The sequence below is a fragment of the Talpa europaea genome (genome assembly GCF_964194135.1).
Source record: "Talpa europaea genome assembly, chromosome: 12".
In the NCBI taxonomy this organism is placed as follows: Eukaryota; Metazoa; Chordata; class Mammalia; order Eulipotyphla; family Talpidae; genus Talpa; species Talpa europaea.
Genome location: NC_140079.1, coordinates 43275929 through 43412875, shown reverse-complemented (window position 1 = coordinate 43412875; position 136947 = coordinate 43275929). Strand labels below are relative to the sequence as shown.

Sequence of the window (136947 nt, the reverse complement as noted above, 5' to 3'; positions counted from 1 at the left end):
GGTTAGGGTTAGGTTTAGGGTTATGGTTAGGGTTAGGATTTGGATTAGGGTTAGGGTTAGGGTTAGGATTTGGATTGGGGTTAGGTTTAGGTTTCGGATTTGGGTTAGGGTTGGGTTAGGCTTAGGGTTAGGGTTAGGATTTGTTTTAGGGTTAGGGTAAGGGTTAGAGTTAGTGTTAGTGTTAGGTTTTGGGTTAGGGTTAGGGTTATGGTTAGGGTTAGCATTAGGGTTAGTGTTAGGGTTGGGATTTGGGTATGGGTTAGGTTTAGGGTTTGGGTTAGCGTTAGGGTTAGGATTTGTGTTAGGGTTAGGGTTAGGATATGGGTTAGGATAGGGGTAGGGTTAGGGTGAGGATTTTGGCTTGGGTTAGGTTTAGAGTTAGGGTTAGTTTTAGGGTTTGGATTTGGGATAGGGTTAGGGTTCCGGTTAGGCTTAGTGTTAGGGTTAGGATATGGGTTAGGGTTAAGTTTAGGGTTAGAGTTAGGGTTAGTGTTAGGTTTTGGGGCAGGTTAGGGTTAGGGTTAGGTTTAGTTTTAGGGTTAGTGTTAGGGTTAGGGTTCGGGTTAGGGTTAGGTTTTGGGTTAGGTTTAGGGTTAGGATGGATTAGGGTTAGGGTAAGTGTTATAGTTAGTGTTAGTGTAAGGTTTTCGGTTATGGTTATGGTTAGGGTTACGTTCAGCGTTAGGGTTAGGGTTAGGATTTGGTTAGGGTTAGATTTAGGGTTAGTGCTAGGGTTAGGATTTGGATTAGGGTTAGTGTTAGGGTTAGGGTTAGGTTTAGGGTTAGTATATGGGTTAGGGTTACGGTTAGGGTTAGAGTTAGGGTTAATGTTTGGTTTTGGGTTTGGGTTAGCGTTAGGGTTAGGATTTGGTTTAGGGTTGGGGTTAGGATTAGGGTTAGGGTTTTTGGTTAGGTTTAGGGTAAGGGTTAGAGTTAGTGTTAGTGTTCGGTGTTGTGTTAGGGTTAGGGTTAGGTTTAGGTTTAGCGTTAGGGTTAGGTTAGGGTTAGGGTAAGGATTTGGGTATGGGTAAGGGTTAGGGTTGGGTTAGGGTTAGGGTTAGGATATGCATTAGGGTTAGGGTAAGAGTTAGAGTTAGTGTTAGTGTTAGTGTAAGGTTTTCTGTTAGCGTTAGGGTTAGGGTTACGTTTAGCATAAGGTTTAGAGTTAGGGTTAGGGTTAGGATTTGGGTATTGGTTAGGGTTAGGGTTAGGGTTATGATTTGGGTTAGAGTTAGGGATAGTGTTAGGTTTTGGGTTAGGGTTATGGTAATGGTTAGGGTTAGGATTTTGGTTAGGGTAGGTTTAGTGTTTGGATTTGGGGTAGGGTTAGGGTTACGGTTAGGCTTAGGCTTAGGGTTAGGTTTAGGATATAGGTTAGGGTTAGGGTTAGGGTTAGAGTTAGGGTTAGTGTTACGTTTTGGGTTAGGGTTAGGCTTAGGTTTAGCGTTAGGGTTAGTGTTAAGGTTTGGGTTCGGGTTAGGGTTAGGTTTAGGGTTTGGATATGGATTAGTGTTAGGGTAATGGTTAGAGTTAGAGTTAGTGTTAGGTTTTCTGTTAGGTTTAGGGATAGGTTTATGTTTATCGTAAGGGTTAGGGTGAGATTTAGGGTTAGGATTTGGGTGTGGGTTAGGGTTAGGGTTATGCTTTGGGTTAGTGTTAGGGTTAGGATATGGCTAAGGGTTAGGGTTAGGGTTAGGATTTTGGTTAGGGTTAGGTTTGTGGTTAGGGTTAGGGTTAGGATTTGGATTAGTGTTAGAATTAGGGTTAGGTTTAGGATATGTGTTAGGATTACGGTTAGGGTTAGAGTTATGTTTAGAGTTAGGGTTAGTGTTAGGTTTTGGGTTACGGTTACGGTTAGGGTTAGGATTTGGTTTAGTGTTGGTTTTAGGGTTAGGGTTAAGATTTGGGTTAGGGTTAGTGTTAGTGTTAGGTTTTGGGTTAGGGCTAGGGTTAGGGTTAGGGTTAAGTTTAGCTTTAGGTGTAGGGTTAGGGTTAGGGTTAGTATTTGGGTATGGGTTAGGTTTAGGATAAGGGTCAGGATTAGGGTTAGTGTTAGGATTTGTGTTAGGGTTAGGGTTAGGGTTAGGATATGTGTTAGGGTTAGGGTTAGGTTTAGGACTTTGGTCAAATTTAATTTAGGGTTAGGGTTAGGTTTAGGGTTAGGATTTCGGTCAAATTTTGTTTAGGGTTAGGGTTATGTTTAGGGTTAGGATTTGGGTTAGGGTTAGGGTTAGTGCTAGGGTTAGGGTTAGGTTAGGGTTAGAGTAAGGGTGAGTGTAAGGTTTTGGGTTAAGTTCATGGTTAAGGTGAGCGTTAGGATTTGGGTTAGGGTTAGGGTTAGTATATGGGTTAGGGTTAGGGTTAGGGTTATATTTAGGGTTAGTATTTGGTTTTAGGTTAGGGTTAGGGTTAGGCTTAGGTTTAGCTTTAGGGTTAGTGTTAGGGTTAGGGTTCGGGTTAGGTTTGGGATTTGGGTTAGGGTTACGGTTAGGGTTAGGGTTGGGATAAGGATTAGGGTTAGGGTAAGGGTTAGAGTTAATGTTAGTGTTAGGTTTTCTGTTAGGGTTAGGGTTAGGGTTAGGATTTGGTTATGGGTTAGGTTTAGGGTTATGATTTGGGTTAGGGTTAGCGTTATGGTAGGGTTAGCGTTAGGATATGGGTTAGGGTTAAGGTTAGAGTAAGGGTTAGAGTTAGGGTTAGTGTTAGATTTTGGGTTAGGGTTAGTCTTAGGATTTGGGTTAGGGTTGGTTTTAGGGTTAGAGTTAGGGTTTGGATTAGGTTTAGGGTAAGGTTTAGAGTTAGTGTTACTGTTAGGTTTTGGGTTAGGTTTCGGTAGGGTTAGCATTAGGGTTAGTGTTAGGTTAGGGTTAGTATTTGGGTATGGGTTAGGTTTAGCGTAAGGTTTATGGTTAGTGTTAGGGTTAGGATTTGGGTTAGGGTTAGGGTTAGGTTTAGGGTAGGATATGGGTTAGGGTTAGGTTTAGGATTTTGGTTAGATTTAGGTTTGGGGTTACGGTTAGGTTTAGGGTTAGGGTTACGGTTAAGGTTAGGGTTAAGATTTGGGTATGGGTTAGGGTTAGGTTTAGGGTTAGGGTTAGTGTTAGGGTTAGGATTTGTTTTAGGGCTAGGGTCAGGGTTAGGGTTAGGGTTAGTGTTAGGCTTAGGATTTTTGATAGGGTTAGGTTTAGGGTAGGGTTAGGTTTAAGGTTTGGGTTTGGGATAGGTTTATGTGTACGGTTAGGCTTAGTGTTAGGGTCATGATATAGGTTAGGGTTAGGGTTAGGGTTAGGGTTACATTTAGCTTTAGGTTAGGGTTAGGGTTAGGATTTGGGTATGTGTTAAAGTTAGGTTTTGGGTTAGGATTTGGTTCGGGTTAGGGTTCGTGTTAGGGTTAGGATGTGGGTTACGTTTGGGGTTAGGGTTAGGGTTAGGGATAGGATTTGGGTTAGGATTAGGCTAAGGGTTAGATTTAGTGTTATTGTTAGGTTTGGGATTAGGTTTTGGGTTTGGGTTAGGGTTAGCTTTAGCTATAGGTTTAGGTTTAGGGTTAGGGTTAGGATTTGGGTATGGGTTAGGTTTAGGTTTAGGGTTAGGTTTAGGTTAGGGTTAGGATTTGTTTTAGGGCAAGGGTTAGGGTTAGGTTTAGTGTTAGGCTTAGGATTTTTGATAGGGTTAGGTTTAGGGTAGGGTTAGGTTTAAGGTTTGGATTTGGGATAAGTTTAGGGTTACGGTTAGGCTTAGTGTTAGGGTTATGATATAGGTTAGGGTTAGGTTTAGGGTTAGAGTTAGGGTTAGTGTTAGGGTTAGTGTTAGTTTTTGGGTTAGGTTTAGCGTTAGGTTTAGTGTTAGGGTTAGGGTTCGGATAGGGTTAGGATTTTGGTTAGGGTTAGGGTTAGGATTTGGATTAGGGTTAGGGTAAGGGTTAGAGTTAGTGTTAGTGTTAGGTTTTCAGTTAGGGTTAGGGTTAGGGTTACTTTTACCGTTAGGGTTAGCATTGGGGTTAGGCTTAGTATTTGGGTATGGGTTAGGGTTAGGGTTAGGGTTATGATTTCAGTTAGGGTTAAGGTTAGGTTTAGGGTTTGGGTATGGGTTAGGGTTAGGTTTTGGGTTTGGGTTAGGATTTTGGTTAGGGTTAGGTTTAGGTTTAGGATTTGGGTTAAGGTTAGTGTTAGTGTTAGGGTTAGGGTTACGGTTAGGGTTAGAGTTAGAGTTAGGGTTAGTGTTAGTTTTTGGGTTAGGTTTAGGGTTAGGTTTAGGATTTGGTTTAGGGTTGGGGTTAGGGTTAGGGTTAGGGTTAGGATTAGGTTGAGTGTAGGGTAAGGGTTAGAGTTAGTGTTAGTGTTAGGTTTTGTGTTAGGGTTAATTTTAGGGTTAGGTTTAGCGTTAGGATTAGGGTTAGTGTTAGGGTTAGTATTTGGGTTGGTTAGGTTTAGGGTAAGATTTAGGGTTAGGGTTAGGTTTAGGGTTAGGATTTGGGTTAGGGTTAGGGTTAGGTTTAGGATTTAGGCTATGGTTGGGGTTAAGGTTAGGGTTAGGATTTGGGTTATGGTTAGGGTTAGGATTAGAGTTAGTGTTAGTGTTAGGTTTTAGGTTATGGTTAGGGTAATGGTCAGAGTTAGGTTTAGCGTTAGGGTTAGGGTTAGGATTTGTGTTAGGGTTAGGGTTAGTTGTAGGGTTAGGGTTAGGTTTAGGGTTAGAGTTAGGGTTAGTGTTAGGTTTTGGGTTAGGTTTAGGTTAAGGTTAGGGTTAGGATTTGGGTTAGGGTTAGGGTTAGGGTTAGATTTAGGGTTATGTTAGGTTTTGGGTTAGTGTTAATGTTAGGATTAGGGTTACATTTAGCTTTATGTTAGGGTTAGGGTTAGGATTTGGGAATGGGTTATAGTTAGGTTTGGGTTAGGATTTGGGTTAGGGTTAGCGTTCGGGTTAGGGTTAGTTGTAGGGTTAGGGTTAGAGTTAGGGTTAGTGTTAGGTTTTGGGTTAGGTTTAGGTTAAGGTTAGGGTTAGGATTTGGGTTAGGGTTAGGGTTACATTTAGGGTTAGTGTTAGGTTTTGGGTTAGTGTTAGGGTTAGGATTAGGGTTACATTTAGCTTTATGTTAGGGTTAGGGTTAGGATTTGGGAATGGGTTATAGTTAGGTTTGGGTTAGGATTTGGGTTAGGGTTAGCGTTCGGGTTAGGGTTAGGATTTGGGTTAGGGTTTGGTTAGGGTTAGGGTTAGGATTTGGGTTAGGATTAGGCTACTGGTTAGAGTTAGTGTTAGTGTTAGGTTTTGGGTTAGGGTTTGGGTTAGGTTTAGGTTTAGCTATAGGCTTAAGTTTAGGGTTAGGATTTGGGTATGGGTTAGGTTTAGGGTTAGGGTTAGGGTCAGTGTTAGGGTTAGGATTTGGTTTAGGGTTAGGGTAAGGGTTAGTGTTAGGGTTAGGATTTTCGATAGGGTTAGGTTTATGGTTAGGGTTAGGTTTAAGTTTTGGATTTTCGATAGGGTTAGGGTTACGGTTAGGCTTAGTGTTAGGGTTATGATATAGGTTAGGGTTAGGGTTATGGTTGGAGTTAGGGTTAGTGTTAGGTTTTGGGTCAGTGTTATGGTTAGGGTTAGGTTTAGCATTAGGGTTAGTGTTAGGGTAGGGTTCGGGTAGGGTTAGTATTTTGGTTAGGGTTAGGGTTAGGGTTAGGGTTCGGATCTGGATTAGGGTTAGGGTAAGGGTTAGAGTTAGTTTTAGTGTTAGGTTTTCAGTTAGGTTTAGGGTTAGGGTTACTTTTACCTTTAGGGTTAGTGTTAGGGTTAGGGTTAGTATTTGGGTATGGGTTAGGGTTAGTTTAGGGTTATGATTTGAGTTAGGGTTAAGGTTAGGTTTAGGGTTTGGGTATGGGTAAGCGTTAGGTTTAGCGTTCGGGTTAGGATTTTGATTAGGGTTGGTTTAGGGTTACGATTTGGGTTAGGGTTAGTGTTAGGGTTAGGGTTAGGATATGAGTTAGGGTTACGTTTAGGGTTAGAGTTAGGGTTAGAGTAAGGGTTAGTGTTAGTTTTGGGTTAGGTTTAGGATTTGGTTTAGGTTTGGTGTTAGGTTAGGGTTAGGGTTAGGATTTGGTTTAGTTTAGGGTAAGGGTTAGAGTTAGTGTTAGTGTTAGGTTTTGGGTTAGGGTTAATGTTAGGGTTAGGTTTAGCGTTCGGATTAGGGTTAGTGTTAGGGTTAGTATTTGGGTTGGTTAGGTTTAGGGTAAGATTTAGGGTTAGGGTTAGGTTTAGGGTTAGGATTTGCGTTAGGGTTAGGGTTAGGTTTAGTGTTAGGGTTAGGATTTAGGCTAGGGTTGGGGTTAGGTTTAGAGTTCAGGTTAGCATTTGGGTTAGGGTTAGGGTTAGGATTAGAGTTAGTGTTAGGTTTTAGGTTATGGTTAGGGTAATGGTTAGGGTTAGGTTTAGCGTTAGGGTTAGGGGTAGGATTTGAGTGTTGGGTTTGGGTTAGGGTTAGGATTTTGATTAGGGTTAGTTTTAGGTTTAGGGTTAGGTTTGGTGTTTGGATTTGGATAGGGTTAGCATTACGGTTAGTCTATTTTTAGGGTTAGGATATGGGTTAGGGTTAGGTTTTGGGTAAAAGTTAGGGTTAGGGTTAGGTTTTGGGTCAGGGTTAGTGTTAGGGTTAGGATTTGGGTTATGGTTATGGTTATGGTTATTGTTAGGGTTAGGGTTAGAATTTGCATTAGAGTTAGGGTAAGTGTTAGAGGTAGTGTTAGTTGTAGGTTTTCTGTTAGGGTTAGTGTTAGGGTTACATTTAGCATTAGGTTTAGGGTTCACGTTAGGGTTAGGATTTGGGTTAGGGTTAGGGTTAGGATATGTATTAGGGTTAGGGTAAGGGTTAGAGTTAGTGTTAGTGTTAGATTTTCTGTTATGATTAGTGTTAGGATTTGAGTTAGTCTTGGGTTTAGGGTTAGGGTTAGGGTATGGGTTATGGTTAGGGTTTTGTTTAGGATTTTGTTTAGGGTTAGGTTTAGGGTTAGGGTTAGGTTTAGGGTTAGGATTTGGGTTAGGGTTAGGGTTAGTGCACAGTTTAGGTTTAGGTTTAGCGTTAGAGTAGGGTTAGTATTAGGTTTTTGGTTAGGGTTAGGGCTAAAGTTAGGGTTAGGATTTGGGTTAGGGTTAGGGTTAGGGTAGAGTTAGGGTTAGAGTTATGTTTTGGGTTAGTGTTAGTGTTAGGATTAGGGTTAGGGTTACAATTAGCTTTAGTTTTGGGTTAGGATTAGGTTTGGTTATAGGTTAGAGTTAGCTTTTGGGTTAGGATTTGGGTTAGTGTTAGGGTTCAGGTTAGTGTTAGGATTTGGGCTAGGGTTGGGTTTAGGGTTAGGGTTAGGTTTAGGATTTGGATTAGGGTAAGGGTAAGAGTTAGAGTTAGGGTTAGGGTTAGTGTTAGGTTTTGGGTTAGGGTTAGGATTTGGTTAGGTTTGGGTTTAGGGTTAGGGTTAGGGTTATTTTTGGGTCAGGATTAGGGTAAGTGTTAGAGTTAGTGTTAGTGTTAGGTTTGGGTTAGGGTTAGGGTTAAGTTTAGCATTAGGGTTAGGGTTAGGTTTAGGGTTAGTATTTGTGTATGGATTAGGTTTAGGGTAAGGGTTAGGGTTATGGTTAGGGTTAGGGTTAGGTTATGTTTTAGGGTTAGGTTTAGGGTTAGCATTTTGTTTAGGGTTAGATTTAGGGTTAGGGTTATGTTTAGAGTTAGGATTTGGTTTAGGGTTAGGGTTAGGATATGGGTTAGGGTTAGGGTTAGGGTTAAGATTTTGGTTAGGGTTAGGTTTAGGGTTAGGATTTGTTTTAGTGTTTCGATTTGGGATAGTGTTAGTATTACGGTTAGGCTTAGTGTTAGGGTTAGGATATGGTTTCGGTTTAGGGTTAGGATTAGATTTATGGTTAGTGTTAGGTTTTGGGTCCAGGTTCGGGTTAGGTTTAGCATTAGGGATAGTGGTAGGGTTAGGGTTCGGGTTTGGGTTAGGATTTGGGTTAGTTTAGGGTTAGGGTAAGGGGTAGGGTTAGGATTTGGATTAGGGTTAGGGTAAGGGTTAGCATTAGATTTAGTGTTAGGTGTTCGGTTAAAGTTAGGGTTAGGGTTATGTTAGCGTTAGGGTTAGGGTTAGGGTTACTATTTGGGTATGGGTTATGGTTAGGGTTAGGGTTAGTTATGATTTGGGTTAGAGATAGGTTAGGTTTAGGGTTAGGAAATCTGTTCCGGTAATAGTTAGGGTTAGGATTTTGGTTAGGCTTAGGTTAAGGGTTAGAGTTAGGGTTAGGATTTGGATTAGGTTTTGTGTTAGTGTTAGGGTTAGGGTTAGGATATGGGTTAGATTTACAGTTAGGGTTAGAGTTAGGGTTAGAGTTAGGTTTTGGGTTAGGGTTAGGGTTAGGATTTGGGTTAGGGTTGAGGTTAGGGTTAGTGTTAGGGTTAGGGTTAGTATTTGGGTTTGGGTTAGTGTAATGGTTAGTGTTAGTGTTAGGTTTTGGGTTAGGGTTAGCGTTAGGGTTAGGCTTAGCGTTAGGGTTAGGCTTAGCGTTAGGTTTAGGGTTAGTGTTAGGGTTAGAATTTGGGTATGGGTTAGGTTTTGGATAAGGGTTAGGGTTAGGTTAGGATTTGGGGTAGGGTTTGGGTTAGGGTTAGGTTTAGGATATGGGTTATGGTTTAGTTTAGGGTTAGGATTTTGGTTAGGGTTAGGTTTAGGGTTAGAGTTAGGGTCAGGATTTGGATTAGGGTTTGTGTTAGGGTTAGGGTTATGGTTAGGATGTCGGTTAGATTTACGGTTAGGGTTAGATTTAGGTTTAGAGTTAGGGTTAGTGTTAGGTTTTGGGTTAGGGTTAGGGTTAGGGTTGAATTTGGGTTAGGGTTGAGGTCAGGGTTAGTGTTCGGGTTAGGGTTAGTATTTGTGTTATGGTTAGTGTAGCGGTTAGAGTTAGTGTTAGTGTTAGGTTTTGGGTTAGGTTTAGTGTTAGGGTTAGTTTTATCATTAGGTTTAGGGTTTTGTTAGGGTTAGAATTTGGGTATGGGTTAGGTTTTGGGTAAGGGTTAGGGTTAGGTTAGGATTTGGGTTAGGGTTTGGGTTAGTGTTAGGGTTAGGATATGGGATATCGTTAAGGTTAGGGTTAGGATTTTGGTTAGGTTTAGGGTTAGGGTTAGGATTTGGGTTAGGGTTAGGGTTAGTGCTAGGTTTTGGGTTAGGGTTAGGGTTAAGTTTATGTTTAGGATTTGAGTTAGGGTTAGGGTTAGGTTTAGAGTTAGGGTTAGTGTTAGGTTTTGGGTTTTTATTTGGTTATGGGTTAGGTTTAGGTTACGGGTTAGGGTTAGGGTTAGGGTTAAGGTTAGGATTTGGGTTAGGGTTAGGGTTAGAGTTAGGGTTGGAATATGGCTTAGGGTTAGGGTTAGGATTTTGGTTAGGGTTAGGTTTAGGGTTAGGATTTGGGTTAGGGTTAGTTTTAATGCTATGGTTAGGGTTAGATTTATGATTAGAGTTAGGGTTAGTGTTAGGTATTTGTTTAGGGTTACGTTTAGGGTTAGGATTTGGGTTAGGGTTAGGGTTGGGGTTATAGTTAGGGTCAGTGTTAGGTTTTGTGTTATTTTTAAGGTTAGGGTTAGGGTTACATTTAGATTTAGGTTTAGGTTAGGGTTAGGGTTAGGATTTGTTTTAGGGTTGGGGTTAGGGCTAGGGTAAGGGTTAGAATTGGTGTTAATGTTAGGTTTTGGGTTAGCTTTTGGGTAAGGGTTAGGTTTAGAGTTAGGTTTAGGGTTAGGGTTAATATTTGGGTATGGGTTAGACTTATGGTTATGGTTAGGGTTAGGCTTAGGGTTAGGCTTAGGATATAGGTTAGGGTAAGGGTTAGTGTTAGGATTTTGTTTAGCGTTAAGTTTAGGGTTAATGTTAGGTTTAGGGTTATGATTTGGATGAGGGTTAGGGTTAGTGCTAGTGTTAGGGTTAGGTTTAGGGTTAGAGTTAGGGGTAGTGTTAGGTTTTGGGTTAAGTTTAGGGTTAGGGTTATGGTTAGGATTTGGGTTAGGGTTAGGGTTAGAGTTAGGGTTAGTGTTAGTTTTTGGGTTAGTGTTAGGATTAGGGTTAGGTTTATGTTTAGCTTTATGTTTAGGGTTAGTGTTTGGGTTAGGATTTGGCTATGGGTTAGAGTTAGGTTTAGGGTTAGCTTTTGGGTTAGGGTTAGGTTTCGGATTAGGGTTAGGATTTTGGTTAGGGTTCGGATAAGCGTTAGGGTTAGTGTTAGGATTTGGGTTAGGTTTAAGGTAAGGGTTAGAGTTAGTGTTAGTGTTAGGTTTTGTGTTAGGGTTAAGGTTAGGCTTAGGTTTACCGTTAGGGTTAGGGTTAAGGTTAGGATTTGGGTACGGGTTAGGTTTAGAGTTAGTGCTAGGGTTAGGGATAGGTTTTGGATTTGGGTTAGGATTAGGGTAGGGTTAGGTTTAGGATATGGTTTAGGGTTAGTGTTAGGGTTAGGGTTAAGATTTTCATTAGGGTTAGGTTTAGGGTTAGATTTAGTGTTAGTGTTAGGTTTTGGGTTAACGGTTAGTGTTAGGATTTGGGTTAGGATTTGGGTAAGGGTTAGGGACAAGGTTTGGATTTGGGTTAGTGTTAGGGTAAGGGTTAGAGTTAGTGTTAGTGTTAGGTTTTGGGTTAGGGTTAAGGTTAGGGTTAGTTTTAGTGTTAGGCTTAGGGTTAGTGTTAGTGTTAGTAGTTGGGTTTGGGTTAGGTTTTGTGTAAGGGTTAGGTTTAGGGTTAGGTTTAGGGTTAGGATTTGGGTTAGGGTTAGGTTTAGGGTTAGGGATAGGTTTAGGGTTAGGATTTGGGATAGGGTTAGGGTTAATGCTAGGGTTAGGTTTAGGTTAGGTTTTGGGTTAGGGTGAGGATTTGGTTAGTGTTGGGTTTTGGGTTAGGGTTAGGGTTAGGATTTGGGTTAGTGTTAGGGTAAGGGTTAGAGTTAGTGTTAGTGTTAGGTTTTGGTTTAGGGTTAGGGATAGGGTTAGGTTTAGCGTTAGGCTTAGGGTTAGGGTTAGTTTTATGATTTGGGCATGGTTTAGATTTAGGGTTAGGGTTAGGTTTAAGGTTAGGATTTTGGTTTGGGTTAGGTTTAGGGTAGGGTTAGGTTTAGTGTTAGGATTTGGTTAGGGTTAGGGTTAGTGCTAAGGTTAATGTTAGGTTTAGGTTTAGACGTAGGGTTAGTGCTAGTTTTTGAGTTAGGGTTAGGGTTCGTGATAGGTTTAGGATTTGGGTTAGGGTTAGGTTTAGGGTTAGAGTTAGGGTTAGTGTTAGGTGTTGGGTAAATGTTAGTGTTAGGGTTAGTGTTACGTTTAGATTTAGGTTTTGGGTTAGAGTTTGGGTTAGGATTTTCGTTAGGGTTAGGTTTAGGGTTAGGGTTATGGTTAGGTTTACGATTTGGGTTAGTGTTATGGTTAGTGCTAGGGTTAGTGTTAGGTTTAGGCTTAGAGTTAGGGTTAGTGTTTGGTTGTGGTTTAGGGTTAGGTTTAGGGTTAGGTTTAAGATTTGGGTTAGGATTAGCATTAGGGTTAGGGTTAGGGTTTGGGTATGGGTCGGTTTAGGTTTAGGGTTAGGGTTAGGATTTGGGTTAGGGTTAGGGTTAGAGTTAGGGTTAGGGTATTGGTTAGGGTTAGGGTTAGGGTTAGGATTTTGTTTAGGGTTAGGTTTTCAGTCAGGGTTAGGTTTAGATTTATCATTAGGTATTGTGTTAGGTTTAGGGTTCGGGTTAAGGTTAGGATTTGGGTTAGGGTTAGGGTTAGGGTTAGGGTTAGGTTTGGATTACGGTTAGGGTCAATGTTAGAGTTATTGTTCGTGTTTGGTTTTCAGTTAGAATTAGGGTTAGGGTTACATTTAGCGTTAGTGTTAGTGTTAGGGTTAGGGTTAGTATTTGGGTATGGGTTTGGTTAGGGTTAGGGTTAACGTTATGATTTGGGCTAGGGATCAGGTTATGGTTAGGGTTAGGATATGGGTTAGGGTTAGGGTTATGTTAAGGATTTACATTAGGTTTAGGTTTAGGGTTAGGGTTAGGGTTACGATTTGGGTTAGGGTTAGGGTTAGTGCTAGGGTTATTGTTAGGTTTAGGGTTAGAGTTATGTTTAGTGTTAGGTTTTGGGTTAGGGTTAGGGTTAAGATAGGGTTAGGATTTGGGTTAGGATTAGGGTTAGGATTTGGGTTAGGTTTAGGGTTAGTGTTAGGGTTAGTGCTAGGGTTAGGGTTAGGTTTAGGGTTAGAGTTAGGGTTAGTGTTTGGTTTTGGGTTAGAGTTATTGTTAGGGTTAGCGTTAGGGTTAGTGTTAGGTTTTGGCTTAGTGTTCAGTGTTAGGGTTTGGGTTATATTTAGCTTTAGGTTTAGGGTTATGGTTAGGTATAGGATTTGGGTAAGGGTTCGAGTTATGTTTATTGTAAGGATATGGGTTCGGGATACGGTTCGGGTTAGGGTTAGGATTTGGGTAAGTGTTCGGGTTAGGTTTAGGGCTAGGGTTAGGATTATGGTTAGGGTTTGGGTAAGGGTTTTAGTTTGTGTTAGTGTTAGGTTTTGGGTTAGGGTTAGGGCTAGGGTTAGGTGTAGCATTAGGTTTAGTGTTAGGTTTAGGGTACCGGTTGGGGTTAGTAGTTTGGTTAGAGCTAGCGTTAGGGTGAGGGTTAGGGTTAGGATTTGGATTAGGGTTAGGGTAAGGGTTAGAGTTAATGTTAGTGTTAGGTTTTCTGTTAGGGTTAGGGTTAAGTTTTTCGTTTGGTTTAGGTTTAGGGTTAGGATTTGGGTATGGGTTAGGGTTAGGGTTAGGGATAGGTTTAGGGTTTTGTTTTGTTTTAGGGTTATGGTTAGGGTTAGGATATGGGTTAGGGTTAGGGTTTGGATTTTGGTTAAGGTTAAGTTTAGGGTTAGGGATAGGGTCAGCATTTGGATTAGGGTTAGTGTTAGGGTTAGGGTTGGGGTTAGGACTAGGATAAGGGTTAGGGTTACGGTTAGGGGCAGATTTAGGGTTAGAGTTAGGGTTAGTGTTAGGTTTTGTGTTAGGGTTAGGATAAGTGTTAGGGTTACAGTTAGGGGCAGATTTACGGTTAGAGTTAGGGTTAGTGTTAGGTTTTGCATTAGCGTTAGGGTTAGGATTTGGTTAGGGTTTGGGTTAGCCTTAGGGTTCAGGTTAGGATTTGGGTTAGGGTTAGGGTAAAGGTTAGAGTTAGTGTTAGTTTTAGGTTTTGGGTTAGGGCTAGGGTTAGGGTTACGTTTAGCATTTGGGTAGGATTAGGGTTAGTATTTGGGTAGTGGTTAGGTTTAGGGTAAGGGCCAGGGTATTGTTAGGGTTATGGTTAGGATATGGGTTAGCGTTAGGGTTAGGCTTAGGGTTAGGATTTGGGTTAGGGTTAGTGTTAGTGCTAGGGTTAGGGTTAGGTTTAGGGTTAGAATTTGGGTTAGTGTTAGGTTTTGGGTTAGGGTTAGGTTTAGGGTTGGGGTTAGGGTTTGGGTTAGGTTTAGGGTTAGTGTTAGGTTTTAGTTTAGTGTTAGTGTTAGGATTAGGGTTACGTTTAGGTTTAGGTTTAGGTTTAGGTTTAGGTTTAGGTTTAGGTTTATGGTTTGGGTTAGCATTTGTGTATGGGTTAGAGTTTGGTTTACAGTTAGGATTTGGGTTAGGGTTAGGGTTTAGGTTTAGGTTTATGGTTTAGGTTTATGGTTTGGGTTAGCATTTGTGTATGGGTTAGAGTTTGGTTTACAGTTAGGATTTGGGTTAGGGTTAGGGTTCAGGTAGGGTTTAGGATTTGGGTTAGGGTTGGGGTTAGGGTTAGTGTTAGGGTTAGGATTTGGGTTAGGGCTTGGTAAGGTTAGAGTTAGTGTTAGTGTTAGGTTTTGGGTTAGGGTTAGGATTAAGTTTAGCGTTAGTGTTAGGATTTGGGTATGGGTTAGGGTTAGGGTTAGGGTTAGGGTTAGGGTTAGGATTTGGGTTAGGGTTAGGGCTAAGGTTAGGTTTAGGTTTAGGATATTGTTTAGGTTTAGGGTTAGGGTTAGGGTTAGGATTTTGGTTAGGGTTAGGTTTAGGGGCGGGTTAGGTTTAGGGTTTGGATTTGGAATAGGGTTTGATTTACAGTTAGGCTTAGTGATAGGGTTAGGATATGGGTTAGTGTTAGGGTTAGGGTTAAAGTTAGGGTTAGTGTTAGATATTGTGTCAGGGTTAGGGTTAGGTTTAGCGTTAGGGTTAGTGTTAGGGTTAGGTTTCGGGTTTGATTAGGATTTGGGTTAAGTTTAGGGTTAGGAGGTGGATTTTGGCTAGGGTAAGTGTTAGAGTTAGTGTTAGCGTTAGGTTTTTGGTTAAGGTTAGGGTTAGGGTTACATTTAGCGTTAGGGTTAGGGTTAGTGTTATTATTTGGGTATGGTTTTGGGTTAGTGTTAGGGTTAGGATTTGGGTAGGTTTAGGGTAAGGGTTAGATTTTTTGTTAGTGTAAGGTTTTGGTTTAGGGTTAGGGTTAGGTTTAGCGTTAGGGTTAGTGTTATGTTTAGGGTACCGGTTGGGGTTAGTATTTCGGTTAGGGCTAGGGTTCGGGTGAAGGGTAGGAATAGGATTTGGATTAAGGTTAGGATAAGGGTTAAAGTTAGTGTTAGCATTAGGTTTCCTGTTAGGGTTAGGGTTAGGGTTAGGGATAGGATTTGTGTATGGGTTAGGTTTAGGGATAGTTTTAGGGTTATGATTTGTTTTAGGGTTAGGGTGTGGGTTATGATATGGGTTAGGGTTAGGGTTAAGTTTAGGGTTAGGTTTAGGGTTTGCATTTGGATTAGGGTTAGTGTTAGGGTTAGGATAAGGGTTAAGGTTATGGAATGGGCAGATTTAGGGTTAGAGTTAGGGTTAGTGTTATGTTTTGCGTTAGGGTTAGGGTTAGGATTTGGTTAGGGTTTGGGTTAGCGTTAGGGTTAGGGTTAGGATTTGGGTTAGGGTTAGGGTAAAAGTTAGAGTTATTGTTAGTTTTAGGTTTTGGGTTAGGGTTAGGGTTAGGATTACGTTTAGCGCTAGGGTTATTGTTAGGGTTAGGGTTAGTATTTCGGTAGGGGTTAGGTTTAGGGTAAGGGTTAGGGTTCTTGTTAGGTTTATGGTTAGGATATGGGTTAGGGTAGGGTTATGATTAGGATTTTGGTTAGGGTTAGGTTTAGGGTTAGGGTTAGGGTTAGGATTTGGGTTAGGGTTAGGGTTAGGTTTAGGGTTTGGATATGAGTTAGGTTTTAGGTTAGGGTTAGGATTTTTGTTAGGGTTAGGTTTAGGGTTAGGGTTAGCTTTAGGTTTAGGATTTGGGTTAGGGGTAGGGTTAGTGCTAGGGTTAGGGTAAGGTTTAGGGTTAGAATTTCGGTTAGTGTTAGGTATTGAGTTAGGGTTAGGTTTAGGGTTAGGGTTAGGATTTGGGTTAGGGTTAGGGTTAGGGTTAGAGTTAGGGTTTGTGGTAGGTTTTGGGTTAGTGTTAGTGTTAGGGTTAGGGTTACATTTAGGTTTAGGTTTAGGTTTAGGGTTTGGGTTAGCATTTGGGTATGGGTTAGATTTAGGTTTACGGTTAGGATTTGGGTTAGGGTTAGGTTTGGGGTTAGGTTTAGGATTTTGTTAGGGCTGGGCTTAGGGTTAGGATTTGGTTAAGGGTTTGGTAAGGATTAGAGTTAGTGTTAGTGTTAGGTTTTGGGTTAGGTTTAGGGTTAGGGTTAGGTTTAGCGTTAGGGTTAGGGTTAGGATTTGGGTTAGGGTTAGGGCTAGGGTTAGGGTTAAGTTTAGGATATTGTTTAGGGTTAGGGTTAGGGATAGGGTTAGGATTTTGGTTAGGGTTAGGTTTAGGGTTTGGATTTGTGATAGGGTTAGTTTTATGGTTAAGCTTAGTGATAGGGTTAGGATATGGGTTTGGGTTAAGTTTAGAGTTAGGGTTAGTGTTAGATCTTGTCTCAGGGTTTGGGTTAGGGTTAGGTTTAGTGTTAAGGTTAGTGTTAGGGTTCGGATTAGGGTTAGGGTTTGGGTTAAGTTTAGGGTTAGGGTTAGGATTAGGATTTGGAATAGGGTTAGGGTAAGTGTTAGAGTTAGTGTTAGTGTTAGGTTTTCGGTTAGGGTTAGGGTTAGAGTTTCATTTAGTTTCATTTATTTAGTTTCATTTAGGTTTAGTTTCATTAGGTTTAGGATTAGTATTTTGGTAGGTTATGGTTTGGGTTAGGGTTAGGGTTATGATTTTGGTTAAGGTTAGGTTTAGGGTTAGGGTTAAGATATGGGTTAGGGTTGGGGTTAGGGTTTGAGTTAGGATTTTGGTTAGGGTTCGGTTTAGGGTTAGTGTTAGGGTTAGGATTTTGATTAGGGTTAGTGTTAGGGTTAGGGTTAAGGTTAAGATTTTGGTTTAGGTTTAGATTTAGAGTTACAGTTAGGTTTAGGGTATGGATTTGGAATAGGGTTAGGCTTATGGTTATGCTTAGTGTTAGGGTTAGGATGTGGTTTAGGGTTAGGGTATGGGTTAGAGTTAGTGTTAGTGTTAGGTTTTGGGTTAGGATTAAGGTTAGGGTTAGGTTTAGCGTTCAGGTTATTTTTAGGGTTAATGTTAGTATTTGGGTTGGGTTAGGTTTAGGGTAAGTGTTAGGGTTCGGGTTAGGTTTAGGGTTAGGATTTGTGTTAGGGTTAGGGTTAGGGTTAGGATATGGGTTTGTGTTAGGGTTAGGGTTAGGATTTGGTTAGTGTTATATTTCGGGTTAGGGTTAGGTTCAGGGTTAGGAATTGGGATAGGTTTAGGGTTAGTGCTAGGATTAGGGTTAGGTTTCGGTTTAGAGTTAAGGTTAGTGTTATGTTTTGGGTTAGGGTTAGGGTTAAGGTTAGGTTTAGGATTTGGGTTGGGGTTAGGTTTAGGGTTAATTTTGGGTTAGTGTTAGGTTTTGGGTTAGTGTTAGTGTTAGGGTTAGGGTTACATTAGCTTTAGGTTTAGGGTTAGGGTTAGGGTTAGGATTTGGGTATGGGGTAGATTTAGCTTTAGGGTTACAATTTGGGTTAGGGTTAGGTTTTGGGTTTGGGTTAAGTTTGGGTTAGGGTTAGGATTTGGTTAGGGTTAGTGTAAGGGTTAGAGTTAGTGTTAGTGTTTGATTTTGTTTTAAGGTTAGGGTTAGGGTTAGCATGAGGGTTAGGGTTAGGGTTAGGATTTGGGTATGGGTTAGGTTTAGGGTTTTGGTTAGGTTTAGGGTTAGGGTTAGGATTTCGTTTAGGGTTAGGGTCAGGATATGGTTTAGGGTTAGGGTTAGTATTTGGTTTTGGGTTTGGTTTTGGGTTAGGGTAAAGGTTAGGATTTGAGTTAGGATTAGGGTTAGTGTTAGGGTTAATATTAGGTTTTGGGTTAGTGTTAGGGTGAGGTTTAGGGGTACATTTTGCTTTAGGTTTAGGGTTAGGGTTAGGTTTTGCATTTGGGTATGGGTGAGAGTTTGGATTTGGGTTAGGGTTGGGGTTTGGGTTAGGTTTAGGTTTAGATTTAGGATTTGGTTTAGGGTTAGGGTAATTTTAGAGTTAGTGTTAGTGTTAGGTTTTGTGTTAGGGTTAGTGTTAGGGTTACATTTAGTGTTAGGGTTAGGGTTATGCTTAGGGTTAGTATTTGGGTATTGGTTAGGGTTAGGCTAGGGTTAGGGTTAGGGTTATGATTTGGGTTAGGGATAGGGTTAGGTTTAGGATATGGGTTAGAGTTAGGGTTAGGGTTAGGATTTTGGTTAGGTTTAGGTTTAGGTTTAGGGTAGGTTAAGGGTTACGATTTGGCTTAGGGTTAGGGTTAGTCCTAGGGTTATTGTTAAGTTAAGGGTTAGAGTTAGGTATTGTTAGGTTTTGGGTTAGGGTTATTGTAACGTAGGGTTAGGATTTGGGTTAGGGTTAGGGTTAGAGTTAGGGTTAATGTTTGGTTTTGTGTTTGGGCTAGGGTTAGTGTTAGGGTTAGGGTTACGGTTAGAGTTAGAGTTAGGGTTAGAGTTAGATTTTGGGTTAGTGTTAGGGTTAGTTTAGCGTTATATTTAACTTTAGTTTTAGGGTTAGGTTTAGCATTTGGGTATGGATTAGAGTTAGGGTTAGGGTTAGGGTTAGGTTTAGCGTTAGGGTTTGGGTTTGGGTTAGTGTTAGGATTTGGGTATGTGTTAGGGTTAGGTTATGGGTTGGGGTTAGGATTTGGGTTAGGGTTAGGGTTAGGGTTAGGTTATGGGTTGGGTTTAGGGTTTGGGTTAGTATTAGGATTTTGGTTAGGGTTAGGATTTGGATTAGGGTTAGGTTTAGTGTTAGGTTTTGGGATAGGTTTAGGGTTAGGATATGGGTTAGGATTAGAGTTAGGGTTAGAGTTAGGGTTAGTGTTAGGCTTGGGTTTATCGTTTTGTTTAGTGTTAGGGTTTGGATTCGGGTTAGGGTTAGATTTAGTGTTAGGGTTAGGATTTGGATTCGGGTTAAGGTAAGTTTTAGAGTTAGTGTTAGTGTTAGGTTTTGGGTTGGGTTAGTGTTAGGGTTCCATTTAGCATTATGATTTGGGTTAGGGTTAGGTTTAGGATTTCCATATGGGTTATGGTTAGGGTTATGGTTAGGGTTATGATTTCGGTTAGGGTTACGGTTAGGGTTAGGTTTAGGGTATGGGTTAGGGTTAGGGTCGGGTTAGGTTTAGGGTTGGTGTTAGGATTTTTGTTAGGGTTAGGTTTAGGGTTAGGGTTAGGTTAGGGTGAGTATTAGGGTTAGGGTTAGAGTTAGGGTTAGTGCTATGTTTTGGGTTAGGGTTAGGGTTAGGGTTAGTATTTGGTTAGGGTTAGGTTTAGGTTTAGGGTTTGGATTTGGGTTAGGGTTTGGGTATGGTTAGGCTTAGGGTTAGGGTTAGGATAAGGGTTAGGGTTAGGGTAAGGGTTAGAGTTAGTGTTAGTGTTAGGTTTTGGGTTAGGGTTAGCGTTAGGGTTAGGGTTAGGATTTGGGTGAGGGTTAGGGTTAGCGTTAGAGTTCGTGTTAGTGTTAGGTTTTGGGTTAGGGTAAGGGTTAGTGTTATTGTTAGGTTTAGCGTTAGTTTTAGGGTTAGAGTTAGGATTAGTGTTAGGTTTTGGGGAAGGGTTAGGGTTAGGCTTAGGTTTAGTGTTAGGGTTAGTGTTAGGGTTAGGATTCGGCTTAGGTTTAGGATTTGGGTTAGGGTTAGGTTTTCCGTTCAGGTTAGGGTTAGGGTGACAATTATCGTAAGGGTTAGGTTTAGGGTTAGGGTTAGGATTTGGGTTAGTTTTAGGGTTAGGGTTAGGAAATGGATTAGGGTTAGGGTTCGGGTTAGGATTTTGGATAGGGTTAGGTTTATGGTTAGGGTTAGGGTTAGGGTTAGGGTTAGGGTTAGGTTTAGAGTTAGGGTTAGTGTTAGGTTTCGGGTTAGGTTTAGGGTTAGGGATAGGGTTGGTTTAGGGTTGGTGTTAGGGTTCGTGTTAGGATTTGGGTTAGGGTTAGGGTAAGGGTTAGTGTTAGTGTTAGTGTTAGGTTTTGGGTTAATGTTAGGGTAAGGGTTAGGGTTAGGTTTAGGGTTTGGATTTGGGTTAGGGTTAGGGTTAGGGTTAGGATTTTGGTTAGATTTAGTTTTAGGGTTAGGTTTAGGTTTAGGGTTAGTATTTGGGTTAGGGTTAGGATTACTGCTAGGGTTAGGGTTAGGTTAGGGTTAGAGTTAGGGTTAGTGTTAGATTTTTGGTTAGGCTTACGGTTAAGGTTAGGGTTAGTATTTGGATTAGGGTTAGGGTTAGGATATGGATTAGGGTTAGGTTTAGGGTTAGAATTAGGGTTAGTGTTAGGCTTTGGATTAGGGTTAGGGTTAGTCTTAGGTTTAGTGTTAGGGTTAGTTTTAGGGTTAGGGTTCGGGTTAGGTTTAGGATTTGGTTTACGGTTATGGTTTGGGTTTGGGTTAGGGTTAGGATATTGGTTAGGGTTAGGTTTAGGGTTAGGGTTAGGGTTAGGATTTAGATTAGGGTTAGTGTTAGTGTTAGGGTTGGGATATGGGTTAGGGTTATGGTTAGGGTAAGAGTTAGGGTTAGAGTTAGTGTCAGTGTTAGGTTTTGGGTTAGGGTTAGGGTTAGGATTTGGGTAGGGTTGGGGTTAGGGTTACGGTCAGGGCTTGGATTTGGGTTAGTGTTAGGGTAAGGGTTAGAGTTAGTGTTTGTGTTAGGTTTTGGGTTAGGATTAGGGTTAGGGTTAGGGTTAGAGTTAGGGTTTGTGTTAGGTTTTGGGTTAGTGTTAGGGTTAGGGTTAGGATTACGTTTAGCTTTAGGTTTAGGGTTAGGGTTTTGGTTAGGATTTGGGTATATGTTAAGTTGGGTTTAGGGTTAGGATTTGTTTTAACATTACGGTTCTGGTTAGGGTTAGGATTTGGGTTAGGGTTAGGGATAGAGTTAGGATTTGGGTTATCGTTAGGGTAAGGGTTAGAGTTAGTGTTAGTGTTAGGTTTTGGGTTAAGTTTAGGGTTAATGTTAGGTTTAGCGTTAGGGTTAGTGTTAAGATTAGGGTTCGGGTTAGGGTTAAGTATTTTGGTTAGGGCTAGGGTTAATGTTAGGGTCAGTGGTAGCATTTGGATTAGGGTTAGGGTAAGGGTTAGAGTTAGTTTTAGTGTTAGGTTTTGGGTTAGGGTTAGTGTTAGGGTTCCGTTTAGCGTTAGGGTTAGGATTTGGGAATGGGTTATGGTTAGGGTGAGGGTTAGAGTTAGGGTTTTGATTTGGCTTAGGGTTAGGGTTAGGTTTAGTGTTAGGATATTGGTTAGGGTTAGGGTTAGGATTTTGGTTAGGGATAGGGTAAGGGTTAAGATTTGGATGAGAGTTAGTGTTACGGTTAAGGTTAGGGATAGGATATGGTTTAGGGTTACGGTTAGGGTTAAGTTAGGGTTATAGTTATGGTTATTGTTAGGTTTTCAGTTAGGTTTAGGGTTAGGTCTAGGGTTAGGGTTTGGGTTAGTGTTCGGGTTAGCGTTAGGTTTAGGGTTAGAATTTGTGTTAGGGTTAGGGTAGGGTTAGATTTAGTGTTAGTGTTAGGTTTTGGATTAGGGTGAGGGTTAGGCTAGGTTTAACGTTAGGGTTAGGGTTAGGGTTAGTGTTAATATTTGGGTTTTGGTAGGTTTAGGGTAAGGTTTAGGGTTAGGGTTAGTGTTAGGATTTTGGTTAGGGTTAGGTGTAGGTTTAGTGTTAGGTTTAGGGATTGGATTTGTGATAGGGTTAGGTTTATGGCTAGGCTTAGTGATAGGGTTAGGATATGGGTTAGGATTAGGGTTAGAGTTAGGGTTAGTGTTAGATCTTGTCTCAGGGTTAGGGTTAAGATTAGGTTTAGTGTTAGGGTTAGTGTTAGGGTTAGTGTTAGGGTTAGGGTTCAGGTTAGGGTTAGGGTTTGGGTTAAGTTTAGGGTTAGGGTTAGGATTAGGATTTGGAATAGGGTTAGGGTAAGTGTTAGAGTTAGTGTTAGTGTTAGGTTTTCGGTTAGGGTTAGGGTTAGGGTTTCGTTTAGCGTTAGGTTTAGGGTTAGGATTAGTATTTTGGTAGGTTATGGTTATGGTTAGGGTTAGGGTTATGATTTGGGTTAAGGTTAGGTTTAGGGTTAAGGTTAGGATATGGGTTAGGGTTGGGGTTAGGGTTTGAGTTAGGATTTTGGTTAGGGTTAGTTTAGGGTTAGTGTTAGGGTTAGGATTTGGATTAGGGTTAGTGTTAGGGTTAGGGTTAAGGTTAGGATTTTGGTTTAGGTTTAGATTTAGGGTTACAGTTAGGTTTAGGGTATGGATTTGGAATAGGGTTAGGCTTATGGTTATGCTTAGTGTTAGGGTTAGGATGTGGTTTAGGGTTAGGGTAAGGGTTAGAGTTAGTGTTAGTGTTAGATTTTGGGTTAGGGTTAAGGTTAGGGTTAGGTTTAGCGTTCAGGTTATTTTTAGGGTTAAGGTTAGTATTTGGGTTGGGTTAGGTTTAGGGTAAATGTTAGGGTTCGTGTTAGGTTTAGGGTTAGGATTTGTGTTAGGGTTAGGTTTAGGGTTAGGGTTAGGATATGGGTTAGTGTTAGGGTTAGTGTTAGGATTTTGGTTAGTGTTATATTTCAGGTTAGGGTTAGGTTCAGGGTTATGAATTGGGATAGGTTTAGGGTTAGTGCTAGGATTAGGGTTAGGTTTCGGTTTAGAGTTAAGGTTAGTGTTAGGTTTTGGGTTAGGGTTAGGGTTAAGATTAGGTTTAGGATTTGGGTTCGAGTTAGGTTTAGGGTTAGATTTAGTGTTAGTGTTAGGTTTTGGGTTAGTGTTAGTGTTAGGGTTAGGGTTACATTTAGCTTTAGGTTTAGGGTTAGGGTTAGGGTTAGGATTTGGGTTAGGGTTAGTGTTAGGGTTACATTTAGCGTTAGGGTTAGGGTTACGCTTAGGGTTAGTATTTGGGTATTGGTTAGGGTTAGGGTAGTTTTAGGGTTAGGGTTATGATTTGGGTTAGGGATAGGGTTAAGGTTAGTATATGGGTTAGGGTTAGGGTTAGGTTTAGGATTTTGGTTAGGTTTAGGTTTAGGTTTAGGGTAGGTTAAGGGTTACGATTTGGCTTAGGGTTAGGGTTAGTCCTTGGGTTATTGTTAAGTTAAGGGTTAGAGTTAGGTATTGTTAGGTTTTGGGTTAGGGTTAGTGTAATGTAGGGTTAGGATTTGGGTTAGGGTTAGGGTTAGAGTTAGGGTTAGTGTTTGGTTTTGGGTTTGGGTTAGGGTTAGTGTTAGGGTTAGGATTTGGGTTAAGGTTATGGTTAGAGTTAGAGGTAGGGTTAGAGTTAGATTTTGGGTTAGTGTTAGGGCTAGTTTTAGGGTTATATTTAACTTTAGTTTTAGGGTTAGGGTTAGGTTTAGCATTTGGGTATGGATTAGAGTTAGGGCTAGGGTTAGGGTTAGTGTTAGGGTTAGGGTGAGCATTAGGGTTTTGGTTAGGGTTAGTGTTAGGATTTGGGTATGTGTTAGGGTTAGGGTTAGGGTTGGGGTTAGGATTTGGGTTAGGGTTATGGTTAGGGTTAGTGTATGGGTTGGGTTTAGGGTTTGGGTTAGTGTTAGGATTTTGGTTAGGATTAGGATTTGGATTAGGGTTAGGTTTAGTGTTAGGTTTTGGGATAGGGTTAGGGTTAGGATATTGGTTAGGCTTAGGTTTAGGTTTAGGGTTAGGGTTAGCATTTGGATTAGGGTTAGTGTTAGGCTTAGGGTTAGGATATGGGTTAGGTTTATGGTTAGGGTAAGAGTTAGGGTTAGAGTTATGTCAGTGTTAGGTTTTGGGTTAGGGTTAGGGTTAGGGTTAGGATTTGTGTTAGGGTTGGGGTTAGGGTTACGGTCAGGGTTTGGATTTGGGTTAGTGTTAGGGTAAGGGTTAAAGTTAGTGTTTGTGTTAGGTTTTGGGTTAGGATTAGGGTTAGGGTTAGATATTGGGATAGGTTTAGGGTTAAGGTTAGGGTTAGGATAAGGGTTAGGTTTAGGGTTAGTGTTAGGGTTAGGATTTTGGTTAGTGTTAGGTTTAGTGTTAGGGTTAGGTTTTGGGTTAGGTTTAGGTTTAGGGTTAGGATTTGGGTTAGGGTTAGTGCTAGGTTTAGGGTTAGGTTTAGGGTTAGAGTTAGGGTTAGTGTTAGGTTTTGGGTTAGTGTTAGCTTTAAGTTTAGGCTTAGAGTTTGGGTTAGGGTTAGGTTTAGGTTTAGGGTTAGAGTAAGTGTTAGTGTTATGTTTTGGGTTAATGTTAGAGTTAGGGTTAGAGTTATATTTAGCTTTAGGTTTAGGCTTTGGATTAGGATTTGGGTATGGGTTAGAGTTAGGTTTTGGGTCAGTATTTGGGTTAGGGTAAGGGTTCGGGTTAGGGGTAGGATTTGGGTTAGGGTTGGCGTTCGGGTTAGGATTACGGTTATAATTAGGCTTAGGTTTAGTGTAAGGGTTAGAGTTAGTGTTAGTTTTCGGTTTTGGGTTAGGGTTAGGGTTAGGTTTCGCTTTAGGACAAAGGTTAGGGTTAGGGTTAGTGTTAGGATATGGGTTAGGGTTAGGGTTAGGATTAGGATTTTGGTTAGGGTTAGGATTAGGGTTAGGGTTAGGATATGTGTTAGGGTTAGGGTTAAGGTTAGGGATAGGTTTAGGGTTATGGTTAGGATTAGGGTTAGTATTTGGGTTAGGGTTAGTGTTACTGCTAGGGTTAGGGTTAGTTTAGGTTAGAGTTAGGGTTAGTGTTAGGTTTTGGGTTAGGGTTAGGGTTAGGTTTAGGTTAGAGTTAGGGTTAGTGTTAGGTTTTGGGTTAGGGTTAGGGTTAGGATTTGGGTTAGGGTTAGGGTTAGGGTTACTTTTAGCTTTAGGTTTAGGGTTAGGGTTTTGGTTAGGATTTGGGTATATGTTAAGTTGGGTTTAGGGTTAGGATTTGGGTTAACGTTACAGTTCCAGTTAGGGTTAGGATTTGGGTTAGGGTTAGGGATAGGGTTAGGATTTGGGTTATCGTTAGGGTAAGGGTTAGAGTTAGTGTTAGTGTTAGGTTTTAGGTTAAGTTTAGGGTTAGGGTTAGGTTTAGTGTTAGGGTTAGTGTTAGGATTAGGGTTTGGGTTAGGGTTAGGATTTTGGTTAGGGTAGGGTTAATGTTAGGGTCAGTGGTAGCATTTGGATTAGGGTTAGGGTAAGGGTTAGAGTTAGTTTTAGTGTTAGGTTTTGGGTTAGGGTTAGTGTTAGGGTTCCGTTTAGCATTAGGGTTAGGATTTGGGAATGGGTTATGGTTAGGTGAGGGTTAGAGTTAGGGTTATGTTTTGGCTTAGGGTTATGGTTAGGTTTAGTGTTAGGATATGGGTTAAGTTTAGGGTTAGGATTTTGGTTAATGTTAGGGTAAAGGTTAAGATTTGGATTAGAGTTAGTGTTTGGGTTAAGGTTAGGGATAGGATATGGTTTAGGGTTACGATTAGGGTTAAGTTAGGGTTATAGTTAGGGTTATTGTTAGGTTTTGGGTTAGGTTTTAGGGTTAGGTCTAGGTTTTGGGTTTGGGTTAGTGTTCGGGTTAGTGTTAGGTTTAGGGTTAGAATTTGTGGTAGGGTTAGGGTAGGGTTAGAGTTAGTGTTAGTGTTAGGTTTTGGATTAGGCTGAGGGTTAGGCTAGGTTTAACGTTAGGGTTAGGGTTAGGGTTAGTGTTAATATTTGGGTTTTGGAAGGTTTAGGGTAAGGTTTAGGGTTAGGGTTATGGTTAGGGATTGGATTTGTGATAGGGTTAGGTTTATGGTTAGGCTTAGTGATAGGGTTAGGATATGGGTTAGGGTTAGGGTTAGAGTTAGGGTTAGTGTTAGATCTTGTCTCAGGGTTAGGGTTAAGGTTAGGTTTAGCGTTAGGGTTAGTGTTAGGGTTAGGGTTCGGGTTAGGGTTTGAGTTAAGTTTAGGGTTAGGGTTAGGAGTTGGATTAGGTTTAGGGTAAGGGTTAGAGTTAGTGTTAGTGTTAGGTTTTCGGTTAGGGTTAGGGTTTTGTTTAGCGTTAGGTTTAGGATTAGGGTTAGGATTAGTATTTTGGTAGGTTATGTTTAGGGTTAGGGTTAGGGTTATGATTTGGGTTAAGGTTAGGTTTAGGGTTAGGGTTAGGATATGGGTTAGGGTTTGGTTTAGGGTTTGAGTTAGGATTTTGGTTAGGGTTAGGTTTAGGGTTAGTGTTAGGGTTAGGATTTGGATTAGGGTTAGTGTTAGTGTTAGGGTTAAGGTTAGGATTTTGGTTTAGGTTTAGATTTAGGGTTACAGTTAGATTTAGGGTATGGATTTGGAATAGGGTTAGTCTTATGGTTATGCTTAATGTTAGGGTTAGGATGTGGTTTAGGGTTAGGGTAAGTTTTAGAGTTAGTGTTAGTGTTAGGTTTTGGGTTAGGGTTAAGGTTAGGGTTAGGTTTAGAGTTCGGGTTATTTTTAGGATTAAGGTTAGTATTTGGGTTGGGTTAGGTTTAGGGTAAGTGTTAGGGTTCGGATTAGGTTTAGGGTTAGGTTTTGTGTTAGGGTTAGGTTTAGGGTTAGCGTTAGGGTATTCTTCTTCGCATTGTACTTATTCCTCACTTTCTTCTTCTTCTTCTTCTTCTTTATATTTTATATTAAATATATTTATATATCATATATCATATAATATATTATACTATTATATTATGTATTATAATATATATCATATATCATATAATGTATTATACTCTTTATCATATATTATAATATATAATGTATAATATAATATGTAATATGATATATGTATTTAATATAATATAATATATAATAAATTATATCATATATCATACTATAATATATATCATTATATAATATATTATATACATAATATACTGTGATATAATATATTATAATATTATATTATTTATTATATATTATAATATATAATATAATATATAATATGATATATGATATATGCTATATAATATATATTATATTATATATCATATAATCTATCACATATATTATGTATATATAATATAAATATTATATATAATATTATATATATATCACAGAGGACACACATATGTGTATATAAATATATATAATGTATAAATATATATAATATATGCCACAGAGGGCATGAACCACAGAGGGCAACCGTGGTTGTAAACCTATCATAGGATTTCACATCAGAAGGAAGTTGTCCAGTGTTATAAAGAGCAAAATAAGTGTACCTCAAGGCAGTCTACATAGGTCATGACTTCGCTTCCCACCTGTATATTCAACATATTTTGGGATGGTGGAGGTAGCCTCCTCAAGACAGAGAGTTCTTGTTCCCCTTATTCCTTGTGATTCATTAATTTCATTTTAATACATCCATGAATAAAACAGACTTCCTATATCATCTCTTTTTTCCTTAGCATTCCAGAATCTGTCTTATAATTCCCCCTCTCCCTCTCCCTCCATCCCCCTCTATTTCTCTTCCTCTCTTTCTCTCTCACATGCACACACACACGCACATACATACACACACACTATGAGGTTTTATTGATACCAGGCTTTCATACCTTTTCCCCCAAACACTACCGATTATGAAAACAACAAATACAAGGCACACTGTGAACACAAATAATGTTTTCCTGTGGAATGTAGATATAGTAACCACTTCCAGCAGGTAGCTTATGAACATATAAGATGTGACTACATTTGGCTATTACCATTCCATGCCCACTATTTAAATTAACAAAAGATATTGATTGATAGAAGAAAGAGAGAGACAAATGAAATGGACATGAGGACTAAATTTGACAACTCAGGTGCCTTTGAGAGATTGTAATGAGGAGAAATCTTCCTTGGTTCTGGCAGCTCCCAACCCCAGTTATACCAATTTTCAGAAGAACTAATAATCAAGTAAAAAAACAACTTATCCTAAAGAGAAAGGAGCAAACTTATTGATTTCAGGATACCTTAGTAATTAGTCCACTGGAAAATCTGAGCAAAGAAAAAAAAATCATGAAAGAAAATATACATATAGAATTCAAGTGGGGGAGGGCCTCCCCGGTGGTGCAGTGGTTGAGCACTGTGTTGCGAAGCTGCCCGCAGCTGCAGCGCCGGTTTGATCCCCGTCTGCTCCCCGGCCACCAGAGGAGGGTCCCACATGGTGCGCAGACCTCTCCTGCCGCCCGATGCTCCCCTCAGCAGTGTACATCGTCACTCTGCCTGTTCTGCTCTCCTCTCTGGCTCTGGTGAATTCTCTCACCCTCCCGCGCTTCTGACTGTACCCAGTGCTTGTATAAATAAATAAATAAATCTTTAAAAAAAAAAAGAATACAAGTGGGGGAATTTTATGGCATGATAGCAGACTTCTCTAAAAGGCATTGAATGCAGTGCTTTTGAAATCAGAAAATGGAATTTTAATGTCAGGTCTATAACATAATGGTATTTGGCACTGGAAAGCCAAACAATCCATTCTAAAGGTCCATGTCTTCACCCAACTTCTGGGGAGGAGGTATCCATACTCAGTAGTATAGGATTTAATCAATATATGTGGAGGGTGACACAGCACCTTAAGTTATTAAATGATTGGTTATCACTGATGAGGAGAGGAGGCTATTTATTTTTCATGTTGTCAAATATCTCAGTTATTTCTATACCACTTGGTCTCCAAAACTATAGCTTTATTTTAGTTCCTTGCCAACTTTACCAACACAGGCTGACAAATTTCTAGCCAATATCTACAATCATTCATAGATATCTCTCTATATTTTAAAGTTGATCCTTAAACTCCTGCTGACTTATTCTCACAATTACTTTACAATGGATAATGAGGTTGAAATATCACACCTTCAAACACTAGGATCCACTCTCCATCACCCATTTACCAATTTACCCTTTTGCTACACATCTTCTCTTTCAGATAGCTTGCCTCACATTCATGAACCCTTCATTATTTCTTATTATTATTAACAAAAATATCAGACACTTCTTTGTGCACTTAACTTCAATGTAGGAGCTATCATTTTCTATTTTTTATGCAAGCCATGTCTTTTTTCTAAGGTAATCTGAGTGATTTGAAATATGAAGCAATGTTTTACATACTCACTACACCACTCTTCCCCCAACCCATTTTTTCTAGGAATAGTTGCTGAATGAACATGTATTCATGAACTTAAGAAAGAATGTAGTTTAACTAAAATTGCCAATGAAGAGTGTAAGAAGAGAAGCAGGAAAATGATGAAACAGTGTGCAGGTCACAAAAATGGAAAGTTTTCGATATATTGCAATCAAGAACCATCAAGGGGTCAGAGTATAGTTTATAAGAAATTAAATAGAATAAACTAATAAAGTAAATATCAGTGTGCAAAACACAGCATAAACATTTATAGAAAATCATTTCAGAGTTCACTGCAGCAAATAAAAGAATAACTTTAAAAGATTAGTGTCTGTTAACAATCAAAAAGTGATATGAACCTAAGAGCACTACAGAGGATCCAGGTTTCAGAGAAAAGACTTCAGCCAATGTGTGTGCTGAAATCTTTACAGACTCAGGTCCCACACTGACAGAGCTGTTATTGATATACTTTCTCAACATGGTATTTCCCTCAGACCCCTGAACTTGTTACTCCAGTTCCTGTTCCATGTGTATATGACATCACACTTGTTCTTATTATGGCCCATTAGTGAATGAGGAAGGCCCTTTACTCATTTTTCTTCATGGTATTATTTCCTTTGCTATTCCTTGGCTGTAGGATTTGTATTCTAAGAAGCACATGGGTTCCTTTTCTGTTCCTCATCCATTGTGCAAAGGCCTCTCCAGTCCATACCCTATGAAATCTGCACTTGCCTCAACAATCTAGCCCTCTTTTTCATATGAATTATCATTGAAGATACTATGTTATGCACACATTATTTCATTGCACCCTGTCTTGTCTATTATATGTAACAGCCAAATCAGCAGTGATTACATTCATTTTGTTCAATTTTATGTATTTTTTAATGTTGTGCACTTATATGGAAAAAATTACAAGGAAATAATATTAAATGAAAAAATAGAATGACAGGAAAATCATTAATGTAGTGGAATTACAACAAATGCATTAAATAAAATTGAACAAAAATATAGTAGCCAGTTGGAAAGAAATATATTAAATAAAAATTAATCATATCAATATTTATTTTTTATTCATCAGAAAAGGAAAAAAATAAACATTTCACATTCCACATTCCTTTACTCATACTCTATGTATTCCACAAAGATGGAAGAAATAATTGCTATTTTTAAAAATGTTGTATTTTTGTTGTCTTGATTGTGTTTTGCTGCTGTGCAGAAACCATTTAGTTTGATGTAGTACCATATGTTGATTTTTGATTTTGTGCTTTACATTTTTGGTATCATATAATAATGACCAAGACCAAAGTCAGAAACTTCTAAATAGACATTTTTCTAAAGACTTACAAATGTCCAACAGTATATCAGACAATGTTCAACATCACTAATAATCAGAAGAATGCAAATCCAAATCACAATGGGATATTACCTCATACCTGCTAGCATGATTATCATCAAGAAAATAAGATATGAGTGGGGCTGGATGTGAAGAAAACCCTTATGTAGTGTGGATGGGAATGTAAGCTGGTTCAGTCACTATAAAACAGCATAGCAATTCCGTCAAAACAATACACCTGCCATGTGATACAGAAATTGTATATGTGTAGACACATCAGTACGGTAAATTAAAAATGATCTATGCAATCTTATATTTACAACAGTATTATTTACAATAACCAGGATACAGAACCAACTTAAATTTTCAACAACCCATGGATAAAGACATGATTTTATATATACATTAATATTATTCAGCTATGAGAATGACACCCTCTCAGGTACAATAACATGTAAAAATTGTGGGTATTATACTGATTCTGAAACATTAAAACTAATACTGTATAATAACACATATATGCAATGTGAAAAAACAGAGATCTAAATGGTGGTTACAAGGGGTTGCAGGTGGGAGAGTTAGGGAGATGTGCTTAAGATGTAAACTTAGAACTCAAAGGTCAATACATCCTGGAAATCTAAAGCACAGCATAGTGTTGATAGTCTACAGTGTTTTATTATAATTTTCAAGGCACTAAGAGACTATATCTTAATTTTTCTTGACACAAAAAAGAAATAATAATAAGTAACATGATAAAGTTGTTAACTAACATTACAATGGTAATCATAAAACAATAGATAAATGTTATCCTCTAACTTACATAATGTTATCAATATTATCTCGATAAAAAAGGACCTAATCACAAAAGTCAGAATTTTAGCAAAAAGAATAACAATGTGAAATAAGGAGACAGTAGATATAAAAACAAATAATAACAATTAAGCTTACAAGAAGATATTTTATCTTTAAAATACACAGGGACACTCTACATGATTGAATGAAAGATGATCACACACAATTTTTAAACTTTCAAACAACCTCAAACAGTCCATACAGCTAAAAGAATTACATGCAACACAACAAAGTTACAAGAAGATGTGGTACATATATACCATGGAATATTACTCAGCATTCAAAAAAGATAAACACATGCAATTTGCAGCAACATGGATGGCGCTGGAAGGGATCATGCTCAGCGAAATAAGCCAGAAAGAAAAAGAAAAATACCGGATGGTCTCACTCATAGCAGGAATCTAGAAAACTTAAATAAGGGACCAGGAAAATGAATAACTATAAGAAAGTGAAAATCAAAATCAACAAAAAACTATGAACCAGAGACACTTTTAGGGGGGCGGGGGTGGGAGGGGAGGGATTGGGGTCAGAATGGGGGGGCTGCAATTGTATGGGGAATATAACAATAAAATTTATTTAAAAAAAAGAAAAGAAATTATTCCAGTTTTTTTGAAAGTGTGCTATCAAAAGCAATTATAAAATTCAGGCTCCAGGATAAATATTCTGTGTAAAGGACTTGAACAATTTACAAGAGAGAAAGTAAAATTCTAATGAATTCAATAATATGGAGTATCAGAATAATGGAATAATCACAAAGTGAAACTAGTTTTCCCTATTGGCTTATTAAAAACATTTAGTTTTTATTTGAATAAGTGAGAGAAGATGCTGTGAATTATGTCTCATGAAGTGCTTTACTTGGTAATGTCTATCTTTATCAATCTGGATCTTTCTAATAAATAAACTTTTGTTCAGTCATATACACAGATTCATGAATATTAAAAGAAATCACCTTTAATTCGACACACATTCTCTACATACCTAATACGCTGATCCCCTACTTCTCCTAATGGAAAAGGTCCTTAGATTTTTCCAATTTTACTGAAAGCACTTTAAGTCTCCCATAGCTTCTTTTGACTCATATAAATGGACTTTTGTTACTACTGCTTGTCAACAATGAGATGGATAGTTCTTTAACAAATCAAACTAATTAGATAAAAACTAGTCAACCAAGGCTGCCAGGTGACTTCTAAATTTTCTGTTTTCAGTCTCTTTGAATCTTTCTTGAAGTACCCCCTGAATTCTGACTTTGTAATTTGGAACACTGCCTGTCATATGGCTGCAACAGGCTTCAGGTCTGCAGTGGCAGGAAGACACAATCTTGAGAGCATTTGTGTTTAGGACTTTAAAACACTGGACACTGTTTCAGGTGAGGTAAACAGCCATTTGTGGCCTGAGTAACTCTTTGTTTATGCCTAGTTTGTAAAATAAATCCCATTGTTGTTGTTTTCTGAATTGAGTATCTTGCAATTGTGTGCATGGGGAAGAATGCAGACAGTGACAAGTAAACTATTTGGGCAGTGTCTTTGGCCAGTTTTAGTGCCTCTTGCTGCCCAGTGTCATAAACATGCATTGTTTTATAATGATGAACACCCGGGACTTGCATATAGTTATAATGTGATGTTATTTCTATAAAACATTATAAAAAACTGATTAGAAGAGCAAAAATTATATGCATATTTTTATAAGACCACAGATTTTAAAAGAATTCAAACTATAGTTTATGACATTTAAACCAGCCTTCCTATATCTCTAAATCACAAGCAACATCTTAAATCAATATTCCCTCAAAAAACAAAATCTAGTGTTCAGAGATGATGGTGGCAAGTGAAGACATAGTGGTCACCCCCTCCATATATTTGTTATGTTAACTCAACCAGGAGATCCATCGTGCCTGTTCAGACACCTTTACTTGTGATATGGTGACATATTGTGGAGCTGGGCTTCTGGGTTCTATTCCATTCACTGGTATCCTTTACTCATACTCTAATATAGTACCAAGACATGAAGATCCCTCAGCTTGGAAAAATAAAATGTTTTACACCTGTGCATCGCACCTCACTGTTGTATTTTTATCATCATCATCATCATCATCATCATCATCACCATCATTATCACCACATCCTTATTACTGTGCACTCCTAGGAGTAATCCTTAGTTTTTTTCTTACCATGAGTCACCTCAAGTCGACAACTTCAGTGATATGCACTCTGGCCACAACCATGGCCATCCCTTCCTCTATAGTCTGATAAACAAAGACCTAAAGGGCCTCTGGAAAAACTATTTTGGATGGCAGCTACCTAAGGACCAAAAAGCTGGGACTCAAGATGTGCCTATAATGGCAAGGCACAAAGCCACAGAGCCTGAATTGTTATTCTCTGATCAGATGGTGGAAGTCAAACTTGTATCTCATCTTTTCTTGCTGTATATTAAATTTATCTGAATTCAACTTCTCGTCACATTTAGTAACTCCATTAAATTTCTATTCTGTTTATAGACAGTTTTTAATTTTTATTGATTTTCATATATTCCCCAAAGTTTTTTTTCCCCAATTACCCCAGAAATGTTTTGAATTTCCACATATTTCATGGAACAGCTTAGATTTCTTAAAAATTAGCTCTCAAATAAATGCATCATGCCAGCTATTTTTTACTATTTATTCCTGAAATAATAGTCAAGAGTTTCATTGCTCATAAGAAAACTATACTTTAACTAGGTTCAATTATATAATTTAATTGTGGAGGAAAATAAGAAACTTCATTTTCCATTGGGACTTATTTTTTTATTACATCATCACCTAAACTACTCTTCCTGATAATGTACACATTTAAACTGTCCTCTCTAAGTCTCAATCTGTTGACAATGCTGCTGTTGGCTAGGAGGCAGCTGCACTTAGCTGGTACTACTTATGGTGAGACTCTAAGACACATTCCTGACCAGAGCTATACTGTGGTTCCATTGTCCAATTGTCATTCTTAAGTGGGACAAGACAATTCAGCACAACCATCAGGATATCTTTTTTAAAAGGAGATCTTTATCCATAGATTCTATAGGATGAAAGTTATACCCAAGGGCACAACAGAGAGCTCACATACAGAGAAAGTCTCCAGACCTTAGTACAGGAAGGGAACAGCGAGGTCAGTCATGCAGACTTACATCTGGATGACTCAGGTCTCTCTAAAAGGAGAAATCAAGGAGAGGTGCTAACATGGATGCTTATTTAGTAGCTATATAATAATTGGTAATATACTTATTTGACATAACAGTTTGAAATGGATGCATCAGAAATCAAAAGCTTTATTTCAGACACTTAATTTCAAGCAAAAATCTTAATGTCAGACACACTAAAAATATGGTGCTATTTTTTATAATTGCTTTCACCCTATTACACTCTTATTCAGCTAGGTTTAAAGACTGTCTACCAGTAATGACTGACAAAACTTTATTATCAAATAAACATCTATCTTTGGACTCTACATAGGAAGACCAGTGTAAACAATTTGACCAAATATGATGTTATTGTCAGAGATGACCATGCAATGAGGATGCAGTATTTCAATCAGCCCTTCAGTACTATGCAAAATGTTTATTTTTGATGCTGCACAGGTTTTTATTGAAACATGGAAAACCAATGTCCATGCTAAAGAGCAAATATCCAATCCTACATATAATCCATAAAATTTAATATAAAGAAAAAAATCTGATCAAAAAAGATAGAGACGAGATAGATACCTCTACAAAGAAGACAGTCAACAGACACATGAGAATATACTCTTCATAACTTACCAGGGAGAAACAAATCAAAACCACAAGATATCACCTGACACCTGTAAGAATAACCCATATTAAAAAGACAAGAAGAAGTGTTAGTAAGGATGTGGAGGAAAAAAGGAACTCTTTTACACTGTTGGTAGCAATATAGAGTAGCATACCTTCAAAGATGAACCAATAGCTATCATTTCAAATTCTTCCAAAAACTTGTAGAGAAATGAATGCTTGAAAACACATATTTTGAAGCCAACATTATTCTGATACCAAAATGTATGACATCATACTTCTCCAAAGAAGAAAGGCACAACCCCAACAGGCATTTGAAAAGTGTTCAACATCACTTATAATCAGGGAAATGCAAATCCACACCACAAAGAGATACCACCTCACCCTGGTGAGAATGGCCCATAATAAAATACTGGCAGCTACAAAAGTTGGTGAGGATGTGAAGAAAAAGTAAGCCTCTTACAATGCTGATGAGAATGCAACTGGCCCAGCCACTAAGGAAAGTCATGTGAAGGATCCTCAAAACACTAAAAATGAATCTACCATATGATCCAGCAATTCCACTGCTGTTAATCTACCTAAAACACACAAAAATATGAATTCTAAGGGAAACTTGCACTCCAATGTGTATTGCAGCACTATTTGCAATAGCTAACATATGGAAATAACCTAAGGCCCTCAAACAGATGACTGGATCAAGAAGATGTGGTACATACACAAAATGGAATATGACTCAGCAATCAAAATCGATAAATCCATGCCATTTGTGTCAACAATGACAGAGTTGGAAGGGGCTAAGTTAAGTTAATCGGTTAGAAGGGAAAATAAAAATATCAGATGGTCTCACTTGTAGGAGGGCGTATAGGGAAATGGAACAAAGGGCGGTAAAAAGCCAAAACTTGCAGGCAAACCAGAGATCTGAGGCATACGGAAGGGGAAGAGGGAGAGGAGGGAAAACAGGGGAGGGAAGACGATAAGGGACTCTGATGATGGTTCATAGCTGTTGTGGTGGTGGGTACAGTTACTGGGACTACACTTGAGGGAGAAGTCACTCACACTCTCCATCACCTCTGATGATACTTTTCTTATCACAGGATCTAAGAATCCTTCAAGGGTGAACAGTGGTGATGGTGGGGGAAGGACTGTGGAAAGTGGGAGCCCACATGTCTTTCACAGCCTTGGGTGTGGAGGACATATTAGGGCTGAGAATCCTGCACCACTTCTTTCTCTTGTATCATCACAAACACTTCCCCATGCCTGAAACCTATTTCCCAGGCTTGCATCTCAGTATCATGTGATTTGGAGGTTGGCAGCAGATTTTCTTATGGCCTAAGGAGAAAAGACAGGTGTGGGGGGATGGTGTCCTCTGTAACCAGACCAATGCTGGGCCTGATCCCTCTGTCTGTATGCAATCAAGAAGCACTGTATCTTTTCTCATCTACTGCTGAGGCTCCCTTCGTGCCTCTAGTGCTCTGGGAGCACCAGATTGGCCTATGTCTTCCCCAATATTGTTTGTCTGCCAGGAATGTTCATTATTGTGTCTAAGACTCTCCTCAGAACTTCCTGCAACAAAAGTTAGTAACAGGGCACCCACCTTAGGGAGAAATGTAGTGGGATAATCCAGATATGCTGCAAGGAGCTATGGAGGAGATTTGTGAGTCAGGATGGCTTTTGCAGATGTAATTGAAGGGGAGTCTGCAGATAGAAGCTATTCCACCATGTCTTGGCTTCACCTCTGCATATTCTCTTGAATATGGTCTATGTTAGATTTTCATTTCTTCTGCAAGATATGTTCACACTAAAGCAAATGACTATGTGCTCTTACAGTTGTGGATGTCAGAAACTTGAGTTTCATTGGGTTCATATCAAGGTGTCTGCAAGACTGGGTTAGTTCTAGAAGCTCAGGATGGATTCTCTGACTTTTTCTGATTTCAGTTTGTATTGCTGCCCATCTGTATCCCTTGATAAATGGCCCTTCCTCCAGAATCCAAGCCTTCAGTGTAACATTTTATTTATCTTTATTTATTTAAAAAATAATACATTTATTTATTGCATAGCTGTTCTTGAATACAATGTTTGATTTCTCCCCTCAGGTGTAATCCCCATAAATTCCCACCACCAAATCACCTGTGAACTACAACCATAGTCTCTTGTGCTCTTCTCTTCCCTGTTTGGTCCCTCTCATTTCCCTCCCCGTCTCTATATCTCTGATATATAGTTACCTGCCAGAATTGTCATTTTTTTCTTACCCCTTCTTTGGTTTCCCCATATTCCTCATGTAAGTGCAACCAGCGTATATTTTTCTTTTACCTTCTGACTTGTTTCCTTGAGCATAATCCCTTCGAGCTTCACTCATGTTGCTGTGAATGGCATTAATCTTTTTTTGATTGCTGAGTAATATTCCTTTGGGTATATATACCATATCTTCTTTTTTAATTTAAATTTTATTTTTATATTCCCCATACAATTACAACCCCTTTATTTTGACCCCAATCTCTCCTTTCCCCGCCCGCCACCCCCCATAGAGACTCTCTGTTTCATAGTTGTTTGTTGATTTTGATATTTTCTTTCTTATAGTTATTCTTTTTCCTGGTATCTTATTTAAGGTTTCTAGATTCCTGCTATGAGTGAGACCATCCAGTATTTTTCTTTTTTTCTTTCTGGCTTATTTCACTGAGCATGATCCCTTCCAGCGCCATCCATGTTGTTGCAAATTGCATGTGTTTATCTTCTTTGAATGCTGAATACTATTCCATGGTGTATATGTACCACATTTTCTTGATCCAGTCATCTATTTTTGGGCCTTTGGGTTGTTTCCAAAGCTTAGCTATTGTAAACAGTGCTGCTATAAACATAGGGGTGCAGGTGTTCTTTGGAATTGATGTTTCTGTGTCCTTTGGGTAAATACCTAGGAGTGGAATTGCTGGATCATATGGAAGCTCTATGTTTAGTAGGTCCAGAAATCTCCACACAGCTCTCCATGGTGGTTGGACCAGTTTGCGCTCCCACCAACAGTGCAGGAGAGTTCCTTTTTCTCCACAACCTTGCCAACATTTCTTGTTGCTAGTTTTTTTAATATGTGCCATTCTCACTGGTGTAAGATGGTATCTCATGGTAGTTTTGATTTGCATTTCCCTGATAACAAGTGATGTTGAACATTTTTTATTTGCCTGTTGGCCATTTGCATTTCCTCTTCAGAGAATTTTCTTTTTATCTCTTCTGCCCATTTTTTGACTGGATTATTTTCTTTGTTTTTGTTTAGTCTCATCAGCTCTTTGTAGATTTTTGTGATCAGTCATTTATCATTAGTGTTGTGTGCAAAAATGTTCTCCCAGTCGGTGGGGTTTCTCTTTGTTTTGGTTATTGTCTCTTTTGCTGTGCAGAAGCTCTTTAATTTGATGTAGTCCCAGCTGTTTATCTTTGCCTTCACTATCACTGCTTTGGGTGATGTGTCTGTAAAGATGTCTTTGATGTGCATATCATGTAATGTTTCACCTATATTTCCTTCTATATATTTTATGGTTTCAGGTCTTATGTCTAGTTCTTTAATCCATTTCGAGTTGGTTTTTGTGCATATATCATATCTTCTTGATCCATTCATTTGTAATTGGGCATTTAGGTTATTTCCATATCTTAGTTATTGCAATTGTGCTTCAGTAAACATAGTAATGCAAGTTTCCTTTTGAATCAGTGTTTTTGTCTCCTTTGGTTAAATTCCTAGCAATGTAATCACTAGATCATGTGGTATATCCATTTTTAGTAATTTGAGGGTCCTCCACACAGCTATCCATGTGTATGGAACAGTGTAAATTCTCACCAGCAGTGTAAGAGGGTTCCTTTTTCGCCACATTCTCACCAGCATTTGATGTTGACATTCTCTTTAAAATGGGCCATTCTCACAAGAGTGAGGTGGTATCTCATTGTGGTTTTAATTTGTATCTCCCTAATTATACTGAGTTGAGCATTTTTTTCATATACCATTTGGATATTTGCATTTCTTTGAAGAAGTTTCTTGTGTAGCTCTTCTTCCCATTTTTTGAAGGGATTGTTTGTTTGCTTTATTTTGTTGAGTCATGTGAGCTCTTTGAAATGTTTGAAATCAGTATTTTATCAGTTGTATGGAAGGTAAACTTTTTTCTCCCTAAATCAGTAGGTTGTCTCCTTGTTTTGATTATTGTCTCCTTTGATATACAGTGTTTTTTTTTAATTTCATGTGGCCCCATTTTTTTTTCCCTTTACCTTATCTGCTTCTGGAGATGAGTCCTCAATGATGATTCTGAGCTGTATGTCTTGGAGTAGTTTGCTTAACTTTCCTTCAGTGTATTTTATGGTTTCAGGTGTTCAGCTCTTTTGCCCATTTTGAGTTGTTTTTTTGTGTGCTATTTGAGGAAATAGCCCTCCATTCGTTCTTTTGGATGTGGTAGTCCAGTTTTCCCAGCACCATTTATTGAACAGAATATTCTCATTCTGTTGCATATTTTTTGCTCCTTTGTCATAGTTTTCCATATATGTGTGTGCTTTATTTCTTGATTTTTAACTTGATTTCATGGGTCTGTGTGTCTGATTTTATTCCAGTGCCATACTGTTTTAATTTTTATGGTTTTATATGCTTTTTGTATTTTGTATGCTTGAAGCCTAGAGTGTGATACCTCCACTCTCATTCTTTTTAGTCAGGAGAGCTTTGTCTGCTCCAGGTTTTTTTTTTTTTTTTTGCGTGGGGAGAGGGTGATTCTTATGAATTTCATCAATATTTTTTCTATTTCTTTGAAAAATGCCATTGAAATTTTTTTATCAGAATTGCGTTGAATCTGTAAATCATTTTGGTCAAATGACACATTTGATAATGTTAATTCTTCAAGTCCATGAGCAGGAGATATCTTTCCATTTCTTTATGTATTCTTCTATTTCTTTTAACAATGCTTCATAATTTCTTTATAGGTCTTTCACCTCTTTTGTTATGTTTATACCAAGCATTTTATTTTGTGAAGGCATAATTGTAAGTGGGATATTCCTCAACAAACTATTTTTTTTTAATTTCTTCTTTGTAAGACTGACTGCTTGCATAAGGGATGGCTACCAAATTTGTGTGTTGATTTTGTATCCTGCTATTGTACTAAACAGGTTTATTGCTTTAATTAGATTCTTTTTTTAAAGATTTTATTTATACAAGAACTGGGGTACAGGTGAGAGGCATGAGAGGGTGAGAGAATTAACCAGAGACAGCAGGGACCAGAACAGACTGAAGATACTGCTGAGGGGAGCAGTGGATGCGGCCTGAGAGGTATATTGCCCCATGTGGGAATCTCCCTGGCTGCCTGGGAATCTCCCTGGTGGGCTGGGGATCAAACCCATGCTGCCGGGGTTGCAGACAGCTTCATAGCACTGTGCTCAACTTGCTGCACCACCGTGGAGGCCCTGTATTAATTAGATTCTTAAGGGAGTTTTTTGACTTCTGTGTGATTTTATTCAGACATATCATATCATCTGCAGATAATGATAGTTTTACTTCTCTTTTCCCTATTTTGATTCCTTGTATATCTTTCCCTTGCCAAATTGCCCTAAGACTTCCAGTATTATATTGAAAAGTAGTAATGAGAGTAGACATGCATGTCTTGTCCAGATCTAAAATGGAGGGATTTTATTTTCTCAACATTAAGAGTGATATCAGCTATAGGGCCTCCCCTGGTGGCGCAGCAGTTGAGCCCTGGGCTGTGAAGTTGCCCACAGCCTCTGCAGCAATGGTTTGGTCCCTGGCCACTGGCAAGTGTCCCAAATGGCATGACAGATCGCTCCTGCCAAGTCCGCTGCTCCCCTCAGCAGTGTATTTTGTCAGTGTGCCTGTTCTGTTCCCTGCTCTGGCTCTGGTGAATTCTCTCACCCTCCGCACTTCTGACTGTGCCCAGTGCTTGTATAAATAAATATTTTAAAAAAGAATGATATCAGATATAAGTTTGTCATATATGGATTTTACTGTGTTGAAGTATGTTCCTTCTATTCAAAGAATTTCGAGGGACTTCATCATAAATGGATATTGGACTTTATCACATGCTTTCTCAGCATCTATTGATATGATCACATAGTTTTTGTTTGTCTTTTTGTTGTTGTGGTGAATTACATTAATTGATTTTCAGATATTAAACCATGCTTGTGTCCCTGCTATAAATCCTAATTGATCATGATGCATTATCCTTTCAATGCATTGTTACATTCATTTTACTAAGATTTTGTCTAGCATTTTTGCATCTGGTTTCATTAGGGAGATTGGTCTGTAGTTTGTGGTGTATGTGTGTGTGTGTGTGTGTGTGTGCTGCCTTAGTATGTTTTTGGTATTTGTGTAATATTGGCTTCATAAAATGTACTCGGTGGTATTTGTTCTTTCTTATTTTTGGTTTTTTGGAAGAGTTTTTGTAGTACAGGCATTAGTTCATTTTTAATATCTGTAAGATGCATTTGTGAAGCCATCTGGACCTGGGCTTTTTTTTGGGGGGAGACCTTTGCTTATAGTTTCAATTTCATTATTTATGATTGTTTTATTTAGGTATTCTATTTCTTCCTTTTTCAGCTTTGGATGGATATATTGATTTAAAAATTTGTCCATCTTGTTTTTGTTGAATTTATTTGCATATAAGTATTCATAGTAATCTCTGATTATCTTCTGGATAACTACCATGTGTTGTAATTTCTCCTCGTTCATTTGTAATGCTATTTATTCAAGTTTTCCCCCTTTGTTTCTTTGTGAGTCATGCTAGAGGTTTGTCTATTCTTTTTTTTAATTTTTTCTAAGAACCAGCTTTGGCTTTTCTGATCTCTGGATTGTCTTTTATTTTTATCTCTATTTCATTTATTTATGCTTAAAATTTTATTATATAATTTATTCTACTGGTTTTGGGGTCTTTTTTCTAGTTCTTTGAGAGGAGAGACCAGTTGGGTTTTTCTTTTTTTGGATTATTTATTATTTTTTGATGTGACCCTGTATTTCTATATACTTTCCTCTTATAATTGCTTTTGCTGTGCCCCATATATTCTGGAAAGTTGAGTCCTTTTTATCATTCATACCAATATATTTTTAAATTCCTTCTTTGATTCCATAATTGATCCGGTGGTCTTTCAGTAGCATGTTCTTCATTCTACATGTGATAAGGGGGTCCTTGCTTTCTTTTTGTTTTTGATCTTTAGTTTTATGCCTCTATGGTCAGTGAAGATGGTGGATATGATTTTAATCTTCATGTATTTTTGGTTAAAGATTTAATAACTTATGCTTACACGAGCTGGGGTACAGACCAGAGATGCAGGGGGTGAGAACACTCACCGGAGAATGAGTGGGGAACAGAACAGGCAGGCTGACTGAAATATACTGCTGAGGGGAGCAGCTGGCAAGACAGGAGAGGTCTGCTGGACCATGTAGGTCACCTCCCTGGCCAGGAATCGAACTTGTGCTGCAGTGCCTGTGGATAGCTTCATAGTGCTGTGCTTAACCCCTTGCAACATCGGGGAAGCCCCTCTTCATGTATTGTTTTATATTAGTCTTGTTTTCCTTATATGGTCTCTCCTGGAGAATGACTCATGTGTGCTTCAGAATAATGTGTATTCAGTTTTTTTGGGGGGTGGGTGTGGTGTCCCATAGCTGTCTACTTGTCCTATGTGTTTTAAGTCTTTATTTTTTATCTTGATAATCTGTCCTTTGGTGAGAGTGTGGTGTTGAAGTCTCCTACCATGTATATATTTTCTCCAATGTCCTTTTTTTTCAGATTTTAAAGTAATTGCCTAATGTATTTCGGTGCTCCTTCATTGGGTGCATTAATATTGATTAGAGTTACAATTTCCTGGTTTACTGTCCCCCTGAGTATTATGTAGTTTCCATCAGTATCTTTGACAGCTTTTTAAGCTTGAAGACTATTTTACCTTACAAGTGTCCCCCTACCCCCACCTTCTTTTGCAGGCCATTTGCTTATAGAATTGTTTTACATCCCTTTATTTTAAATCTATTTTTATCTTTGGCTCTTGGTTGTGTTTCCTGTAGACAACAGAAGGTTGGATTATGTTTTCTTATCCAAGAAGCTACCCTGTGTCTTTTAACTGTTGAATTTAGTCCACTTACTTTTAGGGTGATTATTGATGCATGCGAGACTATAGTTACCATTTGTTTAACTTTTCAAAAAAATATTTATTTATTTTTATTTATACAATAGCTGGGGTATAGGCCAGAGGCATGTGAGGGTGAAAAAAATTCACCAGAGACAGAGTGGGGAGCAGAACAGGCAGAGAGACCGAAAGCACTGCTGAGGGGAGTAGTGGGTGCTACAGGAGAGGTCTGCCATGCCATGTGGGAATCGACCTGTACTGCAGAGGCTGCAGACAGCCTCACGTGCTGTGCTCAACCTGTTGCACCACCGGGGAGGCTCTATTTTGTTTAACTTTTTATGTATCTATTTACTACTTTGTTCAGCTCTTCCAGTCCATTCTTTTGTTGGTTTAGATTTTAAGGTTTCTTGTAATATTTCTCATAGTGAGTATTTAGTAATTTTTAATTTCCAAAGGGTTTGTTTATCTAAGATGGTCCTTATTTTTCCTTCATATAGTAAGGGGAGTTTTACAGGATAAAGTATTCTTGACTGGAATATTTTATCTTGGAGTTTTTTTGAATTTTTTGCTCCATTCTCTTCTCGCCTGTTGTGTTCCTTCAGAGAAGTCTGATGTAGGCCTAATTAGTTTTCCTTTGTAAGTTAACTGTTTCATCCCCTTCATCAGCTTCATTATTTTTTTCTTTTTCTTGAAATTTGGAAGCTTCACTAATATATGTCTTGCTGTAGTTCTCCTTTCATTGTGGTGGTTTGGTGTTCCAATAGCTTCATGTCTTTCTGTTTTCATTAAAGTTCTCTTTAATTATTTCCTTGAATACTATATCAAGTTCTCTTTAATTATTTCCTTGAATACTATATCAGTTCCTTTGCCTCTCTCTTTACCTTCTGGGATACTCGTGACACTTTTATTTCCTTTCCTCAAGGTGTCAGATAGTCCTCCAAGTGTTTTTCAATTGTTTTTCTTTGTCCATCATGTTCCTTTCTATTTTGGTTCTTTTTGTATCTATGTCTTGAGATTACTTATTCATTGCTCCATTTCATCAGTTTTGTTTTCCATACTTCTCCCAGAGTTCTTTTGCTCTTCCATTAATCTTTTAATATCCTCTATTTCCTTCTTCGAAGCCTCAATTGCATTCTTCAGTTCTTTAATTATATTTTTCATATAATTCTTTTCATTTTCATCATCTTTGTTTTTAATCATTACAATTCTGAATTCTCTGTCAGGCAGAGAAATTCTCCATCTCATTGTTTCTGATCCCTGGGAGCTGATTTGTGTGTGTGTGTGTGTGTGTGTTTGTGTGTGTAGTGTCATTCCCCAGAGGACTTGCTTTGGTTTGTATTTTTCTTTCTCCCTGTTGTTTGTTTTCAAATTTGTTCTAAGTGCTGGGACACTGTTTCACTGTTACTGGGGACATCTCTGGGGTGCTTCTATTGGGACTTTGGGAACCGGTGGCCAGACCATGTCCAGTGCTGTCACACCAGACTCCACAATGACAGTGATGCCATGGGTGAGTTGATGTGTGCTATCCCTGAAGATCACCTAATCTCTTTATGCTGCTGTTCTTTTCTCCTACAGGCACATCTTAACCTACATTGCTAGGTGAGGTCTGTGCATGTCTGCGGAGGTTCACGCAGTCTCTAACGCTGTGTGTGGGCTGTAATACTCTCCCAAGCAGCTGCTGCTCCCTCTGGGGTTGGGCCCTCCCTCTGCCTTCCTGGCTATACTCAATTTTCCAAATGGGTTACACAATTGCATAGGCAGTTGCCACCGCCCCACAGCTGTATGCGGGCTGGAGGGTACTATCCTGGATCTCACTGCACATGTTTGTTTGCTGGTTCCTCTCTCTGCCTTTACTCATTTCCAGAAGGAGCATTCAGGGGTCACTGCCCTCCAACAGCCATGTGAGCTAGCAGGTATTTTCCTTGGACTAGCTGCCCACATGCATTTGCAGAATCCTCCCTCAGTCTTTACTCATTTCCAAATGGGGTGCACTGGTGTTTCTGGTCTCCTTGATTTTCTGGGACTGATTGCTCACTTTTCTGATTTTCTTTTTGTGGTGTGTTATTCCCCAGAGTGCTTGTTCAGCTATTTTTACTTTTTTTTTTCTCCCTGTTGTTTGCTTTCATATTTGTTCCACAAGTAGGGACACTGTGCCACTTGTGTCACTGAGCATGACATTGAGGTTCTCCTAATGGGATATCAGGGACTGTTGTCCAGACTGGGTCCAACAAAGTTATGCCAAGCTTCCTATGGGCTATGATGTTGTGGGTGGGCTGATGGATACACTCCAAGGTGGTCACTGTTTACCTGTGGCTGCTGTGCCCTCTCTCTTCCTTCTTGGCTTCACTCACAGGGCCAGGAGGTGTCAGCCCAGGTGCCTGCAGTGTTGAATTTTCAAATCCTGCATTTACCTACTATTGTTTCTCCCTAATCAACATTAAAAGGACCATTGTGTTTATTGGATACTCATGACTAATCTGCCCTTTTTTTGAGGTAAATATGTTTACTAAGTGATTTATTAGAACTGTAGCAAGGACATAAGACTCAAGTAGACTTTCAACATGGTTCTGACTTACCTGGATTGGGTAGAACTTTTGTTCACATAAAAAGGGCAGTCTACTTCTCCCTGAAGAGCTGTTCAAATCAGGACTAGAAGTCCATCTAATTCTTATTGGAGGTTGACTATGAACGACAATAACAAAAACAAAGAGAAACCCCACCAATTGGGAGAACATTTTTGCACCCAACACTAATGATAAAGGATTGATCACAAAAATCTGCAAAGAGCTGATGAGACTCAACAACAACAAAGAAAATAATCCAGTCAAAAAATGGGCAGAAGAGCTAAAAAGAAACTTCTCTGAAGAGGAAATGCAAATGGCCAACAGGCATATGAAAAAAATGTTCAACATCACTTGTCATCAGGGAAATGCAAATCAAAACTACCATGAGATACCATCTTACACCAGTGAGAATGGCACATATTAAAAAAAAAACTAGCAACAACAAATGTTGGCGAGGGTGTGGAGAAAAAGGAACTCTTCTGCACTGTTGGTGGGAGTGCAAACTGGTCCAACCACTGTGGAGAGCTGTGTGGAGATTTCTGGACCTACTAAACATAGAGCTTCCATATGATCCAGCAATTCCACTCCTAGGTATTTACCCAAAGGACACAGAAACATCAATTCCAAAGAACACCTGCACCCCTATGTTTATAGCAGCACTGTTTACAATAGCTAAGCTTTGGAAACAACCCAAATGCCCAAAAATAGATGACTGGATCAAGAAGATGTGGTACATATATACCATGGAATAGTATTCAGCATTCAAAGAAGATAAACACATGCAATTTGCAGCAACATGGATGGCACTGGAAGGGATCATGCTCAACGAAATAAGCCAAAAAGAAAAAGAAAAATACCGGATTGTCTCACTCATAGCAGGAATCTAGAAAACTTAAATAAGGGACCAGGAAAATGAATAACTATAAGAAAGTGAAAATCAAAATCAACAAACAACTATGAACCAGAGACACTTTTAGGGGGGCGGGGGCGGGAGGGGAGGGATTGGGGTCAGAATGGGGGGGCTGCAATTGTATGGGGAATATAAAAATAAAATTTATTATTTAAAAAAAATAAAATATAAAAAAAAAGAAAATCAGGTTAGGTCAACTGGCTTTCAATGAGTCCACGAGCATTTAAATCAGATGAAATTTTAATTAAATAATGATCGGATGACTTTCAATCCTACACAGTAAGAGTAAACAATTTAGGATGGTGGCATCACAAGACCAGAAACTGGAGGTGGGTTAAAAATGATTAACTTTGGGGCCTCGCCTGGTGGTGCAGTGGTTGAGCGCTGGACTGCGAAGCTGTCTGCAGCCTCTGCAGTGCCGGTTCAATCCCCAACTGCCTGTCAAAGGGCCCCACATGGCATGCAGACCTCTCCTGCCACCCGCTGCTCCCCTCAGCAGTATCCTTCATCCGTCTGCCTCTTCTGCTCTTTGCTCTGGCTCTGGTGAATTCTCTCACCCTCCCGTGCTTCTGACTGTACCCAGTGCTTGTATAAATAAATAAATAAATCTTTAAAAAATAAAAAGAAATGATTAACTTTGTTAAGCCAGCTATAGAATTGATAAATCCTCAAGGTTTATGCTGTAGCAAGTATGAGACAGCTCTAGAAAATATCTGAGACACAGACCTGAGGTGAGGATATGGAGTTCGACAATATTTGTAGGAATCTCTCCTCCTTATATATCAACATAGTGGAATCGTAGAGTTTATTAACTTAACATTACATAACAATTCCACAAAGTAATGAACTTCTCCCAAATAGAAGACGACTGTTTCAGTGCAGTTTCCAGAATGAAAAGATGCAGCTCTCCTGCCCACCTGTCGTTATTAGGTGCCTCATTTTTCTTTTCTTCTTTTCCTAATAAATCTCTTATTTTAAAATGTAAACATGCTTGCTTGTGGCTGTGCAAAAGTCTTCATCACCTAGCTAAACTAACGGTGTGCTGATGAAACTTTTCTGGTTTTTTTTTTTTTAAGATTTATTTATTTATTTATACAAGCACTGGGTACAATCAGAAGCGCGGGAGGGTGAGAAAATTCACCAGAGCCAGAGCAGGGAACAGAACAGGCAGACCGACAAAATACACTGATGAGGGGAACAGAGGGCACGGCAGGAGAGGTCTGTGTGTCATGTGGAACCCTCCCCAGAGGCCGGGGATCGAGCGGGCACTGCAGAGGCTGTGGGCAGCTTCACAGCCCAGGGCTCAACCGCTGTGCCACCAGGGGAGGCCCTCTTATGAAAATTTTTTACATGTAATCTAAAGACTCTACACATGGATCTCAATACCTCATCAAATGACATTGAGATGAAGAGTTAATTGATTAATGATTGCTGAAGTTTCAGTCCTTCATTGTCCGTGGCAGGTCAACTTTATTTCAGCTGTTTCCAGAGATGGATGTGCCTGAACATGGCCGGTCATGCCTGGGGGCTGAACACTTTCCTAACTCTGATTCTGTTACCAATAACTCCACATATTTCTTACTCCTTGTCATTTTCTCCTTTAGATTGAAATTTTTTAGAAGCCATTAATGATCATCTAGAGAGTGTCTACATTGTTAGGCTAGGTCTCTTCCAGGATTCCATGTGTTAATCGACTTATCTTCTTGTTTTAAGGTTAGCAATCTAATTCCATCTCCTTATTCCTCTATTGCTATGAAAATGACATTCAAAGGGTAGGGATGTGAACATATTTGGAGAACCGTTATTCTGACTGCTACAGTTTTTTTTTTAATAAATGTTTTATTAAAACACTTTTAGATATAACATTTTCTTGCTGTCAGTCAGAACTGCAGTCTAAAAGAAATAAAGAATCTGTCACAGGCAGTGGTGTGCATGAATATACTATCCCCTCAAAATTACCTCAAAAATGGCATGATACCGAAGAAGCATAGTCTTTCTACTCAAAAAGTGGTCCACAGACCAGGACCTGAGGAATTAACATCACCAGGAGCTTGTTGGAAATATGAGAATACTAGAGTTTTCAGAATTACTGGCCTTCCAGGATCTGGTGAAGGAGATTTTGAATTTGTAGTAGGTTGAGTTTGGGTCTAGATAGTGTTTCTCACATTTTCACAATTGAGAGTTGGGGAAGAAAAAAAAATAGTTTGGAATTGGGAGATTTGCTGGCCTGTGGATTCTAAGTGTTCAGCAGCAGAACATCACATACTGTCAAATATCCCCAAGGGAAAACCCCATTTCTGGTTGAGACTACAATCCAGTGTATGATTACTGAAAGTGTCCCCACAGAACTACAATTAAGGGCCATCATGTTAATGGATTTAATTTTGGGTAGATGACTAAACCACTCCAAGACTTGGCCCACAGAACTCTACACCTTATCAAATGACATTGAGATGAAGAGGTAATTGATCAATGATTTCTTGAGTTTCAATCTTTCATGGATGGTTGCAGGCCAACTTTGTTTTAGCACGTTTCCAAGATGGCTGTGTTTGAACATGGCTGGACATGCCCAGGGGCTAATGCTGAACATCTTTCTAACTCTAATTTAACTACCCAGTCTACAATAACTCCACATATTTCATACTTTCTTTCTTCCTCCTTTTGATTGAAATCTTTCCTCAGGAAGCCATTATTAATCAGCTAGAGAGAGTTTCCACATTACTTGGTTGGTTCTAGTCCAGGATTCCATGTGTTAATCTTCTTAACTTTTTGTTTCAAGATTAGTAATCTAACTCCATCTGCTTATTCCTCCATTGCTCTAAAAATGGCATTCAAAGTTTCTAGGGGCTAGAATGTCCACATATTTGGGGTCTGTTATTCAGCCTGCTACAGTTTTTTTTAATCTATTATTTTTTCACCCAAGGACTATTATCTATAAGAAATAAAGAAAGATTTTGTCACAGTCACTGGTGTGAGTGAATACACTATTCCTTCATATTTCATCAAAAACAGCATGATACATAAGGTCTGAAAATTCCAACCTGAATCTGACAAGGGATCATGGTCTTAACTACTCAAAGAGTGGTCCATAGACCACAACCTATAGCACTAACATTGTCCAGGGGCTTGTTGAAAATTGCTAGAATGCTAGAAATGTAAGTATTTCTGTACTTTCAGGATCAGGTAGCAGGTATTATATTTGTAATATAACAGGTGATAGGGGATCCCAAAACAGAAAAGCAACAATAAGTTCATGGAAGTTCAACAAAATAGGCAATGAAGATGTGTCAGAATTACTAGAAAGAACAATGGATGCATATCACACATACACAGATATAGATCCTAAAGCTCCAGAGAATTCTAGAATGGATTATGTGGTATTCATGTCACAATGTACTCCAGGTATAAGTAGAAAGTTCAGTAAAATTGATGGTGCTGTGGAAATGGCTACTTCCTAGATAGTGTGAAACTGAGGCAGTAGGTAGGCCAGTAGGAGGATAGGATGCCAGGATAGGCCAGAATGCCCTATCTACCTGCCCAGGCTCTAAACAAGAGAACAGCCAAAAAGCCCCAAAATGCCAAAAACCAAGGGCCATAGTAATACAACACCCACATAATAGGAGCCTATGGGCTAAAGCCAAACAAAGGACAGTGCCCAGTAAGAAGTCATGTCACTGTCTGTGGGTTCTTACACAATTGCAAGAGACCTCAGTTTCCAGGAACAGCAACCATGGTATTTATTTTACAAAAAGGGGAAAGAAAGAGTTTATTATAACTGCAAGTGACTGGCTTTCTCACATAGATAGTGTCAGTGATGCTCACTAGCACTCACCATAAGTGCTGGACTGCACGGGCCAGTATTGAATATCACCACTGTTCACCCTGGCTTGTTAGACACATCAAGTGTTAGCAGCTCTTTATGAGTTATTGGGCAATACCAACAACAAAAGCTCTTTGAAATACCAGGTCCTGGGCCTTTCGTGCTCCTTTCAGGCAACATCACACACAGAACAGGAGGCCCAGTCTATGACAGAGGTGTCGGCTTTCCTTCCTTCCTCAGAGATTGGCTGCTGGATGCTTCTTTCCTTCTTTCTTCTTTCAGATTCTGGTCCTTCTTATTTTTTTTTAAATTTATTTATGTATACAAGAATGGGGGTACAGGCCAGAAGCATGGGAGGGTAGGAGAATTCACCAGAGACAGAGCAGAACAGGCAGATGGACAGAAAAACATTGCTGAGGGGAGCAGCGGGCAAGACAGGAGAGGTCTGCCCCACCATGTGGGTTGCTCCCTGTTCAGCCTGGATAGAACCTTTTTACAGAGGCTGCAGAAAGCTTCACAGCATTGTGCTCAACCCACTGCACCACCGGGGAATCCCGGTTCTTCTTCTTCTGTCTTTGGAGTCTAGAATCACCTGACCCTCAGCTCTCTCTGATCCTGGCTTATATCCTCTTTCAGGTTGCACCATCACAAGTATGATTGGGCCATTTTTCAATCTTGTGGCTGACTGGATCATTTAGCACCAATCAGCTCATAGTACAAACCTGATTGGCCCATTATCAAGTTCTGGTTGATAATCAATGCTGAATTTGAGTACTAGAAGTGAAATGGTGCTGAGAAGCCACAAAAATGGCCACAGGGTCTCTGAGACCAGAGAGCCACCAAAAAGCCCCAAAAGGCCAAAAGACCAAAAACCAAAACGAATCGCTATAGACTAAGAAATGGCAGTGCCTGATATGGAGACAGGCCACTGTCTGTGGTTTCTCACCCTCACGCAGATGTGCAAGAGACCTTAGACTCCAGGAACAACAACCATGGGGTTTATTTACAAACAGGGGAAACAAAGAGCTCACTGTGTCCACAAATGACAGCTCTCTCACCCAGGGAGCATTAGTGATGGTCACCACTGGTCATCAGGAGTGCTGGACTGCTTTAGCTGGTAGTCATGGTCACTACTGGTCCCGCAGAGGCAGTGTCAGAAACCCCCAGTGTTAGCAGCTCTTTGTGAGTTGTTGGGTTATCCCAACATCTAACAGCTCTTAGAGGCACCAGGCCCAGGGCCTTTGGTGCTCCTCTCAGGCAACACCAGGGGCAGGACCGAGGCTCAGCCTGTGACAGAGTCCTTCGGCTTCTCTTCCCTCCTCCGGGGGAGATGCTGGATGCTTCTTGTCCTCTTTCTTCAGAGGCGGGAACTATTTTTTTTTCCTTGAGGGGTTGGTGTCATCTCTCCTTTTTCAGGGGCCCTGGTCATCATTTCCTTTCCTTCAGGGCTCGGATCATCATCTCCTTTTTCCCAGGGCTCCCTCTATCTCCCTCCAACACTGGCTTATATCCTCTCACCCACAAGTCTGACTAGACCATTTAGCACCAGTCAGCTCACAGCTTGCACCTGATTGGTCCATTATAAATGGCAGCTTGAGCTCTGAGGAGCAACGACCACACCTGACTTGTGGTGGAACAGCAGGGCCGATAGGATACCACTGTCCTGCCGGCTTCCCCCACTGAGACAGCTGGGTCCCAGAACAGAAGTGTCCTCACAGAACTGCAATTAAGTGCCATCACTCTGATGGATTTAACTTTGGGCAAATGACAAAACCCCACAAAGAACGCTGTCTGCAATGGAGAATGGAGTTCAGAAATGTAGGTCCTCATGGAATTGATGTCTTAAAATTAAATTACAGACTCCCTTTATAAATTAAAAGTCAGAATATAGTGAATAAAATGACCTATGTAATATATAATTAATAAAGACTATAATTAGGGACACAATTATAGCTATTAATGTAACAAAAGTATGAAGAGTCTAATAATTTTAGCAAAGGGTCATGGAGCTTAAGAGTTCAGTGCTGTGTTCTATTATCACAAGTCTCAGGCTGAGACCCTGCTGTGAAGGATGACAGCAACTGTCTAGATACCAGGAGTTATGTTCCCAGCACCACCCAAAGCTTTGTAGACACGAGAAACATAAACCAGACCCGTTATTTAATCTTGGACTTGTTCAGAACATTTAAATCTGAAAGCAAGGCCTCTTCTGATGATGCAGCCATTTAAGTGCAGTGCTATGAAGCTGTCTGCAGCTTCTGCAGTGCTGGTTCAATCCCGGATGACTGGCAAGGGTCCCACATGGTGTGGCAGACCTCCCATGTAACCCCCGCTACTCCCCTCAGCGGTGTATTTCATCAGTCTGCCTGTTCTGTTCCCCACTCTGTCTCTAGTGAATCCACTCACCCTCCCATGCACCTGGGTTGTACTCCAGTTCGTATGTAAATGAATAAATAAATCTTTAAAAATGAATGAATGAATGAATGAATGAATGAATGAATCTGAAAACAGATAATGTACTAGATATTTACAGATCTGAAAAGGAGGCAAGTTCATAGAGGAGTGAAAAAAAAATGGATTAACATGATTTCAAACTTAACCTCTTGGGAAAAGGGAAATCTTCCATTGCTGTCCAGAACAGTTTCCACAGGGGAATTGTGAGCATAGAAGCTGGAGTAACAAGAAAATGTGACCAATGAGCGGACAGAGAGCTGTAAACACATAGGCTGACTCCCAGCATATATAAACTTTGGCTGGAAGAGGCATGCTTTTGTTGTGTGTGTGTTTGTGTCCATACCTGCTTAGCACACAGATAGTTCATTCCTCCCTGCTGTCTCATCTGGGTACAGATATCCGGTCTCTACCACTTCCATCCAATAAGGAATTCAGATCTCCACATGAGACCCTTACAGAGATCCAGTCCAGGTGAGCCCAGAGACCCAGTTGACCCTCAGGAGAGAGAAATGCAGCCAAGAACATTAACCTGAGAAGCAATTTGCCTTTGCCCAAAAGCAATAGATCCCTGTGTTGTTCTTTTGTTTCATTAAATAATGTTGCAATTATTTCAGTATCTGTATAATATTTCAGTGTAAAATGCAATGGTGATCACACTTTTATTTCATTAAATTATTATTAGTAGTACATTGTTATTATAACAAGGTTTATAAATTATGTGGAGATTTAGTTCAAAGCATGATTCTAAGTGGGCTACTTTGTCCCCCAGGGACACTGAACACTGTCAACAAACATTTAAGGCAGGCTCAAAGCAAGGGGAGAGGGGAGAGCAGGATGCTGCAAACATCATAGAATGCACAGGACAGATTTCACCACAGAAAGACCAGGCAAAATGTCACTTGAGCTGACACGCAGAAACAGGGCCCATTTTCACTTGAGTGTACGATATGCAAGATACTTATCATAAACATATCACTAAAATAGCACATTTTCTTACTTGAGTATTTTTTTACCATTTTTGTTGAGTATGAAGAAAATATAATCAGGGTTAAGAAGGCTACTGGTCCCATTCTCTGAAGGACACCTATCTTATTAGCTATTTTTCTCTTTACTCATTAATTTTCCTTTCCACCCACCCGTCTTTTTCTCCCCTTTTTCTCCTACTCCTCATGTTTCTCCTCCCCCCGCCCAATTCAGGAGTACATTTTTTGTTTTACTGATATTTTCTTTTTCTGTGCAGATGGCTTCACATTTTTTTTAACTTGAATATTTGAAGCAAGATCATCTTCAAGGACTGTGCTCTGGCTGTACTTTCTGCTGGGCACACATGACACCACATAACCTTGAGTGTCCCTGCCCTCTCTAACCTTTGGTCTTTGTTCAAATGTGGTATGTCCACAGGTCTCCAAGTCCTATTGAAATAACCAAGAAAAACTAAATCCCTTAATCACTCTCTATCTTATAACTGGCTTCTTTTTCTTAGTTCCAACAATTACCATCTAAAATGTTTTACAATTTTATTTTTTGGAGATGTATTCCTTATTCACAATTGAATTGGAACCTTGTATTATAATGCCTTAATTCATTGCCTAGAAAGTGCCAAATCACAGCGAGCATTCAGTTTATTGATATATCCCTGAAATAAAATAATTTATTATTAAAAGTGTCTCACACGTGATCTTATAGGCAAAAAAAAAAAAATGACTGGGGTGATGTGTCACTGGGGATTCCCCTAAAGGAAGTCATACAAAGAATATTATACAATTCAAGTAGGTTAGTGATTTAAGTTTTTGAAAATAAGTCTTGTTGTCTTGTGATTTCCCTTTTTCCTGGAAGTCACCTATACTACATGAAACCAGTCAATTGTACACAAATTTCAGAATTTCTTCTGCTGAGATTTTCAGAGGAAGAAGAACTCCAACCCCTCATATCAGGACTATTCCTCACCATGTATCTGATCACTGTATTTGGAAACCTTCTCATCATCCTGGCCGTCAGCTCAGACTCCAACCCCACACCCCCATGTACTTCTTCCTCTCCAACCTGTCTTTTGCTGACATATGTTTCATATCCACTACTATCCCAAAGATGTCGGTCAATATCCAGACTCAGAGCAAAGTCATTACCTACAAAGGCTGCATCACCAAGGTGTATTTTTTCAAACTGTTCACAGGACTGGATGTCTTCCTCCTGACCGTGATGGCCTATGACCACTTTGTGGCCATCTGCCACCCCCTGCACTACATGGTCATCATGAACCCCCAGCTGTGTGGACTCCTGGTTCTGGTAATCTGGATCATCAGTGTTCTGTATTCCTTAATACAAAGTCTAATGTTGTTACGACTACCCTTCTGCAGAAAAGTGGAAATTCCACACTTTTTCTGTGAATTCAATCAGGTGATCAAATAGGCCCATTCTGACACCTTGCTCAATAATATGGTGATATATTTTGAGGTTATCATAATTGGTAGTGGTTCCTTCTTTGGTATTTACTCTTATTCTAAGATAGTTTCCTCCATTCGTAGAATCTCCTCAGCTCAGGGCAAGTATAAAGCATTTTCCACCTGTGCTTCTCACCTCTCAGCTGTCTCCTTATTTTACTGCACATCCCTGGGAGTGTACCTTAGCTCTGCTGCTCCCCACAGATCACTTTCAAGTACAATAGCCTCGGTGATGTACAGTGTGCCCACACCCATGCTGAACCCCTTCATCTACAGTCTGAGGAACAAACACATAAAGAGTGCCCTGACAACATTCATTGCAAAGAAAAATACAAAAAGACAATTGTTCCAGGGATGAAGAAGCACCCATAATTTTAGACTTTGGGGACTAATTGTCAGAAATTGGACTTAATTGATCAAACTAAGAAGTGGAACTTGCTTTTTTTTCACATCATGGAATTTCCTCTTGGACCTCAATTTCTCTGTGTTATTGATGTAACTCACCTTACTAAACTCTTAAGCCCTTTTGATGTTTAACAGCTATTCCCTTTGTGGTTTTCCTAATTGCCCAAACTTATTCCAATCTAACACCAGAAAAATTTAGACATTCCCATTCATTTAATATGACAACATGAATTTCTTACAATGATTCCTCCCAATGTCATATCACATACCAAATATACTTTTTGTTTGTTGTAGTTAAAAGTCAAGTTCTGCTATTCCTATGGCAAGCAAACTTCACCTGATGAACAAGGAAGCTTATATTATTTTATAACAGAGGAAGGACTATAACAAAGCTCTTCAGTTTTGAGTGTGCCATCCTTTTGTGTTCACTATATTAGCCACCCTTCTGACAACAAGGACACTAACTTACAGTAGACTCCATAGCACAGTAGGTTTTATTCTCCTCCTTAGGATCTTGTTCTCCTTCAGCTCAGTGTATGTGAAGCTTCCCTTAGTACAAGCCAACATGATTATCACACATTCAAGTCTTCACTGAGAGACATGCTTTAATAAATTTGTTGACCTGCTATGACCTTAGGATCACCGATAATCTTCAATATGGTGAGAAATTTTAATTATATATATATATATTATATTACAATGCAAAATGTTCTCATTTCATGCAGTACATCTACTTCTACAGATAATCAGGATACACATCTGTGAATAAGGGAGATAAAAGTGATGGGAATTGAAAAAAATGTTTTTGATGTATTGTTATGTCTCTGAAATCTTCCAATGCTGCTAATGCTAAGACTGCTTCTTTAACACTTAAAGGAAAAAACTTCCCTCATTTTTTTCATAAGGAAAAGGCCAGTGAGTTAATGCTATTATATTATCATAATTACATATCTCCATTACATGCAGAATTATATCATCTTTTGTAATGAAAGGATGACTATAAGAGATCTTCAATTCTTGTCTGGAAATGCAATTTGGGTCATAATTTTCCTACAAAAACACCACCTCTTCTAGTTACCTGGAAATTAGCTGCATAGAATTTTTAAATACAGTTGTCTGAAACTAATATAACAATGAATGCCAAGAGAAATCCAAAGCAGTGCAGGTTATAACTCCCCTCACTTCCATTCACTGTAACTATGGTATCATCTACTGCTACTGACATACCATCCTACATGCCTTGAGGACCAGGAAGAGTGTGTGATGAGCTGCTCTGCCCCAGCTGGGTTCTGCAGGGTTTCACAGGCAGTCTGAGTCTCTATGTAGTGCTTCTGAGTTTAGTCCAGGGAGATGCCTGTGCCTGGGGGAGGTCAGGAGTATATGCAAAATTCACCATATTTATGTATCTACTCTTATCTATTTCTTCAGGAAAAAAACTATCAAATATGAATTTCTTTCATTTATTTCTGTGATTTCTATTTCACATCTACTATTTCCCTTTGTTTTGAAGTAGAAGCAATAGCTCTCACCTCTGCTCACTTGAATCAGTCACCTGTTTGGTTAACCTTACTGTGATGCAGGAATCTTAAAACTTTTTCCTTTTAAGTATTTATTAGCATATACAGAATAATATAAGTTGTACATATTTGCAATGTAGCTTTTTATGAATAGAGTCATACAAAACTATAATACATGTTGTATATTTCCATTTGTGTCTAATTCAAGAAAGTGTGTGGTAAGATTTATCTGAATTTCATGAATTCTTAAAAATGCATTTTCCCAGAAACTCATTTTCTTTATTTTTGAAGGTAATGTGGGATAACAACTATCACTTTAGATGAATGTAGCTGCAAGAAATGGTATGTGTGAACTTTTTTTGTTGAATATAAAATAAATGTTCATAGTTAAGTTTTTTGGTATGTGTATTTATCTATGTATTTGTAAAAAGGGTTTATTTTATATAAACATGCACAGATGTGTGTACACAACAGGCTCAGATAATCTCATATTTTATGTTGAAAAGAAACTTGACAGAAAGTTGGAGAGGTTAGAAACAAAAACAATGAGTGGGGCCTCCCCAGTGGCGCAGCGGTTGAGCGCTGCTTTGCGAAGCTGCCCTCGGCCTCTGCGGCGCCGGTTCTATCCCCGGGTGCTCCCCGGCCACCAGAGGAGGGTCCCACATGGCGCGCAGACCTCTCCTGCCGCCCGCTGCTCCCCTCAGCAGTGTACTTTGGTCCTTCTGCCTGCTCTGCTCCCCGCTCTGGCTCTGGTGAATTCTCTCACCCTCCCACGCTTCTGAATGTACCCAGTGCATGTATAAACAAACAAACAACCAAATAAATAAATAAAAACATGCCTCCATTAAAAAAAAAACAAAAAAACAATGAATGTTCGAATTAACATGTAAATAAATGAACATAGAATTTAGACACAAACATATAAAGCAAGTGGTGGGCATATATTTAATGATGCATTTTTTATCATATTGTCACACAGGTGTCAAGTTTTCCTTGTTTTTATAGAGAAATTATTGATTTATATCATGATATAGATCTAAGTGGTATAAGTTTACACCTCAATAATCACATGCTAGGGCCTCCCTGGTGGCACAGGGGTTAAAGACACACAGTTATCAAGCTATCATCAGCCACTGTAGCACAAATAGGATCTGGCCAGCCAAGGAGGTGACCCACATGGCTCAGCAGACCTCTACTGTCTTGCCCAGTGTTCCCCTCAGCAGTGTATTTCAGTAGATTTGCCTGTTCTGGTCCTCATTCTCTCTAGTGAATCCTCTCACACCCACACCTCTGACTTACACCCCAGTTCTTGTATGCATAAATAAATAAATCTTTTCTTAAAAAAATTGCATGTGGCCTCCCCTCGTGGCGGAGCAGTTGAGCTCTGGGCTGCAAGGTTGCAGCCTCTGCAGTGCTGGTTTGTTCCCTGCCACCAGCGAGGGTCCCCCCCCCCCCACACACACATACAAATTGCATTCTATTTCACCAACTCACCACCTAAGTCCCAGGAATCCTCCCTGAGCTCCGTACTCTGAGCTCTGTACTCCACTTTGCTCCCAGACTATCACATCCCCCTTCTGGGAGCCTCACTCATAGTTCAATGTGCTCTTGCCCCTAGTGTTTTTACTCCTTTCTCCTTCTCCTCTCCTCTCAGTTGCCCAGATAATAGTCAGCTACTAAGATTTTCTTTGTCTAATGTTCTGTTTGGTCTCTCTGTATTCCACATGTAAGTGAAAACATCTGACATTTATCTTTCCCTCCCCTTCTGACTTTTTTTTTTTACTATTTTTAAAAGATTTATTTATTTATGCATATAAGAACTGGGGTACAGACTAGAGGTATGGGAGAGCTAGAGGATTCACCAGAGACAGAGTGGGGAACAGAACAGGCAGTTAGACTGAAATACACTGCTGAAGGGAGAAGCAGATAAGTCAGGAGAGGTCTGCTGTGCCATGTGGGTAGCTCCCTGGCTGGGGATCAAACTCCTGCTGCAGTGGCTGCAGATAGCTTCATAGGTTGCATCTTAACCCTTGTGGCACCAGGGAAGATCATTTATTTATTTAATTTTTGTAATCCCTTCCAGCTATATCTACATTTTCACAAAAGTCATGATTCTATCTTTTTAACCACTGAGTACATTATAGAAAGATAGATAGATAGATAGATAGATCGATCGATAGATCGATAGATAGATAGATAGGGCACATCCTGTTTTAGTGTTTTGAGGAACTTCAACACAACTTCCGGAGAGTCTGGACCTGTCTAGATTCACCCAATATTGTTGAAGGGTAGTTTTTTCCCCACAACCTTTCCAGCGCTTGTTGATTTTGGTGTTTTTATTATGGCCATTCTCACATGTGTGAGACAAGGAAACAAAGAAAATTTCATTGTGTTTTGATCTGCATTTCCCTGATGGTAATTGATAACAAATGGCAAACATATTTTCATGTCTATTGACCAAGTGATGTCTTCTTTAGAAGAATATCTACTTAGATCTTCTGTCCGTTTTATGTTTGGTTATTTGTTTAGTTATATAAGGTCTCTGAATACCATCAATATCAATCCCTGTCAGATGGATAATGTACAAATATTTATCCCTTCATTTTGGTTACTATCTTGTGTACTCTACAGGCTTTCATTTGATGAAGTCCCACTTATTTATATTCTCCATTGTTTTCCTTGCTGCTTAGAATGTGTCCTTGAAGAGATTTGTGAAGTTGGTGCAAGAGTGTATTTCTTCTGTTTCTTTTATATATGTTATGGTTTCAGATCTTACATCTAAGTCTTTCATCCATTAAGAGTTGATTTTCATGTATGGTGTGTGAGTGGTCTAATTTCACTCTTTAGCTTTGGGCTGTCCAATTTTCTCATTACCATTTATTGAATAAATTTTCTTTGTTTCAGTGTATGCACGCCATTCCTTTATTGTAGGTTAAGTGTCTGTACAGGTTTTTGTTTTTTGTTTTCCCTAGGTTCTGAATTCTATTCCAGTGATTTATGTGTCTACTTTGCTTCATACTTCTCTGAGGCCCCCGTTCCAGTCCTGGAGCACCAGAGCCTATAATTGCTCCAAGTTTGTCACTCTGCCAGGAACGGTCACAACTCTGTCTAAGACTCTCCTCATCTTTATCTGTCTTGAAACTTACTAAATAACAGAGCACCCATCTTATCGAAAGAAGTGAGTCAAACAGCCATGTTGTCAATGAGCTGTGGAGGAGATGTGTGTGTCAAGATTGCTATTTCATCTGTGCTGAAGAAGAGTTTGGAGAAAGAGGCTATTCCACCATTTCTTTGTTCCACCTCTCCAAATTTTATTTAATAATTTTGTATATTAGATTCTCATTGGTTCCATAAAATACATCCACACTAAAGCAAACAATATGTGTTCTTAGAGTAGTGAATGTCAGAACCTGGGGTCTCATTGGGTTAATATCAAAGTGCCTCAGGGCCTCCCTGGTGGCACAAGGTGTTAGGATGAAGCTATCCACAGTGAAGATATCCACATCCACCGAAGCATGAGTTGGATCCCTGACCAGGAAGGGGACCCACATGGTGAAGCAGACCTCTCCTGACTCGCCCACTGCTCCCCTTAGCAATGTATTTCAGTATATCCACCTTTTCTGCTCCACAATCTGTCTCTGGTGAATCCTCTCACCCACCTCATCTCTGAACTGCATCCCAGCTGTTGTATAAACAAACAAACAAACAAATAAATAGATCTTTAAAAAAAAAAGTACCTACAAGACTGGTTTACTTCTGGAAGCTCAGGAGAGACTCTATGACTTTTCTAACTCCAGTTCGAAATACTGTCCTTCTGTGTCCTTGATTCATGGTCCTTCCTCCAGATTCCAAGACTGAGCATAGCATATTCAACATTCTGATAGTTGTTATTTTTTTCTCCCTCTTCAAGTTTAAGAGGATAGTACTATTAATGGATAATCATGACTAATTTTCCTTTTTATAAGGTAAAATATGATTAACTGTGATATTTGAGTCAATATTCTTTGAATAATATGTCTGCACTCCTGGATTGGGTAGGACTTATATTCAGTAGAAAAGACAGTTTAGTTTTTATTGTTATTAATTTCCCCCTGATGTCTTATTTGGTTCCTCTATATTCCGCCTATAATTGAAACCATTCGATATTTTACTTTTTCCTTCTGACTTATTTCACTGAGCATAATTCCTTCTAGCTCCATCCATGTTGGTGTGAATGACATGAGTTTTACCTATTATAAACAAAACAAAACAAACTATTGCAATTCAGAGACATCCTGCACAGGAGGAGGAGGCAGAGGGATAAAAGAGAGGGAGGGAGGAGCACAGGGGACTGTGGTGATGGTACACAGGTGCATTGGTGAAGAAAATTACATGGGTACTACACAAAGGGGGGAAGCAAACATTGTTTAAAAATGAACAATGACATGATATATATGTACATGCACACACACATACACACACACACCATATATATATGACAGTTTAGTTTACTCTCGGAACAGCTATGCAAATCAGGTTTAGAAGTCCATCTCATGCTCATTGGAGGCCGTCTATGAAAATCAGGTTAGATAAACTGGGTACCAATTTTCCCAATAACGTGCAAACCAGGTGGAATTTTAATTAAACAATGATTAGATGAGTTTCAATCATACATGGTAAGAATAAAACATTTAGGATGGAGATGTCTCAAGACCAGAAACTGGAGGAGGGCAAGAAATGATTATCATACTTAAATCAGCTATAGAAAGGAAGTGTCCTTAGGGCCAACTCCTAGAGCAGGTATCAGAACACTGGGGAGAGTGTCTGGATAGCAAAACAGAGGTGGGGATATGGAGATGGAGGGCCATTTTAGAGAATCACTGGTCCCTGCTTATCAACTTAGCCACACAATAGAAATAATTAATTTAACATTAGAAAACAATTTCTCAAAGGAATGAACACCCTTCTCCCAAGGGACACTGTATTAGTACGATTTCTGCACTGGTAAGATAGATCTCCTCTTACCCTGTAATCATGCAGATGCCTCTCTTTCTTTTCTCCTTTTCCTAATAATTGTATCCTTTTAAAAGAAGTTTTGTCTGCCTGTGTCTGTGCAAATAAATGTCTTCATTTCCTGGATAAACTCAATTTGTACTGCTGAAGGGGAGCTCTGATGAAACTTTACCAGAAGTCACCCAAGGACCATTCTCACTGAACCCAACACCCCAATCCTTCAGAGTCTGTGGCAGGCCAACTTTGTTTCAGCTTGTTTCCAGAAATGGATGTGCCTGAACATGCCTAGGCATGCCTGGGGGCTAATGCTGAACATCTTCCTAACTCTGATTTAGTTGCCCAGTCTCCAATAACACACACGTTTCATAGTTCTTGTCATTTCCTCTCTTTGATGGAAATCCTTTCTCTAGAAACCAATGATCAGCTAAGGAAAGCTCATGTTGCTGGGATGTATCTGTTTTTCAGGATTCCATGTTTTAATCTCCTTTTCTTCTTGTTTTAAGGTTTGAGATCTTATTTCATCTCCTTAATCCTTCATTACTGATAAAAAAAAACACATACAATGTTTACGGGTTGGGATATATACAAAATGGGGGGAACTTTATTGTGCATGAAGGCATAAATTTTTGTCATTCAACAAATGTTATCTAAAAGAAACATTGAACTTATAGCACAGAGCAACCTTAATGTATGTGTAAATGGAATGTATAAAGCAGAAAAACAACCTAATTGTATTTCAAATGCATGAAACAACTTGCTGAAGGATTTGAGAGGAACAAGTTTTGAATTATGCAATATTGGAAACAAGTGGAATTTGTAAAATCATAGGTTAAAGAGCTGTGCATAATTACAGTACTTTGATAAATTTGTATTCTGCCATGTGTGGGTGTATGGTTTAACAATTCTGGAAGGAACAATTAAGTAGAAAAATGGGAAACCAGGATTCCCACTGTTATTTTGGAGTTTACAAATAAGCAAGAGGAGGCTAGAATAATCCATGTGGTAAAGGATTTGAGTTGCAGACATTTATACACAGGTTATACACAAGATATACAGAAGCTTGTAAACACATATAATTTATTGCTTGTCATCAAAGAGGACATAAAGATTCCAAAATGCCTTCTCTCTTTTTTTTTAATTCAGATTTTATTGATTTACCATTCACTAAAAATGGTATAATTTTAGGAGTACAGTTTCACACCTTTATATGTGTATACGCTTCACTCTATGAGCAGTGAGTGAAGGAGTGGTATTCCTTGGGACTTGACTGCTTCAAGGTCTGGAACAGGGGATATATAAGATTAGCTTGGAGAAACTTGGAGTGCCAGAATGTAAGGTAGTATTAAAAAGCCCAGATAGGAATATATCAATGGGACACAGGGCATATCTCAAAGAACTTCCAAGCCCCAGAGTAGAATAATTTGAGCAACAGAATAATTAATAATTAAATGATATGACACAATGTATGAAACAAATATCTATGAGTAGATGCTCGTAAAAACAAATGACAGTAAATTAGATAATAAACTAATAGTTTTACATGAATAAATAAATAAAAACAGACAAAACCTCCAAGGTAAGAAATTCAAATGATTTACATATATTGCAGTCTCAAGGAGTTGGAACACAAGGGTCCTTTCCTGAAGTGTGTGTTACACATGTAACTTACTTATGGGGAGTACAGCTTGAGCAGGGAAAAAAAGAGCAGCTTTCCCAGACAGAATATGACAGTCTGCAAGTGATCATTGTCAAAGTGAACAGTGGTGAGTCTATTGATAGGATATTCCCTTCATGTATTGTGATAAATATGACAATAAATAGTTGTGTGATTTCTATCCACAACTCCTTAACTCATTCAACTGAGAAAAGTATCAGGCAAGTCCCAATTGAGAGACATATTATAAAATTCCTGACCATTTCTCCTCAGAACTTTCAAGATCACTAAAAGTAAGGAAATTCTGAGAAACTGACAGCCTTGAAGACTCTAAGGAGAAATGAAGGTGAAACGTAATGCGGTATCCTGGCAGGGAAGTAGGAAAAGGGATAAACTGGGCATGGGGTTTACAGAAGCTGTATTATCTGCAACTTTTAGTTAAATCTAAACTGTTTTTAAAATAAGTGACATTAAAAACAAAAAAAATAGAGATATGTAAATACATTGGAAACACTGAGTTCTGAGCATAATTGCACTATTGTGTGCCACATCTGCTATCCCCAAAATAGGGAAATAATACTAATTTCAAAGAGTTTTTAAAAAGAATTGAATGAAAAGATTAATATAAAATTATCATCTGTGCTTAGCATAATTAGTACATTTTTTGATACATAGTTTCAACTATTCACAGAACCACACCCCACCACTGACAACTACCTTGATTTTGCTGTTTGTACTACTCATCACCACTTTATGCCTTTGAGAGCGACACACTGTTGGCACATTGGTTTAGTGATCTCTACACAAGTGGACCTTGTCCTGGACATAAAATGCTATGCGTCTTGCACTGATTGTACTCATTGCACTATTAAATGCAATGTCATAACCAAAATATGACATCTCTGTTATCTGTCTGTTTCTCCCCGGTCCAAGCCATGTTCAACATTTATCCCTTGTTCTTATTATTGGTCAGATATCAAGAACTATTTATAATTTTCTAATTATAATATTTATTTCAACATATTTGTCTGTTGGCTTTTATCCTTTACTAATTCCACCACTTAATCATGTCTCACTACAATTATCAATTTGTCTATAAAGGCTTCACATAATGTCTCAAGGTGAGTCAACTCATTTTGGATCCATTTCACCAAGATTGCAGGGCCATCCAAGATACTGCCTGTATTGATTCCCAATACTCTTCCCCTGGCTTAAATTGTATACACCTAAAGAAAATATACAATATTCTATTTTGTTTCTCAACAGACTATTTTAGTGCTTATCATGCAGTAAATATTAAGTATTTGTTGATCAATTGAAAGGTAAAAGATGAGTGTTAGATATTTCCATATGCAAGACAGAGAGGAGAATCAATGAGGAAATACTGGTCAGGGGGAGAAATCCCATGATTGAAACCCAACACAAGAGGAGACAGACACAAGGAAACAAACATACATTTGTGTACTCAGAATCTTCCACCAGAATCAGGGATGGTAATTTAGCAAGTTTATATCTCATGTATTTTCCATTTACTTCTAATCCCTATTTGAGACTTCTTATTTTTCTTAGTAATTCTATGCAGAGATCTGTCAAATTTGCTTGTCTTTTCAATGAGCCAGTTCTTGGTTTCATTAATACTTTTAATTATCTTTCTAGTCTCCATTTCATTTATTTGTGCTTGGGTATTTTTTTTAATAATAAATTTTATTTTTATATTCCCCACACAATTGCAATCCCCCATTCTGACCCCAATTCCTCCCCTCCCGCCCCCCACCCCCCAAAAAGTGTCTCTGGTTCATAGATTTTTGTTGATTTTGATTTTCACTTTCTTATAGTTATTCATTTTCCTTCTCCCTTATTTAAGTTTTTTAGATTCCTGCTATGAGTGAGACCATCCGGTATTTTTCTTTTTCTTTCTGGCTTATTTCGCTGAGCATGATCCCTTCCAGCACCATCCATGTTGCTGCAAATTGCATGTGTTTATCTTTTTTGAATGCTGAGTAATATTCCATGGTATATATATACCACATCTTCTTGATCCAGTCATCTATTTTTGGGCATTTGGGCTGTTTCCAAAGCTTAGCTATTGTAAATAGTGCTGCTATAAACATAGGGGTGCAGGTGTTCTTTGGAACTGATGTTTCTGTGTCCTTGTGTAAATACCTAGGAGTGGAATTGGTGGATCATATGGAAGCTCTATGTTTAGTAGGTCCAGAAATCTCCACACAGCTCTCCATAGTGGTTGGACCAGTTTTGTGATCGCGTATTACTTACTTCCATCCCCCTACAAAATTCTGGTCTTACTTTTTTTTTTTTCTAGTTGCATGAGGTGTAAAGTTAGGTGTTTACTTGAGATAATTCTTGTATCTTTTTTTTTTTCAAGATTTATCTTTATTTGTCTTTACAAGAATGGAGCTGTCTGCCACAAATGCAGGGGTTGAAATGTTTCACCAGAGACAGTGTGGGAAGTAGAACAGGCAGATCTTCTGAAATGCACGGATGAGGGGAGCTGTGGTCTAGACAGGAGAGGTCTGTTGCACCATGTGGATTATCTCCCGAGCTGGGATCAAACTCATGCTGCAGTGGCTGGAGATAGCTTGACAGTGCTGAGATTTAATTCCAGGGAAGCCCCAATTCTTGTTTCCTAAGGTAGGTATTTATCACTATGAACTCTTAGAAATACCTTTTCTGAACCTATTAATCCGGCATTTCAATTTTCATTTGTCTCAAAGTGGATTTTGATTTTTCTTTTATATTGTTTAAAGTCTACATTTTTGTGAATTTTCCAATTTTCTTCTCATAATTGATTTCAGTTTCAAATCACTGTGATTAGAAAAGATACTACCTATGGTTTCATTCTTATATAATAGCTCCTTTCAGGGACATGGAATGATGTGGAATGAGGCAGGAGAGAGTGTAGATGGTGTTGCTGACCTCCTAGGTCTCCAGAAACAGTATCAGTCAGTGCCTGGATGCATGTTAAATTGGAATCTTTTGGGAACACATGGAAATTACATGTCTCTGTGTGATCCCTCTGCACTGAGTGTTGGAAATAGAGACCTTAAAAATTGTCTCTCAATTTGTTGTATTCTAATGGCATCAATTGTGGATGCAAATATTACTGAATTTCAGAGCAGGTCCTTTGGCCCATTATAATACATGTCTTCAAGTTGGGGCATAGATGTTGTGTCTGAATACTTCACTTTTCAAGGAGATGCTGGGAGTTTTGAGCTCCTTCTTGATTGTATGTTGCTGTGCCAGGGTGGGATTTAAGATGAGATTGTCTCTCAGTATTTTCAACCTTTTGGTGTTTTTGTTTGTTTGTTTGTTTGTTTGTTTTTCTCATTAGCCAGTTATGCAGGAATCACTGAATTAGTTTCTGTATTTCTTGCAGGGGTAATTTTTCCATGAGTAGCTATAGACTTTGTGTGTCCATGGGAGGAAGTGATTTTAGGTCCCTTTAAATGTCACCATATTGTGAGATAACTTAGGTAAAAGAAATTGTGAGCCTCTAGGGAAGAAATTGTGTGCCTCTAGGGTAACAGTTGCTCAACTACCTGTTTGGACAGGTGTACTAATCTGTTGATTGATGGGCCCTGTTCCAATTATCTGTCCAACCCCATGAAATGACCAAAGGAATCATGCTAGAAAAAAGCAGCATTAGATCCTCATTAAGGATTGTTTCACAATTTGCAGGAGGGGAAAATGTGAGCACACTTTACACACGGTTGGAATATATATATATATATATGTATATATATATATATATATATATATATAACCTGTCTGCATATGGGCAGGGAGAGCCCAACCAGAACAAGCGATGATGCTGCCCTTCTCTGCCCTGCCTCATTTCTCTACCCTTTCAAACCTCCTCCTACCCTCCCCTAAGGAGCCAGGTTAATTCTCCTTTCTGGCATTGGCTCTCTCTAATAAAGCCTTGCCAGGGAATAAATAACTAAGTCAAAACTCTCTGGTGAGGTGAATTCTTTCTCTAAATGTGTGGAGACCCACACACATTTGGAGGGTCTATAAAAATAGAAATGAACTCTGAAAATTTAATTTTCTATTGCTCTTTATATTCAAGGTTCATTTTTAAAAATATTAAGTATTATAACATTTTTATTTTAGAAAAATGAGTTTCATTGCTACATTTTTCTATTTTTCTCAATAAACATAAAAATAAAATTTCACTACCCATGAAATTATCAATGATTTTTTTTCCTGGCAAATCCTAGGAAAGTGAATATATGTTTTACTACATTTCATAATGTTTACATTTTTAGGAGAATATTTAAAGAAATATTTCTGCTAACATAAGGAATTTGAGGGCCCCCATCATAAAAAATAAAGTGGACAGAGCTGCTGCATAAGAATATAAAAATCCTCTGTCAAAAAGTTTCCACTAAGCATTTATGTAATATTATTATTTGTTTAACATAAGTTTCTTATTACTTGGATCCAAGAAAATATACTGAGTTTATGGAGTCAATAACTTTTGTTAAGAAAGATCTAGATTCTACCACTTTTCTGATGAAGCAGAAATGTCTGCTTTCTTAGCTAGTCTGGTATCCAGTGTTCTGACTCTCCTTGTCAACACTTTCAAGGACATTCCATTAAATATTTTATAAAGAGGGCCTCCCTTGGTGGCGCAGCAGTTGAACACTGGGCTGCCAAGCTGTCCGCAGCCTCTACAGCACTGATTTGATCCCTGGCCACCGGTGAGGGTCCCATGTGGTGCAGACCTCTCCTGCCATGCCCGTTGCTCCCCTCAGCAGTGTAGTTCTTCATCAGTCTGCCTGTTCTGCTCTCTGCTCTGGCTCTGGTGAATTCTTTCACCCTCTCGCACTTCTGACTATACCCAGGACTTGTATAAAGAAAGAAAAAGAAAAATACCGGATGGTCTCACTCATAGCAGGAATCTAGAAAACTTAAATAAGGGACCAGGAAAATGAATAACTATAAGAAAGTGAAAATCAAAATCACCAAAAAACTATGAACCAGAGACACTCTATGGGGGGTAGAGGGCGGGAGGGGAGGGATTGGGTTCAAAATAAGGGGGTTGCAATTGTATGGGGAATATAAAAATAAAATTTATTATAAAAATAAAATTAAAATAAATAAATAAATAAATAAATAAATAAATAAATAAATCTTAAAAAAAAGGAACAATATCCAACCTTTTACTGTCTCCTGGAAACACATTTAACTATAAAAGATAAAAATAGACAGAAAGTGAAAGGATGGAAAACAATCCTACAAGCAAATGGACCACCAAAGAAGGCATGGACAGCTACACTTATATCAGATAAAACAGATTTCAAACTCAAAAAGGTAAAATGAGACACAGATAGTCACTATATTATGATCAAGGGGACAACGCTTAAAGAAGACAAAACACTCATTCACATATACTCACCAAATCAAGTAGCACCAAAATGCATCAGACAACTCTTATCATCTCTGAAAACAGACATGAGAGAAAATACATATGTAGTAGGAGACATAAACACATCGCTATCAACAATGAATAGATCAATGAGACAAAAATTAAGTAAGGACACTAAAGTTCTAAATAAGGATCTAGACATTATGGGCTTAATAGACATCTTTAGAACACTAAACACCAAAAAATCTGACGACACATTTTTCTCAAGCACACACACAGGATCGATAACATACTGGGACACAAGACAAACATCAACAGCTACACCAAGATTGAAATCATACCAACCATCTTCTCTGACCTTGAAAGCATCAAACTAAGAAATAAACCATAAAAAGAAGGCAAGGAACTCTCCTACCTCATGGAGAATGAAACCCACACTACTGGAAGACCACTGGACTAACTAGGAGATCAAGGAAGAAATTAAAATATACATTGAGTTGAACGACAAGGAGAAAACCAAATTCCTAAATGTATGGGATGCAGCAAAAGCAGTAATAAGAGGAAAATATATAGCAACAGAGGCTCACATCAAGAAACAAGAAAGAGGGCCTCCCCTGGTGGCGCAGCGGTTGAGCGCTGGGCTGCAAAGCTGCCCACAGCTTCTGCATTGCCAGTTCAATCCCTGGCTGCCGGCGTGGGTACCATATGGTGCAACAGACCTCTCCTGCCACTCCTGCTGCTCCCCTCAGCAATGTATTTCGTCGGTCTGCCTGTTCGGTTCCCCGCTCTGGCTTTGGTGAGTTCTCTCGCCTTCCCACACTTCTGACTGTACCCAGTGCTTGTATAAATAAAATAAATAAATGGAAAAAAAAGCAACAAGAAAGAACTCAAAGAAACAACCTAATCTCACAGCTCAAAGAACTAGATTAAGAATAACAAAAAAAAAGAACCCTAAAATCAGTAGAAGAAAAGAAATAATAAAAATCAAAGCAGAGATAAATGAAATAGAACACCTAAACAGACCAATTGCAAGCAGTGAAATTGAAATGTTCATCAATACCCTCCCCAAAAACAAAAGCCCAGGACCAGATGGATTTACAAATTAATTCTACCAAACATTCATAAAGGAATTAGTGTCTATGCTTCATAAACTCTTTCAAAAAATTGAGACGGAAGGGATAATGCCAAACATGTTATATGAAGGTAACATTATACTTATACAGAGGCCGAACAACACAAAAAAAGAAAACTACAGACTAATTTCTCTAATGAACAGTGATGCAAAAATCCTCAATAAAATTTTAGCTGTCAGAATCCAGCAATGCATCCATAAGATAAGTCACCATGATCAAGTAAGATTTATTCCAGGAACACAAGGATTGTTAAACATCCAAAAAATCAACCAATGTAATCCAACCCATCAACAAAAAGAAATATAAAAAACATATGATAATATCAATAGATGCTGAGAAAGCTTTCGACAAAGTACAACACCCATTTATGATAAAGGCCCTTGAAATTCTCAGGATACAAGAAACATTCTCAACATCATAAAGGCCATATAGGACAAGCCCATAGCCAAGATCATTCTCAATTTTGAAAAGCTGAAAGAATTTCCATTAAGATCTGGGACAAGACAAGGTAGACTACCCTCACCAAAGAGTTTCAATATGACACTGGAAGTCCTAGCCAGAGAAATAAGACAAGAGAAAGACATACAAGTGCCAAAGACCAGCCTTGGCAAAATGCCGTTTCAGGAGTCTTTGAAAGGATGAGACAGACTAGGTGAAATGTTAAGGGTTAAGGGGAAGGGGATGAGGTAGTGAGGAAACACTGACACTGGATGAGGTGCAAGTATCTTCTACTGAGGGGCTCAGCAGGTCCTTTATTTATACATTTTTAGCAAGCCATGAGATTACATTATCATGTGCATAGAAACAAAGCAGAAACAATCAGTGCATCCCTTAAGACTTGTTATTGCTATGTGCCTTCCGCAAGAAAGCAACCTTCAAGGTTAATAGATAGAAAACTAAGCCTTATACTAAAACTTATTATTTCAGTTAAACAATTTCCTAAAAAAGTTGATAGCCGTTGGTACACCCCTATCAGCTAAAGCCTAAGCATAAAAAGATTTTTCTTATTCGCATGGCCTTCAGCTGGAGACCAGCTGCTACTCAGCTATCAGAACTTTTTCTACCTAGAAACTCCTTAACACAAATAACTTCATTTAAAAATTTTCCCAAGAAACTTCTAAAAAAAAAAAGGAAACTTCTTAAAAAAAGCAAAAGAAGGACTTACTATAATTGTTATGCTGGATAGCTTGTCAGGAATGTACAATAAATTGTCTCCCAATGTTAAGTGGGCCAAATTGTTTAATAACTAATTTCTAAATAGATATTTTTCTGTGCCATTACTTGCAGTATACTGACACGTAAAATTTATTGCCTAACGTACTTTCTGAGAATTTTTTTTTTCACTTTTTATGACCAAGAAAAAAAAAACAAAGGGTTGGTAAGTCTTCAGCCCCATGGTATGAGGCACAAGGCATCTTCGGCCCCATGGTGTGAGGACCTTTTTCTTAGCTGTTTGCCAGTGTCTTATCTGGCTGGGGCATCAAGGCCACTGCATATAAGAAATCCAAATATGGAAGGTAGAAGTCAGACTATCACTATTTTCAGATGATATGAAATATACATATAAACCCCCAAAAACTCCACAGAAAAAAATAATTAAACTAATCAATCAGTTTAATAAAGTAGCAGGATACAAAATCAACACACAAAAATGAGTAGCCTTCCTATACACAAACTACCAATCTGAAGAAGAAATCAAGAAAACCATCCCTTTTATGATTGGGAAAACAACAACAACAACAACAACAACTACTTGGGAATAAACCTAATAAAAGAGGTAAATAACCTATATCAAAAAAAATGATAGGGCCTCCCCTGGTGGCACAGTGGTTGAGCGTTGGGCTGCGAACCTGCCCGCAGCCTCTGCAGTGCCAGTTCGATCCCCAGCCCCTGGCGAGGGTCCCACATGGTGCGACAGATCTCTCCTGCCGCATCCGCTGCTCCCCTCAGCAGTGTATTTCTTTGTCAGTCTGCGTGTTCTGCTCCCCACTCTATCTCTGGTGAATTCTCTCACCCTCACACGCTTCTGACTGTACCCAGTGCTTGTATAAATAAATAAATAAATAAATAAATCTTTTTTAAAAAAAGTTAGTTAATGATTTAAAAAAATTATAAAACACTGTTAAAAGAAATAGAAGAATACACAAAGAAATGGAAAGACATCCCCTGCTCATGGGTTGGAAGAATTAACATTATCAAAATGGCCATCCTACTAAAAGTGATTTACAAATTCAATGTTATTCCAATAAAAATTTCAATGGCATTCTTCAAAGAAATAGAGCAAATTTTTAAAATATTTTTTAAAGATTTATTTTTTTATACAAAAACTGGGATACAGGTAAGATGTGTGGGAGAGTGAGAGGATTCAACAGAGACAGAGCAGGGAACAGAACAGGGAGACTGACTGAAATACACTGCTGAGGGGAGCAGCAGGTGAGACAGGTGAAGTCTGTTTCACCCTGCAGGATTCTCGCTGGCCAGCAGGGATTGAATCCACACTGCAGAAGCTGCAAACAGTGTCTGAGTGTGGCGCTCAATTGCCTGCCCCAATAGGGAGGCCCAAAAATAGAACAAATATTGATGAAATTCATATGGAACTACCAAAAACCCTGAATAGCCAAAGCTCACCTGAAAAAAAAGAAGGTAATAGAGGCATCACACTCCCAGACTTCAAACTATACTACAAAGCCATAATCATCAAAACTGCAAGGTACTGGAACAAGAACAGACACATGGGCCAATGGAATTGAATAGAAAATCCAGAAATAAATCCACAAATTTACAGTCAACTAATCTTTGACAAAGGAGCAAAGGATATGCACTGGAGCAAAGAAAGTTTGTTCAATAAATGGTTCTGGGAAAACTGGGTTGCTACATGCAAAAGAATGATGCTTGACCACTACGTCACACAATGCACAAAAACCAACTCAAAATGGATTAAAGAACTAGACATAAGACCTGAAACCATAAAATATATAGAAGGAAATATAGGCAAAACACTACATGACATACATCTCAAAAACATCTTTACAGACACATTACCCAAAGCAGTGATAGTGAAGGCAAACATAAACAGCTGGGACTACATTACATTAAATAGCATTTGTACAGCAAAATAGATAACAACCAAAACGAAGAGAAACCCCACCAACTGGGAGAAAAATTTTGCACATAACACGAATGATAAAGGACTGACCACAAAAATCTACAAAGAGCTGAAGAGACTCAACAATAAAAAAGTAAATAATCCAGTCAAAAAATGGGCTCAAGAGAGCCTCCCCTGGTGGCACAGTGGTTGAGAGCTGGGCTGCAAGGTTGCCCACAGCCTCTGCAGCGCCGGTTCATTCCCCGGCCACCAGCAAGGGTCCCACCAAAAAAAAAAAAAAAAAGGGCTGAAGAGCTAAAAAGGAATTTCTCCAAGAGGAGATGCAAATGGCCAACAGGCTTATGATAAAATGTTCAGCATCACTTGTAATCAGGGAAATGCAAATCAAAACTACAATGAGATACCATCTTACACCAGTTGAGAATGGCACATATTAAAAAAATCTAACTGCAGCAATTGTTGGCAAGGATGTAAGAAAAAGGAACTCTCCTGCACTGCTGGTGGGAGTGCAAACTGGCCCAACCACTATGGAAGCTGTGTGGAGATTCCTCAACCTGCTAAAAATGAAGCTTCCATGTGATCCAGCAATTCCACTCCTAGATATTTACCCAAAGGACACAGAAACACTAATTTAAAAGAGCACCTGCACCCCTATGTGTAGAGCAGCACTATTTACAATAGCTAAGCTATTGAAATAACCCAAATGCCCAAAAAAAGATGACTGGATCAAGAAGATGTAGTACATTTACACAATGGAAGTCTAGTCAGCAATCAAAAAGGTAAACTCGCAATTTGCAGCAATATGGATGGAGCTGGAAGGGATCATGCTCAGTGAAATAAGCCAGAAAAAAAAAGAAAAATACCGGATGGTCTCACTCATAGCAGGAATTTAGAAAACCTAAATAAGTGATCAGGAAAAAAACTAATTATAATAAAGAAAAAATCAAAATTCACCAAGTAACGATAAACCAGAGACACACTGGGGGGGGGGTTGGTGATAGAGGAGGGTAGGGTCAAAATAAGGGGCATGGGAATTGTATGGGGAATATAACCAAAATGAAAATGCACACATTGTGCAAAAATGAAAAATGATGTAAAATTATATAAAATAAGATATTAAAAAAGTATGATTTTCATTGTGCAAAAGTGAAAAATGATGGACTAATTACATAAAATAAAACAAATAAATAAAAAATTAAGTCACAGCTACCCTATATAATTCAAAGATCATATTATAGTGGATAAAATTACCTATGTAATATATAATTCATAAACACTCTAATTAGGTACTAAATTATAGCTATTAACGTGACAGAAGTATGAAGCTCCTAATAATTTTAGCAAAGGGTCCTGAAGCTTATGAGTTCATTGCTATGTTCTATTATGACAAAATCCCAGGTTCATTCCCTGCTGTGAAGGATGACAGCAACTGTCCTGAAATCAGGAGTTATGTTCCCTGCATGAGCTAAAGCTTTGAAGACATGAGAAACCTAATATGACCCATTTGTCGGTCTTGGAATTATTTAGAAAATATAAATCTGAAATCAGATAAGATATTATTAATTTAGAAATCAGAAAAGGAGGCAAGTTCATAGGGGAGTGAAAAATGGAATTAATTTCATTTCTAACCCAACTTCTTGGAAACAGGGAAAATTCCTTAGCTTTCAGAATAGTTTTCCACAGGGGGAGTCTGTGCATGGAAGTTGGAGTAATGAGGAAATGTAACTAATGAGCAGATAGAGCTGTAAACACATTATTTGACTCCTGGCATATATAACCTTGGGCTGGAAGAAGCATGATTTAGATGTGTGTGTGTTTGTGTCGAGTCCTATTCCTGCTTAGGGGACAGGTGAGTCACTCCTCCCTGCTGTCTCATCTGGTCAGAGAGCTCAGGCCTCTGTCTCCTCCATCCAATAAAGAATTCAGATCTCCACACGAGAACCTCTTGGAGACCCAGTCCAGGTGAGCCCAGCTACCCAGTTGACTGTCAAGAGACAAATGAGGTCAGATGTTGTCATCAGAGAGGCAATTTACATTTAACTAATGGCAAGAGATCACTGTTTTGTTCATCTGTTTGATTACATAATGAAGGTAATTATTTCAATGGCTGTGTCATATTTCAGGGTGAAATACAAAGTTAATCATTTTTATATCATTAAATTGTTCATCAGAAAATTGTTATTATAGCAAGCCTCATAAAATACATGGACATTATGTTTAAAACATGGTTCTTCTTTTTTTTTCAAAGATTTATTTATTTATAAAAGAACCAGGGTACAGGCCAGATGCGCAGGAGGGTGAGAGGATTCACCAGAGACAGAGCTGGGAACAGAACAGGCAGACTGAAGAAATACAATGCTGAGGGCAGTGGGCGTGGCAGGAGAGGTCTGCCTCACCATGTGGGTCCCTCGCCGACTGGCCGGGATTGAACTGGCGCTGCAGAGGCTGCGGACAGCTTCACAGTGTGGCGCTCAACCACCTGTGCCACCAGGGAGGCCCTAAAGCATGGTTCTAAGTGGGCAGCTTTGTCCCTCAGGGACAGTGAGCAATGTCCACAGACATTTCAGGCTCACAGCGAGGGCAGGGGAAACCAGGATGCTCCAAACATCTTACAATGCACAGGACAGACTTCACCACAGAAAGACCTGCCTGAAGCTCACTCCTGCTGACACCCAGAAACACGGCCCATTTTCTCTTGGGTGTACAACCTTTCTCAACAACATGGTGATATATTTTGAGGCCATCTTACTCGGTGGTGGTTCCCTCCTTGGTATCTTTTATTCTTACACTAAGATAGTTTCCCCCATATGTACAATCTCTTCAGCTCAGGGGAAGCATAATACATTTTCCACCTGTGCATCTCACCTCTCAGTTGTATCCTTATTTTACTGCACGGGCCTGGGAGTGTACCTTAGCTCAGCTGCTCCCCACAGCCCTTGCTCAAGTGCAATAACCTTGGTGATGTACAGTGTGATCATACCCATGCTGAACCCCTTCATCTACAGTCTGAGGAACAGAGACATAAAGAGTGCCCTGACAACATTTGTTGTAATGAAAACTACAAAAATATAATTGTCCCAGGGCTGAATAAGCACCCAGAATTTTATAAATTGGAGATTAATTGTCAGAAATTGGTCTTAATTTGTCAAACTAAGAAATGGAACTTGCTTTTTTTATTTTTTTTTGCAACATTAATTTCCTCCTGGACCTCAATTTCTCTATTTTATATACTTCACTTTATTAAACTTTCAGTTCGTTTTGATATTTAACAACTTTTCCCTTATGGTTTTCCTACTTTTCCAAATGTATTCCAATCTTAAACCAGAAAAAATGAGATATTCCCATTCATTTAATGAGACAACATGCATTTCTTATAATAATTTCTCCCAATGTCATATAACATACCAAATACTTTTTTTTGTTTGTTGTAATTAAAAGACATTAAGTTCTGCTACTCCTACTGCAAACAGACTACACCTGATGACCAAGGAAACTTATACATGTTCAAACAGAGAATGTATGATAACAAAACTTTTCACTTTTGAGTGTGTCACCCTTTTCTCTTCACTATTTAACCACCCTCCTGACAACAAAGATGGTAACATACAGTGGGTTCCATAGCACACTTGTTTTTTTTTTAATTTAAATTTTTATTTTTATATTCCCCATACAATTACAACCCTGTTACTTTTACCCCAAGCCTTCCTTTCCCCGCCCCCCACCCCCCATAGAGTGTCTCTTGTTCACAGTTGTTTGTTGATTTTGATATTTTCTTTCTTACAGTTATTCTTTTTCTTGGTCCCTTAGTTAAGTTTTCTAGATTCCTGCTATGAGTGAGACCATCTGGTATTTTTCTTTTTCTTTCTGGCTTATTTCGCTGAGCATGATCCCTTCCAGCGCCATCCATGTTGCTGCAAATTCATGTGTTTATCTTTTTTGAATGCTGAATAATATTCCATGGTGTATATGTACCACATCTTCTTGATCCAGTCATCTATTTTTGGGCATTTGGGTTTTTTGCAAAGTTTAGCTATTGTAAACAGTGCTGCTATAAATATAGGGGTGCAGGTGTTCTTTGGAATTGATGTTTCTGTGTCCTCTGGGTAAATACCTAGGAGTGGAATTGCTGGATAATGTGGAAGCTCCATGTTTAGTAGGTCCAGAAATCTCCACACAGCTCTCCATAGTGGTTGGACCAATTTGTATTCCCACCAACAGTGCAGGAGAGTTCCTTTGTCTCCACAACCTCGCCAACATTAGTTGTTGCTAGTTTTTGTAATATGTGCCATTCTCACTGGTGTAAGATGGTATCTCATGGTAGTTTTGATTTGCATTTCCCTGATTACAAGTGATGTTGAACATTTTTTCATATGTCTGTTGGCCATTTGCATTTCCTCTTCAGAGAAATTTCTTTTTTATCTCTTCTGCCCATTTTTTTGACTGGATTATTTTGTTTTTGTTTAGTCTCATCAGCTCTTTGTAGATATTTGTGATCAGTCCTTTATCATTAGTGTTGTGTGAAAAAATGTTCTCCCAGTCAGTGGGGTTTCTCTTTGTTTTTGTTAGTATCGCTTTTGCTGTGCAGAAGCTCTTTAATTTGATGTAGTCCCAGCTGTTGATCTTTGCCTTCACTATCACTGCTTTGGGTGATGTAAAGATGTGATGTAAAGATGTCTTTGATGTGCATATCATGGAGTGTTTAGCCTATATTTCCTTCTGTGTATTTTATGTTTTCAGGTCTTATGTCTAGTTCTTTAATCCATTTTTAGTTGTTTTTTGTGCATAGTGTTAGGTAGTATTCAAGCTTCATTCTTTTGCATGTAGCTACCCAGTTTTCCCAGCACCATTTATTGAACAAACTTTCTTTGCTCCAATGCATATTCTTTGCTCCTTTGTCAAATATTAGTTGACCATAAATATGTGGGTTTATTTCTGGATTTTCTATTTGATTCCATGCACTTTTGATGATTATGGCTTTGTAGTAAAGTTGGAAGCCTGGGAGTATGATGCCTCCACATCCTTCTTTTTTTTTTTTTTTTCAGGAGAGCTTTAACTATTCGGGGTTTTGGTGGTTCTATATGAATTTCATCAATAATTGTTCTATTTCATTGAAAAATGACATTGAAATTTTTATGGGAATAGCATTGAATCTGTATATTGTTTTTGGTAGGATGGTCCTTTTAATAATGTTTATTCTTCCAGTCCATGAGCAGGGGATGTCTTTCCATTCCTTTGTGTCTTCTTCTATTTCTTTTAACAGTGTTTTTTAGTTTTCTTTGTATAGGTCCTTTACATCTTTTGTTAGATTTATTCCCAAGTATTTGATTTTTTTTTGTTTCAATAGTAAAAGGGATGTTTTATTTTATTTCTTCTTCTTCAGATTTATTGTTGGTGTATAGGAAGGTTACTGATATTTTGCGTGTTGATTTTGTATCCAGCCACTTTACTGAACTGATTGATTAGTTGAATTAGATTTTCTGTGGAGTTTTTGGGGTTCTCTATGTATATTATCATATCATCTGCAAATCGTGATAGTTTGAATTCTTCTTTTTCCTATTGGGATTCCTTGTATGTCTTTCTCTTGTCTTATTGCTCTGGCTAGGACTTTCAGTATTATATTGAAAATCAGTGGTGAGAGTGGACATCCTTGTCTTGTCCCAGATCTTAATGGGGATGCTTTCAGCTTTTCGCCATTGAGAATGATACTGGCTGTTGGCTTGTCATAGATGGCCTTTATGATGTTGAGGTATGTTCCTTGTATCCCAAGAATTTCAAGGGCTTTTATCATGAATGGATGTTGCACTTTGTCAAAAGCTTTCTCAGCATCTATTGATGTTATCATGTGGTTTTTATATTTCTTTTTGTTGATGTGTTGGATAATGTTGATTGATTTTTGGATGTTGAACCATCCTTGTGTTCCTGGAATGAATCCTACTTGGTCGTGGTGAATTATCTTATGGATACATTGTTGGATTTTGATAGCTAAAATTTTGTTGAGGATTTTGGCCTGTAGTTTTTTTTTTTGTGTGTGTGTGTGTGTGTTGTCCTTGTTTGTTTTTGGTATAAGTGTAATGTTGGCTTCATGGAATGGCACACTAAGTTTTATTCTCCTCCTTAAGATCCTGTTGTCCTTCAGCTCAGTGTATGCCAAGCCTCCTTTACTTCACTACAAAATGATTAGATACATTTAAGTCTTCTCCAAGACTCATTTTAGTAAATGCATTGACTTAATGTGAACTTAGCATCACAGATAATCTTCAACATGATAAAACAAAACTTAAATCACATATTGTATTACATTGTAAGATGTTCCCTTTTCATGTGACACATCTATTTTTGCAAATATTGAGGATTCACGGCTGTGTATAAGGGAGTTAATAGTGATTCAAATTGAAAAACATTGTTACTGCATTAATGTCATCATGTTCCTTTTTGAAATCTTCTGATGCTGCTAAATCTAGGACTCCTTTCTCAACTCTAAAGGAAACAACTACCCTCTTCTCAATTTTTTTCATAAGGAAAATACTTATTATCATTACCTTACTGTATATATCTCCATTATACAGGGGCTTCTATTACTTTTTTTAAGATTAATTTTATTTGTTTAAACATACAAGAACTGGTGGGTAGGCAGAAGTTTGGGGAGTGAAGAATTCACCAGAGGCAGAGTGGGATGCAGAACAGGTGGATTTGCTGACATACACTGCTGAAGGGAGCAGCAGTTGAGACAGAAGAGGTCTGCTTTGCCATGTGGGCGGGGATCAAATTTGATACCTCAGTGGGTTTCAAATTCACACTGCAATGGCTGGCAATAGCTTGATATCACTGATACTTTAATCCCTGTGCAACCAAGGATGCTTGGATTGTATCATTTTTTTTTATGATGAAAGGATGACTATGAGAGAACTTATTTTTTTAATAATAAATTTTATTTTTATATTCCCCATACAATTGCAACCCCCCCATTCTGACCCCAATCCCTCCCCTCCCGCCCCCCCCACCCCCCCAAAAGTGTCTCTGGTTCATAGTTTTTTGTTGATTTTGATTTTCACTTTCTTATAGTTATTCATTTTCCTGGTCCCTTATTTAAGTTTTCTAGATTCCTGCTATGAGTGAGACCATCCGGTATTTTTTCTTTTTCTTTTTGGCTTATTTCACTGAGCATGATCCCTTCCAGTGCCATCCATGTTGCTGCAAATTCATGTGTTTATCTTTTTTGAATGCTGAGTAATATTCCATGGTATATATGTACCACATCTTCTTGATCCAGTCATCTATTTTTGGGCATTTGGGCTGTTTCCAAAGCTTAGCTATTGTAAACAGTGCTGCTATAAACATAGGTGTGCAGGTGCTCTTTGGAATTGATGTTTCTGTGTCCTTTGGGTAAATACCTAGGAGTGGAATTGCTGGATCATATGGAAGCTCTATGTTTAGTAGGTCAAGAAATCTCCACACAGCTCTCCATAGTGGTTGGACCAGTTTGCACTCCCACCAACAGTGCAGGAGAGTTCCTTTTTCTCCACAACCTCGCCAACATTAGTTGTTGCTAGTTTTTTTTAATATGTGCCATTCTCACTGGTGTAAGATGGTATCTCATGGTAGTTTTGATTTGCATTTCCCTGATTACAAGTGATGTTGAACATTTTTTCATATGCCTGTTGGCCATTTGCATTTCCTCTTCAGAGAAGTTTCTTTTTAGCTCTTCTGCCCATTTTTTGACTGGGTTATTTTCTTTGTTGTTGTTGAGTCTCATCAGTTCTTTGCAGATTTTTGTGATCAGTCCTTTATCATTAGTGTTGGGTGCAAAAATGTTCATTCACCACGACCAAGTAGGATTCATTCTAGGGACACAAGGATGGTTTAACATCCAAAAATCAATCAACGTTATCCAACACATCAACAAAAAGAAATATAAAAAACATATGATAATATGAGAGAACTTAAACCCCTGTCTGGTCATAATATCACGGTCATCAGTTTTCCTGCAAAAACACCACACTTCTAGTTACCTGGAAATTAACTGCATAGAATTTTTAAGTACAGTCATCTGAAATAAGTATAAGAACAAATACCAAAAAAAAAGCAACCCAATGCAGATTATTATAACTTTCCTCACTTCTATTCAGGTTGAGTATAGTATCAGTTAGCTGCTATTGACAGGCCGTCCTACATGTAATTGAATTAATATCAGGCCTTGAGGACCAGGAAGAGTATGTGATGAGCTTCTCTGACCCAGCGAGGCTCTTCAGGGCTCCACAGGCAGCTTGAGTCTCTACATTGTGCTTCTGAGTCTTGAACCATGATGCCTGTTCCAGGTGGTTTCTCCCTGGAATATATGCTCAATTTACCATATATATGTATCTACTCTCATCTTCTATTTTTGCAGAAAGAAATAATATCAAATGTGAATTTCATTCATTTATTTCTATGATTCCCATTTCACATCTGATATTTTCCTTTGTTGTCAAGTAGAAGTGATAGCTCTAACCACTGTTCACTTTTAATCAGTCACCTGTCTGTGTATCATATTCTGATCCAGGTACCTTAGAATTTTTCTTCTAAGTAATTCATTAGAGTATATGTGAATACTGTTAGTTGTACATATTTAAAATGCACTGGTTGATGAATAGAAGAAGCCATACAAAGTAACAGAACATGTATGTTTCCATTTGTGCCTAATTCAACAAAGTGTGTGATAAGACTTAATGGCATTTTTTGTGAACTTTTAAAAATTGATGCTCCCGCAACCTTAATCTCCTTATTTCTGAAGGTAATAGGGATAAGAAAATCACTTTAGAAGAATGTTGCAAATAATAGGAATTGGGTGGACTTATTTTGTTAAATGCAAAAATAAATGTTTAAGGTTAAAGTTTTATGTATGTATATGTGTATATTTATTTGCATATTGTTTTATTTTGAATGAACATAACAGATATATGTATACAACAGACTCATATAATCTCATATTTTATGTTGCAAAGAAACTTGAGAAACTGGTATAGAACCATCAGACTTATTCACTTAGCATATTCCCTTCAGCTCCATCTATGTTGTCACAAATGCCATGAGTTAATATTTTTAATCACTGAGTACATACCATATATTTGTCCATTCATCTGTTGTGGCACCTTGTGCTTGATTAAATATCTTGGGTGGTTTATATATTTCTAAAATAAACATAGGAGTGAAGATTCCTGTTTCATTTAGTGTTCTTATGATTTTTGGGTAGATTCCTAGGGGTGGAATTGCTGGGTCAACTGGCACATCCATTTTTAGTGATTTGAGAATCTTCAACACAGCTAAACATAGTGTCTGGACCAGTATAAATCCTGTCAACAGTGTAGTAGGGTACTTTTTCCCCACACCCTCTCCAACACTTGTTGAGTTGGTGTTTTTATTATGGTCATTCTCACAGTTGTGAGATGATATCTCATTGTGCTTTTGTTCTGCATTTCCCTGATGGTAAGTGATAATGAACTGATGAACATATTTTCACAATTCTATTGGCCAACTGCTTGTCTTCTTAGAGGGATTTCTACTTAGCAATTTTGTCCATTTTATGATTGGGTTACATGTTTAGTATATAAGCTCTTTGTAGATCTCTGATATCTGTCAGATGTGCACATATTTTTCTTAGATTGTCCCTTAATTTTGGTTACTGTCTTTTGTGCTATATTGAAGGCTTTTAGTTTGATGGAGTTCCAGCATTCTATATTCTCCTTTGTTTTCTTTTCTTACTTGAGGTGAAAGCCCTCAAAGATCTTTCTGAAGTTTATATTATGGAGATTCTTTCTGTGTTTTCTTCTATATATTTTATGATTTCAGAGCTTACATCTAAGTTTTTCATCCATTTTGAGTTGATTGTCATGTATGGTGTGAGACAGTTATCTAATTTTATTCATTTGTTTGTTGAAGTCTTGTTATTCTGAACACCATTTACTGATAAGGTTTTATTTGTTCCATTGTATAAACTCCACAAGATGGCTATTGATTAGTTCTCCATGAATATATAGTTTTATTGCTGGGCATTCAGTTCTATTCCAGTGGCCTATGTGTCTACTTTTGTTCCAGTACTGTGCTGTTTTAAGTATTATGTCTTCGTGGTATTGTTTGAAGTTCAGAATTATGATACCTCCATTGTTCCGAGTTCAGAATTATGATACCTCCATTGTTCTTTTTTCATTAGGAGAGCTTTGACTATTCTGGGTTGTTTGTGTTTCCATATGAGTTTTAGTAATAAAAATGATCTATATTTTAAAGAATGCCATTGAGATTTCAGTTGGAATTACATTGAATCCATGCATTTCATTTGCTAGGTTGGAGATTTTGATGACGTTCTTTCTTTTTTGAAATTCTCAAATTTTAATGGTCAATAGCTTCTGGTTGGCTCTGAATGTACAGTTAAACAATATATATATAGACCCCCTTCCCAAGCATGTAGACAACCCTCAGTAGTGCTGATTCCATCCAGGTTCCATTGCCTAGTCAGACTTCCACTTTTCAGAACAGTGTGGGTTGCAGAAACCCACATCTTAGTGTAATGAGTTGAAAATCCCTTGGTACACTCGTGATCTGTGTTTTTTTTTTTTTGTTTGTTTTTGTTTTTTGATTTTTTTAATAACAATTATTAAACCAAATACTCTCCCAGGCTCTGCTGACGTGTGGAGAAAAATGTTACTAGGGCAACCTGAATACTCTATTTCTCTCATGGCTGGGTGATTTGCTTCTCTCCCTGTTTGACTGAAATAAAACAGAGGGAGTTCACAAATCTTCTTTACACAGTACACCAGGGCAGCCGGAAGTGAGTGTGCACAGGGGCAAGTGAGGAGTTTATAAGTGTCCAACTCCACCTGGTACTTGCAGCAAGGGTCAAACTGTCAGGAATAACCATAGGGAGTGTGGCAGGACAGGCTCAGCCTGCCAATAGGCAGGGAGGTGTAGTGAGGATAATCTAAAGGCAGTGCCAATGGGGTGAAGAGGCAGGCAGTGCCTGCCAGCATGGTGGTCTTGTGCAGGCAGTTGTCCATGGTGATCCAGCAGGCAATCTTGTGGCTGATGAGGTAGGCCAGATGATGTTGTACTTATACTGGGTTTCCATGGCCTGCTCCAGGGCCTATTCAACCTGGTCGAGACATTATCCTCACTAGATGTCATGCAAGATGTACCAGTCTGTGGCCCATAATCTCACCCTCTCTTGGGTGTGGCCACAAATGCTGTCTGGGCCAAGACACTCCTTCCCCAAGTAGCCATCTTGGAAACACACTGCCTACAACAACAATAACAACAACAACAACAAAAATCTTCTTTACATGAGCAGAAATAATTTCCATTTTTTGGGTTTTCTCCTATTTCTTTTAGAATTTTTTTATAGATATATTGGTAAGAGATAAGTGGGGAGGCTGACAATGGCAATCTTTATCTTCATTTTGATTTTGTTATTTTTCTTTGTTTTGTTTGTTATTTTTCTGCCAGGCTCCTGTGTCCCTACCCTATGGGGACTCACAAGAAGGCATCTTCTGGGCTTCTCCTGGTTGCACAGCAGTTGAGCACTGGGCTACAAAGCTGCTTGAAGCATCTGAATTGCTGGTTCAATCTCCAGCCACCGTGAGGGTCCCATATTGCATGCAGAACTCTCCTGCCATGCCCGCTGCTCCCCTTAGCATGTATTTTGTCGGTCTGCCTGTTCTGTTCCCCGCTCTGGCTCTGATGAATTATCTCACCCTCCCTCACTTCTGACTGTGCCCAGTGCTTTCATAAATAAATAAATAAATAAATAAATCTTCTTCTTTTTTTTTTTTTCAAGAAGAAGTCGTCCGAAACAAAAAAAAAAAATCAAATACTTGGGAATAAATCTAACAAAAGAGGTAAAGGACCTATACAAAGAAAACTATAAAACACTGTTAAAAGAAATAGAAGAAGACACAAAGAAATGGAAAGACATCCCCTGCTCATGGATTGGAAGATAAACATTATTAAAATGCCATCCTACCAAAAACAATATACAGATTCAATGCTATTCCAATAAAAATTTCAATATCATTCCTCAAAAAAAATAGAACAATTATTGATTAAATTCATATGGAACCACCAAAAACCCAAATAGCCAAAGCTCTCCTGAAAAAAAAGAAGGGAATGGAGGCATCACACTCCCAGACTTCAAACTTTACTACAAAGCCATAATCATCAAAACTGCATGGTATTGGAACCAGAACAGACACACAGACCAATGGAATAGAATAGAAAATCCAGAAATAAACCCACAGATTTATGGTCAACTAATCTTTGACAAAGGAGCAAAGAATATGCATTGGAGCAAAGAAAGTTTGTTCAATAAATGGTGCTGGGAAAACTGGGTCGCTACATGCAAAAGAATGAAGCTTGAATACTACCTCACACCATACACAAAAACCAACTCAAAATGGATTAAGGAACTAGACATAAGACCTGAAACCATAAAATACATAGAATGAAATATAGGCCAAACACTCCATGATATGCACATCAAAGACATCTTTACAGACACATCACCCAAAGCAGTGATAGTGAAGGCAAAGATCAACAGCTGGGACTACATGAAATTAAAGAGCTTCTGCACAGCAAAAGAGACAATAACAAAAACAAAGAGAAACCCCACCGACTGGGAGAACATTTTTGCACACAATACTAGTGATAAAGGACTGATCACAAAAATCTACAAAGAGCTGTTGAGACTCAACAACAACAAAGAAAATAATCCATCCAAAAAATAGGTAGAAGAGATAAAAAGAAATTTCTCTGAAGAGGAAATGCAAATGGCCAACAGACATATGAAAAAATGTTCAACATCACTTGCACTTGTAATCAGGGAAATGCAAATCAAAACTACCATGAGATACCATCTCACACTAGTGAGAATGGCACATATTACAAAAACTAGCAACAACAAATGTTGGCGAGGTTGTGGAGACAAAGGAACTCTCCTGCACTGTTGGTGGGAATACAAACTGGTCCAACCACTATGGAGAGCTGTGTGCACAAAAATAGATGACTGGATCAAGAAGATGTGGTACATATACACCATGGAATATTACTCAGCATTCAAAAAAGATAAACACATGAATTTGAAGCAACATGGATGGAGCTGGAAGGGATCATGCTCAGCGAAATAAGCCAGAAAGAAAAAGAAAAATACCAGATGGTCTCACTCATAGCAGGAATCTAGAAAACTTAAATAAGGGACCAGGAAAAAGAATAACTATAAGAAAGTAAAAATCAAAATCAACAAACAACTATGAACCAGAGACAATCTATGGGGGGTGGGGGACAGGGAGGGGAGGTATTGGGGTCAAAATAAGGGGGTCACAATTGTATGGGGAATATTAAAATAAAATTTATATTAAAAAATTAAAAAAAAAGAAAAGAAGAAAAATACTGGGCAATTTAACCTGTACTCGGAATATACAGAAACAAAACAAAGTAACTAACAAACTCAGCCCTAACAAAGCCTAGAAATATGACTACAGAATTATGGCTACTAGGTGGAGAAAGGGTGGGGGTAGAACACATGGCGGAGGGGTACCAATGGCATATAATGAAGAGCTATGTGTGCTCTGGCGTGGATGCAGTGTGGTGATGTACATCTAAGGAGAAAAAAAAAGAAAGAAAGAGGAGTCTTCTACTTGTGAGAAGATTTTGGGCTTCAGTGGCTTAGCTTTGGCCCAAGTGTAAACTTTGTGTGCACATATGTGTGTTTGAACACGTATTTCTTTCAAATAGGCACACACAGAGATATGTATGGACAGAGGTGCTTTTCTGATTTATTCTGTCATGTTGAGTGTAAACTGTGAGAAGGGTGAAGATGACAGAAATAAAAAGAGTGAATGTTTGAATTCATACATAGTAAAATAATGTAGAGATACAAAAATTTAAGGTGGAATGTATGAGCATTATTTTTATAATGGGTTGCTTTTCTAATCTTAATTTCTTAGGGGTGTTATAGTTAATCATGTTTACATTTATGCATTGAAGAGTCCATAGCTCCAGTTTGATTTAAAATTTATGTTCTCAACATCCTAACCAACATTTGTTGTTGCTATGTATTTTTTTTTAATATATGCCATTGGTGTAAGATGGTATCTCATTCTAGTTTTGATTTGCATTTCCCTGATTACAAGTGATGTTGAATATTTTTTCATATGCCTGTTGGCCATTTGCATTTCCTCTTTGGAGATGTTTCTTTTAAGCTCTTCTGCCCATTTTTTAACTGACTTATTTTCTGTGTTTGTGTTGAGTCTCATCAGCTCTTTGTAGATTTTTGTGACAAGTCCCTTATCATTAGTGTTGTGTGCAAAATTTTTCTCCCAGTGGGTGGGGTTTCTCTTTGTTTTGGTTATTGTCTCTTTTGCTGTGCAGAAGCTCTTTAATTTGATGTAGTCCCAGCTGTTTGTCTTTGCCTTCACTATCACTTCTTTGGGTGCTGTGTCTGTAAAGATATATTTGAGGTACATGTCATGTAGTGTTTTGCCTATATTTCCTTTCTTTTATATTACCTATTGTCAGTGACTTGCCCATCATTTACATTACTATAAATTGGGAAGTACAACCTCACATTTCCACATCTGCTGATGCTTCACTCATTCTCCATCAATATTTAAGTGAGAATGTTCTATAATTTTCCCTCACCTGTCACTTCCTCATTCTCTCCATGCCTTCTGATGACAACTTACTTTCCTTATCAGAGAGTCTAAGACGCCTTCAGGTGTCAATGGTAGTGATTGTGGGGGAAGGTCTGCAGGAGCCCAAATGCCTTTCAAGTCTTGGGTTGGGAGGACACATTGCTGAGAATCCTCTACCATTCTTTCTCTTCTATCATCTCAAACGCTTCGCCATGCCTGCAACCTGCTTCTCAGATCCCCATAGGACTTGGAGTTTGGCAGCAGATTTCCCTCTGGCTTCAGGAGACAAGCATGGGGCGGGGATGTCCTACTGTCACTTACACCATAACCAGATCAATGCTGGGACAGAGACCTTTCTCTGGATGCAGGCAGGAAGCACTGTATCATTTCACATCCATTGCTGGGGGGCCTTGTACAAATCTGGGTGCACCAGAGCATATGTCTTCCCCAAAACTCTGCTGTGTTTAAGACTCTCCTCACCTCTCCCTCATTGGAAACACAGTGAGTAACAGAGCACCCTCCTTAGGGGGAAAAGTGAGTGGGTCAATCCAGCCATGCTGCCAATGAACTGTGGAGAGTTATGAGTCAGGATGGCTTTTATAGTTGTACTTGAAGGAGAGTTTGCAGGTAGAGGGAAATTCCACTGTAATTTTCTACATTAGATTATCATTGCTTCCATAAAATATGCCCACACCAAAGCCAACAAGTATGTGCTCTTAGAGTTGTGAATGTCAGAAACTTGATTCTCATTGTGTTAATACCAAGGTGCCTATAGAACCGAAAAGCTCAGGAGACATTCTGTGACTTGTAATTCCAGTTTGTATTGTTACCCATCTGTGTCCTTTGATTCATGATCCTTCCTCCTGATTACAAGCCTTCAGTGCAACATTTTCCAATTTTTCTCTGATACCTGCAATTTTTTGTCTCTCTTCAACATTAAAGGACTATTATGATTACTGGATAATCATGGCTAATCTTGAGTTGTGTGAATTCTTTGTATATCTTTGTGATCACTCCCTTATGAATTGTATGCAGTGCAATTTTTTTTTTTTTTGCTTAATGTCTCTTTTTGCTGCAGAGAACTTTTTAGGTTGATGCAATCCCAGCTCTTTTTCTTTTCCTTCACTTTTTTTGCTTTGGGTGATTAGTCTTTAAAGATGCTACTGAGATTTATGTCATGTAGTGTTCTACTAGCAGTTTCTTCTATATATTGTATGGCTTCAGGTCTTATGTTAAGATTTTTTATCCATTTTCAGTTGATTTTTGTGCATAGTGAGAGTTGTTGGTCTGGTTTCATTCTTTTTTATTTTATGATGGTCCAGTTTTCCCAGCACCATTTATTGAACAAAATGTCCTTGTTCCATTGCAAATTATTGCTCTTTGTCGACGATTAGTTGTCCATATATGTGTGGCTTTTTTTCTTGGTTTTCTATTTGGTTCCATTGGTATGTGTCTGTTTTTGTCCCAGTACCACACTGTTTTAATTATTATGACTATGTAATATAGTTTGATGTCTAGGAGTGTGATACTTCCATTTTTCTTTGTTTTCATCAGGAGAGCTTTGGCCATTTGAGGTTTTTGTGGCTCCATATGAACTCATCCGTATTTGTTCTATTTCAATGCTGCTATAAACATTCTTAAATACACAAGAGCATAAGGTCTCTATGTTATATACATAGCAGTGTATTTGCTATATTATAATACCAATTGCTAACTGACCAATAGCTTTATATGACCAAACATGCTGCTACCTGTTTGTATATCTGATAGTAGTAGTATGAAAACACTATTTTCATTGCAGTAAATCCACATATATCCTTAAGAAATTAATTGGGACATTTCCTTCAATACCATCTCTCTATATATTGATCCTGGCTTCATCTCACATTCTTCTTCAAGCAAGAAAATCCTCAAATCCCTGTATCCAGTTGGAAACCTCTGACTTAGCTTAGATTACAGGATGTTGAGAGGCATTGTGAGCCTTTGTTATCTGATTGGTTCAAGATAAGTTATGATTTTGTAAAATGCCCACTTTTTCTTGTTATGGTGACAGTAATGTGTTTTTCATTTCTATATTCTGGGATTTGTGGTCTTATTTAGAGTTATTAGGAAGGAATGTCATCAATAATATGGTAAAAGATTGCTTTACCCCCAAGAGAAACATCTAACAGTTGACCAGAGAACATTAAACTAATAAAGTTCTGTAGTTCAGGATAAGATTGAGGCACCACTTGTACCTCAGAGGTCAACGCAGGCTGTGCTTTTGGGATGCAAAGGAGATCCATCCTTCATTAGACAGAGGCTATGGTCCAGGTCAGGGGATAAACAGTAGGCTTATTGGCTCTATCAAGGACTTTGGGAAGGGGAGACTGTAAAAGGTGTGCAGATATACAACTTTGATCCAGGTAAAGTCCATGTGATGGAAATGGGGTTCTCCCCACAAGCAAGGACCAAGTTAGGAAGACAAAATTGAGGTGTTCTAGACTATACTCACCCTTTCCCGTCTCTAAGTACTGTTACTGACATCATGAAGTGCACTGACAGTGAAGAGATTGCTGAGTGTCAGACATAGGACCACAGAGAGGAGGGATAATGGAAGCGTGACAAAAACATGTGGACCCTACCCACAATACTTTCATGGCAATGCCAGACGATCCTTCCCAGCATATATATTGCTAATATAAAACCCTTAGTATCTATAGAACCAGCAGAGAACAAAATAATAGAATAAAATCACAACAGCATATTCTAGAAAGGTTACTGCTGCAGAAAAAAAATATTTTTAAATGAATTATTTATTTATATATATTTTACAATATTATTCATTTTTTTACAATATTTTCTTTCTTTCCTCATGTGTGGTTCCCATGGAATTTCCACCATCAATTCACCCATGCCACATCACTATAGTGATGTGTTCGTGCCACCCTCATTTTCATAGTTCTCTTTCTCCCTCCCCAGAATGATATCTCTGATTTATAGTCTGTTTATTTTTGTTTTGTGTTGTAGTTTTTTATTGTTACTTTTTCCATGACACCTTATTTGGTTCCCCTATATCCCTCCAAGAAGTGAAACTATCCAATATTTTTCTTGTTCCTTCTGACTTATTTCACTGAGCATAATCCCCTTCTAGTTCCATCCATGATGCTGTAAATGGCATTAATTTATCTTTTTTATTAATTATTACTTTTTATTTTTACATCATTTAAAAAAGATTTATTTATTTATTTATTTATTTATTTATTTATTTATTTATTTATTTATTTATACAAGCACTGGGTACAGTCAGAAGCGTGGGAGGGTGAGAGAATTCACCAGAGCCAGAGTGGGGAGCAGAACAGGCAGAAGGACCAACGTACACTGCTGAGGGGAGCAGCGGGCATGGCAGGAGAGTTCTGCACACCATGTGGGACCCTTGCTGGTGGACAGGGATTGAACCAGCACTGCAGAGGCTGCGGGCAGCTTTGCAACCCAGTGCTCAACCGCTGCACCCCTGGGGAGGCTCTATCATTGATCATTTTTAAGCAACATTTTGTCCCCCCACCACCACCTTAGGGTTAGCCTCCAAAGATTTTCCTTCACCAACACACCTATGCACCATCACCACAGTCCCCTGTGCTCCTCCCTCCCTCCCTCTGATCCCTCTTCCACATCCTCCACTGCAGTATGTCTCTGATTTATAATTATCTGTTTTTGCTTTGTTTGGTTTTGTACTGCTATTATTTTTTAGACTAATGTCTTTTCTGGTTCCCCATTATTCTTGCTATAATTGAAACCATTCGATAGTTTTCTTTTTCCATCTGGCTTATTTCACTGAGCATAATTCCTTCTAGCTCCATCCACATTGCTGCAAATGGCATAAGTTTATCATTTTTGATGGCCGAATAATATTCCATTGTGTATATATACCACATCTTCTTGATCCAGTCATCTATTATTGGGTATTTGGGTTGTTTCCAGATTTTACCTATTGTAAATAATGCTGCAATAAACATAGGAATACAGGGGAGTACAGGTGGTCTTTTGAATCACTGTCTTTGTGTCCTTTGTGTAGATCCCTGGAGTGGAATTGCTGGGTCATATGTTAGCTCCATTTTCAGTAGACTGAGGAAGCTCCAGACAGGTTTCCATAGCGGTTGGATCAGTTTGCACTCCCACCAGCAATGAAGGAGAGTTCTTTTTTCACCACATCCTTGCTAACATTTGTTGTTTCTAGTTGTCTTTTATATGTGCTATTTTACTGGTGTAAGATGAATCCCACTTGATTGTGGTGTACTATTGCTTTGATGCGTTGTTGGATTCTGTTGCCAAGGATTTTGCTGAGAATTTTTGCATCAGTGTTCATTAGGGAGATTGGCCTGTAATTTTCTTGTATTGTGCTCTTTGTTTGGTTTTGGTATTAGTGTAACATTGGCTTGTATAATGTATTTGGTACTATTCCTTCTTTTACATTTTTTTCAATTTTTTGAAAGAGTTTGTGAAGGATAGGCACTAATTCACTGCTGAACATTTGGTAGAATTCATTTGAGAAGACTCTGGGCCAGGGCTTTTGTTTTTGGGGAGTGCTTTGATTAATGCCACAATTTTGCTGCTTGTAATTGGTCTGTTTAGGTGTTCTATTTCTTCTTTGTCCTGCTTTGGATGATTATATTGTTCTAGGAATTTGCCCATCACTTCTACGTTGTTGAATTTATTTGCATATAAGTGTTCATAGTAATCTCTGATTATTCTTTTGATTTCTACTGAGTCTGTTGTGATTTTTCTTCTTTCATTTGCAATCCTATTTATATGTGTTTTCTCCCATTTTCAATTTGTGATCCTGGCTAGAGGTTTTTCTACTTTGTTTATTTTTTTCAAAGAACCAACTTTTGGCTTAATTGATCTTTTGATTTTTTTTTAAATTTATATTTCATTTGTTTCTTTATTTTTATCATTTCCTTCTACTGGCTTTAGGGGTTTTTTGTTGTTCCTTTTTTAGCTCTTTGAGATTTGAGATTAGGTTGTTTCTTTGAATTCTTTCTTTCTTTTTTTTAGATTTATTTATTTATTTATACAAGCACTGGGTACAGTCAGAAGTGTGAGAGGTTGAGAGAATTCACCAGAGCCAGAGCGGGGAACAGAACAGGCAGACCAATGAAATACACTGCTGAGGGGAGCAATGGGTGTGGCAGCAGAGGTCTGCACGCCATGTGGGACCCTTGCCAGCTCCTGGGGATGGAAACAGCTCTGCAGAGCCTGGGGGCAGCTTTGCAGCCCAGCGCTCAACCACTGTACCACCAGGGAGGCCCACTTTTTTGTTTGTTTATATGAGCCTGTGTGCTATATATTTTCCTCTTATTACTGCTGTTGCTGCATCCCATACATTCTGGAAAGTGGTATATTTTCTTGTGGTTCAACCCAAAGTTGTTTTTAATTTCTTCTTTGATCTCCTCATTAGTCCAGTGGTCTTCCAGTAGTGTGGATTTCAATTTCCATGAAGTGGGAGGATTCCTTGTTTTCTTTTCATGATTTATTTCTAGCTTGATACCTTTATGATCGGAGAAGATAGTTGGAATGATTTTGATCTTCATGTATCTGCTGATTTTTGTCTTGTGGCCCAGTAGTGATCGATTCTGGAGAATGATCCATGCACACTTGAGAAAAATGTGTACTTTTTTTTGGGGGGTGCAGTGTCCTATAGATGTATGTTAAGTCCATGAGTTTTATGTCTTTATTTAGGGTTCTAGTGTGTTTATTTATTTTTTGTCTCGTTGATCTGTCCATTGGTGAGAGTGGAGTGCTGAAGTCTCCCACTCTATATGTATTTTCTTTAATGTCTGTTTTCAGAACTGATAATAACTCTCTAATATATTTTGGTGCACCTTCATTTGGTGAATATATGTTGATGAGTGTTTTATCTTCCTGATATATTGCCCCCTTGATCACAATGTAGTGTCTGTCCATGTCTCTTTTGATTTTTTTTAAAATTTGAAGTCTATTTCATCTGATATAAGTATAGCAGTTCCTGCCTTTTTTTTTCTTTTTTTTTTTGTTGCATTTGATTGTAGGATTGTTTTCCAACCTTTTGCTTTTAGTCTGTGTTCATCTTTTGTGGTTAAATGTGTTTCCTGTAGACAGCAGAAGGATGGATTTTGTTTTTTATTCTGGCATGCTACTCTCTGTCTTTTTATTGATAAGTTTAATCCATTTATATGTAGAGTTAATATTGATATGTTGGCATCTGTATTTGCCATTTTGTTTGTCATTTTTGTGATTTTATTTATCACTATATTCTGTTCTTGATTGTTCCTCTGTTGGTTTTGGCTTTAGGACTTCTTGTAGAATTTTTTTTTGGTGTGGAGGTTTAGTCATAATGAATTTCTGAAGTTTCTGTTTGTCTGAGAAGGTCCACATTTTTTTTTTTTTCATAGAGGAAGGAGAGCTTTTCAGGTCAAAGTATTCTTGGTTGGTATTTGCTGATTTGAAGTTTGCTGAATATGCTACTCCATTCTCTTCTTGTCCATAGTGTTTCTTCGGAGAAGTGTGAGGTTAACCTGGTTGATTTTCCCTCAAAGTTATCTGTTTCTTCCCCCTTGCCAGTTTCACTTTTTTTTTTCTTTGTGTTGAACTCTTGAAAGCTTTACTATTATGTGTCTTGCTGTAGTTTTCTTCTCATTGTGGTATTTGGATGTTCTTCTTGCTTTTCATATGTCTATATTTGATCCTTTCTCATACTTGGGATGTTTTCTTCAATTATCTCCTTGAATATTTTTTCAGATCCTTTGTCTCTCTCCTCACTTTCTGAAATGTCTTTAACTCTTATATTTCCTCTCTTCATGGAGTCTGATGTCTAAGGGTATTCTCATTCTTGTTCCTTTGCATTTCTCTCTATTTTTCTCTTTTGGTTCTTTTTATTTCTGTATCTTCAAGAGTACTGATCCATTATTCCATTTCCTCAGTTCTGTTTTCAATGGTTTTCCAAGAGCTCTTTGTCTCCTCCAGCAATCTTTTAGTCTCCTCCTTTTATTTCCTTTCTTAAGGTTTCATTTTTGTTTTTTGTTCATTGATTGTTTGTCTCATCTCATTTTACTTTTTAAACATGATGATTATTAATTCTCTATCTGACAGGCAGAGAATTTTGTTGTTGAGTTTTGGTGACTGATTTTCTTTTTGTGGTGTGTCCTTTTCCTGAAGGCTTGCTTGGTTGTTTGTATTTTTCCTTCTCTGTGCAGTTTGCTTTCTAATTTGTTCTATGCTTTGGAACATTGGCCCACTGGTGTTGGCAGGCAGCTCTTTTGATTGCTCCTTCTGGGGTGTCAGAAACTTTTTGCCAGACTGAGACCAGCACTGGTGGGCCAAAACTCCACCAGGGGGTTGATGTTGTGCCTGTGTTGCTGGGCACTGTCTATTACAGTTCCCTACCTCTGTATTAACTCAGTTCCAGCAGGGGATCAGTTAGTTGGTGATATCACTGGGGTCCTAGGTGGCACTAGAGACATGCAGTTGTAGACCTATGCTTTTTTCCAGTAGTTCTCTGAGAAACTGAAAGGGTGAGGGGAGCACCTTGACACAGGGGCTATTGCTCATGTTGGGTGCTGTGTCTGCCCCATGTTCACCTGGTGCTGTGTCTGCAACTGTGTGTATCCCATGCCTTGAATTCTGTGCTCTAGTTCTCAATCTCAGGGTTCCAGATCCAAAACAATGACTGTCACCCTGTGCAGTGCCCACTATTATGGTATGTCCCAAGCCCCAAATCCTGTGCCTAGCTCTCTGTTCCAGAATGGGGTTTTGCTCCATGTTTTCTTTCCCTTCTTCCCCCTGTTTGCATGGCCCACCCCCTCTGAGAGCCTGAGGGTTGTTATGGAAACCCTGGTTTCCAACTATTAGGAAGTTGGTAATGTTGTTCTGATCACTTGGTGGCATCAAAGAGCTTTCCTAGCATCCTTCCAGAGCTGTGCTTTTTCCCCCAGGGCGTCTCCAGGGAACTGAGTGGGGATGGTGTGGAATGGCTCAATGACGTGGGGTGCTGTGTCTGTCCTGTGCCGTGCATCATGCGTCATGGGGATCCCACATCCCAAATATCGTGCACCAGGTCGCAATTCCTAAGCCCTCAGATCCGGGACCTGGGTGGTAGTCTAGTTCAATGTTCACAGAAATGGTGCCTTTTGCACCCAGCTCCCATTATGGAGCAACTGGTTTTGATTATTCAGTGAGGGTCATTTACCTCAGTGATGATTCCTGCATGTCTCCTCACAAACCTCGGTCATGGGTGGGCTCAGGGACCTGGGCAGCCGAGATCCCCGTATGCTTTTTGCACTTTTCCACACAAGCTTACTGACTGGCCTTGGCTATTTGTAGGTCTCACAGCAGAGCCCTTATCTTCCTCTAATGGTGCATGGAGCCATTAGCTCACCTCCCTGGCGATTCCCACTTGGTTCTCCACAGTTCTCATTCATGGGTTGCGATACCTGCCATAGTTCTGTTTTACTCACAATCCCACTTTTTCTGTAGTTTGTTCTCATTATTGTTGTTGTTTTATTCTTTCTGTTGTTGGAGTGCACCAGCTTTGTGGGTGGGGGAGGGTAGCAGGGTTCTGAGTTTTCCTTTTTTGTCCTCTTTTATGGTGACTTTCCTCTTTGGGCAGTTTGCCAGAGTCTCCCATTTGTCCTCCGGGTCTTGGTTTTTGCAGGGACCTGCCATTTTTCCTCCCTATTAACTTTTTTTTTTAATGGGAGTACTTACTCACAGTGTTTCCCCACTGACATCTTGATCCCTCTTCCAGACTATTTTTAAATGAGAGAATTTAGCATAGCAAAATGAATACACACACACACACAAAAATATATATATAATAAATGGCATCTTGAGCCCTCAATGGAAAATTGTATAATAAAGAGAAAACAACTCTGCAGAATCAAACCACAGTGATATGAACATTACTTTTCTTACTGGATAGAGAACTCAAACGTTGTGATAATAAAATGAGAAACCAATATAGATTCAGAGTTGTTTTGTTACTCTAGAAAGTATCATATAATTTTACCATTTGGATACTACAACCAGACAACCCCAAAATATGGGAGGTGATTGAAATGCCTTGTGCATATCAGATACCAACACAGAACCAGAAGGGACACAAAGGAGAGCCATGCTTCAATAAACAAGAGATAGGTGGAGAAAAAGGCCCAGAGACTGTGATCTGGGATGGGGAGGATGACAATCCAACTTGGTCATGTTGTCAATTGGCTGGTCATCTGTGAATAAGTGTGATGCTTGCTGTGGAGGCACACACCCTTGACTGAGGAAAATAGATGAAGAGAAGTTGGGGATACACCCAAGAGGATGGGTCTCCAGTAAAATGTACAATACAGTGACTAGTATTGTACTCTCTCCTGCTCCTCATGACTGGTATGGACTTTTCAAAACTCACTGACAACAAGTAGACTGCAAAGACTCAGATCTGGAACCACAGGGAGGAACAATATTCATGGTGCCCAAGCAGGGATCAGCACCCCCTCAGATCATTCAAGAAAGCAACTGGACCCACACAAGCATTTCTCACATCCCTTGATCAAGATACTTTATCTTGTACCTAAATTCAAAACTCAGTGTTGCTGCTTCAGATACTTTTAAAAATAAGGAAATATAAAGCTTCAAAATGAGCAATCTCAAGGTAATATGACTTCACTAGGAGAGAACATATCTCCAAAGTGCAAACACATAGATAATTTCCTCTAACAATCAGATAGAAAGTTCAAAATTGTCTTTATATTATAAAAAAATGGTGAATTAAAACTCAGAACATTTGATCAAAATGACACAAGAAAAATCAGAAGAACAAATTAATGACCTGATAAATAAAATTAACAAACAGAAATTAAAGCTGTAAACAATAAAATAACAAAGATTAAGCATATAAAATGCTTAAAAGATGTGACTAAAAATCCTAGTAATCTATGGAAGCAGACTGGACAATAAGGAATATCACATCAGTGACCTCGTTGATAACAATGGCCAAAGGACCTGAGTAGAGAAGAAAAAGAGTCATAAAATTAGAAAATGAAGAACACTGTGAGAAATTCCTAGCCCCATCAAAAAGGCAAGATAAGGAAAATGGGTATTCCAGAAGTGGAAGTGGAGGGGTTATCTCTATTAAGAAATAATAGAGGAGGGCCTACCCTGGTGGCGCAGTAGTTGAGCGCTGGGCTGCAAGGCTGCCCGCAGCCTCTGCAGCACCAATTCATTCCCTGGCTGCCAGCAAAAATAAAATAAAATAAAATAAAATAAAATAAAATAAAATAAAATAAAATAAAATAAAATAAAATAAAATAAAATAATAGAGGAAAACTTTCTAAACCTGAGGAAGTATGAATATAAAAGTTTGAGAAGTTAAAGAACATCAGGTTTCTAAATGTAATGAAAACTACACCAAAATACAGTTAGTGAAAGTGCCACAAGTTCAAGAAAAATCCTGAAAACTGAATGCTGTGGCAAGTTTAAAAACAAGGAGAAAATAAAATGACATATTAAAGAGGCTCAAAGAGAAAAAATACCTACCCAAATATTATATCCTGCAATAATTTCTGATATAAGAGAGATATTAAGACCTTTTACAAAAAACTTGGAATTAAAGAAGATTACAAACACTAGACCTCCCCTATAGAATATAAAGGCCATTGAAATGGGCCTCCCTGGTGGTGCAAGTGGTTGAACACCACACTGTGAAGCTGTCTGCAGCCTCTACAGCCTCTGCAGCATGGGTTCGATCCCGGCCAGCTGGCTAGAATCTCACATGATGAAGCAGACCTCTCCTGTCTCGCCCACTGCTCCCCTTAGCAATGTATTTCTTTAGTCTGCCTGTTCTGTTCCCCACTCTGTCTCCGGTGAATCCTCTCACCCTCCTGCACATCTGGCCTGTACCCCTAACTGTAAATGAATTTAACTCACAATCAAAGAAATTGAGTTGCTTGAAATCATACCAAATACTGTCTCTAAAAACAATGGAATCAAAGTAGAAGTCAACAACAAAAATATAACCGGAAAAACTTCAACCTGTGGATACTGAAAAACATAGTTTTTGGTTAGTGAGGAAGTCAAAGGAAAAAATATAAAATCCCTTGAGAAAACCAAAAATAAATAGAGCTACCAGAACCTATTGGATGCTGTTGCAAGCATGATAAATAAGCTTCAGTCAGAAGTTGGCTCTTAAAGAGAATCTTAGCCCTATATTGGTCACACACACACACTTAAGTTTATTCAGGCAAGCCAACACCAAGTTCCCAAAGTACATTTGACTGAAGACAGTAGCAGTGACATGTCTTGGCCTGGCCTTCCACCTAGGTGGAAGTCTTCAGGTCATGGAAGTCTCTAAGCCCACAGTGTAGATGGTAGTGCAGGGTGTTGAGCTGATAGGTCATTTGCACTGCTGTCAGGGAGCAGGCCACCCACTGGCAGGGAGCAGAGTCAGGAAGTGCAGGTCAAGTTCATGGCAGAACTGGGGAGTGGGGAGTAATGAACAGGGCAAGGAGAGGTTTGGGCTGGAGAGCAAATCTGAGTCCAAAGGGAGGCAGCAAGCTGGACTCCGGAAGAGTAACCTCCTGCAAGTCCTTTCTGAACCAATTGTTAGGTCTGCTCAGAGTCTGCTTTAGATAGCGGTTCCTTTTATACCTTCTTATCAGGCTTGGGCTCAGGCAGCATCTGCTTTATCAGTCTTTAATAATCTGTATGTGGCTTCAGCTACTTTCACTCACAGTGCTCGTAGGCACCTTAATATTTTCAGTTTTACTCGTAAGTTTTATATGTTCATTACAAGATGCAGCAAAAACAGTATTAATCAACATATATGTAATGATATAGACCCACATCAAGAAGAAAAAAAGATCACAAATAAGTAAATCTTACATACACCATAAGGAACAACAAAAAAACAACCAAAACCAAAACCACCAGAAAAGTAAATAAAAATATTATCTCTGGAATGAAAAATAGAAATGAAGTTTGATATGAAGTTGATTCTTTGAAAAAAAAAAAAAAACAGACAAGCTCCTACTTAGACTCACTGAGAAAAAAAGGAGATAACTTGAATAAATAGAATAAGAAATGAAAAAGAAGTTACAACATATTTCAGAAATATGGAGGATCCTAAGAGACTGCTATGAACATCTATATCACAATGATGGAAAACACAGAAAGGGTGGGAAATTTCTTAGATGAATACAATCTTCCAAGACTGAACCAGAAACAAAAGTAAACATTAACAGACCAATTACAAAAAAAATATAATAAACTAATCAAATGTCTCCAAAAGAATAAACACTCAGGATGAGATGGTTTCATGACCGGGTTTCATCAAATCTTCAAAGATGATTATTTATCCTTCCCAACTATTCCAAAATAAAATTGAAAAACTAGGACTTTTCCAAATACATTTTAAGGCCAATATTACCCTAATACAAAATGCAAAAATGATGTCACAAAAAAGAGAATTGTACCAACCAATCACTTAGATGAATATCGATGCAGAAATCCTTAACAAAATCTTAGCAAAACAAATCCAACAATACATTGAGATATTCATCCATTATGACCAAGAGGGATTAATTCCAGGGATACAGGATGGTTCAACATATGGTAATTGGTCAATTTACTTCACCACATCAACAATAATAAAAAGTAAAAATTATTATGCTCATAACATAGACACAAAGGCCATTTACTAAGATCTATTTCTATAATAAAAATTCTTTTCATGTGGGGATAAGAAGAAGTTACCACAACAAAATAAAGATTGTATATGACAAACCCACCAATAACACAGTAATACATTTTTGGAAATTGAAAATTTTCTTCTAGATAAGGTACAAGACTAAGATGTCCACTGTCATAACTACTATTCAACAGTATTATAAAGCCTAGGCTATATAAATAAGCAAGAAATGGAATAAGACATATACAAAATGGGGAAGAAGTAAAATCATCATTTGCAAGATAATATACATTGGAAAACCAAAACACTCCACTAAGAATCTATTAGAAACTCTAAATTAGTACAGGAAAGTGACAGATCACATAATCAATATATCAAAATTGGTTGCTTTTCTATATACAGACATTGATCCGGAAGAAAAATAAATCTACACAATAAGCCCACTTAATATTGATGAATAAAATGAGAAACAAAAAGAAAAAAAAAACTTAAAGGAGGTGAAGGACCTTTATAATGAAAATCCAAAGACATTATTAAAAGAAAATGGAGACAAAAAGAAATGGAAAGATATCCAAATTCATGAATAGAAAGAACCAACATTGTTAAAATGACCACCTCACACAATGAAAGAAACAGTTTCAATACAATCCTTAACAAAGTTTCAATAACATTCTTCAAAGAAATAGAAAAACACTACTGAAATTATGTGGAACCACAAAAGACAACAAATAGGAAAAACAATTTGAAAACAAAACAAAACAAAACAAAGATGGAGGGATTACACTCACTAAGTAAAAATACACACTACCAACTGGGAGAAAATTATTGCACATCGGTCAAGGGGTTAATATCCAAGATGCCCAAAAACTTAAACAACTCAACAAAATGAAAAGAAAGAACCCAATAATAAATTGGGAAGATTAGCTAAATAAACAATTCTCAAAATAAAATGAAAGATGACTGACAGACACATGAAAAATGATCATCATCACTTATCATCAGAGGAATGCAAATCAACGCCACAGTGAGGTAACACCTCACCACTTTGAGAATGACTAATAATAATAATAATAATAATAATAACAAAAACCAAGAAGTGCTGGTGAGGATGCAGATTAAAAGGAATGCTTTTATACTATTGGTGGAAATCTAATCTGGTCCAGCCCTTATGGACAGCAGTATGGATTTTTCTCAAAAGATTAAAACATATACAACCTAGAAATTCCACTCCTAGATATCTACTCAGTATCACAAATACACTAATTCAAAGGCAAACTTATAGCTCCATTTTCATTGCAGCATTATTTACAAAAGCCAAACTATGGAAACAACCTAAGTGCCCCAATACAGATGAATGCATCAAGAATAATGTTCAGTGATCAAAAAGATAAACTCATGCCATTTGTGGCAACATGAATGGAGCTGAAAGGGTTTGTGCTAAACAAAATAAGTTAAAATGAGAAAGACAAATACCAGATGGTGTCACTTATATGTGGAATACAGCAAAACCAGACAAAGGATCAGATAAAGACAAACTTGAGAACTAGGCCTTGAAATCACATCATAGAACTGAGTCATTCAGAGGGGGAGAGGAAGCAGTAAGGACAATCACAAAGTGATTGTGGGGGCATGGTGGACTGTGGGTGCTTTGGTGGTAGGAGTACTATAGTAATGGCACTGGAATGGGGACATCATATATTTTATTATGACTGAGGGATGGTGAAGAGAGCCTGGTAGTGACATGGCACCAGGGGTCATAACCTGCTCTGTGTGTGTGTGTGTGTGTGTGTTTCACACAATTTTATCACACTTTATGGGGCAAGATCAATTCTTAGGGCAAGAGGTACCTGATTTTTTTTCATACCAAATTATGAACTTTAAAATAAAAGTGCCATAATACTAAATCACATATGACAAAAGGTGAGTGAGATCCATTTCTGATTTACATTCCTTGGAAATGAAATAATAAAGTATAGAAACAACAGTTATGGACTCCATGTGATTTTACATTTAAGCAGCAGTAAGGAGGGCACCTCATTCCTCCACATTCTCTCACCAAATCCCTCATAACTGTCCCTCTTGCTCATACCCTTCACATTGGCTTCCATGATTTTTCTGAGATAAGTCTTTCTCAAGGCCATTTCCCCCAGCTATTCCATCCATCCAGTATATTACTCAGCACATCTCACATCTCCTGTCTTCGCCTCTTTTTTAAGATTTATTTTATTTATTTATGCATACAAGAACTAAGACTAGGCCAGAAATGTGGGAGTTGAGAGCATTCACCAGCTACAAACAGGGGAGCAGAACAGGCAAATATACTGAAATACACTGCTGAGGGGAGCAGAGGGCAAGACAGGAGAGGTCTGCGTACCATGTGAGTTAGCTCCCTGGCCTGGATCAAACTCATGCCAGTGGCTGGTGATAGCATGATAGTGCTGAGACTTAAACACTTGAACCACAAGGAAGGCCCTCTCTTGCCTTCTATTAATGAAGTTCTTTGTTCAAATATTTGCTGATCACCTGGATATTCAGCATAAAATAACACCCCATACACTCTTTTCTTTAGATATGATTTAGATATGATTTCTGATTTTTTTTTAAAGATCTATCTATTTATGCATGCAAGAGCTGGGGCACAGGACAGAGACACAGGGGGTGAGAGGATCCACCAGAGACAGAGTGGGGAGCACAACAGGCAGATTAACTGAAACACACAGCAGGCAAGACAGGAGAGGTCTGCCTCACCATGTGGGTTTCTCACTGACTGGACGGGCATCAAACTCACCATGCCGAGGACGCAGACCACCTCGTAGTGCGGCCTCAACCCCCTGCACCACCAGGAGGCCCAAAATATGATTTCTTTTTATAGCACCTGTCAATCTCAGATAATTTATATGTTCTTGGTATTTGCTTATTTTCTTCCCATCAGCGAGCTATAGTGACTCTGGTTTTTTAGTATCATGTATTCTGTATTGAATTGACTCATCACTCAATATACATTTCTCACAGTGACAGGACTTCTTATTACCAGTGTAGAGTACACAGCCACTCAGGAAAGAGGTTGTTGTGGGCAAGACCTGCCATTCCGAGATGCACAGTGGTTGTATATAGAGCACAGTTTCATGCAAAAAACTGAAAATGAAAGATGTAGTAGAATTTCAATAGTTTGAAGGGCTATTTTTTGTGAAAATTAGATCTGTTACTTGTTTCTCTCTTGATAGTCACCTTTATTACATGAAACCAGGGAGTGACAGACAAACTCCAAAATTGTTCCTGTAGCATCACAAAAGGAACCAGAACTGCAGTCTGCATAGGTAGGCTTTTCCTCTCCACGGCCCTGATCATTGTGACTAGAACCCTGCTCTTCGTCTTGGCTGCTGGCTGATTCACATCTCCACACACCATGTGTTTCTTCCTTTCCAGTATGTTTGCTGACATATGCTTCTCCTCAGACACACCCCAAAGATGATGGTGAACATCCAGACACAAAGCGGCCCTGACCCTTGCAGGCTGCATCACCAGAGGTGCTTGGTCGTGCTCTTTGGGGGCACGACCTGAAAGTGAGTGTCCTTTCATCACTTTGAGGCCACCGTCCAGCCCCTGTGTTACACAGTCATCATGAACTCCCTGCTCTGTGGGCTGTTGATGCTTGTGTCCTGGATCCTCAGTGCCCTCACTCCTGGTTACACACTGAGTGGTGTTGCATGTGTCATTCTGTGCAGTCTTGGACACACCCCATATTTTATGTTAACTCAACCAGGAGGCCCATCTTGCCTGTTCAGACAACTTTACTTGTGACATGGTGACATATTGTAGAGCTGGGCTCACTGGTATTCTTTTCTCATACTCTAATATAGTATCAACACATGTCAACTCATCAGCTTGGGGAGATATAGATTGATTTCTACCTGTGCATCTCACCTCTCCATTGTATCCTTATCTTCATCATCATCATTATCATTATCATCATCATCAAAACATCCTTATTACTGTACAGTCCTGGGAGTAATCCTTAGTTCTTTATTACCATGAAAAACACTTAAGTTTGACAACTTCAGTGATGTACACTGTGGCCACACCCCAGGTCAGTCCCTTCATCTATAGTATGAGGAACAAAGACCAAAAGGGGCCTCTGAAAATTCTCTTTTGGATGGCAGCTACATAAGGACAAATATCTGGGACTGAAGAAGTGCCCATAAAGGCAAGATCCAAAGCCTCAGAACCTGAATTGCTATTCTCTGATCAGATGATGGAAGTCAAACTTGTGTTTTCTGTTTTCTTGCTGGAATTCACCTTCTCTCTGCATTTAATAACTACATTAAATTTCTGTTGTGTTTATAAATAGACAGTTTTTAATTTTTATTGATTTTCATATATTCCCTCTAAAACATGCAACTGTATTTTATAATTGTTTTCATCCTATTATTATCTTATTCAGCTAGGTTTAAAGAATGTCTACCAGTAATTACTGGCAAAATTTTATTATCAAATGAACATCTCTCTTTGGAGTCTACATAGAAAGAACAGTTTAAACAGTTTGACCAAATATGATGTTATTGTCAGAGATGACCATGCAATGAGGAAGCAATATTTCAATCAGCTATTAAATTCTATGCAAAATGCTTCTTTTCCATGCTGTTCAGATATTTATTGAAGCACGGAAGATCAATGTCCATGCCAAAGAGCATATATCCACGACCTACAAATAATCCATAAAATTCAATATAATGAAAACAATCTGATCCAAACATGTAGAGAAGAGCCAAATAGATACTTCTACAAAGAAGACACATAGTTGACAGACACATAAAATTATACTCTTCATCACTTACCAGTGAGAAATAAATCAAAATGACAAGATGATACCACCTGACACCTGCAAGAATAACCTATATTAAAAAAAGAAGAAGTGGAGAGAGGGCGGAGCAACATGGCGGCGAGGAGACGCTGCGAGTAAGATCTCCCATTAAAAAAAGTTAATAGGGAGGAAAAGCGGCAGGTCCCAGTGAGAACCGGGACACGGAAGATAAACGGACGACGCCAGCAAACTGCCCGAAGAAGAAAGTTGCCATAAAAGAGGACGAGAAGGGAGGGAAGCGCAGAACCCTGCTCCCCTCCCCCGCCCACAAAGTCGGCACTCTCCGACCGGCAGAAAGGAGGGAAACAACAAACCAAAACGGCCAACAAGAAAAACGGACGCAGCAAGTGGGACTGTGAGTGGAAAGGAACTATTGCAGCCACCACACCCCGTGAACGGGAGAGGCGAACCCTGCAGGATCCGCCGCGGAGGTGAGCTCCAGGCGCCATTAAAGAGAGCCACGCCCCCCAGGAGGAGACCAGCACCAGCACACAGCCCCGGCCTCCCGGTAAGGTTGCGTAAGGAAAGCGGCGCGGATCCGGACCGGATCGCAGCTGCCCAGGTCCCCGCGCCTGCGACCTAGGCTTGCGGGGAGACGGCGGAGGCCCTCCCTGAGTGAGCAGGAACAAGGCGCCCAGGCAGGGGAGCGGGATTCAAAAGGCGCCATTCCCGCGCCACTGATCTGGGCTACAGCCTGCGTCCTGGAACTGAGGGCTTTGGAACTGAGACCCGGGGCACGAAATTAGGGGGAGACTGCGGAGGCCCTCCCTGAGTGAGCAGGAACAAGGCGCCCAGGCAGGGGAGCGGGATTCAAAAGGCGCCATTCCCGCGCCACTGATCTGGGCTACAGCCCGCGTCCTGGAACTGAGGGCTTTGGAACTGAGACCCGGGGCACGAAATTAGGGGGAGACTGCGGAGGCCCTCCCTGAGTGAGCAGGAACAAGGCGCCCAGGCAAGGGAGCTGGATTCAAAAGGCGTCATTCCCGCGCCACTGATCTGGGCTACAGCCTGCGTCCTGGAACTGAGGGCTTTGGAACTGAGACCCGGGGCACGAAATTAGGGGGAGACTGCGGAGGCCCTCCCTGAGTGAGCAGGAACAAGGCGCCCAGGCAAGGGAGCTGGACTCAAAAGGCGCCATTCCCGCGCCACTGATCTGGGCTACAGCCCGCATCCTGGAACTGAGGGCTTTGGAACTGAGACCTGGGCACGAAATTAGGGGGAGACAGCGGAGGCCCATCCTGAGTGAGCAGGAACAAGGCGCCCAGGCAGGGGAGCAGGATTCAAAAGGCGCCATTCCCGCCCCACTGATCTGGGCTACAGCCCGCGTCCTGGAACTGAGGGCTTTGGAACAGAGACCCGGGGCACGAAATTAGGGGCGTGGGTTCCCCACGACGGTGGGGCACAAGGCAGACACAGCACCCCAAAGCCGTTGAGGTGTACCCTACCATCCCCGCTCTGCTCCCTGTCCCACGGGGTGGAAAATCAGCTCCCCAAGGGCTCTAGGAGAGATCTCTGGCACCACCTAGCGACTTGAAGCCAGCAGAGGCTCCTGAAGGAGCTAGTGGCCAGCTGGGGAGTTTGCCCACACCGGGCCCCTTCCGAACAAGTAGTCTGAGCCCACAGGGAGAGCGAGCACCCACAGCCGGGGCAGACCAGGTGCGCAGAAGAGTGTGCCTGAGACCAGACACGCAGGGAGTGTGTCCCACATCACCATTTTAGAACAGGGACATTTCTTCAGTAAAGACTACCTGCAGAAGGCTTCCTCAGGAGCCAGAGGTGAGCGGGGGAAGTTCGCCCACGCCAGACCCCCTCTGGCCTGCAGTCCAAGCCCAGAGGGGAGCAGGAACCCACCGCCGGGGCAGACCAGGCGCACAGGGGAGTGTGTCCCTACATCGGCATTTTAGAACAGGGACCTTTCTCCAGTAAAGACTGCTTGAAACTGACAGATGACTCCTGGAAGAACCAGAGGGGAACAGAGAAGCCCACCCAAGATGCCGGCCAGTCCCAACTACACAGTGTCCCAACGCATACGGCAAATTAGAAAACAGACAGTAGGGAAGAGAAGAACCACACGCAACCTAGCAACTCTCCAGAGAAAAAGCACACCACAAAAAGAAAGCCAGCCCCCAGATTGCAAAGACAATAACTTGGAAGAATTTCTGAGCCTTCCAGAAAGAGAATTTAAAATTGCCGTGATTAAAAAACTAACAGAAGTCATAAAGGAAAACAATGATAAGGGAAAAATAATCAACGATCAGAAGAATGCAATTGAGTCCCTAGAGAGGGAAAACAATGGTCAGAAGAAAGAAATTGAGTCCCTAAAGAGGGAAGTAAAAGAAATGCAGGAGATCAAAGAATTAATGGAAGAACTAAAGAATTCTGGGAAAAGCAATGAAAGCAGAATAGATGAAATGGAAGAACGAATAAGTAATCTTGAAGACATAGAAATAAAAAGAACCAAAACAGAAAAGGAAAGAGAAGTACGAAGGAAAAAGAACGAAGAAAGACTTCGGGAACTATCTGACTCCATGAGGAAAGGAAATATAAGAGTTATAGGAATACCAGAAGGAGAGGAGAGAGATGTAGGAACAGAGAAAATATTCAAAGAGATAATTGAAGAGAACTTCCCAAATGTGAAGAAGGAGCTGAAAATTGATATACAAGAAGCAAGAAGAACACCAAACTTCCACGACGAAAGGAAAAATACAGCAAGACACATAATAGTAAAGCTCCCAAGAATCCAGGACAAGGAAAAAATAATGAAGCTGGCAAGAGGGAAGAAACAGATAACATTCAAAGGAAAACCAATCAGGCTGACATCAGACTTCTCCGAAGAAACACTACGGGCAAGGAGAGAGTGGAGGGACATAGTCAACAGACTCCAAGAAAACAGATGCCAACCAAGAATACTCTATCCCGCAAAGCTCTCCTTCCTCTTTGAAGAAAGAATATGGACCTTTCCAGACAAACAGAAACTCCGGAATTTCATTGCAACTAAACCCCCACTCCAAAAAATACTACAAGGAGTCCTAAAGCCAGAACCTCAGAGGGACGAATAACAATGAAAGAAGGCCAAAAAAAAAAGTTATTAAAAGAATAAATAAATAAAATCAAAGGAAAGACAAACACAATGGCAAATACAGATGTTAACATATCAATAATAACTCTGAATGTAAATGGACTAAACTCTTCAATAAAAAGACACAGAGTTGCAGCCTGGATTAAGAAACAAAACCCAACCTTTTGCTGTCTCCAGGAAACACATTTAGCTACAAAAGATAAAAATAGGCTCAAAGTTAAAGGATGGAAAACAATCCTACAAGCAAATGGACCAAAAAAGAAAGCAGGAACAGCTATACTTATATCAGATAAAACAGATTTCAAACTCAAAAAGATAAAAAGAGACCCCAAGGGTCACTACATTATGATCAAGGGGACAATACTTCAAGAAGAAATAACACTCATTAACATATACTCACCAAACGAAGGAGCACCAAAATATATCAGACAACTGTTGTCCTCTCTGAAAACAGACATCAGAGAAAACACATACGTAGTGGGAGACTTCAACACACCACTATCAACAATGGATAGATCAACAAGACAAAAAATAAGTAAAGAAACTAAAGCTCTAAATAAGGACCTAGAGCAATTGGGCTTAACAGACATCTATAGAACACTAAACCCCAAAAAAACGGAGTACACATTTTTCTCAAGCGCACACGGATCATTCTCCAGGATCGATCACATACTGGGGCACAAGACAAACATCAACAGATACACCAAGATTGAAATCATATCAACCATCTTTTCTGACCATGAAGGCATCAAACTAGAAATAAACCATAAAAAGAAGGCAAGGAACTTTCCTACCTCATGGAGATTAAAAACCACACTACTGGAAGACCATTGGACTAATGAGGAGATCAAAGAAGAAATTAAAAAATTTTTTGAATTGAACGACAAGGAGGACACCAATATCCTAAATGTATGGGATGCAGCAAAAGCAGTAATAAGAGGAAAATATATAGCAATAGAAGCTCACATCAAGAAACAAGAAAGAACGCAAAGAAACAACCTAATCTCGAAGCTCAAAGATCTAGAAAAAGAACAACAAAAAAACCCCAAAACCAGTAGAAGAAAAGAAATAATAAAAACCAAAGCAGAAATAAATGAAATTGAAACTAAAAAAACAATCCAAAAGATCAATGAAACCAAGAGCTGGTTCTTTGAAAAAATCAATAAAATAGACAAACCCCTAGCCAGGCTCACAAAGGAAAAAAGGGAGAAAGCACAAATAAACAGGATCATCAATGAAAGAGGAGAAATCACAACGGACACAGCAGAAATCAAAAGAATAATCAGTAACTACTATGAACAGTTATATGGAAACAAGTTCAACAATCTAGAGGAGATGGACAAATTCCTACAACTCTACAATCACCCAAAGCTAGATAAAGAAGAAATAGAACACCTAAACAGACCAATTACAATTAGCGAAATTGAAATGGTAATAAAAAACCTCCCCAAAAACAAAAGCCCAGGACCTGATGGATTTACAAATGAATTCTACCAAACATTCAGAGACGAATTAGTGCCTATCCTTCACAAACTCTTCCAAAAAATTGAGAAGGAAGGGACAATACCAAACACGTTTTATGAAGCCAACATTACACTAATACCAAAACCGAACAAGGACAACACAAAAAAGGAAAACTACAGGCCAATCTCCCTAATGAACACTGATGCAAAAATCCTCAATAAAATTTTAGCTATCAGAATCCAACAATGTATCCATAAGATAATTCACCACGACCAAGTTGGATTCATTCCAGGGGCACAAGGATGGTTTAACATCCGAAAATCAATCAACGTTATCCAACACATCAACAAAAAGAAATATAAAAACCATATGATAATATCAATAGATGCTGAGAAAGCTTTCGACAAAGTGCAACACCCATTCATGATAAAAGCCCTTGAAATTCTTGGGATACAAGGAACATACCTCAACATCATAAAGGCCATCTATGACAAGCCAACAGCCAGTATCATTCTCAATGGTGAAAAGCTGAAAGCAATTCCATTAAGATCTGGAACAAGACAAGGATGTCCACTCTCACCATTGCTTTTCAATATAATACTGGAAGTCCTAGCCAGGGCAATAAGACAAGAGAAAGACATCCAAGGAATCCAAATAGGAAAAGAAGAAGTCAAACTATCACTATTTGCAGACGATATGATATTATATATAGAGAACCCCAAAAACTCCACAGAAAAGCTAATTCAACTCATCAATCAGTTCAGTAAAGTGGCAGGATACAAAATCAACACGCAAAAGTCAGTAGCCTTCCTATACACAAACAATAAATCCGAAGAAGAAGAAATCAAAAAGACCATCCCTTTTGTTATTGAAACAAAAAAAATCAAATATTTGGGAATAAATCTAACAAAAGAGGTAAAGGACCTATACAAAGAAAACTATAAAACACTGTTAAAAGAAATAGAAGAAGACACAAAGAAATGGAGAGACATCCCCTGCTCATGGATTGGAAGAATAAACATTATTAAAATGGCCATCCTTCCAAAAGCAATATACAGATTCAATGCTATTCCAATCAAAATTTCAATGTCATTCTTCAAAGAAATAGAACAATTATTGATGAAATTCATATGGAATCACAAAAAACCCCGAATAGCCAAAGCTCTCCTGAAAAAAAAAGAAGGGAATGGAGGCATCAGACTCCCAGACTTCAAACTATACTACAAAGCCATAATCATCAAAACTGCATGGTATTGGAACAAGAACAGACCTACAGACCAATGGAATCGAATAGAAAATCCAGAAATAAACCCACAGATTTATGGTCAACTAATCTTTGACAAAGGAGCAAAGAATATGCATTGGAGCAAAGAAAGTTTGTTCAATAAATGGTGCTGGGAAAACTGGGTCGCTACATGCAAAAGAATGAAGCTTGACCACCACCTCACACCATACACAAAAATCAACTCAAAATGGATTAAAGAACTAGACATAAGACCTGAAACCATAAAATATATAGAAGGAAATATAGGCGAAACACTACGTGATTTGCACATCAAAGACATCTTTACAGACACATCACCCAAAGCAGTGATAGTGAAGGCAAAGATAAACAGCTGGGACTACATCAAATTAAAGAGCTTTTGCACAGCAAAAGAGACAATAACAAAAACAAAGAGAAACCCCACCAACTGGGAGAACATTTTTGCACCCAACACTAATGATAAAGGACTGATCACAAAAATCTGCAAAGAGCTGATGAGACTCAACAACAACAAAGAAAATAATCCAGTCAAAAAATGGGCAGAAGAGCTTAAAAGAAACTTCTCTGAAGAGGAAATGCAAATGGCCAACAGGCATATGAAAAAATGTTCAACATCACTTGTCATCAGGGAAATGCAAATCAAAACTACCATGAGATACCATCTTACACCAGTGAGAATGGCACATATTAAAAAAACTAGCAACAACAAATGTTGGCGAGGGTGTGGAGAAAAAGGAACTCTTCTGCACTGTTGGTGGGAGTGCAAACTGGTCCAACCACTGTGGAAAGCTGTGTGGAGATTTCTGGACCTACTAAACATAGAGCTTCCATATGATCCAGCAATTCCACTCCTAGGTATTTACCCAAAGGACACAGAAACATCAATTCCAAAGAACACCTGCACCCCTATGTTTATAGCAGCACTGTTTACAATAGCTAAGCTTTGGAAACAACCCAAATGCCCAAAAATAGATGACTGGATCAAGAAGATGTGGTACATATATACCATGGAATATTACTCAGCATTCAAAAAAGATAAACACATGCAATTTGCAGCAACATGGATGGCGCTGGAAGGGATCATGCTCAGCGAAATAAGCCAAAAAGAAAAAGAAAAATACCGGATGGTCTCACTCATAGCAGGAATCTAGAAAACTTAAATAAGGGACCAGGAAAATGAATAACTATAAGATAGTGAAAATCAAAATCAACAAAAAACTATGAACCAGAGACACTTTTAGGGGGGCGGGGGCGGGAGGGGAGGGATTGGGGTCAGAATGGGGGGGCTGCAATTGTATGGGGAATATAACAATAAAATTTATTTAAAAAAAAAAAAAAAAAAAGAATAAATAGGAAAAAAAAAATAAATAAATAAAAAAAGAAGAAGTGTTGGTGACGTTGTGGAGAAAAAGGAATCCTCTTACACTGTCAGTGCCAATATAGAGTAGGTCAGCCCTGTGGAAATCAGCATGGAAGTTTCTCAAAATATTAAAAATAAACTACCACATGACCTAGCATTTCCACACCTAAGTATCTACTGAAAGAATGCAAAAATCCTAATTCAAAAGATTATGTGGGCCTCCCGGATGGTGCAAGGAGTTTAGATGCAGCCTATGAAGCTATCCACAACCTCTGCAGCACAAGTTCAGTTACTGGCTAGGGAGCTACCCACATGGCACAGCAGACATCTCCTGACTTGCCCACTGTGCCCCTCAGCAGTGCATTTCAGTCAGTCTGCCTGTTCTGTTCCCCACTTTGTCTCTAGTAAATCCTCTCACACCCTCCCACACCTCTGGCTTGCATGTACCCTAGTTCTTGTATGCATAAATAAATAAAACTTTTTTAAAAAAACAAAAGATTGGATGCATTCCTGTGTTCATTGTAGCACTATTTAAAATAGCCCCATAATGGTAAAAACCTTAGTGTCCAATGACAGTTGAACAGAAAAATAAGATATTGTACACACATACACACATACTCTGAAATACTATTCATCTATAAAAGGATGAAGATCTAGAAGATCCGTATGGATTCTGTGACTTTTCTAATTTCAGTTTGTATTGTTGCCCATCTGTGTCCCTTGATTAATGGCTATTCCTCCAGAATCCAAGCCTTCAGTGTAGCATTTTATTTTTCTTTATTTTTTAAAAATATCATATTTATTATATATTACTATTTAAAAATGAATATAGCTGTTCAGTTTTGTACAATGTTTGATTTCTCCCCTCAGGTGTAATCCCCATAAAATTCCCACCACAAAATCCCCTGTGAACTGCCACCATAGTCTACTGCGCTCTTCCCTCCTGTGTTTGGTTCCTCTCATTCCCCCCTGCCCTGCTCTATGTCTCTAATTTGTAGTTGTCTGCTAGAATTTTTTTTTTTTTATTTTTCCTCACCCCTTGTTTGGTTTCCCTCTAGTCCTCCTATAAGTACAAAAAATCCAATACTTTTCTTTTTCCTTCTGACTTATTTCACTGAGCATAATCCCTTCTAGCTCCATCCATGTTGCTGTGAATGACATTAGCTTATTCTTTTTAATTGCTGAGTAATGTTCCATGGTGTATACATACTTCATTTTCTTGATCCAATCATCTGTGTTTGGACATTTAGGTTGTTTCCAGCTTAGTTATGTAAATGGGGCTGCAGTAAACATAGGAATGCAGAATTCTATTTGAATCAATGTTTCTGTGTCTTTAGGGTAGATTCCTAGGATTGGAATCACTAGCTCATGATGTAGATACATTTTTAGCAATTTGAGGGTCCTCTACACAGCTTTGCATAGTGGTTGAAGCAGTTTTCATTCCAACCAGCATAGTAAGAGGGGTCCTTTTTCTCCACATCCTCACTAGCATTTGTTGTTGCCAGTTTTATTATTATTATTATTATTAATTCTCACCAGTGTGAAGTGGTATTTCATTGTGGTTTTGATTTACATTTCCCTAATTATAGTGATGTTGAGAATTGCTTAATATACCTGTTGGCTATTTGCATTTCTTCTTTGGAGAAGCATCTTTTGTAGCTATTCTGTCAATATTTTGGCAGGATTGCTTGTTTTTGTTGAGTCATGTGAGCTCTTCGCAAATCTTTGAAATCAGTATCTTTGAATCAGTATCTTTGAATCAGTATCTTTTTTTTTTTTTTTTTTTTTGAATCAGTATCTTTGAATCAGTATCTTTGAATCAGTATCTTTGAATCAGATCTACGGAGAGCAAAAAATTTTTTTTTTTTTCAAATGAATAGGATGTCTCAGTTTTGGTTATTGTCTATTTTGCTGCAGCAAAAGTTTTTAGTTTGATGTAATCCCAGCTGTTTCTTTTTTCCTGTTTTTTTTTTTCTTTGTTTCTGGAGATGAGTCCACAATTAAGTTTCTGAGGCATGTATCATGGAGTGTTTTGCTTAAATTTTCTTCAATGTATTTTATGAATTTCAGGTATTATATTCATGCATTTTGAGTTGGTATTGTGTATTGTTTGAGGAATTAGCCTCCTTTCATTCTTTTGAATGTGGTAATCCAGTTTTCTCAGCACCATTTATTGATCAGACTATGCTCATTCCATTGCATATTCATTGTTCTTTTATAATAGTTAGTTTTCCAATATGTGTGGCTTTATTTCTGCATTTTCAACTTGATTCCATTGGTCCACTGGTCTGTTTTTATTCCAGTACCATACTGTTTTAATTATTATGGCTTTGTAGTAGAGCTTGAAGTCTGGAGTGTAATATCTCCACTCTCGTTCTTCTTAGTCAGGAGAGCTTTGGCACCTTGAGTGTTTTTTTTTTGGGGGGGGCGGATTCCTTATAAATTTCAGCAATATTTGTTCTATTTCTTTGAAAAATGTCATTGAAATTCTTTATCAGAATTGTGTTAACTCTGTAAAATGCTTTTGGTAGCATGGCCCTTCTGATTATGTTAATTTTTCAATACATGAACTATTGTTCTATTTTTTATTTTATTTAATTATATATATATATTTACATCATTTTTCATTTTTGCACAATGTATGCATTTTCATCTTGGTTATATTCCCCATACAATTCCCACCCCCCCTTATTTTCACCCTAACTCCCACTCCTCTCCATCTGCCCCCTATAGTGTGTCTCTGGTTAATAGTTGCTTGCTGATTTTGATTTTTACTTTATTATAATTAGTCTTTTCCCTGGTCCCTTATTTAGGTTTTCTAAATTCCTGTGATGAGTGAGACCATCCAGTATTTTTCTTTTTCTTTCTGGCTTATTTCACTTTTTTTTGTGTATTCTTCTATTTCTTTTTTTTTTTTTTTTGTATTTCAACTAGTTTTTATTTAGCTATGAACTTTATGTAGTATATACATGTTGATTCTCAATGATGCTTACCTGAATCTTTACTAGTGTTATAATACAATGTTATTTCAATTTTATTTTATTTTATTTTTTTAAATAATAAATTTTATTTTTATATTCCCCATACAATTGCAACCCCCCCATTCTGACCCCAATCCCTCCCCTCCCGCCCCTCACCCCCAGAAAAGTGTCTCTGGTTCATAGTTTTTTGTTGATTTTGATTTGTGCTTTCTTATAGTTATTCATTTTTCTGGTCCCTTATTTAAGTTTTCTAGATTCCTGCTATGAGTGAGACCATCCGGTATTTTTCTTTTTTTTTTGGCTTATTTCTTTAACAAAGTTTTACAAGTTCTTTATAGGTCATTCACCTCATTTGTTATGTTTATTCCTAGGTATTTAATTTTTTGGAGGCATAATTGTAAATGAGATTTTTTTTTTTTAAATTTCCTCTTAAGGACCTCCCCTGGTGGCGCAGATGGTTGAGCGCCACACTGTGAAGCTGTCCACAACCTCTGCAGGGTGGGTTTGATCCCGGCCGGCTGGCAAAGGTCCCACATGGTCCACTGCCCCCCTCAGCAGTGAATTTTGTCAATCTGCCTGTTCTGTTCCCTGCTCTGGCTCTGGTGACTCCTCTTACCCTCCCACTAATCTTGCCTGTACCCGAGTTCTTGTATAAATAAATAAATAAATTTTTTAAAATAAATAAATAAATTTCTTCTTAAAAGTGATTGTTTGTATACGGGATGGCTACTGATTTTTGTGTGTTTATTTTGTATCCTGCTACTGTACTAAACTGGCTTATTGTTTTCATTAGCTTCTTAGGGGAATTTTTAGGCTTCGCTCTGTATATATTATCATATTTTCTGTGAATAATGATAGCTTTATTTCCTCTTTCCCTATTTGTATTGTTTGTATATCTTTCCCTTGCCTAATTGCTGGGTGTTATCTGTGAGGATAACCAAGTCTCTGTATGCTACCATTCTCTTACATGTGCACCTTAACCTACATTACCAGGTGTGGTCTGTGCATGTGCATAGAGGTTCACAAAGTCTCTTATGCTGTGTGTGGGCAAAAAAGGCTCTCCCAAGCAGTCACCACACCTTGTGGGACTGGGCACTCCCACTGCCTTATTGGCTTTATTCTGTTTCAGATGGGATGCACAGTTCCAGATTGAGTACACAGTTGCACAGGAGGTCACGAGCCTCCCACAGCACATGCAGGCCGGAAGGTACTATCCTGCATCTCACTGCTCACCTGTGTTTGCTGGGACATCTTTCTACCTTTACTCATTTCCAGAAGAGGTACTCAGGGGATTGTGACCTTCAACAGCCCTGTGGGCTGAGAGGTACTTCCCTGGGACTCACTGCCCACTTTTGATTGTGAAGGCGTCCCTCAGTCTTTTCTCAGTTCTGGAAGGGGTGCTCTGAGGCTGCTGGACTCCAACAGCCTTGCAGACCAGCCCATGCTTTTCTAAGACTGGTTGCACACTTTCTGATTTTCTTTTTGTGGTGTGTCATTCCCCAGAGTGCTTGCTTGACTATTGGTACTTTTCTTTCTCCCTGTTGTTTGCTTTCAGATTTGTTCCACACATATGGTCACTGTGCCACTCATGCGGACGGGCATGACTTTAGGGTGCTCCTACAGGGACATCAGGGTATGGTGTCCAGGTTGGGTCCAAAAAAGACATTTTAGCTTCACAAGGAATATGATGCTGTGGGAGGGCTCATGGGCACTGTCCAAGATGGTCACTGCTCACCTATGGCTGCTGGGCCCTCTCTCCAACTCCCTGGCTTCACTCTCAAGACCAGAGGTGTTGGCTCAGGTGCCTGCAGTGTAGAATTTTCAGATATCTCTGATACCTACTATTTTTTCTTCCTAATCAACATTAAAAGAACCATTGTGTTTACTGGATACTCATGGTTAACCTCCTGCTTTTTAGGTATAATATATTTACTTAGCAATTTATTAGAACTGTGGCTAGGATATATGACTCAAGTAACCCTTGAAACATGATTCTGAGCTATGTGGGAAGTCTACTTCTCTCTCTGAATAGTTATGCAAATCAGGACTAGAAGTCTATCTCATTCTTATTGGAGGTCGACTATGAAAATCAGTTTAGAGCAATTGAGTTCCAATGGTTACAACAGCATGCAAATCAGATGAAATGTTAATTTACCAATGATCAGTTGACTTTCAATCCTACATACTAAAAGTGGAAAATTTAGGATGGTGGCATCAAAGACCAGAAACTGGAGGTGGGATTATAAATGAAACTTATTTAAGCCAGCTATAGAATTGATAAATCCTTAGCACTAACTGCTATAGCAATTATCAGACTGCTTTAGAAAGAGTCTGAGACTCAGACCTGAGATGGGGTTATGGAGATTGACATTAGTAGAGAATCACTCATCCTTATATATCAACATAGTCATATCCTAGAAGTAATTAACATTGTATAACAATTCCACAAAGCAATGAAACCTTCTCAAAAAGATGACCATTGTATCAGTACAAATTCCACACTGACAAGATGCAGCTCTCCTGCCCACCTGTGACTATGCAGGTCTCCTATTTTTCTTCTATGCTTCTCCTAATAAAACTGTCATTTTAAAATACAAACATACCAGCTTGTATCTGTGCAAATGGCTTCATCTCCTGTGTAAGCTATCCATGTACTGCTGAACAGGGGAACTCTGATGAAACTTTTCTGGAAGTAATCCAAAAACCCCACTCATGGAATCCAACACCACATCAAATGACACTGAGATGAGGAGTAAATTTATCAATGATTGCTTGAGTTTCAATCCTTCATGGTCTGTGGCAGACCAACTTTATTTCAGCTGTTTCCAGAGTTGCCTGAACATGGTTGAACATGGCTGGGCATGTTTGGGGGCTGAACACCTTCCAAACTCTGATTTAGTTACCCATTCAACAATAACTCCATATGTTTCATACTTCTTGTCACTTCTCCTTTAAGTTGAAGTCTTTCCTCCAGAAGCCATTAATGATCAGCTAGAGAGAGTCTATGTTGCTGGGATGGATCTGTTCCAGGATTCCATGTGCTAATCGAATTATCTTCTTGTTTTAACATTAGCAATCTAATTCCATCTGCATATTTCCTCCATTGTTATAAAAATAACATTCAAAGTTTCTAAGGGTTGGGATATGCACATATTTTGGGGGACCATTATTCTGACTGCTACATTTTTTTTCATAAATACATTATTAAAAATCCTTTTGGATATAACTTTGCCCTGCTGTCACTCAAGAAGTGCTATTTAAAAGAAATAAACAAAGAATCTGTCACAGGCACTAGTGTGAGTGAGTACACTATTCCGTCAAAATTACATAAAAAATGGCATTGTATACAGATAGCCTGAAATTATTACCCTGATTCTGACCCAGGAGTATATTCTTACTACTCAAAAATTAGCAGCAATATCATCACCAGGAGCTTGTTAGAAATGTGAGAATACTAGAGATTTTAGAATTACTGTCCTTCCAGGAAATGGTGAAGCAGATTTTGTATTTGTAGTGTTAACAAGTGAAAGAGGATCCCAACACTGAAAAGCTTCAATAAGTTCATGGGGTTCAACAAAAAAGGCAAAGAAGATCCTAACTCCTGCCATTCACAGCAACTAGGAAGGAGCTAAAAGGGATCATGCTCAGCGAAATAAGCCAGAAAGAAAAAGAAAAATACCGGATGGTTTCACTTTTAGGAGGAATGTAGAGGATCCAAATGAAGGATCAGGAAAAAAATAAACAGTAATTATAATAAGGTAAATATCAAAATTAAAAGGAAACTATAAACCAGAGATATTCTGCAGGGGAAAATGAAAGGAATATAATCAAAACATGGGTGGGAAGAGCACAAGGGACTACGGTGATGGTACACGAGTGAGTTGGTGGTGGGAATTTCACAGGGACTATAACCAAGATGAGAAAGCACACATTGTACAAAAATAAAGGAAGATGTAAAACATATATCAAATAAAAATAAATTAAAAAATGGATACATTTTAGAGATTATAGTTTTCCCATCCTTGCAGCATCTGGTGAAGCAGATTTTGCATTTGTAGTAGATTGAGTATGGGTCTAGATAGGGTTTCTCACATTCTCACAACTGAGAGTTGGGGCAGAATAAAATAGTTTGGGATTGGAGGAGTCGCTGGCTTATGGATTGTAGTTGCTCAGCAACAGCCCATCAGACACTGCCAAATATCCCCAAAGGGAAAACCATTTCTGGTGGAGAACCACAGAATTGAAATTAGGGCCATCACATTGATGGATTTAATTCTGGGCAGATGACTAAACCCCTCCAAAACCCCTGTCTGCCAAAGAGGATAGAGTTCATAAATGTACCTCTACATGGAATGGATATTATTAAAAAATTAAATCACAGAATCCCTATATCACCCTAACTCAGGTTAGAATGGATAAAACAGCATACATTATATATATAATATATATTATATATAATATATATTATATATTATATTATATTATATTATATATTTATAAACACTGTAAATAGGGACTAAATTATAGCCATTAATGTGATGGAAGTATGAATCTCCTAATCCTTTTAGCAAAGGGGCATGAAGCTTATGAATTCATTGCTGTGTTCTATTATCACAAGATCACAGGTTGATTCCTGCTGTGAAGGATGACAGCAACTGTTCTGATGAGGAGGTATGTTACCAGCACAAGCCAAATCTTTGAAGACATGAGGGACCTAACCCAGACCCATTCCTCAGTCTTGGACTTGGATAGAAAATTTCAACTCAGGAACAAGAAAATGTACTAGGAAATTTAGAGATCTGAAAAGGAGGCAAATTTACCGAAGAGTGAAAAAAATGTAATTTATTTTATCTCTAACCTGACTTCAGGTGAACATCGAAACCATCTATTGCTGTCCAGAACAGTTTTCCACTGGGAATCATGTGCATAGATTTAGGAGTAATGGGGAAATGTGACTAATGACCAGATAGAGACTTTATAAACACATGGGACAACACCAGGCTTGTATAACCTTGGGCAGGAAGGGGCATGCTTTTGTTGTGTGTGTGTTTGTGTTTGTGTCGAGTCCTATTCCCGCTTCAGGAACAGATGGGTCACTCCTCCCTGCTGGGTTGTCTGGGTACAGAGCTCAGGTCTCTATCACTGCCATCCAATGAGGAATTCAGATCTCCACAAGAGACCCTCTCAGAGACTTCATCCAGGTGAGCCCAGCAACCCAGTTCACCCTCAGGAGAGAGAAATAAGGCCAAAAACATTTACCTGTTGTCAGCTGAGAGGTGATTTAACTTGATCCAAAGGCAAGAGATCACTGTGTTTGTACATTTGCTTGATTGAAAAATGAATGCAAATATTTCAATGACTGAGTAATATTTTGCAGTGTAAAATATTCACACTTTTGATCACTTTTTATATCATTAAATTGTTATTATCACTAAATTGTTATTACAGCAAGGCCCAGAATATATATTGTGATTAATTTCAAACTCTGGGTCCAGGTGGGTGTTGTGCAACCATCCCATGTGTGGTAGGTTCATTGTCAATTCTCCCAGATGAAAAGATGATTTGGAGTCTTTGGTAGACTTTGCAGTCCTTTAATGCTGAGACAGGGCCATACACCCAGGCAGGCAGACGGAACAAGAAAGACTCCAACTCTGACAGAGGCAGAACAGCAAAGCTTCTGCCCAACCCCTTCATACTGTTAAGTGCCCATAGTGACAAAATTCATACCTTGTTGCTAATGCAACACCCATCCATTGTTTGTTAGATGTTACACTGGTGGAAAACAGCATTTCAATGTATTGGCTGCCTGTTGTGTGAAAAGAGGAAAAAGCCTGATTTAAACTCATTTTCCTTACAGTGGGGACTTTGGTCCAATAGAAACACTGAGAAATGTCCACAGATACTTCAGGGAGGCTCACAGTGAGGGGTAGGGAGAGGCTGGGATGCTCCAAGCATCTTACAATGCACAGGATAGACTTCACCACAGAGAAAGACCTGCCCAAATGATACTCGAGCTGACATGCAGAAACACAGCCCATTTTCTCTTGGGTGTGCAATATGTAAGATATTTAACATAAATATATCACAAAAATAACACTATTTCTTACTTGGGTAACATATTGTTTTTTTCTTTATATTGAAAAAGTATAATGATGGCTGAGAGCCACCCGGGACCAGTCTCTGAGAAACTACCTAGCTTATTAAATCATTTTTGCTCTTTAGTCACTTAAATTCTCTTAGCTCCCCCCTCTCCTCCCCTTCTTCGTCCTCTTCATCCATTTCTTTTCATCCTCTTCAGCTGTTGATTTCTCTCCCTTATATAAAATAGTATCTCTCTCTGATTTATTGAGAATTTCTTTTCAGTGCAGAGGGCTTCACTTTTTATAACTTGAATATGTGAAACATGTATCTCTACAGCTACTTTGCACTGGATGTTCCCTTTGCTGGACACACATGTCTCCACATAAACCTACATCTCCTTCCCCTTTCTTACGTAAGGTCTTTGTTCAAATGTGGCATGTCTGCAGATATGCCTTAAATGCCTGAGAGAAACTATATCCCCAATTCACTCTCTTTTCATACTTGACTTCTTTTACTTCATACTACATGACAACTTCTAAAATGTTATATAATTTTATTGTGTACTCATACATTCTTGCCCCGCCAGTGAATTGGAGTTGTGTTTTACAATACCCTAAGATTCATTGCCTAGGCAGTGCTAAAACACAGTCGGCATTCAATTTGTATTCCAGAAATAAAATTATCTATTAGTAAAATCATATAGCTCATGAGTCACTTGGGAAAAAGTTAATTGGTACAAAAATTCTATATCAGAGTTGTCCTGAGGACCCCCTAAAGGAAATCATACACAGAATATTATAATTAACTTCTTACAAAAATATAAATGGAGGCATTTCATAGGTTAATAGCATAAGTTTGTAAAATAAGTCTTGTTATTTTCCTTTTTTTCCTGCAAGTCACTTGCACTACCTGAAACCAGTCAATGATACACAAATTTCAGAATTTCTTCTCCTGAGATTTTTCAGAGTCAGCAGAACTCCAGTCCCTCATTTTAGGGCTTTTCCTCACTATGTATCTGATCACTGTGTTTGGAAACCTGCTCATCATCCTGGCTGTCAGCTCAGACTCCCAACTCCACACCCCATGTACTTCTTCCTCTCCAACCTATTCCCTGCTGACATCTGTTTCACCTCCACCACCATCCCCAAGATGCTGGTGAACATCCAGACACAGAGCAAAGCCATAACCTACAAAGGATGCATCACCCAGAGGTATTTTTTCATACTGTTTGCAATGTTGGATGTCTTCCTCCTGATTGTCATGGCCTATGACCACTTTGTGGCCATCTGCCACCCCTGCACTATACAATCATCATGAATCCCCAGTTGTGTGGGCTGCTGGTACTGGCCTCCTGGATCATAAGTATTTTGTATTCCTTAATACAAAGTTTAATGTTGTTATGTCTGTCCTTCTGTACAAATGTGGAAATCCCACACTTTTTCTGTGAACTCAATCAGATTGTCAAACTGGCCTGGTTTGACATCTTACTCAACACCATTGTGATCGATTTTGAGTCTATTTTAGTGGACAGTGATTCCCTCTTCTGTATCCTTTATTCTTCCTCTGAGATTGTTTCTTCCATTTGTACAATATCATCAGCTCAGGGCAAGTATAAAGCATTTTCCACCTGTGCATCTCACCTCTCAGTTTTAGCCTTATTTAATTGTACAAACATCAGAGTGTACCTTAGCTCCACTGCTTCCCAAAGCTCATGATCATGATCAAGTTACTTCGGTGATGTACACTGTGGACACAACCATGCTAAACCCCTTCATTTACAGTCTGAGGAACAAAGGCCTAAAAGCAGCCCTGACAAAAGTCATTGAAAGGAAAACTATGAAAAAACAATCATCCTATAGTGTTCAAGAACCACCCTAACTTTAGACAATAGTGACTAATAGTCAGAAATTGGGCTTAATTGCTCAAACTGAGAAGTAGAAGTTGCTCTTTATTTTACATCATGGAATTTCCTCTTGGATTTCATTTTCTCTTATTCAACTTATATAACTCAATTTATTGAACTTTCTGCTCTCTTGGATCTCTAAAAGCTTTTCCTTTTGGGCCTCCCCGGTGGCGCAGCATTTGAGCACTGGGTTACGAAGCTGCCCGCAGCCTCTGCAGCGCTGGTTCGATTCCCGGCTGTTCCCCGGCCACCAGAGGAGGGTCCCACATGGCGCGTAGACCTCTCCTGCCGCCCGCTGCTCCCCTCAGCAGTGTACTTTGGTCCCTCTGCCTGCTCTTCTCCCTGCTCTGGCTCTGGTGAATTCTCTCACCCTCCCGTGCTTCTAACTGTACCCAGTGCTTGTCAAAATAAATAAATAAATAAATCTTAAAAAAAAAAAAGAATGGATTCCTCTTTTAAAAAAAATAAATAAAAAAGCTTTTCCTTTTGTGGTTTTCCTATTTTGCCAACTTTATTCTAATCTCAATTCAGAAAAAAAATATATCCCCATGCACTTAATGAGACAGCATGGAACTTTTAGAATGATTTCTCAGAAATGTCAAATACCATACCAAATATTTTTGGTTTGCTGTAGTTAAAAGATTATCAAGTTCTGCTATTCCTATGACAAAAAAAAAAAAACTACAATTGATGAAAAAAGAAGCTTATATAAATTTATAGCAGAGGAAGTACTATAACAAAACTTTTCAGTCTTGAGTGTGTTACCCCTTTGTGATCACTACATTAACTACCCTCCTGGCAACAAAGACACTAATATACAGTGGGCTCCATTGCACACTAGGTTTTATTCTCCTCCTTAGGATCGTGTTCTTCAGCTCAGCCTCACTTAATATGCAAAGCCTACCTTAGTCCAAGCCAACATGATCATCACACATATGAATTTTCACAGAGACAAATATTTTAATAAGTATGTTGATCTAATTGGAGCTTGGAATCACAAATGATCTTCAACATTATGAATCAAAATTTAAATCATATATAATATTACAATGCAAAACGTTACCATTTCATGCAGTACATCTACAAATATGGAGGATTCATGTCTGTGTATAAGAGGGTTAACAGTGATAGGAATTGAAATGGCATGAGTTATTGTCATGTCTCTCCTTGAATCTTTCCAATGCTGCTAAAGCTAGGTCTACTTTTTTAATTCTAAAGGAAAAAAACTCAACTTCTGCTCATTTTTTGTAAAAAAAAGGATGGCGAGTTAATGTTATTAGCACTTCAGACCTTACATATCTCCATTATACATGGGACTCCTATATTCATTTCAGCACTATTTACATTAGGTAAATTATGGAAACAACCTAAATGCCCCAAATTAAATGACTGGATCAAGAAAAAGTAGTATATATATACATAAGGAAATACTATTCAGCAATCAAAAAAGATAAAGTAATTCCCTTCTCAGCAACATGGATGGAGCTGGAAAGGATTATGCTCAGTGAAATAAGCCAGAAAGGAAAAAAAAAATAATGTGTTGGATGATTTCACTTATAAGAGGGATATAGGAAGACAACACCAGGGATCAGGGTAAAAAAGATAAAACTAGTGGGCAAACTATAAATTGGAGACATTCATCGGGGAATGGGGAGGTAGAGGGATCAAAACAGGAGGGAAAAGCACAGGAGTCCAAGCTGATGGATCACTCATGTCTTGGTGGTGGGAATATTGTAGGAACAACACCTGAGGGGAAAAAGCAAACATTGTACAAAATGAACAATGATGTAAGAATATAATCTATAAAATAAAATAAATATGAGTGTTTTATGAGCTGCTCTGCCCCAACTGGGCTCTGCAGAGCTCCACAGGCAGCTTGAGTCTACATTGTGCTTCTGAGTCTCAACCAAGGTGATGCCTGTGCTGGGCAAGGGGGGTAGGGGGGCAAGGTATTTATGTACCTACTCTCATCTTCTACTTTTACAGAAGAAGAATATCAAAAGTGAATTTCTTTCATTTATTTCTGTGATTCCTATTTCATGTCTGATATTTCCCTTTTTTCTCTAATATAGCTATAGCTCTCACCACTGTTCACTTTCATTTAGTCTTTTTTTCTGTGTATGTTACTCTGATCCAGGCATCTTAGAATTTTTCTTCTTCCAAGTATTTTATTGGAGTATACAAATATACTGTGAGTTGCACATATTTAAATGTACAGTTTGAGAATAGAAAGAGCCACACAAAGATACAATACATGTTGTATGTTTCCATTGGTGTCTATTTCAAGAAAGTGTGCACTGATTTAATGGCATTTTTAAAATTTGTATATACATAACCTCAATTTCCTTATTTTTGAAGGTAATGTGGAAAAGGAAAACATTTTAGATGATGTTGGCAATAAATGAAATGTGTGGACATATTTTATTGCATACAAAAATAAATGCTTAAAATTAAAGTTTTATATGTATGTGTGCATATTTATTTGCACATAGTTTTAGTTTACACAAACATACAGAGATATATGTGTACATCAGGCTCATATAACCTAATATATTATATTGAAAGAAAATGAAAGAATGTTGGAGAGGATATAAACAAAAACAATGAATGTTTGAATTAATATGTAATTAAAAGAATATTGAAATTTAGACACAATGATATTAACCAAGTGGTGGACATACATTTAGAGGATGAATAACTTTCTTATTTTAATGCCACACAAATGTCAAAGTCTTTTCTTACCCTTATTTATTTAAGTGGGATTTATTGAGTTAATTTTGTCTTCCATCACAGCATATGTCTTAGGGGTATATGTCTACACCTCAACAATTGCATTTCTCTTTCATCATATTCACCACCACAGCCCCAGGAATCCTCCCTTAAACCTTGACTTCCACTTTTATCCCACTCCACCACATCCCCCTTTTAGGAGCCTCATTTAAAGTTCAATGTGCTCCAACCCCTCCTGTTTTCACCCCTCCCTCTACCCACCTGGATGCCCAGAAATATGGTCAGCTTTCAAATTTTTGTTTGACCTTTTGTTTGGTATCTCTATATTCCACATATAAGTGAAAACATCTGGTATTTATCTTTCTCCTCCTTACTTATTTCACTTAGCATAATCCCTTCAGCTTTATTTTTGTTATCACAAATGTTATAAGTTTATATTTTTAATCACTGAACATGACATATCTTTGTCCATTGGGTTGTTTTGGGACGTTGAGATTATTTCTGTGTCTTCACTATCATAAACAATCTCATAATAAACATTGCAGTGTAGGTTCTGTTTTGATTTAATGAGTTTATTTCTTTGGATAGATTCCAAAGTGTAATTTCTGAGTCAAATGACACATCCATTTTTAATGTTTTGAGTATCGTCAACACAGTTGAACATAGTGTCTAACTAGCGTACATTCTTCCAACAGTGAAGGAGTTTACTTTTTCACCACATCCTCACCAACACTTGTTGATTTTTGGTGTTTTTATAATGGCCATTCTCACAGGTGTGAGATGGTATCTCATTGTGATTTTGTTCTGCATTTCCCTGATGTTAAGTGATGATGAACATATTCCCATATATGTATTGACCAAATGCATGTCTTCTTTGGAGGAGTACCTACTTAGCTCTTCTGTCCATTGTATGATTGGTTTAAATTTTCAGTAAATATACTCTTTGTAGATCTTCAAAATCAGTCCCTTGTCAATATATGCACATATTTTTCTCTAATTCAGTAGATTGTCTTTTAACTTTGGTTACTGTCTTTTGCTCTCTAGAGAGACTTTTAGTTTGATGGTGTCTCAGTGTTTTATATTCTCCTCTGTTTTCCTTCTTCCTTGAGATGAGAGTCTTCAAAGATATTTCTAATGTTTATGTCATGGAGAAACGTGGGAGGGTGAGAGAATTCATCAGAGCCAGAGTGGGGAGCAGAACAGGATACTGACGAAATACACTGCTGAGGGGAGCAGCTGGGGCAGCAGGAGAGTTCTGCATGCTGCTTCTATATGTTTTATGTTTTCAGTTCTTCCAATACTTTCATCCATTATGAGTTGATTATCATGTATTGTGTGAGACAGTTACCCAGTTTCATTCTTTTGCATGAGGCAGTCCATTTACTCATTACCATATGTTAATATTTTTTAAAGATTTATTTATTTATACAAGCACTGTGTACAGTCAGAAGCATGGGAGGGTGAGAGAATTCACCAGAGCCAGAGTGGGGAGCAGAACAGGCAGACTGACAAAGCTGAGGGGAGCAGCGGATGTGGCAGGATAGGTCTGTGCACCAGGAGGTACCTTCACCTGCTGCCAGGGATTGAACAGTGCTGCAGAGGCTGTGGGCAGCTTCGCAGCCCACTGCTCAATCACTGTGTCACCAGGGGAGGCCCTCATTACCTTATGTTGAAGACATTTTTTTTGTTCTGGTATATATGAGTAATTCCTTTATTGTAGATTAGTTGTCCATGAACATATGGTTTTATTTCTGGGCTCTTAGTTCTGTTTCAGTGGTCTATGTATCTAGTTTTGTTCCAGAACTCTGCTTTTTATTATGTCTTCATGTTTGAAGTCCAGAAGTGTGACACCTCTATTTTCCCCCTATTCAGTCAGGAGAGCTTTGCTATTCAGGGTCTTTTGTGTTCCTATATGAAATTCAGTAATAAAAATGACATATATTTTAAAGAATGCCATTGAAATTTCAATTGGGATTGCATTGAACCATACATTTCATCAGCTAGGATAAACATTTTTACAATGCTGATTCTTCCTGTTAATGATAAGGAATCATTTCTGTTTCTTTGCATTTTCTCCTATTTCTTTAAACTATGTTTTATAGATGCATGGGTGAGAATAGATTGAGGGACTGACAATGGCAGGCTTGATCTTGATTTTGATTTCATTCTGTTTCTTCATGACTTGTCTAGCCCCTGTGCCCCTTTCTGAGGGGTCCCTACCAGAGATACTGTTGACTTGGTGGGATATTTTGGGTCTCAGCGGTCCTGCTTTGGGCCAAGTGCACAGATTGTGTGCACATATGTGTGTTTGAGTACACTTTTCTTTAAAATAGGTAAACACACACATGTATGTATGCACAGAGGTGCTTTTCTGATTTCATTTTCATGTTGAAGGGCACTCTGAGAGAAGGGTGAAGATGATAGAAATGAAAACAGTGAATGTTTCAATTCATATGTAATAAAATAATGTTGCTTTATAGAGACCACGATCTAAAGTGGAATGAGTGACTATCATTTTATAATGGGTTCCTTTTCTTATCTTAATGCCTCAACAGCATCATGGTAAATCATGATTACATTCATGCACTTTGTCCACTGTACTAAATAATGGGTTAGAATATTTCCAATTCAATTTAAAATTTCTGTTCTAATAAGTGTACATTTTCAATATAAAATATCCATACCCGAGGAATCAAGAGACTGAAATAAATTTGTACTTTGTCTTTTTTGAGCTTTTACATTAAATAAATAAATAATATTATCAATTGTTATTGATTTGCCAGTATTTATGTAAGTATAATTTGGGGAGTGCAATTTCACACCCACATACCTGCTGCAATTCACACATTCTTCAACAAAGCTCCAATAGAATGATTTATAACCTTCCCTCACCTCCTCACTCTCTGCATGCCATCTGATGACCACTTTCCATATCAAAAAGTCTAAGAAAACTTCCAGGATAATGGTGGTGATGTTAGGGAAGGACCTTGGCAATAGGATCCCACATGCCCTTCACAGTCCTGGATGGGAAAAACACATTAGAGCTGGGAAAACTGTACCACTTTTCTATGACCCCAAACTCTTTTCCATGCCTAAACCAGATTCCCAGGTCCCTATCTCAATATCATGGGACTTGGAGGTTGGCAACGGTTTTCCTTCTGGCCTCAGGAGAATAGTGGCTTGGAGTGGATGGAGGAGGAATGTTGTTTTATCGTGCATAAGTTGTAGTCAGAACAATTTTGGGGCTGAACCCTCGGTCTGGTTGCGGGCAGGAAGCACGGTATCATTTCACTATCATTGTTGAGGCCCCTTTTGCCAGTCTTGGAGCACCAGAGCCTATGCCTTCCCAAAATCTGTCTGTCTGCCAGTAATGGTCACTGCAGTTCTAAGACCCCTTTATCACTCCCTGTATGGAAATTTAGTAACAGAGCACCCTCCTTAGGGAGACAAGGGAGTGTGTCAATCCACCCATGCTGCCAATGAACTGTAGGGGAGATGTGTGTCTCAACATTGCTTTTTCAGTTGTGCTTGAGGAGAGTTTGCAGGTCGAGGTTCTTCCACCATGCTGTGGCTTCACCTCTCCATATTTTCTTGTATATATTCTCTGTGAAATTCTCACTTCTTCTGCAAGATATGTCCACATATGTGCTCTTACAGTTTTGATGCCAGAAACTTGAGTCTGATTGGGGTAATATCAAAGCACCAGCTGGACTGGGTTACTCTGGAAGCTCAGGAGAGATTCGGTGACATTTCAATTCCAGTTTGTATTGTTGCACATCAGAGTCCATTGATTCATGGCCCTTCCTCCAGATCCAGGGCTTCAGTGTAGTCTTTCAAATCGCTCTCTGATACCTGCTGTTTTTTTTCTCCTCTTCAACATTAAAAGGACAAGTGTGATTACTGGACAATCATGACTAATCTTCCTTTTATGAGGTAAACTAAGTTTACACAGAGGTTTATTAGAACTGTAGCCAGGACACATGATTCAAATTGATGGGTCAAATAACAGATCCATTTTTAGTGATTTGAGGATCATCAACACAGTTGAGCATAGTCTCTGGATCAGTGTACATTCTACCAACAGTGTAGGAGGTTACTTTTTCACCACACCCTCACCAATACTTGTTGATTTTTGGTGTTTTTATTATGGCCATTCTCACAGGTGTGAGATGGTATCTCATTGTGTTTTTTTTCTGCATTTCCCTAATGCTATGTGATGATGAACATTTTCCCATATATGTATTGACCATCTGCATGTCTTCTTTGGAGGAGTGTCTCTGTGGCTCCACCATTTATTTTATGATTGGGTTACAGGTTTAGTATATATATTCTTTGTAAATCTCTGATATCAGTCCCTTGTCAAATGTATGATGTGCACATATTTTCCCCCCATTCACTAAGTTTTCTCTTAATTTTGGATACTGTGTTTTTTATATTCTTCTCTGTTTTCCTTCTTGCTTCACATGAGCTTCCTCAAACATATTTCTCATTTTATGTCACAGAGTTTCTCCTATGTTTTCTTCTATATATTTTATATTTCCAGATCTTCAAATTCTTTCATCCATTGATTTTCATGTATTGTGTAAAACAGTTATCCGGTTTTATTCTTTTGCATATGGCAGTCCATTTTCTCATTACTATATATTAAAGAGATTTCTTTATTCCAGTGTACATATGCCATTCCTTTATTGTAGATGTGATGTCCATGAATGTATGACTTTATTTCTGGCCTCTCAGTTCTGTTCCAGCAGTCTATGTGTCTTTTGTTAGAGCACTGTGTTGTTTATTCTGTCTTTGTGGTACTGTTTGAAGTCCAGCAGTGTGATACGTATGTTGTTCCCCATTTTTAGTCAGGAGAGCTTTGGCTATTCAGAGTTTGTTGCATCTTCGTCAAAGCTCCAGTAGTACCTCACCTATCACCTCCTCACTCTTTCCATGCCTTATGATGACCACTTTCTTATAGAAGAGTCTGAGAAGTCTTCAAGGGTAATGGTAGTGATGGTTGGAGAAGAACTGTGGCAAGTGTGAACCTACACACCTTTCACAGTCTTGTGTGGGAGAACACATTAGTGTTGGGAAACCAGTAACACTTTTCACTTCTGTCATTTCAAACTCTTCTTCAGGCCTAGACCTGCTTCCCAGGTCCCCATCTCAGGATCGTGGGACTTGGTGTTTGGACAACAGTTTCCTTCTGGCCCCAGGAGAATAGTGTTTGTGTGTGTGTGTGTGGGGGGGCAAATGGTGTCCTATTGTTGCTTACTATGTAACCAGACCATTGCTGGGGCTGAGCCCTCTGTCTAGATGCAGGCTGGAAGCATTGCATCATTTCACTGTCACTGCTGAAGCCCCTTTGCCAGTCTAGGAATACCCGAGCCTCTACCGTCCCCAAAACTGCCTGCCAGGAATGGTCAAAGCAGTCTAAGACCCTTCTCAACTCTCACTACTTGCAAACATAGTAACAGAGGCCCAATTTAAGGGTGATGAGGGATTGGATCAATCCAGCCATGCTGCCAATGAGCTGTGGAGGAGATATGTGCCTCAGGATTGCTTTTTTTATTTTTTTAAGATTTATTTATTTATTTATACAAGCACTGGGTACAGTCAGAATCACGGGAGGGTGAGATAATTTACCAGAACCAGAGCAGGAAACAGAACAGGCAGAGGGATGAAATACACAGCTGAGGGGAGCAGCGGGTGCAGCAGGAGAGGTCTGCCTGCTATGTGGGACCCTCGCCAGTGGCTTGGGATTGAACCAGCGCTGCAGAGGCTGTGGGCATCTTCGCAGCCCAGCACTCAACTGCTGCACCACCAGGGGAGGCCCGCCTCAGGATTGCTTTTTAAGTTGTACTTGAAGGGGAGTTTGCAGGTAGAGGCTATTCCACCATGTCCTGGCTTCACCTCTCCAAATTTTCTTGAATATATTCTATGTGATATTCTCATTTATTCTGTAAGACATGTCTACACTAAAGTGAATGAGTATGTGCTCTTACAGTTGTTGATGTCAGAAACTTGAGTCTCATTGGGTTAATATCAGGGTACCTTCAGGACTGGCTTACTTCTGAACACTCAGGAGAGAATCTTTGACTTTTCAATTCCATTTTGTATTGTTGCCCATATGTCCATTGATACATGACCCTTCCTCTAGATCCATGGCTGCAGTGTAGCCTTTCAAATCACTCTCTCATACCACCTATTTTTTTCTCCCTTTCAATATTAAAATGACCATTGTGATTACTGAATAATCATGACTAATCTTCCTTTTTTTAAAAAAAAATATTTATTTATTTATATAAACACTGGGTACAGTCAGAAGAGCAGGAGGGTGAGAGAATTCACCAGAGCCAGAGTGGGGAACAAAACAGAGAGACTGATGAAATACACTGCTAAGGGGAGCAGCAGGCATGGCAGGAGAGGTCTGTGAGCCATGTGGGACCCTCACCTGCGGCCAGGGATCAAACTGGCGCTACAGAGGCTGTGGGCAGCTTTGCAGGCCAGAGCTCAACTGCTGCGCCACCAGGCGAGGCCCTAATCTTCCTTTTTTATGAAGTAAAATATGCTTACATGTAGCTTTATTAGAACTGTAGCTGGGATGCATGACTCAAGAAAACTTTGAATCATGGTTCTGAGCTACCTGCATTGGGTTGGACTAATAATTCAAATAGAAAAGACATTCTAGTTCTCTCTCAGAACAGCTATTCAAATCAGGATTAGAAATCCATGTCCTTATTATTGGAGGTCGGCTATGGAAATAAGGTTAGGTCACCTGAGTACCAATTGTTACAGTAGGTTGCAAATCAGATTAAATGTTAATTAAGCAATGATTGAGTCTCAATCCTACATTGTAAGAGTAAAAAATTTAGGATGGCAGCATCATAAGACCAGAAACATGATGTGGGGGAAGAAATGATTATTATAATTAAACTAGCTATAGAAATGAAAACTACTTAGGGCCAACTGCTATAGCAAGCATCTGGACTGTTCTAGAAAGCATCTCAAGGTACAGACCCAAAATGGGGAAATGGAGACAGAAGGCCATAATGGGGAATCGCTGGTCCTTACAAATCATCATAGTCACACCACAGAGGTAATTAATTTAACATTACATAACCAGTCCACAAAGGAATGAGCCTCTCCCCAAAAGAACACTGTATCAGAACAAATTCTGTACTGGAAAGATGCACTTCTCCTGCCCACCCATGACTATGCAGGTACCTCTCTTTTCCTGTCTTTTTAAAATGTAACCTTTGTTTGTGTCTGTGCCAAGGTCTTTGTCTCTGGACAAATTCATTGTGTGTTTCTGAAAGGGGAACTCTGATGAAACTTTTCCTGAAGTAACCCATTGACCCCCACTCATGGAACCCACACATCATCAATTGACATTGAGAAAAAGAGGTAATTGATTAATGACTGCTTGATCAATCAATAAGCTTGAGTTTCAATCCTTTATGGTCCATGGCAGGCCAACTTTGTTTCAGCTGGTTTCCAGAGGTGGCTGTGCATGCCTGGTATTTAATGCTGAACAGCTTCATAGCTATGCTTTTGTTACCCTGTCTCCAGTAACTCCAATGTTTCATATTTGTTGGCACTTCTTCCTCTAGATAAAATTTTTCCTCTAGAAGACATTACTGATCAGCTACAGAGAGTCCACATTGCTTGGATGGTTCTATGCCAGAATACCATGTATTAATATTCTTATATTATTGTTTTAAGATTAGCAGACTAGGGCTTCTATGGCGGCACAGCAGTTGAGTGCTGGGCTGCGAAGCTGCCCGCAGCCTCTGCAGCGCCAGTCCATCCCCAGCCACCGGGTGAGGGTCCTACATGGTGTGCAGACCTCTCCTGCCGCCCGCTGTTCCCCTCAGCAGTGTATTTCATCGATCTGCCTGTTCTGCTCCCGCTCTGTCTCTGGTGATTTCTCTCACCCTCCTGCACTTCTGACTGTACCCAGTGCTCGTATAAATAAAAAAAAAAAATAAATCTTAAAAAAAAAAAAGATTAGCAAACTAATTTCATCTGCTTATTCCTAAATTGCTATAAAAATAGCTCAACGTTTCTAGGGGCTGGAATATGCACATATTTTGGGGCCATTATTTTACCTGCAGCAGATTTTTTTTTTCCAAAAAGCTACTATTTTCACTCAAGGAGCTTTATCTATAACAAATAAACAAAGAATTTTGTCACAAACTGGTGTAAGTGAATACACCATTCCTTCAAAATTACATCAAAAAGGGCATGGTACAGAAGTCCTGAAACTACTAAACTGAAGCGTGACAAAGGTTCATGGTCTTAGTACTCAAAAAGTGGTCCTCAGAACAAAGACCTTTAACACTAACATAACCCAGGAGCTTTTTGAAAATGCTAGAATGCAGGAAATTTTTGAATTGCTGGCCTTTCAGGATCAAGTAAAGAATATATTGTATTCGTAGTACAATGGGGTGAAAGGGGATCCAAAAACAAAAAAGTCCCAATAAGTTCACAGAGTTTCAACAAAAAGACAATGAAGACACTTCAGAATTACTAGAAAAAATAATGCAGTCATATCACACATACTCAGATATAGATCCTAAAGCTCCAGAGAATTATAGAATGGGTAATATGGTATCCATGTCACAATGCACTCCAGATATATGGAAAAAGCTGAGTAAAATTGATGATGCTGTGGAAATGGCTACTTCCCATTTAGTGTGAAACAGGGGCAGTAGGTAGGGAAGTAGGAGGATAGGATGCCAGAGTAGGTTGGAATCCCCTATCCAACTGCCCAGGCTCTAAAACAAGAGAAGAGCCAAAAAGCCCCAAAAGGCCAAAAGGCCAAAAACCAAAACCGAGGGCTATAGCAATACAACACACACACACAATAGGCTCCTATGGGCTAAACCTAAACAAAGGGGAGTGCCCAGTAAGACAAGTGACTGCATGTGTTCTCACCCATGGACATATTGCGAGAGACCTCAGGTTCCATGAACAACCAAATGGGAAACACAGAGTTTACTGTAACCTCAAGCAGCTGATTTCTCACACAGATAGTGTCAGTAATGGTCACAAGCAGTAACTAGAAATGCTGGACAGCACTGTCCAGTATTGAAGATCACCAAAGGCCCACCTGGCTTGTCAGACACATCAAGGTTTAGTAGCTCTTTCTGAGTTGTTAGGCTATACCAAGAACAAACAGCTCTTTGAGACACCAGGCCCCAGGCCTTTGGTGCTCCTTTCGGCAACATCAGACACAGGATGGGAGGACCAGGCTCTAACAGAGGTCTTCACCTTATATTCCTTCCTCAGAGATCTGCTGCTGCCTGATTCTTTCCCTCTTTCTTCTTTAAGCTTGTGGTCAGTCTTTCCTCTTCTTTCTTTGGAGGCTAGAATCACCTGACCCTCAGCTCCCTCTGACCATGATTTATATCCTCTTTCAGGGTGCACCACCCACTGAATGACTGGACTATTTTTCTATCTTGTGGCTGATTGGACCACTTAGCACCAGTCAGCTCCTAGCTCAAACCTATTGATCTATTCCAGAACCTGGGAGTATGCAGTTTCATAAAAGCACTCTGGGAAGCAACTGCCACAAGTGACAAAAGGGTGGTTGCTGGGCTCTGAGGAGCAACTGTCACAATGAAGTAGAAAATATAGACTGATCTGCTGCAGTCATGACTGAACTTATAAACTAAAAGTTTCAGAGAATGGCTTATACCTCTGGGAAGGCCACAAGCTTGCTATGTGCTTTCCCATCTGATTGTACCCCTTGTTTTAGGTCAATAAATAGCCTGTAACTTAATTGCTCATGGGTCAGACTTGGGAGAATGATCTCCTCTGAGCCTGCCACCATAAATAAAGAACTTCCCTCCTCCTGTCTGGGTGTTGTTTGGTTTCATGACAGAGATGCTGCCACAACATTTTGGTTCCTTGACCAAGAAGCCGGCTGTGTTGGCCCACCGTGCCACTGGCCTGGAGTCAGGGCTGTGCCAACGACTCTCCCTGAAGAAAATGAGGTAGGTGCCTCCAGTCTTGGTTCAGCAAGTCTTCCTTCCTAGGGTGGTCAGTCGACCACCACAGCAGCAACCTGACCACACTCTGGGGAGAGGTAGACGGAAGCGCCCGGGGCTTCAGGACCCAGTAAGACCCCGGGGGTCCAGCCCAAAGTAGGCCCATCCCAATGGATGGAAGGGGAGCCTGATCGCCTCCCAGTGCACAGTTTTGGGGATCACTTAGGGACTCTTGTTGGAGGGAATGTAATAACCTCTGAATGACTGACTGGTTTGGATTGGTGTGTGTGTGTAAAAAATCTCCATAGCTGTGGTTAAGGAGACTGAGTGGACTTGAACATCATACAGCATAATGGTGACTGGTCCACTCGTGGGACAGCCTTCCTGGTATTATGCTCATAACCTTCAGCCAACACATGCCTGTAAGTTCTCACAAGAGACATAGCCAGACAAGCACAATTGTGTGTTCCCCTCCTCCTTTGTTGCAACACCAAACATTATGGGATGGAATCAGAGCAAGCCTATAGTCCTTGACTGCATGGTCAAAAAATTTAAGAAGGGATTTCATTAGGATTATGGGGTTACTTTGACCCCCAAAAGACTCCAAGTCCTGTGCCAAGTAGAATCGCCTAGTTTCCAGGTAGACTGGCCTCCACAAGGTACTCTTGACATCTCAACAGTTTGGGCAGTGTGGAAAGCTGTTACAGTTTCCCTAGGCCACTCTGATAAATTTCCTTATATTGACTCTTGGTTGACAATTGCCCAAACCCGACCCATCTGGCTTCATACTTGTAGCACAGGCCAGGCTAAGGGTCAGGTCCTTGCTGTATGTGGCTGTCACAGTCATAAGTGACCAAAGCCACCCTCTTTAAGGGCGACCCTCAGGAGGATGATTTTCCATCTCCTTACACCCCTGCCAGACCCACGGGGCCATCAGCCCCACTACCAGCAGTGACCAACTCCCGTCCAGCCTCTGATCCTCCTATTTCTCCAGCACCT

General features: G+C 39.0%; 2 pseudogenes across 2 annotated transcripts; both read left to right on the top strand.

The window, feature by feature from the left end:
• Positions 1 to 54118: 54118 nt before the first annotated feature.
• On the top strand, positions 54119 to 55068 carry LOC311181542 (olfactory receptor 7A10-like; annotated as a pseudogene). Its single transcript has one exon. The product of its transcript is annotated as an olfactory receptor 7A10-like (transcript).
• A 9321-nt stretch (positions 55069 to 64389) lies between these two features.
• On the top strand, positions 64390 to 123213 carry LOC311181541 (putative olfactory receptor 7A2; annotated as a pseudogene). Its single transcript has 2 exons — positions 64390 to 64399; positions 122301 to 123213. The product of its transcript is annotated as a putative olfactory receptor 7A2 (transcript).
• The last annotated feature ends 13734 nt before the right edge of the window (positions 123214 to 136947 follow it).